The following is a 110,736-nucleotide window of genomic DNA, read 5'->3' as shown; positions in this document are numbered from 1 at the left end:
GGTAGCAGATAAATAAATCGTTGCTGATATTGATCAATAGTCATTGATCCTTGCCTCAGAGTCTGCAACTCCATAGATCGTGCATGACGAACAGCTGGAGGAAAATACAGTTTCTGAAACTGCTGACAGAAATCCCCCCAAGTCACATGTCCTCTCTCAGTACGTGCCTGAGTAGCTTTGGCATCCCACCATAAGCGTGCTCGATCCTCTAGAACGAATTCTAGAACTTCCAGTTTCTGCTCCTCAGTGCAATCGAAAGCTCGAAACGCACTCTCGAGTTTAGACATCCAACCTCTTGCCTGTTCAGGATTCTCACCTCCCAACAAGGGTTTCGGTCTTACTTGCATGAACTTATTAATAGAGTAACGACGTCTACCCTCATGAGGACGATGTCGATCATCCTGATGGTGATGGTGACGATGATGATGACACCTCCCTGGCCAACACTACCGTGACTCTCGTCAGCCATATCCTGAAAAGAATTGCACATTAAAATCCCAAATGCGCAATAATTACTTAAGATGAGAGTAAATCCCAAATACTAATCCCAAAATCCACGCATGCTCTGATACAAAAAATGTAGTGACCCTGCATGGAATCACCTACTAACTGGCAACTAATAACATGCATTAAACTTAATACAGCAAAATTCTTAACAGAGTAAAAACGTGCGGAAACATAATCCATAATTTACATAACAGCTTAGAAAAACATATCCAGGCTTAAATCTGTAGTGATACAACCATATTGAAATGCTTAAAATAAACTGTCTAAAACATTTATACAGCTAAACAAATCATGTTGTATAAAATCCCCTGAAAAGCTCTGGCTCCCTAATCCTGCCTCGAGCTACCGGCTCCGTCCATCCTGCGACCTGCCCCGTGGAATGGGTGTCCAAGATAACAACTAGGACGTGAGCGCTAACACCCAGTACATAAACATGAGTAAACATATGTATATGATGCATGCAACATGATGACTGGTAAATGGTCATCTGAAAAGTCATGCTCAGTACCGGCGCCACATGAGTGCTGCCACCGCACGGATCAACCTCTGGGTGCAACCACACTCGTCTAATACACCAAAGTAGTCAGACATACATGTCCCCGCCGTCGCGGTACTCTCAGTGACAGACTATCGAGTATAGAGCTAAGCGGCTCTATAATCAGGTATAAAAAGGTATAGGCTCAACGTGTATGTGCACATGATATATGAATATAAAAAACGGTAAAACATACATCATGTCACATAATAATGCCAAATAAATGCAACATATAAACATGTATACTCGCTGGCAATCTCAGTCAATGTGTATGTACCTAACACCGAAGTCTAAACTAAGTTGGAAAAAGACAACCCCTAGCTGTCCTAGGTCAACTCCCGACCCGATCTGGTCTCAAGTCCGACCCGACCCGACCTGGCCTCTTGGTCCGACCCCGAGCTCTTCCTTCCCGAGCTATTCCTTCCCGAATTCCCGAGTTACTCTTTCCCGAGCTCCCGAGCTACTCTTTTCCGGGTAAAGATATGAAGTGAGATGGAAGTGATGTGAAAAATAACTGAATCCCCAGCTCCTATTTATAGACAAATATTTGGGGTGATCGGGATTCTTGAGCTGACGTCGAGACGTCCGAGCTCCTATAAGCACGCCACGTATCAGATACTTAAGCTGAGTCACTACCATTATTGACAGCTCATGCTTAGGCGCCAACTGTCATTCATGCAAGCGTCCACACACCTGCCTGCCTGTCCTGGAGGGTTCGGGCTTCCCTATTAGCAGTTCGGGATTCCCTAGCAGCAGGTCGGGATTCCCTAGCAGCTCATGTTTCCCTAGCTGCTCATAATCCCTAGCTGCAGTTCAGCAGCTCAACAGTTCAGCAGTTTAGACTGGACCCTTAATCATGATTATCATATTATTATCTTAAAATGGAATCTGGGTTACTACACATTGACTCTTGATTGATGTTTTTTTCGCGAGTCTCGTTCTATCCCCTGAAAACCACCTCACCTCAACCTTTAACTTAAGCTGATAACTTCTCCAACGACTCTCATACCATATGGGCTCACTTGAATTTGTTAAAAGGATTTAGGCCTTAGTTTAGCTTTATCCCTTGGCCACCGAGGTAAGCTTAACTTTGGCCCACTAACAAACTCCCATTGATCCAACGAATGAACTTTGTAGACGTCAATCCAACAATATGTATAATATAGTTTTTATTCTCGCAACATACAAAATATTTATGCAAATAAAGATATATACAATGGATTTAATAGTTTCAGGAAGAAGAGAGTTTATAGAAGGTCAATTAAAGTCCTTTAGGCTCCGTTTGGTGTTCATGATTAAGAAATGATCGAGGAACGTGTCCCACATTTGTTTCGATTTTTCAAAATAGTAGGATATCTCCGGATCTCGTACTATGATGTTGTTGACCACGGAAAAGGGAGGAAAATGAAACCCAATTGAAAGAAGATATTGTCAGTCCTAAATATTGCAGTCCATTGAGATTCCTGTTGCAATTACGATTTTGTCTCTTCTAATTACACAAACCCAGATCTTGTAGGTAGTATATATTGTAATTGTGAGAATGGTGTAGGGGTATTTTTGTAAGTGTCGAAAAAACCCACTTTTTTATCCTTCACATAAAAAACGTACCAAACACTAAAAATATTTATCATTAATAATTATTATGTACTCATATCCAAACAATAATCCACCTGTCAATATACCTATCAAACGAAGCATTAATATTTTTTCATATATTTTGTTCTAAAATGTTTTTTTTTATAAAAAAATGAATATTATTACATCAATCATTTTTAATGTTTTCTCAATAATTATAATCAAATAATATTTACGATTGGTTATTTTCAAAGATTACAAAGATTACTTTATATTTCATATTTCACACAAAAACTTTATTTTATTTATAAAATAAATAAATAAAACCCCTCTAAAGAAGCCATAGGTAAACAATTAAACACCCCTAAACCCTTGGGAATTTCAGGTTGCATTGTGTTTGGGGATTTCAGGCGAGGACGATGACCACGCGAATTGCGCCGGGAGTGGGTGCGAACCTTTTGGGGCAACACGCCGCCGAGCGCAACCAAGACGCCACCGTCTATGTTGGAAATTTGGAAACCAAAGTACTTTTTTGTTTTTCCTTACGTTCTGGGTCAGGATTTAGATTTTACGTGTCGAAAATGCACTGGGTTTTCAATCTATTCTATTTACTTTGCTGGAATGCATGTGTCAACTAGTTATGCTTATGATTTTTCGGTTGCTCCGACCCATTGATGGAATGCTTGTTTACGTTTTTGCATTTTCTAATCAATATTTTGTATAGTTGCAGTCTTGCAGAGGTACTGCTTGTCGGTTCAGTGGTTGACGGGGAAGAAGCAGTTATTTTTTTACCACATTTTTTCTGTTTGAATTTTTCTTAATAAATGACTGGCCCGTTGATATACATGATTTAGTCATCAAATGCTGAAATCGAAATTTAGGATTCTGAGTAACCTCTTGAGCAAAAAAGAACGATGAATCATTGGCACTTGACACATTTTTGGCTTTTGTAAAGCCACAGACTTGCTTTTTGTGATGCTTAATCTTGAAATAGCCGACAACTCATTCATGGTGAGGACGAATGTGGTTCATTTTGATGGGTTCGCCTGACTAACTTCTTCAGTCAATATAAGGCCTTTTAGTGTATCTTGTCCCTGTGTTATTATATTGTTAGCTTTTAGTTTTGTAGTTCCTGCTTCTCTCTCCTGAAGTTGTCTTGGTTTCGCCATTCGTATTAATGCCTTGCTGCCTGCTGGGGTTTTTCTTCCTTTTGTCTATAATGTCACGTTGATCTCAAGTGCTCCCTATCTGTGTGACTGACAGGCTAGTGAGGAGTTATTGTGGGAGTTGTTTGTGCAAGCCGGCCCTGTAGGTATGTATGTGGCTTTTACCACGTGACTTCATTTTTCTCTATGGCCCTATTTAAGAGATGGTTGGAAACCTGAATACTTGAATGCTTTACAGACTCTCTTGGTGGTTACAGAAATTAGTCTCCTGTACTATCTTTTTTGTTTTTTGGGCATATTTTGGGGTCTTACACTTTCTTTTATGATCTAGTCAATGTCTATGTTCCCAAGGACAGAGTTACAAATGCTCATCAAGGCTATGGTTTTGTTGAGTTCAGAAGTGAAGAAGATGCTGACTATGTAAGTGTGCTTTTGCTGTTACAATCGTGAAAGAGAGCTTTTTTCAAGTTACTTCTTGTAAATTCAGTGATTTTAATTGTTGATCCTTTCCAGGCCATTAAGGTATTGAATATGATTAAGCTGTATGGGAAGGCAATTCGAGTAAACAAGGTATGTGCTGCGTGTCATAATTTCATTTAGAGCGAGTTTGTGGTAGTTCGCCATCTTTTGAATATTTTTACTTCTATTTACTTGCGTGAGCCCTTACGGTTTTTATGATAATCTACCCTAAAAACCATGTTGAGGGTCTTTTTACTTTGTTCTGTTGACTCCAGGCATCACAAGATAAGAAAAGCGTGGACGTGGGAGCTAACCTTTTTATAGGGAACCTTGATCCTGTAAGTACTTGGCCCTTTTATTTCTCTCGATTGCTACTTTTCACCCTTTATTATATGTTTTCATTCTACATGTTATCTTACTTGACACAGACAATTTAATACTCAAATTATTCTACTTCTGAGCAACGTTTTTATTTCACAAAGCTCGCAACGGAACTCTTTGTATTGTTTCCAGGATGTTGATGAGAAGCTTCTGTATGATACTTTCAGTGCTTTTGGTGTCATCGTTTCGAATCCAAAGGTCAAGCTTCTCTCTTGCATTTTACTCGTTTCTGTTTCTATTTTTTATTCTTGACAGAAGACTGGCAGAGAGGGCTCAAATTCATATGACATATCTGTTGTTTATGAAATGTTCATTTTCTGCAGAAATCTGCCATTTGCTTCTATTTATCAATTACCATATCTTGGATTTTTTTATTGCCTCGCCCCCTTCTCTCTGTCATGTTCTCATTTTTTTTTACTTTTTGTTCTTTTCTGCCTTTTTTGGTGAGGATGGGGTTGAGTCTTAATTGAATAAGAGGCTTTATTGTATTTTCATACAAATACTGATTTATGTCTATTATTGAACTAATTGCTGTAAACTTCTGGCATTGATCTTCGCCAAGTTGCTTGTGACGATTGGTATATCTTTTGTGATTTGTCACGTAAAATTCATGATGTTATTTTTTCATTTGTGAATTACTGGTTTTTTATCTTTATTTCGGTGCCTTCTACAGATAATGAGAGATCCAGAGACTGGAAATTCTCGTGGTTTTGGCTTTATTAGTTATGACTCTTTTGAGGCTTCTGATGCTGCTATCGAGGTAACCTTTTTGATCTGATGTTCTCATGTTCTTGGCTGGCTATGTCATCTTGAAATGGTACAGTGCTTGTTCAAACTATGCAACATGGATGATGTCTTGTGATGTTACACACAAATTAATCTACATTTTGATGTATTTCGCACTTGAATATTTGTTATGGAGGTCAGGTACAACCTTCTAGTTGTACTTCTGCTGCTAAATATAAATAGGTTGATAGGTTGTGGATAGTGCACACACACAGACAGAATGATGATGTTGTTTTGGAAGATTGTGCCTTCTGAATTGTAAAGTACATACTGCTTGCATATTATTGTCACATGGTTTCATTGCTCAAGAGGCTAATAGTTTTTTTTTTTGGGTAGACAATGAATGGCCAGTATCTCTGCAATCGTCAGATAACTGTGTCTTATGCATACAAAAAAGACACGAAGGGGGAGCGTCATGGTACACCTGCTGGTATGAGTATCTTATGGCTCTCCTTCCCTTCCTCTCACTCATCAAGTGCTTACGTTTGTGCCGCTACACCATGTCTAGTTGGGCTAGAGCCTATTGATATTGCTGCTTCCAAATATTTCTCATGCTCATGCTCATGCTCATGCTCATGCTCATGCTCATGCTCGATACTGAAATCAAATATGTCTTTCCCACTTTGTTGTTTACCAACTTGGCATCTTGTATTAAAATGAATTAATTATGGTGCATTGAACAAAAACACTTGGCATGCCCTCTGTGAGATACGAATACCAGCATATATGGTTTAATCAATTAGTTCAGTGGTGCAGCATTTCATTTCCTAGAACTTTGTTTTTTTGAATCGAACTTAAGTTTTAAAATCAATCGCGAAAGGCATGCTTTTAATGAAACCAACAAGACAACGATTCATGAGAGAGTGACGAGACCAACGCCACTCGAAGATAGCAGTTTGCACCTTAAATTTAAGAAGACCAATAATACTAAAATGGCTGACGTGATTTTTAGGGGAAGTACATGGATCTGTAGAACCAATCCTATCCAGTCTGAATAGTCCTTGATTATGTACATTAAGAATGTCCTGGGTAGTAATGGGTTCCATCTCCCACGAAAGTTGCATTTGCTAAAACATTTGTAACAGTATTCCCTTCTCAGCAAGTACGAAATAGGTTTTAGCCTTTGTAAATAACTAATTATTAATACTCTATGAATTGTTGTAACTACTTAGGTTACCTTGTGTAGTTACATCGAGTGTGGGTTCTTTTTCCCGGCGAGATTAAGTTCAAAGCACACACAAGAAGCTAGTCATAGGGCGTATCTTTAGCTGTTATTTGTCAGCAATCATTCAACATGTCAAACATCTATAAAACAAAATGATCGATGTTGATTCAGGATAGGACTTCATGCTTTGAGAAGTTGACAAGACATGCTTGTACCTCCAGTGTTTATACTTGTCTGATGTATTTTTAAAATGTTCTTTATTCTTGTATGAGCCATACTCAATTGATATATCTGCAGAGCGAGTGTTGGCTGCAAGTAATCCAACTACACAGAAAAATAGGCCTCATACCATGTTTGCTAGTGGACCCCCGACGCTCCCTCAGACGAACAATACTGCTGCTGTTCCTGCACCACCACGACCTTTTGCAAATGGAACTATTCCTCCACCTCCAGTCCCACAATTCCGTCCACCGCCTCCACAACCTGCACAAACCCCTCTCTATCAAACTATACCGATGCCTCCACCACCATCTTGGCAGGGTCAGCCACCAAATGCTGGTCCAATGGGCATTCCATCGCCACAGATGCAGCAGTTTGCCGGCATGCCACCACCACCTCCTCTAGCCAATCCAGCTTTTGGAAGGCCTCCACCGCCTCCTGCAGGAATGGTTGCTCCACCTCTTTGGCGGCCACCACCACCACCCCAGCAGCTTGTTCTGCCACATTCTATGCACCAGATGCCGATGCACCCGCCCCAACATCAGCAGTGAGATATGTATTAATTTCTAGATTGTGAAATTTTGTGATCTTGTTTTGACCATGTTGTGGCATGTACGATACGACTGAGAAATAATTAAGGGAGTGTTTGCAATCACTAAAAAAAAGTGATTTTTAGCTTTTTGCTTAAAAAAATCATTTTTGTGTGTTTTTTAAACCTAGATTATGTGTTAGCTTATGCTTAATTAAATTGAAATCCAAAAGCTAGTCATGTGTTGATTTTAATAAGGTCATTGTTAAAATCACTTTAATCACTTATTTATCAAACACTACTCAATTTTGATTTTTAAATTTTTACATTTGTTTTCAAACACTATCAACTTTTGATTTTTCTTAATTTTTTTATAATCTATAAATTAATCACTTCTACAAAGTACAATCTATTGCAAATACTCACTAAAAGTAGAAATTATTTAATGGTAGAACCATATTTTGTATCAGTATGTGATCTGGCGAATAATGCTGAATAAATTTATCTTGCTGCATATTTTTTAAAAAAGGATAATTTATAAAGTAATGTTTGTAAAAAGGATTTTCCGTATTGTACCATCACATATAAATGTCATTCGAAAATATGAATGACATGAGTGTGGGCATTTATTTATTTTTTTTTAAAGGAAGGAATTGCATTTATTTATTTTTTTTTTAAAAGGAAGGAATAAAAAATCAATAGCTTATCCAATGGATTGATTTTGAAAATTATAGTTATATGTTTAATATTAGTTTTATTTTCAATTGATTTTGAAAATTATTGTTATATGTTTAATATTAGTTTTATTTTTTTTAAAAAAAAATTCTAGTTAAATCGATTGAATTTTATTAATTAGTACTATTTTGCGCAAAATTATCGAGTCAATTCTACGAGACTGATCTTTTATTCGGTTCGAACTATGAAAAAATTATTTTTAACCCGTGTTCTGAAAAATGATATTAAACGCGGATTATGAAAACGTGATGAATCGGGTAAAAATGGATAAAAAATGGCCAATTCTAAGTTGACCATACTAAACATCATTAAACGTATTTAATCGAGATAAAGACGTGATTTTTTTAAAAAATTAATTTATTTTTTAAAAAATTACATCAATATAAACTCTTAAAATAAAAACCATTTTCTTCAGATAGCAGTGCAGGTAGTCACAAACCCTTCTGATGATCTAGGATATGTTGGAAATACAGGAGGTTGTGAATCTCTTTAAGGATTCTGCTATAGTCAGCCTTAAGCATATGCGACGGTCGACTAATTTAGTCGCTCACTCTTTAGCACAATTTGTTATTTCAACCCCCACACCTTTTTGTTGGGTGAACGAGGAATTTTCTTCTTGGTTAGTTAATTTTGTATCCATAAACAATTATCATTAATAAATATGATACAAGATTTTCTTTTCAAAAAAAAAAACCATTTTCTTCAAAATCTAAGGTGTACATGAGGTCATATCCCTCTCGAAACCTTTCTCTATAAAATTCTTGTGTTCTAGACAATATTTAAAAAATTTTATGTGATCTAACTGTAGACACTAATAAAAAATATAAACTTGAGATTTGTGCTTTTAAATTTTTTTTAAGTAGTGCATTACTATTTAATTTATCATATATGTGTGTTATTTACCTATATATTATAATTAGTCAGAGATAATTAAAATTTTAATAAAAATTTAAAACTTTTTTTTTACGTTTAAATTCGTCTTAAACACGTTTATCTATGATTCTATATTATAAAGAGGGAGCACCTCTTAGTAATTATCTTGGTATGACCACCTACAAAGAGAGAGCACACATCTTGTGTAACGCCCCGTTTTTATCTTAATTGATGTTATTTGAGATATTAAGTGATTTCAGAATTCGAGAGCCGATTTTTATTAATCAGGGACCTTTTTGCAATTTTCGAAAATTTCAGGAACTAAAACGCAAAGATAGATTTTGTTATAACTTAGAGACTTGACTAAGTCTTCTTCATTTCCTCCCTTCATTCTCCAAGTCGCCTATCTCCATTGAAGGCGAGAGAAAAGCTTCCAAGCTTTGTGATTTCGATTTTAACTCGATCCGTCCGTTGGAATTTAATCTGAAGTAGATATCTACGATCACAACATCGAGTGCTCCATTTGGAAATAAGTTTCTCTTATTTCTACGAGGTTTGAATTTTTAGATGTCTTTAGAATTGATTGATATTCGGAGAGGATGTTCTTGAGGTTGCTGTGATAGTATATCTAAGACGGTTCGGAGATATATCGACGATCGGATTTGATATGATTTTTCTTATGATTTTCGAAACTTAGATTTTTGAGATGTGTTGGGTTTGACTTGGAAATGATGTTAGATTATTGGTTTGAGTATTTAGAATTGATATTCTGCTGTCTGCAATTTCGGTTTGATCAGTTTATAGCCGTTATGCCGTCAGTTTGAGTTTCGGGATATCGTTTCTATTGATTTGATTATACCGAGTTTGATGAGGTTTTGCTATCGATATTGATCTTGTGACTTCTTCTGTTAGATTGATTCGAAGTCCTTGGAGTTGCGAGATTGCAGCTTCGATCAGTTTGGAAGATTGAGCCGGTATAGTATCGACTTCTTACTTATCGATCGTAGAACTTGAATAGATATTGAATTGAGATTTGTTGTTTTACAGATTGAAGATTGTGAACGACAATAAGGTATATGACGACTTTGGAATGAAATATGACGATTAACTTGAATCCGGACTGATTCGAGTGTCCTAGAAGAAATTAAATATTGCATGTTTATATGCTTATTTGAACCTATGATTGAATTGATAATTGAATGCATGAGATTTCATATGCATTCATTTTGAGCCGATTGATTATTTATTTTGAATTAGACGATCTGAAGATTATAGTTGAGTGACCTTGGTAGGTGATTTATTACGAGTGTCGATTAACTCACTGTAATGTCCTAGAGTCTAGAGGATTAAAATATACCTCATCCATCTCGAAAGGGGTGTTCGGTGTGATTGTTGGGTATTTTAACCTCTGGATCCCAAACCGAAGAAAGAAATAAGAATTTCTTTTGATTATCTGAGTCTGATAATCCAAAAGTTTTAAAGTCATGCATATCATTTTAATTCCGCAATTGAATGAATTACTTGAGGTATATGTGAAATTTGATTATATATTATGTGATATTGTATGCTACTCTCTTTTACTGGAAATATTATTCTCACCGGATTATCCGGCTGTTGTCTTTGTTTGTATGTGTACTTGGCAACAGGTGGGGCAGGACCGAGTCAGAGACAGCATGACTAGATGGTTGAGAGGATAGAGTGAGGCTTGGATGTTAGGAGTCGTTTATGTATTTGAACTCCTTTTTGTATTGAATAAGTTCGAACTAGATGAATTTTTATGCATGTGATTTTGTGAGGATTGTATAACTCTAAACCTAATCATTTGTATCTTGTTGATTGGGATTTTATGTTATTATTGTTTGGTTTGAGTTGAGTTGGAATTGGAGAAGAAAAACCAGAATTTTCTGGTACAGAGCATCTCGCTCGATCGGCTAAATCTTACCGATCGAGCGAGCACCCCTATACCGAGTCAGAGAACTGGACATTTATTGTTCGCTCGATCGGTAAGATTTCACCGATCGAGCGGGCGTCCTGATTTCTGGGTAGTGGTTTTAGAATTATTTGGCCGCTCGATCGGTAAAATCTTACCGATCGAGCGGGCACTATTCATTTAAAAAAAAATATTTTGATGTCTTAATTTTTATTATTTAATTGTGTGATCAATTGCTTTACTCTAAGATTATGATTAAAATCGAAGCCTCACATCTTGATTGTTTGATTCAAAAATAATCTCAAAAAAAATTGCTGCTAAAAATTATTATTTTTTAAAGTTAATTATCAAACGAAAAATCGAATAAAACTTAATAGAAAAGCTAATCGGACAATCTGGCCCAAGTACAAGCCCAATAAAACATGCGACAAGACATCGCTACGATTTATGATCCAACGGTTCAGATCATCGCGTCAGCTAAAAGCTTCAAAAATCTGCTTCGCATTAGGGCTCCCGAATCCGTGTATCCGTGCACATACAAACTCACCATTCGCAGATTTTACGAACACATCCTCTCTCTCAAGCATCGCCTTTTGCTGAAAACCGCAGAAAAAACACATGGTAAATGTTCATACTGTGTAGTAGATTTATGTTTGTGTTGAGTTGATTTGTCTGATCTTCTTTTGTTGTGATGTTCAGGCTTTGCCGAACCAACAGACCGTGGATTACCAGTTCGTAATTGCCGGCGATGGTGGCACTGGTATTTTTAGACTTAATTCAAATATTGATTCATGTTTTCCTGTGTTTTTTTAGCCGACTAATTATTGCTATGTTTCTTCCAAGATTAATGATGGTTTCCGCAACTTATGTTATATGTTCGAAGGCGTATCATTATTTAGTTCGGATCTAGGTTTCGTTTTTTCCACTTCCACTTCATGATTAGAATGCTTCAAGCCTACCACAGAATCATTGATTTGATAATTAGGGGGTGGGTAGGGTATACTCATTTTAACTTATTGTCTTGATTATTTAAGACAAATTTTATCTTTGAACTTTTTTATAATAAAAACAGGACAAACCAAGCGACAATTATGCAACGTAATACACCATCATGCCATCAAAATAAAATTTGTCAGAGAGGAAGAGGAGATAATATTATCAGTCCACTTGCAAGCAATTGCAGGGACACAATCAAACACTAGATTCAGCAATTACCTACCTTTGGATACATCTCTTTGCTATTCTTGCAATGGTTTGGAGTTTGTACACTTTGTGCTGAGTCTGCTGACCAAACCTAAAGCCATCAGGAAAATGATTACCTTTTATACACGAGAACAAAGATCAATAAGTTATAATTGAGACAAAAGTAATAATAAAAGATTTTTGGGTAGACATAATAATCTTCAGGTGATCTATTCAGTTTCTTTAGTTTCAAATTCTCTTGTCATTTATAAAGCAGCATTTAGTAAACCGAATATGAGTTCTCATCTCAAAATGGTAGATGTCATATGTAGATGATAAAAACAGAAAGACCATTAAAAGCAATCCTCATGACATTATACGCATAAGTCACGACGTTATGTCGTCTGGTGCTACCAAAAAATATATAATCTGGATGAAAAATCTCCATCTTTGTCAAGTCATTACTATGTCTCAAAACCATAAAATAAAAAAGGTTTTCAAATTCACCACGAACTAGCCAAAATTCTTAATCAAAAAACGACCTTCATGATCTATCATGTAGAGAATAAAGTAATAATCATCATTAAAAAAAACTTAACTTTTCAACTTCTGATAAGTTAAACAATATTAACAATAAGAAATGCGTAGAGAATTAAATTAAACAATAATTATACATGATGAATCAAGCTGCAACGCCTTGATATCCTCCTCCATATCTATATCAGTCAACACACAAAACAAGACATCAACAACATAATGGGGCAAGTGAAAAAAACCACATATCACAATTATGACACATACAACTTCTACCAAAAAGGAATCACTCCATTCCCTTGAAATTAATGACAAGGGACATGGGCAAGAGACGCCAAAGATAAAAAAACGGTTGATCTATAATTAATGCCTCGAAGTCACCATAGGTAGGTAGCAATTAGCATGTTAAATACCCCATTCATTGTATTTCTCAACACATGCGCAAATTACAATAAGTATCCCAGGTAACCTTAGAATTTTAAATTCAAAATATAAAATTTTTTCTAAACATGACGAAAAATAAAATTACAATATAAAACTAAGGGTAGCCAATTGCTTCATTTGGCTTCCAATGGAATTGAACTGGTTGGTTCGTTTTAACAATCCAATCCCATTGATTCTCCTCAGGAACCGGAATATAAAGAATAGGGGTAATCTAGTGAAGTTCAAACATTTGTGGTGCGGTTTAAGTTGGCTAATGTGGTTTGTAGGTTATTACGTCAACCCAAGGGTGTACTCATTGCGCACCGAAAGGCACCGGCTACGAGTTTCATCGTCATAAAAGAAAAGTTCAAACATTTGTAATTTTGTATTCACACATGCTTAAACGTTCGTTTTTATTATTTAATTTAAGTTATGTAAAAAAGGAAAAAAAAAAACCTCTCATGTATGTTCAAACTGTTTAAATTATTTTTCTTAAAACGATCATACTTTTACTAAAAATATTTTCCACGCCTGTTATAGTCTATGTATGTTATAATGTTTTTTGAAATTCTGATATTTATTTATTTACTACTTTCCCCAGGTATTGGAATTAAAAAAATTCCTTGCTTTAGTATACTTCGATTTAGTATATTAATTAAATTTAAAATGTTGTAATCCAAATTTAATCCTTTAAACCGAGTTTGTGAACAAAGCTTCGTGCAAATAAACCCGGTTCACGAGAGTATAGAAACCCTATTGGAAATTTTCACACATCTGATATCATATTTCTCGCCGCATCTTGCAGCCCAAAATTGCTGCCACTGCTAAGATCACCACAACATCTGAAACCCTAGTGCGCCGCCAAAGTTCATTTGATGAGTTCGTTTTTGTTTTTTCGATTCCTTTTCATTCATTTATTTTTATCACTGTTCCTTGTCGTTTATCTGATTTGAAAGGAGTGGTGTGATTGCTTTTTGTTGAAGTTACCTGTGTCGATAATTGTGATATGTTGTTTTTTTCAATTGCTCAATTATTTTGTAGATGTCTTTTATTTTTATTTTTTGCTGCTAACTGATGTAGATATCGAGGAGGATATCAAGGCGTTGCAACTTGATTCATCAGGTATAATTGTTGTTTAGTTTAATTCTCTATGTAATTCTTATTAATTCTATTGTTTAACTTGATAGAAGTTAAAAAGCTAAGCTTTTTTTAATATTTCTACTATTCTCTGCGTGTGAGAGCATGAAGGTTGGTTTTTATTTAAGAATTTTGGCTTGTTTGCCATGAATTTGAAAACCTCTACCTTATTTCATGATTTTGAGACATGCTAATGTCATAATAAAACAAAAATTATGAGAACATATTCAAGAATCTGTATATTTTCTTTTATGAGTAGAGGAATAATAACCATCTTTCAAAACAAAATCCTTCGATCCATAAGAATCTAAGTGGAGTTTTCTTCTTGTTACTGTAATTTTTGTGAGGTCGTAATTTATTGCTTGCAGAAGATACTATTGTTGGTGACAAAGAAGATGGGAAGCTTGATGTAGAATTAAATTCGGAGGTGGATAAAGGTAGGTCAAGTCACATGCTGTTGCATAGTAGATCAGAGGGAATTTTTCATCCAATTTTATGTTTTTTGGGTAGCACAAGCCACCAGACAACATAACCTTGTGATTTATGCTTGAAGATTGAGAATTATGTACCCAAAATTTTTTTATTATTACTTTTGTCTTCAATGCATATATACATCTTTTTAGCATCAGAAGAATAAATTTATAATTTATCGATCTTTGTTCTCATGTGTAAAAGGTGTTCATTTTGCTGATGGCTTTAGGTTTGGCCAGCACTACGTGTACAAACTCCAAACCATTGCAAGAAGAGGAAAGAGATGTATCTGAAGGTTGGTAGTTGCTGAATCTAATGTTTGATCAGCACTGTATCCCTGAACTGGCTTGCAAGTGAACTTATAATATTATCTCATCTTCCTGTAGCATTTAAATGCTTGCCATCTCTGCCAAATTTTGTTTTGATAGTGTAATGGTGTATTATGTTGCATGATGTTGCCTGGTTTGTTCTGTTTTTATTATAAAAAAGTTTAAATATAAAAAAAGTATAATAACAGCAAGAGAAAATGTCTTAAATAGTCACCTTTTGATCGATTTTGTATATCCCATGTGTATCTATAACACCCATTTTATGTTTGTTCTCACCTTTATATTTGTTCATCTAATTTACTTACAATTTAGAGTATAATTTTTTTGACGAGGATAAATTGTTTGCTCAATACTGGATTTGCGCACATAATGAACATCAATGTTAACCTATAATTTAATAATTGATATACTAATAACCTTTCAAGACGTCCTAATTCCATCAAGACGTCCTATAAGCAAGAATAAGGCCTTATTAAAGGTCACATCTCTCTGTAATTAAATGTCATAAACGTGATGATAGATAAATTTTACCTTAAATTATTTATTTTTCCTCTTTATGGCGTATCATAGATAACAAAATAAAACTGTAATATTATATTATTATGTTAAAATACCGCCAATGCTGCTTTATGCTAGATTATCGCCCCTTTGCATCCTCAATCTGTTGTTTTTTGTTTGCTTCGAAGTCCCCATTCGATTAAATTGAAAGGTCTCTTTGAATTTATTTTATTGTTAAGAAGTTCTGTTTTCGGGTGGATGCTACATTGAATCGTGATTTTTCTTTTTTTAAAGTTCAAAATTAAGTTTATTTTAATGATTTTATTTTATGTTTTGACTTTTGATTGGTATGTTCAGTCAAAGAAAAGGAAATCTCTGCTCCAAAGGAAGTTGTGGATGTGGTGGAGAATAAAAAGAGACATTTGAATGTTGTATTCATTGGCCATGTTGGTAAGTGAATTTTTCTTCAATTGAGAGATCCATATAAATTGTTGCATTCATCATACACTGGGGTTCAAAGAGCATTGGAATGAAACACAAATACATAATCTGAATTTTTCTTCAATTGAGAGATCCATATAAATTGTTGCTGCTCTTTATCATATCAATAATCAAAGTTTCTTATGATGAGCAACATTATTCATCGTTTCTGCAGATGCTGGCAAGTCGACAACTGGAGGGCAAATATTGTTTCTCAGTGGTCAAGTTGATGACCGAACTATCCAAAAGTATGAGAAAGAGGCAAAAGATAAAAGTAGAGAGAGTTGGTGAGTGCTACTTGCATCTTACGATAACTTGCATGTGTTAGTTACTTCCAATTTGGTTCAAAATACTCGTGAATATTTACTGAAAAATTGATGCTTATAACTCCTCGTGTTGCATAACAGAAGCCTCATTTTTTAACTGCAGCTTCATCTGCTGCAATGTTGTTATTATGGTCCCAGGTTTGGATCATGTTATGGGATGATCAATGTATTTTGGATTGGGTTTCGAGGCTCGTTTTGAGAGAACCTCGCGATCTCGCATTCACTATATGATTTAGAATTCTGGATGATTTTATTCCATTAACAATAGTCATTTAAATACAAGGAAGACAAATAATGTTCCTAGCAAGAAATCTGACGTAATCCCCTTATTAATGGCTAGAATGCATGCAATATTAAATAAGGAAACTAAATAAAACCCTTCTAATCAATTCCTTATTTTTGGATCTTCCACCATATCATCCAGATCCTTGATATCAGTAGTTTGTCCTTAATTCTTGCCCATTACAGTTGTTCATTTCACATATGATTAGCTTATGAAGCCTCTATACAATTCAAATTTCTTGCCAAAAATGTCATAAAATTTGTGCTAAATTTCTGTAACGAAAGTAGGTGGAAGCCCAAATGAATTTTGGCTTGTTTCCGTCTCGTGTCTTGTTTCTGCAATCTCCCGAGTCCTTATATTCATCAATCTCTTGCTAATTCCCAAACATATTGGAAGCTTTTTCCGAAACGGGCCGGTGGGAAGGGCCCGCCCGCCATTCAGGTGAGTTGGAAAAGTGCCATCCCAACCCGCCTCTTTTGCATCCCGCCTTACCAGTTTTTAGTTATATTTGGCGGGTTTGAAAATTGTCAACCCCACCCCACTATTTGGCCGGGCTTGCCAACCCTGCGGGCCCAACCTACTTTGACAATCTACTGGTGGGATAATTTTTGCAGTCATTCAACTGCCTGATTGATATCATTGCTTGATCTAGCTTCGGTTTTATTGATTTTGTTTACTTGATAAAAAAACCAGGTACATGGCTTATATCATGGACACAAATGAAGAGGAGAGGGTTAAGGTACGTATCTGTAGCTTTGGCTACTGAGTAATGTCTGGCGTTCGTTGTCCTCCAAATGTGTTTGAATGTGTGAAGAGATGAGTGACTTGTTGTCCTATTTTTCTTTTGAAGGGAAAAACAGTCGAGGTTGGTCGAGCTTCATTTGAAACGGAAACTACTAGATTTACAATATTGGATGCCCCGGTAATTTGTATTTTCCTTTTATTCACTTCTTTGTGATTTTTCTCGTAGAAGTTCAGTTGTAATTCATTTTGAATGCATTTTTTATTGTAAAAAGATTTAACTGATTACATCTCTGTTCTAAATTGATCTGTATTTCTGATATGAAAAGTTTTATATCGTTCTTGAGGGAGATTGAAAATGCATTGAATCTTAAGACGAGTCTTTTAAAGTTTCATTATATATGACATCAAATGAGCATGCTTCATCAGACAGTTCTATTACCATTTTACACACCGGTTGATTTTTCTGCACTTCGTGGTGTAACACATTTCTTTTAAACTTTGGTAATTCAGGGTCACAAGAGCTATGTACCTAACATGATTAGTGGAGCGTCTCAAGCTGATGTAGGTGTATTGGTAAGTACACCTATAAATGTTAAATTTTATATTTTATGTGGATAGATTGACTTCTTCTCTTTCATTTATTTATTCATCTTATGGTTACAGGTAATTTCTGCCAGGAAGGGAGAATTTGAAACTGGTTATGAGAGAGGTGGACAGACACGCGAGCATGTTCAATTAGCAAAAACTTTGGGGGTTTCGAAGCTTCTTGTCGTTGTAAACAAAATGGACGATCCTACTGTGAACTGGTCAAAAGAGAGGTGCCTTTGTCTGAGAGTTGAGCGAGCATCTGAAAATTCTGTATTTTATATTTGCCTTGTGTTGATGCTGTTGTGTAATTGCAGATATGATGAGATCGAGTCAAAAATGTTGCCATTTCTGAAGTCTTCAGGTTACAATGTGAAGAAAGGTAAATTCCCTGTTGGAGCATACATTTTTCATACCAATGATGCATTTTTTCCTTCACATGGAGCATCGGAGTGAGAGACAGTTTTTATTTGTTTATTTTACTGGATTGTGCTTGTTATCGAGTGTGAGCCATGTCATTATGTTGTTAATTGGACTTGAATTCAATAGCTTAATTTGGTTCCTTGCCTGAACCATGAAGCTGAAGTGGCGAGAAAAAGGTGTAGTTCTGGATTCAAATTTTATAGAAATGAGGCCACGTGCTCTCAGTATAACAGAATTCAACTTCACACCTCATGGCATGACTTGTGTGCCGGATATGCCAAGGCATACGATAAATTAATAGAAAAAGAAAAAAATTGGACGAGTGAGACAGGACAATGAGGAGTGTTGGACACAATTTTGAGATGTTGGTACTAATTTGTGATATTTCTCAAAAGTTTAGAGCAAATAGTCAAAAGCATATTCATTTTTTAGTGAAGCTCTTTTTGTATGTTTGAAAATTATTTCAACTTTAATACTTGAATAAATTATTGTCTTTCAATTTATTAGTGAATTTATTATTTATCGAACTATATTTTTTATTTTAATATAATATAATTTATTTGTTGCAATAAAGTTTTATTTTATTTCTTGTATGTTGGCACACTTGTCTCTTTTAATTCCGATAGTTTTTCTTGATATAATCGGTTTTTATTTTCATTTTCAGTAAGTTTACAAACCTTTGTATGTAATCTACATATATATGTATGTATATGTATACGCATAATTATGTGTCCACCATTTTTCTGTCATGTACATGACTTTTTTAAAAATCCATGTAGCCATCTTGTGTTGTGTCCATGTGAAGCCTTATTTCAGGAAAGAATTTTAAAATGTTGTTCAATGTGACTACAGATGCTCTACTACATAATGAATTTTTCATGACTACAGAATATTATGTTCATAAATTATTTTATATATTTTTGTCTCTGGTTTCAGATGTACAATTTCTTCCCATATCTGGTCTTATGGGTACAAACATGAAGACAAGAGTGGACAGAAATGTCTGCACATGGTGGAAGGGTTCATGCCTTTTTGAAGCTCTTGATGGTGTTGAAGTCCCTACACGTGATCCAAAAGGTCCATTCAGGTAGAATATATAATTTCTAATATGCTTTTGTCTTCTTAAATTGCCACTTTTGTTCTTGATTTACTTGGGAACGTATATGCTTACTTTTTGGCCTAATTTTATGCGCTTGACTGATTGTTGTGTTAGAATGCCCATTATTGACAAATTCAAAGACATGGGAACTGTTGTTATGGGCAAAGTAGAATCTGGGAGTATTCGTGAAGGCGATAGCTTGTTGATCATGCCAAATAAGGTTCTATTTCCCCTTATTTCTGTCCTTGCACGAAATTTTATTTTATGAATGCATGAATAACTGTTGGGTTAAATCTTATGCTCTGACAATTTTCAGGTCCAGGTGAAAGTTCTAGCCATCTTCTGTGATGAAGATAAAGTTGGTCGTGCCGGACCTGGTGAAAATTTGAGAGTCAGGGTTTCTGGGATTGAGGAAGAGGATATCGTTTCTGGTTTTGTCTTATGCAGCACTGGTAGGTAAAATAGGTAGATTCTCCTGAATTTCATCTAATATTGCGGAAGTATCTTTTTTTTTTCCGGAAGTATCTTTTTGTGTATTATATGTGTTGTGATTTTGTACTGTGCTAATTGCGGGGATCGGTGGCATTGTAGCTCTATTGGGATGGAGATTGCAACTTTTCCCATTTGAATTGAATTTACTGAATTGAAGTTCTCATGGATCATCCAGTGTCTGTACACTTTGTGTTGTGCTTTAATCTCTTCTTTCCCTTTTTTTGGTTTGAAATTTATAAAAATGACAAATGCATATCAAGAGCTTTCTGCAGAAAATTTAGTTCAAAGTTTCTAAATATCGATGAGGTGGCTCTTTTAGAAATTTTCATGGTCATTGTTTAATAGTTAAAGGAGAGAGACTCTCAGAACATGGACAGTGTTCCTCTCTGAGTTCAATGATAGTGATTTCTCTGAGTTCAATGATAGTGATTCTATTAATGTTGGTAATTATTAGTCTCACATTTTCATTCAAATTCCTGAATGAATTCGATGGGTGGAAGTCTTGGTTCTGTGTAATGCATTTGTTTGTTCAATTCTCAAGTGCTTTATTTATTTTTGACCAAAATTATTCGATTGTGTTTACAGCAAACCAAATAGCTGCTGTTTCTGAATTTGTTGCACAGTTGCAGATTCTGGAGTTGCTCGACAATGTATGGTTCTCTTCGATCTATTTATCCATGTTATTTTTCTCTTGATCTTTTAATGCGCATACTTGTCTGCGTATTCATGTGCATATTTGTTGTTCATTTGCTAAATTGTTTTATCCATTTATTTATTCTGATATAAAAATCGTTGTATCTAAAGAGGTATGCTTCTTGTGTTAGGCAATTTTTACTGCTGGATACAAGGCTGTTTTGCACATCCATGCAGTTGTGGAGGAGTGTGAGATTGTTGATTTGATGCAACAGATTGATCCCAAAACTAAAAAACCTATGAAAAGAAAACCTCTCTTCGTGAAGAATGCTGCAGTTGTTGTATGCCGCATCCAGGTTAACTTAGCTTCGCATCTTTTCTTGTTATAATAAATACTTGTATGTGGTGTTAGTTTTACTTGAAAAATGTATTAGTTTCTTTCTAAAATTTGTTTAATCTTAGTTGAACTGATCTATCAATTTATGGTATGTGCTTTCTGTTATGTTTAATATTTCCTAATCTTAGCATTATAGTTCTCTGCTGATTTTTGTTTTTAGGGGATTGACATAATTGATGTTGCTACATTTTTTGCCTCAGGTGAATAACTTGATATGCATTGAGAAATTCTCCGATTTTCCTCAACTTGGACGGTTCACTCTTCGCACTGAAGGTTTGAAAAACATTTGGCTGTGTGTAAATTATTATTCTCTGATGCTGCTTACTCAACCTTGTTAAGTTCATTTGAATTCCTTTTCTGCCAGGGAAAACTGTTGCTGTGGGTAAAGTAACTGCTCTTCTTACATCTGATAGTGCATAAAACAATTTTGTCACTAGGTGAGATGGTGCTCCATTTCAAGTAGCACCTCTTTTTTAGTTTGCTGTTGAAGCTTTGAGATTTCTGTGTTTGTTGTTACTGATTCCTGTCAAATGTTTTTCTTAGACATTGAGACTGTCATGGTTAAAAAATTACGTAGGCTATTGGTCATATTTAAGATATGATGGTTAATATTTGTAGATCTGATAAGCTTATCAGTGCGTTTTAATTTGCATCTAAGTTCTTGAAATACCTCCGAACGTGGGTGCTTCAAGTCTTGACCCTTGCACTTTTTGCTCTGTTATTAAGTAAGATATAAAGCATATACAGCATGTCAATGACAAGATAGCTTTCTCCTGCGTGATTGCAAGGTGTACTTGTTGATTTTTACCAGTTGTGATTTTAAAATCACTCAGAGATTATTTGAAGTGATGATCATGTAAGGCTTCTTCAACCCAAAAGGATCCAAGAAAATCATTGACTTATAGTTTCCAAGTAACCAAAGTCTTAAAAGGAATTTCAAATGAATTCACTATTTCTTCTTTTGTGGTTACCATTAATTTAATGGACATTCTGAAGATTATTGTGATCAAATATTACTTTTTTAAGCAGGGAGTGCCACAAAATTTGCAGGTAATCATGAGAATGTTCTGTACTCGAAGTGACGATGTTGGTTCTTCCTCATACATTTGACCTTCCGACAAATTTCGGAGGATGGCCATCCGAGTAGAAGAACGGGTTTTCCATCTGTGGCGTTTTACTATACCTGAAGAGTTTTTTTCCCATTGGATATCAATTTGTGGTGATAGTTCGAGTCCTCTTTTGGCAACTAGTGCCTAAAGACCGAGTGTAAAGCTGGTTATATTTCAGTAGATAAACGGTGACACCTTGATTGTTATTTTTTAGACAAGTTAAGTTATACAATGATTGTGATTATAACTTATGTTTAGAAGCTACTAATAAAATTGCGCTTCATTTTAGGATATTTTTTTTTCCATTTAAATGATGTAGTTTGGGCAAATGTGCATATATTCTTGGTATTCGTGTGAAGGTTAAGAGTGTTTCATATAGAATTCCGAACCGAAATTTAATAAAACCAAGCCGTACAGCATAACCAGAGAATAAATAGTTTGTCCATGTCGAAATCCTCAGAGATATGCTGCGACTTGAAGTGGTATTGAGGTAATTTAGTTAATTTTCTCACCACTAAGAGTAGCTTAAATTGACTAAACATCACATTTTGAATTGTAAACATGAAGCTTGGGGAAAGAATAAAAGCCATGCCAATTAGAAGCCCGTTCACTAAATGATAAGTTCCTTTATCATTTGAAATAGGAACCACCTAATTAGAGGATAAAAGTCCAGGAACAAAATTAAGGAAATTCGGAAAGTTTCTTGCAATTTCAGGTGTTCACTTATTATCGTCAAAACCAGTATTTGGCCAAAAGAGTCGAGAGGAATACCACCTTTGCTTTGCCAATGATTCCATTTTGCAGTGTAAAATCGCATACGAGGAGCATTAATCCACAAATTTAGATCATGCTTCAATCTCGATTTTTCGTCTCCACAGTAGAGGACATAGTTATCGTCGTACTAGTTTCAATCAGATTTTTTTTTCAGGTTTCGAATTATAGCATGACCACATTATTATCAACACATTCGTTTCGAAATTTACATTTTTTTATACGATAGAAAAACAAACAAACAAACTTACCTATGGCGGTGAAGTTGATTAATAAAAGTGACAGTCAGTTGTTCTAATTATTTAAAAGTCGTGGCACGCTTTTAACCCTAGCTGGGAGCTACCCCTTAAATCATGGTGAGGTAAATAGGTAAAGAATCTCTGATACCGTAAAATTGGATGCTACTTAAATTTTTTCCCATTTTGGGTCACTCGGCAAATCCAATAAAAAACCGTGAACAAAAACAAAATATACAATAATAAATAATATAGTTATTTTAAGGGTAAATGATTTAAAAATCCCTACCAACCCTTCAAACTTTATCTTAACTCTCTAACCACAATTTTTTTTATTTCAACTCCCTAGTGGTCCCCATTTTTGAATTAAATATTATTTAGTAACTAATCCTTTGTACGTGACATTGTTAACCTATCGAACCAGTCCCGACCATGCAAGACTATCAGTTACGCAAGGTTTTCAGCCGATATACTCCGAATTAGGGTCCAACATGCTTCCGTAAGATGAATTAAATTCAAATACCTCTTTGACCAAAATGTCGTCGGGTCATACCTGCCGAGTTTTACGAAGTGCTCCTCACACTCCAACCACGCAGTCGCAACAGATGGTTTCTGCACAAGCTCCTTCAACGACACTCAGCACAACCTTAATTCGTTTTCTACCTTAAGGCGTATGATATATAAATTTAATTATAAAATATGAGCATGAAAGAACAAGAGGCTTTAAAGAAATTATTCAGACATAATATTATTACATAAATCAACTCCTTTGAAGAGGAGAAGACAACTTGTTTAGCTACTTATAGTAGCTTTGTTCTTGAAATACATGAAAGAAAACTTAATACAATAGAAAGAGAAATATTACAGCAATTTATTTGTAAGAAAACTGAAGGGAATGATCGATGTCTTCAGCTTCCTTGAACGCTTGTATTTATAGCTGAGGTTCCACTCGTTTCACCGAGAAACTTCATGGAATCTTACAGCTGTCTTGTATTTCTTTATGCCATTATTGATGACATCTTTTACTAGTGGAGGAGGCAGTTGCCTTGTATTTTTTATGCCATTATTGATGACATCTTTTACTAGTGGAGGAATCACATGCCTGACACTTTCTTTTGACTTTATTCTCCTCACATGTTTGCTTTATTGTTGTCGGGGCATCTTTTGCTTTTGAAGTAGGCCCCTGTGAAAACGCATCTTCAGTGGTCCTTGTCCACCTTTGCTTGTCTCGAAAAAATCCTTTCGATCCGTTTGGGGTCTAAAGGTTTTTCCAAATTCTGGCTCCTTCTGATTTGGGCATTCTGAGCAGATATTCTCTGACAATCGTCCAATATGAGCCATGTTACAAAATTTTTGGCGAGTTTCTTTACTCTCCGGCAGCTTGTTGTTCCACAAAAGATTTCTCTTCTTTTCAAAGAGTTCTTTCGCAAAGGCTGTAGTTTTTCCTGTCATTGTGTTTAACAGGAACGATCCATTCACAGAATTCTGATAAATTTTAAATGAAAACTTGACTTTGTCCATCTCAGTAAGACAGACCCATATACCCCATGCCCTTCTGGTTGAAATCTCATTTTCCCCGAAAGTGGACACTAAGGATATTTCTTCAGTTTTAGGATCCTTGATAAATTTGTGACAATTTATATCAGGTCTCCTTAGCTTGATGAAATGAAAGGGTTCGTGTGATCCTTTCACTGTTGGTTCCGGAGCTGCACTGAAAAAGTATAACTCAAGCACATCTTCTCTGGACAAATGGTCGTTATTTGCCCATGTTTCTTGGACTGCTTCCTGAATCCATTTCGGTAACTGAAATATCTCCGGGAAGCTTGGTGACGTTGTATAAACTGAGGCCAAGGCTCCAAATTCATATCAGAGCTTTACATCCTTAGGATTGACATTGTTTTTTAGCCAAACCATTGGATATATCCCTGCCACATCAACCCTACAAGTGTTAGGGTTAATTTCACTTCTTGTACTTAATTTCTCCCACCTTTGTTGATAAACCTGAAATGAAGAAATAATAGTTGGGTTAGTATCGATCTTAGATTTGCCCTTGTCAGTGTTGGGCCTAAAATTGATCTCTTCCTCTTTTACCCCAGAGGCGGAGGGTTGACTTGATGAGGAATTCTCATCAATTGTTGCTTCATCTAGATAATCAAAAGCTGATGATAGATTAACACTTGTTTCTTGAGTTTTAGCTTCCTCAACATCTTGTTTCCCAACCGGTGGTTGTATTTCTTGTTTTTGTAAAACCAATGGTTTTATCATATCTTGTTTATGAGAAACCAATGATTTCTCTATAGCCTTCACAATTGACCCTTGAATAGCAGCCCATAGTTGTGTTTGAGTTTGCATACATCCTGTAATTCGATTAGATACTTTGATCTGATCAGCTTGTTGTAACCTGCCGGTCATTTCAGCATTAATGGCTAACTGGTTGAACTCGGTTTGAAGCAACCCAAGGTGTTCCCTGAGATGCCTCTGCATTTTCATGATGAAATCCACGTCACTGCCTTCCATCTCTTGTTAAGAAATCTGCAAGAATATTTTCATGAGATTTAATAATAACAATATCAAAAATATAATTTTGACATAATGCTTGCCATCTTAATAACCTAGCTTTCTCAGGTTTAGATTCAATTTTATTTCTTAAGAAAGCTTTTACCTGGGTGTTATCAACCTTCATAGTGAATTTTTTAGCAAGTAAAAATAATGGCCATTTTTCAAAAGTCCTTTTAACTGCATAAAATTTCTTTTCGTTGATATCCCATCTGATGGCCTCTGATTATGAAAAAAGACCGCTACAGTATCTGCATTGTATTTCCCCATCTGGAGTGATCTTGGTAAGGACTGCTGCCCATCAATCGTCACTGGCATCCGTAAATAATACCAGATCATCCTCATCTAAGGGTATAACCATTTTTGGGAGATTCTTACATATCTCTTTTAATTGATTACCCATTTAGTATGGTCATCGATCCATATAAACCTAGCATCCTTTTTTAACAAAGGACTGAATATCTTTCTGTACATTGCTAGGTTGTTAATGAACATACCTGCAAAATTAACTACTCCAAGAAAACTCTGGAGTTGTTTTACGTCTTTGAGTTTATCTGGAAAATTCTTTACATTTTTCACAATATGAGGTTGCAGAATTATTCCAGTTTCATCAATCTCAATACCAAGAAATTCAATTTTCCTTGTTGCTATGACTGCTTTCTTTTCAGATAAGACCAGTCCTTCTTGTTTACAAATTTTAGAGAAAATCTCAAAGTGTTTAACGTGTTCGTCTATGTTTTTTGATGCTATCAGAATATCATCAATATAAACAAACATAAAGTTGAAATAATCTTTAAAAAAGTTATCCATCTTTCTTTGAAATATCTGGGGTGCATTAGCCAATCCCATAGGCATAACCTCCCAAATATAGTGTCCTTGTGGAGTGGAGAAGACTGTGAATTTCTTACTGCCTTCTTCCATTCGAATCTGGTAAAATCCAGACTTACAATCAAATTTTGAGAACACTCTAGCATTTCGTACACAGCTAATTAGGTGTTCTCTACTTGGTATGAAGTACCCATCAAACTCCAATATTTTATTAATACCTTGGTAGTTAATAACTAGCCTGGGTTTTCCTCTTTTTATTTCACCATGATTTCTAACCAGAAAACCTGGGCTGCTAAATGGTGAAACTCCTTCTTTGATTAAACCAAGGTCCAAATGTTCCTTGATAATCATTCTGATATCCTTTTGATCTGTTATGTTCATCGGGATAGGCTTATATCTGACGAATTCATACTATTTGCCTTCCTTTAGAGTAAGACTGACTTTGAGTTGATTTCTATCCCACCATGCCAAAGGATCTCGTTGTAACTTTCTTTGAGTCTCTTTTTGACATCTTCAAGGGATACCTTATTTTCTAACTCTATATCTCTGTGATTTAGAGTTACCTTGAGAAACTCCATATCCTCTGTTTGGAGTTCTTGTTCTGTTGTTATTTTCAACATGGTTTCTCCAAACTTTCTTGGATCTTTCATTTTCGGGTGAAAAAATTGTCCTTTATCACCACGCTGGCTGCGAAATATTATCGGCAATTGTCGATAAAAAGCAACCTTGAGTCTTTGAACTATAATTTTATGATCACAAATTGTAGTGAACATAAATTTTCTTGACTCATTGTCTTGTGTGTACTTCTTAAACATTTGTAAGAAGTTATTTCCTAACAAGATATCAGCTCCTGTATCATGGAAATAGATTGGTGATATTTTTACCTTGTACCAAGGTGTTTGACCTGCACCTCCAATAAGGATCTCTGCTTGTTTTATTCCTTTGCAAAGAATTAAAATTCTTCGAGAGAAATCTCGTTCAGCAATTTTTGGCAATTCTTCTTCATATTCTTCAGGGAAGACTCCTCTTCTTGCGGTACAAATTCATGTTCCCGAGTCAATATAAGCTGCAAAGTACTCAGTCTTATATTGTTCATACAACATCTCTATCGGAATGTATATGGAGAAAAGACTTGTTGTCATTTTTTAAAGGGATTACTAAATGGCCCCGCCATTTTTAACAGACTGTGTTGTAATTTAGTAATCCGATTAAGACTATTTACCTTTAGTTTTTCTAAGGCATCAGAAGGTAGAGTATGCTTACACATTTCTACTTCTTTAATGCGTTCTAGTAAATCATGTTCATGACTTACTAATTTCAGCAGTTGCTTCTTCCTCTGTTTGTGAACAGAGTTTTCGAATCTGATTAAGGGATTGTCCCTTATCCAATTCTCTTGGTTTTCCATTTCGTACAATTCTTATTGAATCATCCAAGTCTTTGAACTCCCTAGATCAAGAATGAGCTGATCCATTTTTTTTCCTGGAATTCCCCAGATTTGAACTTCCAATTCTCTAATATTTATCACTCCTTGGTAAATTCCTTTTTCCTGTTGTTCCAAATAGTAAATCGAGTTACAAGGGAATTGGTTCCGATGACTTGTAATTTCGAATACTATTTTCACTTTTTTCCATCCTACTGGAGATCTAAGTTTTTCTATTATAGAAAACTCTTTTTCTTCTGGTGGAATTTCTTGAATAGGAGATTTGTCCCATCTCTTACTTGTCATTCTGTCTCCTTGGAAAGATAACCTTTGGGGTTCTATTTTAAGATCTCTATATAGAACCGGTCTGTCTTGAATTTGAATGTCTGTTTCCTGAATTAAAGAAAACTCGATTCTTTCCGGGTATATTGCTTGAGCAACTTTCCCAAAGATCTCTGGAATTTCAATGAACTCATTTCTAATAAATAATTCAGAATGGTGAGTATTAGAAAGAGCATATGAAATTTGATACGTAATAAAATATGACATATTACCTTCCTTCATTAGTCTTTTTTTCTTGAAGTTTTGATGCAACGTCAAGACTCGACTAAAATCTCTATCAGCTAAATTGTAGGCTATTCTTGGATAAATAACTCCCACAATTTTTTCTGCACACAAATTTCCCGAGATAGTTCCTAGAACCGCATCTTGTATATTCTCCATTCTTTTTTCGCATACTACGATATCTATGGGTGAATCTATTCCCTCTTTAAAAGTAGCTTTGATCATAATCTGGATTGATCCAATATGAATCCAAGACATTGTCTTTGCTACTTCTGCTTTTAATTTCTGTAATTCCTCTCGAATTTCCTCAAAGGGAATTAACTGCATCTCAATTTGATTACTGGTTAATTCCATAGGGATCGCCATTTCCTTTCTAGATACCTTATAAATCAAATTATGTCTTCTTTGTCTTAGCCCTAGGTTTCCTAAGACTCTTTCAACTTGTCCTGCCGAAAATCCTTGGTACTTTTGTAATGTTGGATTTTCTCTCATAATCCTTTGGACCATATTATGAGATATCGTGGTTTGACTAAAGAACCCAGCCAAACTTTCATGTGTTTCATGCTAAAACACTTTCTCTTTACTTTGATTCTGATTCTGATTCATCCTCAGAAACTTCTCGACTAAATAATATCTCTTCTTCGTATAAGCTTTCATCTGAGGGGATATTCTCAAATTGATATACTTGGACTAGATCTTGAAAGAAGACCGCATCATCCATATCTGGTGTTGCTTCAAAGAGTTTAACTCCTTTTTTATCGTTTTCTGAACAATTTGTAGATATATGTCATCTTGCTCCACATGTCCAGCAGTTGCAATTCTTGAAACTTTCACCTGCTCTTGTATGAGTTCTTCTGAAAGTTCTTCTTGATGGTGTTCTTCCCCTACTTTGTGATAAGCCTGTTGTTGGAGATGTTCTTGTAGGTCCACTTCTTCTACCCGATCTATAGGATCTGGCCTTTTGTTTGGACCAAAATGTTCTTGGACCAAGAACTTTTCATTCTTTTATTATAGGGATTATTTCTGAATTTCTTCCTTTTAAATCTCTGTGATCTGTTTCCAATGATCGTTGGAAGATCATTTTCTCTACAACACAAAGGTGTACGCATAACTATACCCCTTATTTTCTTGTAGTTCTTCTGTAATGCTGCCATATGGCACCATTCTGCTATTTTTCCTTTCAAAAAGGAGGCACGTCTTGCCAATGTATCGAGATTACCTGAAACATATTCTTTGATCAACATTTCTCTCCAGGAACTTGGCATTTTTGCGAAAAATAGCTGAATAAATATATTTTCCTCGACTCCCAAATTTCATCTGTATTTAGTGAATAACATAATGTATTCATCAACTAAACAGATATGATGTAACTCGAGTCTATAAAGAGCTTGAGAATATCTTCTTTTTTTCTCTGTATCTTGATTATTGAAATAATCTACTCCTATTAATTGTGCTTTAAATAGGATGGTCATTCTTTCTCCAATCTCGCTGAGGGATTCTCCTGCTAAGATTGATTTCTTAGTTTCTGGCATAGTCATCTCTCATGCGATCTTAACAGATCCCATTAGACTCATTTTTAGAAGTTTAATGAATCCTTCTGTATTGAGATCTAATGTCCCTACTGCTATTCTCATAGCTGACGTCCAATCATCTATAAGATCTTCTCTGTTTTTGAAGTCCAACAAATCAAGGTTTAACATAAACCCGTAAGGATGTATTGGATCTAAAACAGTATTTTCGTAAGGAGTTTGATGGAGTGGGATTTTACTCCTTCTTGATCTGGTTTCTACTGGATGTGAATTTTCTCCAACCTAGAACTCACTATGCGGTTCTTCTGTTTTAACCACATATCTTGGGGGATTCCCTATGGGTTGTTCACCCTCAGGGGAATTCATTTTTAGATCTACTACTTTCATATTCGCAAATGAATCCGCAAGATCTTGTAGATTCTCGAGATTTAATCTTTCTAAAGTAGTCATCAGATAGTGTTTTTTTTTTGATACTGCTTTTATAAGATTAATCATCATTTTATCATTGGTTAAAGATTTTTGAACCATTTTGGTTTTACCTTTCTGATGTTACAAAGGTTCGGTACCAAATGAGAGTGGTAACCTTCCTCTTGTATTTTTTTTTCTAGAACCCGAAGTGTGTTCTAGATTTATGATTTTATTTTGAAAATCCTTTAGAGTTCCAAGAATTTCTTCTTGTTTCTTAATGATTTCATCAATTTTCCGAGGTATTACAGCTGATTGCTGTAATATTGTACCGTCTTTTGAATTTCTCTAAGATCTCCGAAGAGTTTAGAGGAATCTGGGGTAATCTCTAAAAATTGAGAGTTAGAAATTATTTTTCTTTATCTCTTCAAAATTAAGAGCATTAATCACAATCTGTTGTAAGTAATCTATTGTGAATAGATTAACTTGTTTATAGGATTTCATATGAATAAAATCCTCTTGATTCAAACCTTCGTTTGAAGTCATCTTTTGTAGAAATCTTCTCCTCAACAAAGAAAAGCATGAATTAACGAATAATATTACGTCTGAATAATTAACCTAAAGCTCTGATACCATTTTGCGGATAATTCTTTATACTGCAAATGATCACAAAATCTTCAGATTCAAGCATAAAATCTTTAAATTTTAAGCATAAAACCTATAGATTTTAAGCATAGATTAGCATAAATCCAGTACAAGAATTAAACATTAAAATATTCAAGTTTGGTGGTCTTAGGAAGTTATAATAAAGAATCTTTTGGCTAGGGAGTTATAATAAAGTTATGGAGGGTATTAGGGATTTTAGAACAATTTATAAACAAAATATAAGTATATCTTTGACTCTTAAAATTAATAAGAATCGTAAAGATTACTGGCAATCATATGATAGAGAAGAATGTGATTATTGGGTTAACATTGGGTTAAAATGTAATTAGTGGGTAAAATGGGGTCAAATTAATAAAGTCACAGGGACTCAAATGAATGATTTCTGGTGCATTACATTTTATGTACGTGGACCATTTACTTTTAAATCATTGCATTTGTTCCCCTCATGTGAAGCACTCATTTGATTTAACGTACGTGGTCAAATCATATCAAATCAAATCAATATTATTCCTCTTAAATACATATTTAACATGTACGACTCCTGTTATTTTCGCTCAATTTTACGCTACATGTCCTGTATTCATATAACGAGCGTGATAAATTTTGTGAAATAAATATTTTTTTTGAATTTTTTTATCATCATATTTTCATGCGTCTGTTTCATGTTGACCATTGTGGTTAGAAATTTATTGTGTTAATCTGAAATTCTATTTAGTATATGCAGTTAATTAAAAATAACATCTTTGAGTTCTCGCGTCGTGAAAAAAGTGAGAAAGAAAATATATAACTTGTAAATTCACGGAGGGACACGGAAAAGTTCATATAGGGAGAATGATTGATCTCCGATATGTTTCACGTATTTTGCTTAAAATTAATTGAAATATAATTTTATATTATTAAAAGTTTTAAACCGAAATTTTATCTAATTTGCAGCTAAAAATAATGTCTTCAGGTTCTCATGTCATAGAAAAGTGAAAAAAATTAAAAGATATAACTTGTAAATCTGATATGTTTCATGTATTTTGCATAAATTAATTGAAATCTAATATAATTACATTATTAAAATTTTTAATGATTTTATATATCTAGTTTGGACACATATTTTATAGGAGTTTCTTGCTCTGTTAAAATTAATTGCACATAAATGGAAAGAGGGAGCTGATAATAGTCACGTGATCACATGATGCATATGCGACATTTATTTTATAACTTTTCAATGATAAAATAATATTTTTGAATAATGTTTAAATTTTGGAGGCTATTGTAAAAATACACAATTGTGCAAATGATGTAACCCTAACTTAATATTTAGATTTTGGAAAAAGAATTATTAGGCAGGTACAATGTTAAACTAATTTTTCAATAATTAAATATTTAGTAATCATTAAAACATTTATCCAGATAAAAAAGTACACATCCAATTATTAAGAAACAAGTAAAATGCCCCATCATGCATGATGAAGTTTGACTAAAGTTAAAGCACTTGTCCGAAAAATAAACACACCATCAAAGCTACAAGTGCGTTTTTTTTTCCCACCTAAAATTTCACGATAATATTATATGTTTTATATATAAATATATGTGTCAAACATTTTATATTTCGATTCTCGATCGTTTGGATCAAATTTGTGTAAATATACACGTTTTGACGTCTACAATAAAATATAACGGGATCCGTTGCATTGCATGAAACTTAAATTTTCCAATTTTCATATACATCCTAGCTAAATTGGATTTTTGTGTATACATGTGAAATGTATTATCCAAAATGCCAATTGATATCACTCTATGTGGGACGATCTCAACTCTTGAAAAAAATTCCATTTTGATGTATATAATTTGGTTTTTAATACATCAAAAAAAAATATGAGAAATATAAAATTTATGAAATTTTTTGTTAATGAGTTAACAAAAACAAAAGATATCCTGTGTGGACTGTGGACTTACTTCACAAACAAATACATTTATTATTATTATTATTAATTATTTTGCAATTTTGGAATTAAATTAGTCTACTGATCATTTTTTTTACAGGAAAACTTGTAACCTTTATTACGAATTATTCTAAGTCACTGATTACAAGATTAACCAACCAACTAAAAAAATTCTCAGGCATCCAACAAAAAGATGCAGAGGAAGAAACATCAAATTTAGCCAGAGAATGTGTCACAACATTGGCCTTTTTACTAGCATGAGTAAAAAAAATTAATCTACTGATCATTTAAACTGTTTAAGAAACTAAGTTACAAGATCTTAATTATATATTATATAATATCATTAAAAGTAAAAGGTAAACATTTTTAGGTTGAGTTATATATAGGAGAAATGGAAAGGATAAATTTTGACAAGATAATAAAATATCAAATTGATGATGACTAATGAATTTCAAGTACTAAACAAAGCATATAGTGATTGATGATGATAAATAAGAGAAGAGAAGGGTGGTGGTTTGAGGGTAAAGGGCAAATGTGGAAATTCATGGGTGATGAAGAGTGGAAGTAGTAAAAATGGAGTCCAAAATATGAGAAAAAGCCTGAAGAATGATCCCATGATAATGCCTGGAATTCAACGACAAGAAACACTGCAACATTTGCTCCAAATCCTTCTTCTCGAACATTTGCTTCTCCAAAATCATTTCCATCATCGAGTTCTTGAAATCCTCGTATGGGTCCGCCGATTTCTTCACCACCGCGAAGCTTTCCTTCACTTTTCCATCCACCGTGCATGGTATCAGCTTCTTCAGCATCGACAATCTCGCCGGGATCTCTCCGTCAGCCTCATCCGGTGGTTTTGAGGCGCCTCGCCGCCTTCTGGAGGAGACTACTGGTCTTCTTTTGTTTATCATCATGTTTCTGTGTTGTTGTTTGTGAGCGGGAGAGTCGTCGGTGGAGATGTTGTTGTTCATTAAGGTTTCTGTTTCCTCCTCATCGTGATCTCTTTCGAGCCCACCAGCGCCGCCACCGCCGCCGCATTCGCTGCTGTACCAACCGCTGTCACCCGACGAGGTGCTGACACGAAGCCTGCTGGGTACGTTCTTCTTCTTCTTCTTCTTCTTCTTCTTCTTCTTGACGCGCCGCTTCTTTTTATCCAGCTCGGGCGGCGGCGGAGAGTTACCCGACATCTTGATTTCCCGGCGAGGGGTTGTCTTGTCGCAGATCTTGTCAACGACATGCCATTTTCCCTCCTTCTTCCACTCGAATGTTTCTCCGGCGGAGGCAAGATGGTGTTCGTGGAAGCTGGGGAAATGTGCGGCGGAGAGTGGCGGCGGTGGTACGGGGTTCTGTGGGAGAGTGGAATTAGGGTCTTTGGAGCGGCACGATTGCATGGTGGACGCCACTGCTCTGCAGATTCTTAACTTCAGATTATTCGCCATCCTTCTTCTCTTACTCCTGTATCACTGTTAATGTATATATATATATATAGATATAGATACATATAAAATTTTGATATGTGCAAAACGTGATCTTCTTGCGAACATTAGGTATCATTTATATATATATTGATGATTTTTCAGTTGTCCAATAATATTTTCTCGTCTTGTCCTTGATTATTAAAACTCGATACTGCGTTTTAGTTGTTTTCTTTTTTTTTGATTTTTCGCATAACTAAAATTTCAGTTGTCCAACAATATTTTCTCGTCTCGTTCTCGACCACTAAAACTCGATACTGAGTTTTAGTTGTTTTCTTTTTTTTTTTTTTCGCATAACTAAAACACGGTACCGGATTTTAGTGGTCGGTTGCGAGTTAAGCAGCTGAAAATTTCTATATATATATATATATATACATTATCTGTCAATTTTAGTTTTTTTTACGTGGCGTTGACTTGACACCAATGTAGCGCTGACGTGAAGTGACTTGTATAGTGACACATCAGATTTTTTGACGAGAAAAAAACTAAAATTTTCAAATTTTTAGAGGACTGAAACTTAGGTAGTGTTTGAGAGAGCTTCTAATTTCTCAACTTTTCTTTAACAAAATTTTGAAATTTTGTTGAGATAAAGGTGAGAAGCGCTTTCTAGAAGTTATTCCAAACACTACCTTAAATTTGAAAACATATATAGAGGACTAAAATATAAATGTGATAAAATTATGGGACCAAAATAACTATTTTCCCTATTTTTATTTATGACAAATATAGAAAAATTTATTAAATTTATTTATTAAAATAAGATTACAAATTTAATTATAGTCTTGGAATATAAGATTTAATTTTTAATGAATATTTAAATTTATAATTTATTGATTGCATTATAAATAAGTCAAACTCAATAATTCAAAAGCTCTGTTCGATTACTTCCTAATTATTAAGAAGATCGACTAGATTTCAAGTTAAAATATGCTCTTTGATTATTTATTGAATTTTCTTTAAATGGTCTAAATTATGATCATAATGAACAAAATCTGCATATTACCCCTATGAAACATGAAAGTACCATAGTGGACCAAAGTCAAAATCTAATCATTTGAATAATTAAATAGATTGAAATGAAAATAAAAGATAAGGGGGCAAATTTTGAGTGGTTAAAGCTTTAGATCGGAAGAAGATCAAAGTAAATTGCAATCATCAACCTAACATGTAAGGTGCCAAAGATAACAACATTATATGTTAAGTTAGAGATGTCAAAATGATGTCAATTTGTTAAGTCAGTCTAATTATGTCCACCCCAATCTATGAAATTACACAAAAAAATGGCTAGGTTTACGTTCCCTCACTTCCCAAAATAATTCGGTTGGGTTTATAGTTTCCCAAACCTTTGATAGCTAGTACTTTAAGTATTAATCCTAGAAATTTATTTTTTCTAAAACATATGTTGAACTATGCTTCTATCAAATTGAATAAGAATAGAGAAAAGATCAGATCAAAGAGTACAGATCAGATGAATTCAGTGATCAGATGAGTTCATGGTCAGATCGAATACTTGGATCAGATCGAAGTTGATGGTCAGATGAGTCTTCGGATGAGTTCATGACTTCATGCTGATCGATTGCTCGAGTACTGGGACTTGGTTAGAAGTCAGATGAAGTGTCCGAGAAGGTGTAAGCTTGAAGGTAGATCAATGCAGATCGAAGTACGATAGCAGACCAGATTGATGCAAGATGACTTATCGGGTTGAACCATGTTGAGTTTATAATTGGGCCGTAAGTTGTTGTTGACCTAAAGCCCAAGATAAAAATCGGTGTAATTCTCTATATAAGCAGATGGAAGCTACGCCAATGAATATAACAGAAAATCAAATTCTTCAAACTCCAGAAGACTTTTGAGAGAGAAGAAAAGAGAGATTTCAGAGAAGAAAACTGGGGCGTAGATTGTGACGGGAAGAATTCAAGGCTTTAAAGCTTGAATTGAGTGATAGCGTTAGAGTTTATCTTGGCTGTCTCTGTAATAAGCTCTGGTGTTAGAGCTTGGATTTATTCTATTGGTAATTAATAAAGTGGTTGTGTTGCTCTCCCGTGAACGTAGGCAAATTCCTTGTCGAATCACGTAAATACTTGTTTCGTTTATTTGTTTTCTTGTGAGTTGGTGTTTGATCTGTGTTAGTTGGGATTGTGTTATTGTTTTGCTATTTGTTCAATTGTTTGATAATTCTAGAATATCAAACTCTTTTGGATTAATTCCTAACAACATATATTGTAAATAAGTTAATAACTCACAAACACGTTTGGAGTGTATTTGGATTTCGGATCAATGAATTTGCATCTGCGATTGAGACAAGAGGACGGCGTCGATTAATTTTTTTTAAAAAAAAATTACTATTGCAAATTTGGAGGATACAATTAGATAAGATAAATTTGAGAAGTGACGAGTGCAAACCAATGGCTTCTAGTTGGATCTATCTCTTGTTGAGCCATTTAACTTTAATCCACTCAAACTCAAAATCAACCACCGAAGCATTTGATAACTGTATATATAATGCATGAAAATAGTTAAATTAAGATCGTTTCTCTCTTCAAACAGTATGGCCATTGCTAAATTAGGTGTCAGCGGAAATTTTTTCGAAAACGAAGTATTCAGTAGCGGAGCTACATGATTCGAAAGTAGGCGACTGCCTCCCTAAAATTCTAAAAAAAATTAGTAGTATATGTATAATATCTTTTTAAAATACAAATTTTAATGATTGATGCTACAGGTACAACGAAATTCGTATATCAAATCTTACGGCATAAAAAAATTCAATACAATAATTTAATTTATCGAAATCTCACGATACAGTAAATACAAAATCTTGCGAAAGAAAAACTCACGACATTATTGTTGTAAATATTGTTGTACACGATATTTGTTGTACCCTTAGCATTTTTCAATTTTAATTGTACATCCTCCTCCTCAATAACAAAAGAGTCGCATCCATCTTGACTAGCACTGAAAAAAGATCATCTTAACCAATATCGTTTTGAAAAATTTTATGAAGTGACAAATTTCAGAGATTTAAACATATATTTCTTTAATTGGATGAACACAAATTTTTTGTCATGTATATCATGTTTTGATCCATCAAATTTATTTATTTTTTACTTATGATAAGAAATATTATTTCAATTTGCTCTTTAATAGAGTTAGAGCATCTTGAGCACCAACATCATACCTTTATTTGATATATGAAGTATCAATCAATTTTTTGATTTCGCAAAAATTAGCGAGATTGTTAAAAAGATCGTTTAATAGAAAAAAAAAACAATTATTTCATTTGATATATTTACTTTGAAAATTGGCATTGTTATATATCCGTTGTAACTGCAATTGTAGAAAATATTTTTTGAATATTGAAAATTAGTAAAACATGACTTCGTAATCAGCTAAAAGATGATCAAATAATTGTTTGGTACCTTATGTGTTTGATACGGTTGATAAGGAAAATATTATTCATTATATTCAAAGCATGAAATTTAAGAGAGTTCTAAAATAAATAAAAAAACATATAAAGTTAATGTATGATATTTATTGTATAAATTTTTAAATCTATTGAATTCGCCGACTCTGATCGAAAAGTCTGGATACGCCTCCGGAAGTATTTATACAATAATTTATCGTGCTGCATTGCTAAATAACGTTCGAGGAACCAAGTATGCGAAAAATTACATTAATCTATCAAATTCCTCGATCAAGTTCAATATTTCTTCAGATTTTGGCAGTGCAAGGCAGTAACCACATGCCGGAAAATCGATCTCAAGGCGGAGCAAGCCTCCTTCTTTGCCTTCCTCAGCCTTGCGCACTTCACCCCACCACCGCCGGAGTTCACCGCCTCCTTCACCTTACTCCAACTGAAGCATCCAATCATATTTTCACAACTTTCTTCTCTAGTGAAAGGATAGCTTCTCAAAAACAACTGCCGGCTCTTAAAGCTCGCCACCACCATGGGATGACCGTACATGCGTACCGGGCCATCATGGTGTGCGTGGGCGATGATTGACTCGAGAAACTCTCGTTCGGATTCCGGTCGCTTGAAGAGGTTGTTGTAGGTGGCTCTGATCGGGACACGATCTTTGAATATGTCGCCCGTTGAGTCCATGTTTGATTTTTCTTGCCGGAAAAGTGAATAGGCTGTTGAAGCAGTATTGTATGAATTTCTTTTACATGAGTGTGTAGCTAGGATGATATATATATATAGGTTTTGGTTATAATTGCATTATATTTCCTTGTTGTAATAGGACTGAAATTTGAACTATCAGTAATCCTTGAGTGTCCTATTTTGTTTCTTTCATCTATATTTTGAATTTGCTTAATCGAATATCATTACGGGTTGGTCTCCTAACAAGACAATAAGAAGATTTCATTGCCCTTTTCCCATGCATGGTTCAGAATGCTGAATCTTCCGTGAATTCATGAATTATATGCTTATTATAAAAAATTATTTGTCTCACGTTTTGGGATCATATATATATATTAATTTAATTTAAAACACAAAATAATAATAATAATAATAATAATAATAATAATAATAATAGTATTAATAATAATAATAATAATAATAATGATAATAATAAGATAAATTATCTATGATCTATACGAAAATGGTTGAGACATTTAGCCTCAATCGACTCAAACTCAAATATCAGCGACCGAAGCATTTGATTATCAACGAAATAACAGTACCAAACAAGCCTAATAAATTTAAAAGATAAAAATTAAATTCTTTGATATGAGAACTTTGGGTCCAAAACAACTTACGAGAGCCAAAACCGTAAGAAAACGAATATTTTGATAGCCATCGAAAGCAAAATTGATGTTATTAGAATGCTCGAGACGTATCCACACAATTCTTTGATAGGAACATCAGTGCAATTGATTTCAGAAGGACCCAAAGAAAAAAAACACAAAAGATTTGATCATCAATGAAAGGAGTTAAGGATCGTTTTACTCGTCAAACATTATGACAATTAGGTGTTAGCGGGAAAAGTTTCGAAAACGAAACATTCCGACAAAAATTTGTCCGTGTTCCTAGATGACAAGGAACCAAGTATGTGATTTCCTTGATGTCACCTTTCTAGTGAAGCAGAAGCGGAATCCTTTTTTCCACGAAACTAATCATGTACCTGATCCTGTGACGAGTTACTTCGTTTTGAGTTCATTGCATTGTTCTATCCTTGCCTTAGCTTCAAATCTCGGTTGCCCTGAAACGATAAAGAAAAAAAGGCTGAATTTAAGGAACCACAGAAAATGCTAGGGTACAAATTGCATATCAATTTTAGTACTTAGTTTCCTCACATATATAATTTTTAGCTTCATCACTGGCAGAACATTAATAAAAACATTATCAATCTTGAGGAGGGGCCTCATAAAGCCAAAGCAGAGCCACGAAAATGAATGGTGCCACTGAATTTCATTATCTCAATCAACTGAATTCACCATAGCGTGGGAAAATGCCATATTGAGCTAGAATGTTCACTTGAACCAAGGAGATCAAAAACAATAAAATTTTTTGCATGGTATAGTGAAGAACTGTAAGCCTGAAACCATGCAAATTAGGGAAATCAATCTGACGATATCCATTTCCAGTCCATTGAAAGAAAGAAAATCGAACAACAAAAGCTGCCAACGAATTATGCAAATTTAACAGACAAGGCCAAAGAAGAATCATTGAGCTCTCGACTCACAACTAAAAGATTCATCAGCAGAAACCAGAAAGAAATTGTGCACACAGTATTATTTGCCTAAGCACAAACATTCCTATCTCATTTTCCTTGGCAACCGTTTCTTATTTGTAGGAGAAAATACATGTGCTTAACAGAGAGTAATTTGTGGAACATGATATTTCATTGTTTTTTTAGAAAAACACACGGACAAGACTCTAAGTTATGCAAAGACAGAATTTAAAAACAGAATGTAAGCTGTAAATGCCAATCATTTCAAAGTTGCAAGTTCCACTGGAAGCAAATTAAGTGCGTAGTAAAACAGAAGTTCATATTTCCATGGCTATGTGTTTCAAAACCACATCCTCTCTACTGACCTTTTCCCACTTATTTCTCAGAGAGCCAAATAATGAGCCTAGGCAATCAACTCCAGAAAATTAACAGCAGCAACTAGCAATCGAGCAAATTTCATCACCCATCACATCCCCAAACTTTCCTGTTTTCCTTTTTTCTCGCTCAAAACTTAAGTGGAAGAGTGATTAAAAAGTCGATGTTTAAAATTTAAATAATGATTTCTCGTATCACATATATCATACTCGCCCATTTTTCTTCCATCCACACTTCGTCTGTCCATTTCGCCTCCTTCCTGTTTTTACTCTGTTTCCAAGTTTTTAGAACACCAAGAATCAAAACCATCTTCAATCCCTTTCCTCCTATGTATTTTATATCATCTTCTGTGCTGATCTTCACTTTCACCAATATTAAAATATATCATTGGCTACTGCTACAATTTCTGTAAACACTCCATATTTACTCCAGACATTGTCCATATCTTTAAAGCTGTGCATTTATTCTGTTTCTCATTTAAGCTATGCTTTTATCCTTGAATACATATTTAAACATAAATACTTAATTGTGGTGACAGCGTTTGGAGAATTAATCTGCTGGCAAGATTTTCCCATTTCGAAAGCTGGACATGAATGACTTAATTCAATATATCTTAGTATGTCAAGTTGTCAACTTACTAGTACAATGCACCAAAATGAAAATAATCAAAGATTTCCCCGAAAGACAAACCCAAGCGAAACTCAACCAATTCAACCTAACCAAAACATGTCTAAATCCAGACAGCACATCAATATACACCAACAAAACCCAATAACTGTTTTAGAAATAGAGAATTGAATATTTAGCTGACCAAAGATGATGAAGAATGTAGAGGCGCAGGAAGATTCTCTATGTGGTGAACGGACATCCTAGCAATCTCTGTAATGGCAGCCTCCCGAACCTCAGGCACCTCACTAGTCAAATCCTCGTAGGCAGCAACAAATGCATCCTTCCAAAACCTAGGCAATGCAACCCTCTTGCCGTTTGTATACACATCCCACATGTGCTTCACTAATTTCTCCCTCTCCTCCATATCCTAATTCACCAAAAAAAGTCGAAAAATCAAACCCCTCGTTCACAAATCAATACATGTTTAGCACAAGTTTGCATATCATGATTCAAAAAGTATTCAACTCTTTCGTTCCATCCATTTGGTTTCATGACACATAACCAACAAAAATATATCTCCTTCACATATCACATGTAAACCACGTGTGCGTGTGATGGAAAATCATGGTGCGTGTTTGGCATAACTTATCAACCTCCTACTAGCTGAACATATACGGAGTTCCGAACTTACCATACGCACCCACTAAAAAATCAATCTGATTGCATCTTAAACCAGATTTATTTCAATTACTTCAAATGATCACGACCTAAAAGCCTCGATCTTTAGAGGGAAAAAAAAAGTAAAAAACTGAGAATCTTCTTCCAAAAACCATGCATCTATCATGGGCAAAAGCGAATAGAAAATTACAAGGGCGTCGAGATCTTCAGCAGCGAGCGAGTGAAAATCGTCGGAGGAACGGGCAATGTTTCCAGCGGACCACCTGAGGTTGACGGTTCCGGTTAGCATGGACCAAAAAGCCAGCAACAAAATGGCGGCGAGTGCCCAGAATTTGTACCGTCCTCGACCAAAAACGATCGGCGAATACGGTGAAATCTCCTTCTTCCCAATTCCTGCGGACAACGATGACAAAAGTGCCGATGATGGAGGCGTTGATACAGGCAGGGCATCATCATCCTTCATACCGATTCGAAAAATCAAGCTGAAAAATAAAAAAATTATCGATCATTTACAGATTCAAACTTTGGAAGTTACATTGCATGGGTCGGGGAGAGTGAGATTTGGCGGAATGGATTCTGCAGCCGTTCAACAATAACATTAAGGCAAAAATTCCTATCGTATCAATGGTAGTTTGTTTTAGACGGACGTCTTATATGGATTATTTATTAAAAAGTATTATATTTTATGTCAAAAATATTACTTATTATTATAAATATGCGTAGGATTGACCTGTCTCACAGATGAGACCGTCTCACAGAAATGTTACTCTAACATTAAACGTCGATATTCGAGCTCTTTTTAAATTGGTTCGGAAAATATTGGATTTGTATACTTGGCGTTATCGAATTCGAGCTGAAGTTAAATATGTTTTGACATATTTTTTGAGTCTGAAATTATTTTGTTTTATAGTACCCGATAACTATCTTAATATAATATTTATCTATTTAATATATATGTATTTCGAGTCCAATTTATTAAAAAAAACATATTTTTTAAATCTATTTTTTAGATGTGATTGTCATAATTGAATCTCGAACTTGAGATTTCGTCCCATCTTTAAAACTTTGATGTAAAATAACCTACACGTCATCGGTAATTCTTTAAATCTCTCCTAGGCTAACTAATATTTGATATATTTTTTTATCATTTTCTTATAATTCCAACACACATTTTATTTAGTCAACTCATCTTCCATTTTTGTTGGTCGTTCAAGCAATCACGAGACTAATAGATGACTTAAGTCTGGATAGAGTAATTAATAGCTTTGGAAATTCGAGCACAACTTCCTCAAATTTTATTTATTCAAACCGTGTGTGAAGGAAAGCGAACGGGACGGCCGGTGCGACACAATCGAATTGCTAAAAAAGCTCTGGCTTCTTTAGTTTCACTTGAATGGTTTTATGGTGGCTCGCCACTTAGGTTACAATATATTGTTTTGAAAAACTTAATGAATTCTCCTTAATGAATTATTGTCATTCTAAAAAAAATAAACAAACAAACAAACAAAATAAAAGGTGAGATTTTATCAAAGTTAACTAAAAAATGCCAACAATATTGGTAAGAGTCAAGTTAAAAAAAAAAAAAAAAGGCAAACACTTGTATGCAACCGTTGCACGGGTCATATTCGTGTGACGGGTCTCTTATATGGGTTATCCATTAAAAAGTATTACATTTTATGTCAAAAGTATTACTTATTATTGTAAATATGGATAGGGTTGACCCGTCTCACGAATGAGACCGTTGCACAGGAGTGTTACTCAAAAAAAAAACAGGGGGAGAAAATTTGCTATAACCAGATCTATATATCGATACATTATCTCAAACGCAAATACACACATGCAATGTGTATGCACAAATAATTATAAATGGACAATTGGATTACCTATTTTCAATTGGATGGATCATGTTTTCATGAGGAGTTGAACTTGAAATATAGAAAATGTGTTGATCACATTGTTTTAGCGGTTTACATTTTTTTTAATAAATAAAAATTATAGAAAATTAAAATTTGTTGCTAAAAGGACAATTATGAAATTTAATTTTTACTCAGTTTCTTGTCGAATACAATCTCTTTATAAATAATAATAGACTAGCAACATTGGCACATACATTGAATGTGTAACAAAAAAATGTGATAAATGCGTTTGTGCTTAATTTAAACATATTCCATATAGTGTTCCAAAAATTCAGTTAGTTTTGGTTTTCTCTTTTTGTTTTGCATAAAAAAAGAGAAATACAATGCTAAGTAGTGGGAGATAGAAAAAAATAACTGCACACACAAAGAAAATGGATGTGAGAAGTTATTTTTTAAAATATGGATTTTACCGATTAATATTATCTACTTTCCCATTGTTTTTTTCTGTAAAATAGTAAGGAATTATTTAAAAATTAGAAAAGGTCATACTAACTTACCAAAAAATTAGTATGAGACCCACATCTTTAATATAATAGTAAGAGATTAACAATAGTAAAAGTATACTCAATATATTGTAGATCAATATTTACATCAATTACATTTAAAGATTTTGATATTAACCTGAGAATTCTTAATCAATGTATCATTAGACAACAAATATAATTTTTTAATGATGTAAGAACTGATATACAACGTACATATAACATCACTCGATTTTGATAAAACTATCTGCTATGTTTAAAATAAAAATTAAGTGTTTCGAATTGTACTTTTGAGGTTTTTAGAAGGTGTTGACTGTAACTTTGCACAGCAAGCTACTCAATCAATCATCTACGATCGGCGAATCCGAAATGCGGTGCCTCCGAGCAAGGCCGCTGCGCCACCACATCTTCCGGCCGGAGTATAACGGAGTGCACCTCCCGCGGCCGCGTGGTTGAGGAGCGGCAGACACTGCCTCACCATTTTTTCCACCTCCGAGCGCAAGATTCCCCTCTCTGCTTGGTCACCTCCGACCTCCCCGCCGTCCCCAAAGCCCCTCGAAATTCCGACGATGACCCATTCGAGCCGACGGGATTCATCACCGCCTTTTCTACTTGGTCCCTCGAGGCTTTTGCTACTGCTGCTTTGGTGCAGGCCATCAGAGAAGCTCAAGAACCCAGGACGCTCCAGGTATGTATGCATTATTTAAGTGAAAAAAATTTAATTTTTTAGGCTTGATTTTCTTGGATATTGTATGCAAATTGGGGTTGTGTAGCCTTGTTTATGAAAATGTGGATACACGGAGTGAAAAAATTTCATCCCGTTTAGGCTTTACTATTAATGTTTCCAGAAGAAAGTAAAAATATTTACCTCCAAATTATGTTTTAGAAGCTACATGCTCTCTGTTAAACCAAAATATATATATATGTTTGGAAAGGTTTCCTCGCTGTGCTTGTTTGGTGATCTTTGAAAATGGTTGGTAGCATTCTGTGGCTTCATGGAAACTGCGAGTTAATAGTGCGGGGAGCAAATTTCTTTCATGGATTCTATATCGAGCGAATGTTTGTAACTAGCATACAAAAGCAAGATGCTTTTTTTTTTTGGATCCCCTGGTTGACTGAGTTATTTTTCCAGTTGAACTGCTCTGCCTTTTTTATCCCCCTCATTTTGCTTTGTTTTGGGATGGGTGAGAGGTGGTATGTGTATGGTCCATGCTATGTTTTGATCTTACTAATGGTTTTTGCCTCGACCGCTGCTGAGTAAGTTGAGCAATTTAATATGATTTTGCCAGATCTTCGAATCAACAGTAGAATAATCCACGTATGTGCATTTTTTTTCTCACTTAATCACTACAAGAAAAAAGGCAAACAACAACGCATTTTCCGCGTTGTTGTTCTCCCAAAAAAAGCGTTGTCGTAGGCAGTGTTGTAAAAGATCGCGGTCACAGACAACGCGGAAAAAGCGTTGTGGTTTTCGGCAAAGACAACGCTTAAAAAGCGTTGTGGTATGTGGAGAGGACAACGCTTTTTAAGCGTTGTTGTATCTATTAAAAGCGTTGTCGTAGCTTCAATCTACAACGCTTTTTATGCGTTGTCATTTTTACAAACAACAACGCTTTTGCAGCGTTGTCTTTTATACAATCTACAACGCCTTTAAGCGTTGTAACCACAACGCTTAAAGGCGTTGTAGATTGTATAAAAGACAACGCTGCAAAAGCGTTGTTGTGCATTTGTTTTCTCACTTATACCTTATCAGGCTATTCTTGCTTGTTCTTTCTTGAAGTGTTGATTGTGATTCTCTTTTTGGGTCTCTATTTTGCTACATCGCAAGATGATAATCTCCAAAGTTTTCCTTTCTATCATTTGATTTTCTTCATTTTGTGTCTTCAGGAAATATCCATTGCTGCAAATTTACCCCAAAAGGAGATAGGAAAGTACATCAAAATTATTGGAGAAGCTTTACAACTAAGCCAGCCTATCAATAGCAACTCAATATATGTGCACATGTCGCGGTTTTGCACACTTCTCCAACTCAACAAATCTGCTCAGGTACTTGTCAATCACCTATCACGATCGATAAATGTTTACGACGCTCACTGAACTTGTAACACTTATGTCTGTAATTTTTTGGTGATGATTGATCAAAGGAGCTGGCAACGCACATAGGCGAAGTAGTTATAAACAAATGCTTCTGCACCCGACGTAACCCTATCAGCATCTCTGTGGCTGCCATCTATCTGGCTTGCCAGTTAGAGGATAAACGCAAAACACAGGCTGAAATCTGTAAAGTGACTGGCCTAACAGAAGTGACTCTACGCAAAGTGTACAAGAAGCTATTGGAAAATTGGGATGACCTTTTTCCATTAGATTATCACCCAGTTGTCCCTCCAGAGAAAGCGTTTACAACCGCTTCTATTTCTGCCGGCCGCTCGTCCAAAGCCGATCTAGTTGAAGCAGTTTTGTTAGACAAGGACAAGCATGCAAAGCCAAGTGAAATCTTGAGTGCGTCCCATCAAAACAAAGGTAAAGAGAATGCCGAGAAAGATAATTTCCACCGGGCTTATAACTCTGCTATGCTTGGAACACCATCCTTATGGAAACCACAGTCCCGAGTGGAAATTCTCCTGTCCACAAACCCCCAGACGCGAAGCAAACTTCGACCCAGAATATGGAGATCGATTTACAGTACAAGACGAGGGAGGAAAAAAGGGTTGATACAGATTCAAAGTTTGCTTCTTGTAGTTCGATGAGATCGGTTCCATTCCCTACGCCCCCTTCTCTAGGTACCGGCGTCTTGCCCTGGCCATTTCGCCCTCCTGTGACATCATCTAGTTCTCCATATGTTCAATTTGTGCAACCAGCCAATATGTCCCCTAGTGTGGTAGATAAACAATCTATGCAACAGAATCTAAATGAAAAGCTCAGCTAGTATAAGTAATTTTAAGATCGAAGCTATAACTTTTTGCAAGATTTTGTATGTGACCGTATTAAGCTGTAAATATTTTGTGATTATTATGCTTTCCGTTGTCATAGTTAAAACAATAAGAATCAGAATGAAGAAACGGGACTTCATTCCTTGAATATCGACGATGCACAATATTGTTTATATAACCTATTACAATCAATAATCTTGCGACACCTGGAGGAAATCTAGTCATTCTTTATAACAATAAAATGAAATAATAAAATTTAAGAAGAATCCCGAAACATCAAATGGGCTTGCAAATCTATTTGGGCTTTGACTCAAAACTTAATAAAAAGTTTACCTATCGTAATGAATGCTTCGCTTGCAACGACTATAGTGTTTGTTGAATCACTTTGCCTCGCAAAACGAAAATGATTTTTTTTTTAAAAAAAGAAATTTATACATTAATTTATAAAATTCTCATTATCCAAAATGTGTCACGAGTTCTCAACACAAGCCATTGAGGCCGAAATTTGTGGCAGGAAACATAATTTTAGGCATTTGAGAGTGTCCTTGTTTGTAGGAAGTCAAAGGTGGAGATTAGACTCCTGGAAATGACATGAAAAAATACACAATTCAATAATGTTCCTCTCCTTCTCTTTTACATTCGAGGAACCTTCAACTGCTGCGTTAATTCTGGTATGTTTGTCTATTCTCTCTTGATTTGTGTAATCATTTAACATATACACACACAATTACCTGTTATTTCTAAAGAAATGTAAGGTGCATTTTATAAAACAATATACGAGGATGGAAAAAGAATCGTTTTTTTTCATTATAATTTATGTGTGAATTTTAAAGTATCGCATATGTGATATATGTTTCTTTGTTGAGGATGGATGTAATATATGTTCATGTGGCTTCGCATTACATTGCCTCGTAGAGCAGTCATCGGGAGAGTTTTCCGGCGGTGAAACCGACGCCAATCTTCGCCGGAAAGTTATATACAGATGGCTTCATCTCCTGACACTTCTCCACCAAGTGATATACCCGAAGAATCTCCGCCAGCTCCTCCAGCAGATACTTCGCCACCTCCACCGGATCAGAAGGTAACTCCACCGGCCCCTCCAACATCACCGCCAGATCCACCAGCTTCCTCCCCTCCTCCTCCAGACTCCTCCACACCCGGAGACGACCCTTCTTCAGGCCCGCCACCTTCCACACCAACAGAATCCCAAACCCCGCCAGCACCTCAAGCTCCAGTAGTCACACAGCCTCCTCCATCATCATCGTCATCGCCGTCTCCGCCGGCTTCATCGAACAATAACCGCGTGCCTCCTCCTTCTCGCGGCGGTATTCCGACACCTAACTCCTCTCCAACAGGTGGATCACAAACACCGTCTGCTTTGGCTCCTCCATCTCCCGTGCGTCCATCAAACGGGAGTACGAGTTCATCATCTGGGACGTCGGATGCTTCGTCTTCGCCTTCTGATTCGACAGATAGTATAGCGATCTTTGCAGGTGTTGTTGTCGGAGGAATATTGATTCTTGCCATTTTGATAATCTGTCTGGTATGTGCGAAGAGGAGGAAGAAATCGCCGCCGTATTATAATGATCATGGGCGTCCACCTAAAGGTATGCAAATATATATAAGAGTACTTTACATTTTCAATAGATAGTTTTGATGAATAATATTTACTTTATAATTTTAAAATATTTTTTAAAGCAAATGCATGCTTAGTGTGCTCAGATTTTTTTAACAAGATTTTGAAATTTTGTTAAGAAAAAATTGAAAAATGCTTTCTAAAAGCTCTATCAAACACTACGAATGAGAGTTAGAATTTAAGTTATATCATACAAAATGTTTTTGGTTCAAGGGGGAGAGCAATATTACAATGGAGGCAACGCAAATCGGCACAACGTCCCTCAGAACAATGATCACATCGTGAAGCTTCCTCCACCACCCGGCGGCGGCGGTTGGGGCACAACTCCTCCCCCGCCCCATGCGAATCTAAGCAACGAGTTCAGTCCTGTTGGCTACAACAATTCAGGGCAACATCCCACTTCCCTGCCACCTCCATCTCCCAACGTGGGTGGCAACATGGGACGTCCTAGAAGCCAGTTCAGTTACGAAGAGCTCGCAGCCGCCACGGGTGGGTTTGCTCACACCAATTTGTTAGGCCAAGGAGGTTTCGGTTTCGTCCACAAAGGAGTCTTACCCGATGGGAGGGAGGTTGCCGTGAAGAGTCTCAAAGCCGGTAGCGGGCAAGGCGAACGCGAGTTCCAAGCGGAGGTTGATATCATCAGCCGAGTTCATCACCGGCACCTCGTGTCTCTTGTTGGATATTGCATTGCGGGAGAGCAGCGGATGTTGGTTTACGAGTTCGTGCCCAACAAGACCTTAGAATTCCATCTTCATGGTACTGCATGCATTCTGCTATATATATATATTTTAGAATCTTGTATAATATTTGTGGTAGGGATTGATATTGATGGTAAAAACGTGAGTTTGTTGTTGCAGCAAAAGATCAGCCGGTCATGGACTGGGCGACAAGGCTTCGAATCGCGGTGGGATCGGCCAAGGGCCTTGCTTACCTGCATGAAGATTGTAAGAATTTTTGGCTTGTTATTCCGTTATATATTGGACTGCCCATACTTGGGTCCACCCATCCCATTGTTAGGCCACCCGTTAATGTCTTCACGATCAACAAATATCTTAACACATTACTCTTATTGCAGGCCACCCTCGAATCATCCATCGCGACATCAAGACAGCAAATATACTACTTGACTTCAATTTTGAGGCCATGGTATCCCTCAAATCTTCAAATTAAATAATTTACAATCAATAATATACCCGTTAATGTCTTCACGATCAACAAATATCTCTTTCTATGATACCATTATTTATTTTGTTTCCCAATATATATATATATAACATAGGTGGCTGATTTCGGATTGGCTAAACTCACTACCGAAAATTACACTCACGTTTCCACGCGTGTCATGGGAACTTTCGGGTAATTTAATTTATCATTATATATATTCGCTTTGAGACCTATTAATATTATCATTGAAACATATATATATCTATTTGTATAATACTGCAGGTATCTGGCTCCAGAGTATGCATCAAGCGGAAAGCTAACGGAGAAGTCAGACGTCTTCTCCTTTGGGGTGATGCTGCTGGAGCTGATAACCGGGCGGAAACCAGTAGACCATACTAATAAAACCATGGAAGACAGCTTAGTCGACTGGGTGCGTACCTACTAAGATAGTGTTTGGGACATTTTTAGAAATCAATTCTCAACTTTTTTTAACAAGCTGAGAAGTGATTCCTAGAAGCTCTATCTGCCTAAATGAATAGTTGCTTCCAACTATATATAGTCTTTATTGAATTTGCAATAATATTATGCATGCAGGCGAGACCACTTCTTTCGAAAGCATTGGAAGATGGGAATTACGATGCTTTAGTGGATCCACGCCTCCAAGATAACTATGTCCCCCATGAGATGGCTCGCATGGTTTCTTGCGCGGCCGCGTCCATACGCCATTCCGCAAGAAGACGCCCCAAGATGAGCCAGGTAAGTATATTAATTATGATTAATGTCGGTTTTCTTAATTTCCATCCAGTGTTGACGTGACGTTGGATATGTCCGGTTTTCTCAAGACAATAACATGAAGTACTTGATTATAATTTAAAAACATAATGTATTCATAGATTGTACGTGCTTTGGATGGTAATTCGCTGCTGGAAGACTTGAACGAAGGCGTGAAACCTGGGCAGAGTGCTCCTTTTAACCCGAGAGGCAACATCGAGAGCTACGACACGGGCGCGTACAATGCCGACATGATGAAATTCAGGAAGATGGTGATGACGAGCCAGGACTCCAACAGCAGCGAATATGGTGCCACCAGTGAGTACGGCCTGAATCCGTCTTCGTCCAGCAGCAGCGACTCAAGAGAATTGGGAGAAGTCACGCCCAAAGGATCCAAACCATAGAAATTTCTTGACTTGATCATCATATTGCTAGATCTCATACATATGTCTAGCACAATTAACCAGCTTTAGGAATCGTTCGAGGATATATACATACGTATTTGCTATATGTATGGAAATTTTCGGTCTTCTATTCATTTTCTTGGTATATATGCACACATTACAAGTATATGGACATTTACATAATCGATCTCTTGCTATTTATTAAAGCTAAGCATCGTATAAAAATTGTTTGATGTCACTGTTTTTTTTCTATTTACCTGAAATACCCCTCTACCACTTCCTTTTAATTATTCCCAAGTTCTTATGTCTGCAAACACATTAGTTTCTCAATAAGAAGATGCTTCTTCTTCTTCCTCCTTCAAAATAAACAAACATGATAAAAATTAATTTTTTGTTACACACGCAATACGTGTGCCAGGTTGCTAGTATTTATTTTTATTGGACTAATTTGGTGGAAATTGAACGATGCAAATTTAAAATTTTTTGAAATGATTTTTTTCCAATTTTTTAAACAATTTTTGATGGGTTGATCCACCTAACCCATAGGTTGGGTTTCTCCCAACCTATCAAGTTGTCGGAGCGGGTATGGCCCAATTCTAAGTTTTTGGTTGATTCAAACTAGCTTTTAGGATATTGTCGAAAATTATATATAAATATATATAAATAAAAAATTATATGAATAAATAAATAAATAAAATATTATATACATTATATATATATTTATTTTATTTATATGTGTTATCGAGTAGCTCGTGAGCTACTCGAACACATATATTTAAAGCTCGAGCTCGAGCTCGAGCTCGGTCAAATCAAACTTGAGTCGAGTTTTGACCGAGCTATTCGCGAGCTACTCACGAGTAGTTCGGCTCATTTACACCCCTAGTCTCAATGTGTATCCTATAATCTTGTTTATTATTATATGTAAGATTCATGATTTTTTTGGGTTGAATTCTTGGATACATGGATAGATGATCAAGGATACAATAATTAATCAATGAATATTTTATACTATGTATCAAACAGTGTTTTTATTTTCGCACCCCCTTCCATTAATCATTATTGTGATACAACCATCCGAAAATGTTTGATCACAAAAAATATGTGCATGAAAATGATATAATACCATTATTATATAAATATCTATATGCATTAAAATTTTATAATTTACAAAAAAAATTATATATAAAATTATATTTAATTTTTATTTGTGCAATTTTATTTTTACCAATTGTTTTTTGTTTATTTTCTCAGAAGTGTGTGTGATGTGTCCATCCGATAAATAAATAAATTATTTATGGTGGAAGACAGAATATAGTGCAAATGTGCAACCAGGAGATGGCATTTTTGAATTACCTTAAGTTTCAGGGGTAAAAATGTATATCCAGTTTCCCGCCAATGACCGACTGTATTCTAAATTTCCCTTTTCCCCATTTTTCACACTTATTTATTATTTATATTTATATTATGTTATATTTACATTTCCACAGCACTTGAAAATTTGTCCTTTCATTCTAGCAAAAAAAAAAAAAAAAAAAATTTCCAGTACGTGAGTATGTTTTTGATGATTTACTAGTGATTGTTTGATTACGATTCTGAAGCATTCATTTCCATAATTTTATTTTTCGGAGTAATTGTTGCTGTATTGAAATGTTTCTATAGCGATGTTCTTTTTTTTTTTTTTAAATAAAAAAAAACTTTGGTTTCTGGGGCTCTGATTATATTTGGTGGAATGATTGAAGGGTTTAGGGTTTAAAGTGAGATGGCTGAGAAAGAAATGAAGACTGAAGCTGTTGCAGATTCTCCGACCTCGGTTCTCGAAGACGAGGTGTGTAAATAATTTATGTGTGTTTTTATCGATTGTATGTGTGGTCTTCTTTTGTTAATCGAGGAAGAATGTAGTATGGTCGCTAAACGTCTGTGCCTTTTGAAGTTGGAGATTTGTTGTCTTAGAGAGCGCTTCACATTTCTTGTTCCTGGTGAAAATTTTGAATTTTTTTTTGCAAGAAAGTGTTTATTTGTTGCTTGAGTTGGATCATTGGCTTGGGGCTTCGGACACCCTTTGAGTTGGGGATGTTACATGCCTTTGTTTTCTTTTTGGTTCTATGACTTTGTTGTCGATGTTCAGTTGATGCTTATCAGTTTTTTCTTGATGTTATTCTGAGTTGAAGGACTGCACGGAGAAGATCGGTGTTGTATTGAAGGATGAAGCTGACGCTAATACAATTGATTCTTCTTCCTTTTCGAAAATCATCAAAGAGGAGGAAGATAAGCTTCTGGGAGCTAGGCTGAAGAAATTAAAAGAGGAAGATGAAAACGAGGTTAAAGAGGAGCCTCACTTGAATGATATCCAGTTCACTAAACTGGATGAGCTTTTGACGCAAACCCAACTTTACTCTGAGTTTCTTCTGGAAAATATGGAGGAAATCACTAAGGTATCTTTGTTGATGAATATAAAATTTTGAATTGCTATTATATTTTTGCTGGTTAATGGGTTTTTGGATATTTTAGAATGAGATGGAGGATGATGAAAAAGCTGTTCAAAGCAAGAGAGGTCGTGGTTCAAAAAGAAAGGCAGCTGCAAGTTATAATCCTGTAATTATTTTTTTTCTTCTTATTCTACCAGGAAACAGTATTTATTTAACTAACTATTCGATATTTTTCTGTTGGATTTTGCAGCCAGTCATTGTTTGGTGATTGAGCCATTTGAATTCTGATTGAAATTTCAGTGTAGAACTTGTATTTTGTATTCACTTTTATTGGGTATAATACATATTTTTTTGAGGAAGATATACTTAACAGATTTTGTTCTGTGCTTGTGTGTGTCGACATGGACAGATGTATGCAATTTTTTTGCTCTTTAGTGTTCATTTTAGCCAACATATTTTCCATGTGTCTGTAGAGGAAGGCCACAAGAGCTGTCACAGCCATGCTTACTAGATCTAAAGATGGTGTTTGTGAAGATTTGTCTCTTACGGAAGAAGAGAGGGCCGAGAAAGAGCAACATGAATTGGTTCCCTCGTTAACTGGTGGAAAGTTGAAAACTTATCAAATTAAAGGCCTGAAGTGGATGATTTCGTTGTGGCAAAATGGACTAAATGGGATACTCGCAGATCAAATGGGTCTTGGGAAAACAATTCAAACTATTGCCTTCCTTGCACATCTAAAAGCAAATGGATTGCATGGACCTTATTTGATTATAGCTCCTCTCTCCACCCTCACAAATTGGATGAGTGAAATAAATAGGTATTCAATTTACTTTGTAGTTTGTCATATCTGAAGCTGATACCCTATACCCTTTCTCCGCATATTGAGTGCACTAAGTAGCTGCAGTTTTCCAGGTTTGTGCCCTCAATGGATGCAATCATTTATCATGGTGACAAGAAGGCAAGGGATGAGATTAGAAGAAATCAAATGCCTAGAACACTTGGTCCCAAGTTTCCTGTTGTCATTACTTCTTATGAAATTGCACTGTATGATTCCCGAAAACATTTAAGACATTACAGTTGGAAATACTTGGTTGTTGATGAGGTACTTGTGACAGTTCAAATTTTCCTTTCTGAACTTTATGCAAGTGCCAGACATTTAGGGGTTGCTTATCTTCCAATTTTTCTTTATTAAAGGGACACAGATTGAAGAATTCAAAATGTTTGTTGCTGAAGGAGCTGAAATACTTAAGTGTAGAAAATAAGCTTCTTTTGACTGGCACACCTCTGCAAAATAACTTGGCGGAGCTTTGGTCTCTATTGAATTTTATTCTTCCCGATATTTTTTCTTCCCATGAAGAGTTTGAATCCTGGTATGGCCTTTCAATGGTTATATTCTTGATAAGTGCAAGTATTCCTTGAGAAACTGTAAAATAAACTACTGCAATGGTAATTGCTTTCTTAATTTCTTTTCTTTTGATTAGTATCCCGTTAACTCAAGGTGTATCCCTATGGTTGTTAAGGGATCAAGTTCATCTGAACATTTAATCTGTTGTGCCGTTGGAAGTTGTTATTTATGTGACTTGGGATTCTTTTATCATGTCAGCGATGGGAAGGTTGATTCCTTGGGGAAATAGCTTGAGTATGATTGTTTTGTGGAAAAACTGGCACGATACACGCCATGAGCGGTCATGAAGTTGCAAAAGCTATGACTTTGTGATTTTATTGCATATTATAGTATGGAGGCTGAGTTCTGCCAGACTACAATTATTAAGTACCCTTTAACTAATATACGAATTACTTAGGTTTGGAATGTGCATCCAAGTCATTCTTTTACTGGAGTCAATGTCTTTGATACTAAAATCACAATTACTTCTGCTTGCGAAATTTCATGATGTTTATCAGTGTCATGCTGATGTACTCCACTAAGTTATGTATGGGTGGAAACTGCTTTTGTTGCCTGATCCTTTTGCTTGATGCGAATTCTTTCAGGTTTGATTTGTCTGGAAAGTGTAGTAATGAAGTCATCAAGGAAGAATTGGAAGAAAAACGGAGGGCACATGTATGTTCATGGAAACCTACTGAGCTTTCCATGAAATATTAATGTTCTTAGACCTTAGCATCATATTTGAGACTTCCTAACACTGCAGGTGGTGGCCAAACTTCATACGATATTGCGTCCTTTTCTACTGCGCAGAATGAAAGCAGATGTGGAGCAAATGCTACCACGGAAAAAGGAAATTATCTTGTACGCCACGATGACACAGTATCAGAAGAACTTCCAGAATCATCTAATTGACCAGACGCTTGAAGGTCACCTGAGAGAGAAATCAGAATATCGTAATAACCTCTCCATTTTCCTCTTAATAAGTGCTACACCAAAATTTCCCCTAATCCCTATCCTAACTGTTAATTGCTTTACATTTTTATCTCCAGCTGACTGATTTGAATAATAATTTTCTTGATATTGTTTATTTATAATCTCTCTAAAATAAAGTGAATATGAATTTTGTCTAGGTGTAGCAAGGTGATTGTATGATAATGCTTTTGTAGTTTAACCTGCACTGGCATGTTTGTTCTGACACATATTTGGTTACAGAATAAATCCCATTCTCATGCTATTTATAGCCTTATAGGCTAATATTCTTGAAGGATGAATAGTTTTTCTAATTAAATTGGCTATTCAGAATGATTTATGCTGATGACAAACTTTGTGAACATGCAGCATATGGTATGAAAGGGAAGCTAAATAATCTGGTGATTCAACTTAGAAAGAACTGCTACCACCCTGACCTTTTGGAGTCTGCATTTGATGGTTCTTGTATGTTATCTATCTCGTAAAACTTTAATTGTCTATTTAGTTCAAAATCTATTTCTAACCTTTTAGTTTATGTGCGCTTTGTCAGATTTTTATCCACCTGTGGAACAGCTAGTTGAGCAGTGTGGCAAATTTCGTTTATTGGACAGATTGCTGACTAAGCTGTTTGCTCGCAAGCACAAAGTAATTGAACCACTTTTTTTTTTTTTTTTAATGAGGATAAGGTTTATGATAAATGGCTTTTCATTATTTTCAATCTGGGATAACAGGTTCTAATATTTTCGCAATGGACCAAAATGTTGGATTTAATGGACTACTATTTTGCTGAAAAAGGGTTTCAAGTCTGTAGGATTGATGGACATGTTAAATTGGAAGAGCGGAGAAGACAGGTAATACTATTTCTTACCGATACTAAATGGGTGTCAATTTGGCCTTATCTTCATTGTCATTGGGTCATGCATTTCTGTTCTTGTGATCAAGGACATTTGAAATTTCAATTGCACCTTTTCTGGTTGACACCTCATGTGTTTTTGTTTTCTGTTTTTTGAAATGTCTATTTTCTTCGCCATCTTTTGTGTCTGCGTGGAATTTGCAGTTTGAAAAAACGTAATCCCATCTAGAATTATCAGAAGTCGTTCATAATATTTGAAGCTTGATTATATAGAACATGATCTTGGACTCATGATCTTCTGTGTTTTTGCTTGTTTATTCTCTTCAACATTTTGAGATAGGTATAATCTATGATTACTTGCTGATCTGACATACAGATTCAGGACTTCAATGATGTTGACAGCGAATATAGAATTTTCCTCCTTAGCACTCGGGCTGGCGGACTAGGCATTAATCTTACTGCTGCTGATACTTGCATTTTATATGACAGTGATTGGGTACCATCTTCAACTCTTATTTAATATCTATCCCCACCACAGACATACAGGCACACACTTATTTCCAAGCATGCCACATGTTCTTTCATTTGTTTTCCTTTTCTTTTTCTCCTTATATTAGCCTGTTTCTCCACATCTCCTACTCTTTTTATGTATAAGGTGCTGTCCTGAAGATTAATTTACTTGCCCTTGCATTACAGAACCCTCAAATGGATTTACAGGCAATGGACCGATGTCACAGAATCGGTCAAACAAAACCTGTCCATGTTTACAGGCTGGCTACTGCTCAATCTGTGGAGGTGCATCATAATTCAGTCTCCTCTCTCCATCTGTCCCAAATATAGTTCTTTTTTTTCTTTTTACTTGGATATTTGGATTGATGAAACTAACTCTTATACCATCAGGGTCGGATGTTAAGGCGAGCTTTTAGCAAGTTGAGGCTTGAACATGTGGTGATTGGGAAGGGACAGTTCAAGCAAGAACGATCGAAGGCTGATGCAACCGACTCCATGACGGTTGGTTCTACCTCCAATCTTATTTACTATTGCATATGTTTTTATACTTTGTCCTCAGTTGAAGGCATCATTTTTGTATGACATTCACAACCAAGCAATCAGGATAAGACCATATTCCCACATTCTGATGCATGTTTCAGGAAGAGGAACTGCTAGCTCTGCTTCGTGATGAAGATGATGAAGTGGAAAGAGAGATTCAGACGGACATTAGTGACGAAGACTTGGATAGAGTTTTGGACCGTAGCGATTTGCTAGTTTCTGATTCTTCAGCAGAAACCGAGAACTTCGAGTCAAAACCAGGTGTCACTCCACTTACAGGACCTGGCTGGGAGGTGGTCATTCCAACTGCAACTGGAGGAGTGCTCTCCACTCTCACCAGCTGAACACTGGAGTTATTTTATGGGTATAGCATCTCTGTTTTTTAGAAAATGCAGAACGTGTTTAGTTTATATGTTTGCTCAACTTTCCTCCCATTTTTGTCGAATACGCGGAGAGGAACGTCCACTAGGCATCGATGGACAAAATCCTATATGCCCTGAGTAGCGTATTGCCAATTTGCCATCAAGAAAAAAAAAAAAAAAAACCAAATTCTGAGTTCTAAAATGTGTTTCCTCTGAAATGGTTCCATTCTTCATTGTTCCATCATTCTGAGAGGAGATGACATGTAGTTTTCACTTACTTTATCAAGTATCAAATATCTTTACATTACTCATGATATCTCTTACCACAACTCACTCATGTTCTATAATATTTCGAAATTATTTTCTTTTCGTTTAACCTTTTTAAATCAACTTTTTGAAGCTCTAACAAAATTAAATGTCTAATAAATATTAATATTATGGAATTATATATCAAAGATCGTGATTAGACAAAACTTAGTTTGATGTTATATTTCGCAGTTTTTGAGTTAATAATATGATTTTCCCACATAAAAATTTATTTTAAAATGCTATAAATTGTAATTTTATGCACATAGTTGGTAATATCGTCTCTTATTTTTCAAATAATAATTGGGCCAAGCCCCATTAATTTATGGGTTATTTATGGCCCCTTTGGATTTAATAGATATTTTTTTAAAAAAAAATGTTTTTTAAGCTATAATTTTTAGTTTTTGAAAAAGCTTTATTTTGATTTAAAAATTATTTTTTAAGCACTTAAATGATCATCCAAACATCTTGTTAACCAAAAAAACATTTTTTTTTAAAAAAAAGTTTTTTTGATCCGACTTTTGAAACCAAACGGGGGTTAGTAGATTACCAAAATTTAATTATATGTACCCGATATTACCTAATAACATATTATATGGGTTCAAAAAAAAAATTAACATATTATATATATAATTTTAGTTGAGACAAAATAATAATATAATATAATATTGAAAGATAGAATAGATATAGATGCGGAAAGTCAAATAAAAACAGCAGGTCGGGAAATGCTGAGGGAGACTTATGATTGATTGCCCACAAGCAATGCAATGCATTCGTTTATTGTTGGAAAATCAAATTTCTGAATTGGGAAATTGAAATCAGAATATACGAACGATCTTCGATCGATTCCCAGTTCATCTCTGAAACTGAATTGGATTTGGAATTTGGAGGGAGTGATCCAATGATAACTCGATCGAAATTGGTGGAGCAGCTCAGAGATTACCAGATCCGATCGCAGCACAAGTGTCCCGCTCTCACTGTTTTCTCTCCCACTCCTTCCCTCTCCACCTGGTAAGCCATGCTTTTTCGTGTCTACATCGGCGAGGATTTTGAATTTGTGAGTTACTTTGATCAAGTGACGTTTTTGAACAGATTCGGGCTTATTTCGTATTGCTTTGGGTTAGAATTGCCTAGGATGTGTGATATGATTGACAGCGTGAAAATGTGTGAACACACTTGTTTGAATTTTGGAATTGTATCCTACTTTAGTGGAATACCTGAGTTTATTGTCATTTCTCCAGGTTATTGGTTCTAGAAATAGCATATTATTGGTGCATTTACTGAGCGTTTCTAATGAAATGGAGCTAATGTTATTGGTTAGGCATTTTTCTACCGCTCAACAGCCTAAATAAATTTTGGCTAATTTTGTTCATCCGAAATGAAGTCTAGCATAATGAAATGTAGGATCTTTAGCAAACTATGTTCTTTATTTTCACACGGTGTTGCAGTTTTCTCGGGTTGAATCTTTAACTGATCTTACTTGCTTAGTGTTTTCGCCAAATTTAGTTGCTATGATGCAGTAGCTATTTTACTTGCACAAGGGATCATTCCTTGTGATTTGAGCCCTTCTCGTCCAGCATGCCCACCTATAAACTAATATTCCCTTGCAATTTCCGAGAGTTCTTTCGTTAATACTTGTCACTCCTGAAACCTGAAGCATGTCATCGACAATGTTTAAAAAATTCAGAAACAATTTTTCCAGAATGTTAAGCCTGAAATATCAAAATCAATCTATTTTACCAAACTAATGTTAGAACATGATTTTTACATCTGAAAAATAAATTCATTGAAACTTGTCTAAATCAGGGAAAAAATTACAGCAGCGAAAAAGTAAATAAGTAAATACAAAAACAGCAGCAGGCACACATGTCTTGGCCAAAAACTCAACATTCCCAGTGTTTTTTCTTTCGAGTTCACTCTCCCTTAAACTCAGTTGCAGTCTCATTCGGAAGTGGTGTAAGGGGTGAGTGAGTGACGGGAATCACTCTTCATGGTACAAACAGTTATAATACAGTGTAGGTTTAGACATAAAACATAAACTTCAATCCCAAATCCAGGATGTAAAACATAAATTGAGAAACAGAAAAAATAGCAATCTGTCACAATGATTTTTTTGCATTAAAAACAATGAGGTTTTCGTGGCTAAGTAAAACTAGTTCCTTAGAACTAACCTATCTGGGAAAAAATCCGAACAATGCTTCATCCACTATATCGAGATCTAAATAACAGGATAATATTTCCCACCATATCAAAATAGAGTAAGATTATTAGATCTCCCCAGTCACCACATTAGGGTTATAGGCTTATAGCAGAGCAAAGTTTGGAATTCATGTTCCAAACATTTGGTTCAAAATTATTTGATGCTCGTCAATTTCTTTTTAGATATAAATTCCTACTATTAAATCATTAAATGCATAAATATGTCTGCCCCTGATTTATATAAAAACAAATTATTTAACAAATGAAAGAAACCAGAAACACTTACCTATGTAGCCAATGTAACTTGAAGTGATTGAATGTAATTAGTGTGTGAAAATCCAAAATTTTCTTCATCTAAATTGCCTTGTTGAAAATCGCTTGTTTTTGCTGGAAATGGTGTCCGTGTCTTAGCTAAAAATTGTGCCAAAACTAATGTGTATGCACCAAGTGTTAGTGAAGCTTCTTAAGCTTCAAAAATTGGCTTTGTTGGGGGTATTTTTATGGGTGAAATTCAACCCAGAATTTAACCTCCATTTACTCCCCATGATTCGGATGTTACAGGAATGCATAAATACCTTAGATAATGGCTAATAATTACTGCCATTATTGTCCAATTAGGTGTCATTACAGGCCCTTCAACTTCCTTAAACTGGTAACCAGTGATAGAAGCCCAAATATGAAGCACACCAACATGAGGCCCTGTAACCAGTGGTAGAAGCCCAAATATGAAGCACTCCAACATGAGGCCCTGTAACCAGTGATAGAAGCCCAAATATGAAGCACACCAACATGAGGCTCTGTAACTTACAGGACCTCATGTTGGTGTTCGTCTTATTTGGGCTTCTAGTCACTGGTTTTCACAATACTAAATTCCTTCTACCCGCCACTGAACTCTTAATGTTCTGCTTTAGTGCCACCATCTTATTTGAACACTTGCGGCATGCTTCCTTGTGGATCTTGTTTTCTGTTCATACTTGGGATATAGGCATTATACATAAATTTGTGAAACAAACTGTTTATTCAAGGCTATAGAGGAACAACACAACAGAAACTAGGTCAACTTTGGCATGGGTTCTCGTGTACTATTTTGGATTGCATTAGAGTGTACTTCTAAATTTGATGGCTTAATAATTTATTTGCAATTTATTAAAATTACGTTTTGCTTCATTCAGGTTTGATGTTGCTGTGGCTATTTTTTGGGCCTTTCTCTTCACTGTGCTTCTAGTATCATCATATGTTACCCTTTACTTAAAACATTACTGGATATCGTTTGGCATTATGTTCCTTGCAATTCTTATTCCATATATCTTGAGAATTTCACGGCAGTCAATTGCAAGAAAAAGAGACAGAAGATTGTTACTGCCTTTATCCATGTGAACCTCACGCCATCAACAATTCCCAGACAACTGGCACATATTTACCCATGTTAACAAGGGGTTCTTGATTAGTTGCTGAAAGTTCAAAGCTGCAACGTCAGTAAGGTGAACTTGCGAGCCTTACGCAAGAAAATGGTACTATTCTTTTTTGCCTTTACGTGTCTCAACTCAACAATATACCGCAGTTTCGGATTTTCTTCAGAATTAATTTCCCAACAACAAATTGATGGTCATTAGAGCAGAATCCGCAAGTTTTTGGCCCTCGAGTTTGACTTGTTTGAACTTTGAAGTTAATACTCTTCAGTCTGAACAATCAGATGTATCCCGTGAAATTCAACATTTGTATGAAGTTAAATTAACACTCCAAGTTCTAGTCATCAATTAATAGAGTTCAGACTCATTCTTTCTCCTAGATTACAATTACAAGATTGAGCCAACATCTATGTTATTTTTAGTTGCATTTTCTTATTCTCCTTCTACTTGTACGGTGTTACTGAATTTACGTGTTTGTACTCTACGTGGTCCAGCCATGTTCTTAACCATTGAATGATCAAGAGGTTTGGTCCTGTTTACAGGTCATTTTTGGGTTCAACACGGAATTCTGAAGTGTAGTCAATGAAAGTTTAATTTAAAACTACATAGAATAGAACAGCTTGATCTATCTAGTTGACTTCGACTAGTTTGGGCCAAATGCATGTAAAAAATGATGGATACATACAATGGAGATGGGGTTTATTATTTGAATACAACTCTGTAGAAGAAAGCAAATAACTCTTTTGTCCTGTCTTTCTGATTGGGATATAAAGTAGTATTATTATGTCCGATGTGATATTTAAATTTGTGGTAGGGGTACCAATCTTTTTCTTTTCTTTTCTTTTCTTTTTTTGAGTCGCAAGTCTAGAGCTCTATCGTGCTCTACGAGGTCGTGTGGAACTACTCTTTTGTTTTCTGAGTTGTATGTATAGTGAGCATGTTCAAGAATTTTGCCGAATAGCTCGCTAAGTATTGCCAATTTGCCATCAAGAAAAAAAAACCAAATTATGAGTTCTAAAATGTATTTCCTCTGAAATGGTTCCATTCTTCATTGTTCCATCATTCTGAGAGGAGATGACTTGTAGTTTTCACTTTTCACTTACTTTATTAAGTATCAAATATCTTTACATTACTCATGATATCTCTTACCACAACTCACTCATGTTCTATAATATTTCGAAATTATTTTCTTTTTGTTTAACCTTTTTAAATCAACTTTTTTAAGCTCTAACAAAATTAAATGTCTAAATATTAATATTATGGAATTATATATCAAGATCGTGAATAAACAAAACTTAGTTTGATGTTATATTTCGCAGTTTTTGAGTTAATAATATGATTTTCCCACATAAAAATTTATTTTAAAATGCTATAAATTGTAATTTTTATGCACATAGTTGGTAATATCGTCTCTTATTTTTCAAATGATAATTGGACCAAGCCCCATTAGTTTATGGGTTATTTAGGTCCGTTTGGATTTAATAGATATTTTTTTAAAAAATGTTTTTTAAGCTACAATTTTTAGCTTTTAAAAAAGTGTTATTTTAACTTAAAAAGTGTTTTTTAAGTACTTAAATTTGATCATCCAAATACCTTGTTAACCAAAAAAACATTTTTAAAAAAAAAATGTTTTTTTGATCTAGATTTTGAAACGCTTATTACTTTTGAAACGCTTATTAGATTACCAAAATTTAATTATATGTATCCGATATTACCTAATAACATATTATATATATATAATTTTAGTTGAGGCAAAATTAATATAATATAATATTGAAAAATAGAATAGATATAGATGCGGAAAGTCAAATAAAAACAGCGGGCCGGGAAATTTGTGAGTTACCTTGATCAAGTGACGTTTTTGAACAGATTCGGGCTGATTTCGTATTGCTTTGGGTTAGAATTGCCTAGGTGTTGACTGTAACTTTGCACAGCAAGCTACTCAATCAATCATCTACGTCCTACGATTCGCGAATCCGAAATGCGGTGCCCCTACTGCTCCTCCGAGCAAGGCCGCTGCGCCACCACATCTTCCGGCCGGAATATAACGGAGTGCACCTCATGCGGCCGCGTGGTCGAGGAGCGGCAGACACTACCTCACCATCTTTTCCACCTCCGAGCGCAAGATTCCCCTCTCTGCTTGGTCACCTCCGACCTCCCCGCCGTCCCTAAAGCCCCTCGAAATTCCGACCATGACCCATTCGAACCGACAGGGTTCATCACCGCCTTTTCTACTTGGTCCCTCGAGCCTTACCCTGTTTTCGCCCATTCTTCGCTCTCGTTCTCGGGGCACCTAGCCGAGCTGGAACGGGTCCTGGAAACTACGTCCTCGGCGGCAAACCCTTCAGGGCCGTCGGTGGTTGTGGACAATTTAAGGGCGTACCTGCAGATTGTTGATGTGGCGTCGATTTTAGGGCTGGATTGTGATATTACGGAGCACGCTTTTCAGTTGTTCAGGGATTGTTCTTCTACCACTTGCTTGAGGAATCGTAGTGTGGAGGCTCTTGCTACTGCTGCTTTGGTGCAGGCCATCAGAGAAGCTCAAGAACCCAGGACGCTCCAGGTATGTATGCATTATTTGAGTGAAAAAGATTTAATTTTTTAGGCTTGATTTTCTTGGATATTGTATGCAAATTGGGGCTGTGTAAGTTCTGTAGTAGCCATGTTTATGGAAATGTGGATACACGAAGTGTGAAAATTTCATCCCATTTAGTTGTAAATTTTGAACGGATGACTGCCGAAGCAGCTGCAATGGTTCCGTGAACGTGAAAGGCCAATCTTAGGCTCACTATTGATGTTTCCAGAAGAAAGTAAAAATATTTACCTCCAAATTATGTTTTAGAAGCTACAGGCTCTCTGTCACACCAACACATATATATGTTTGGAAGGTTTCCTCGCTGTGCTTGTTTGGTGATCTTTGAAAATGGTTGGTAGCATACTGCGGTTTCCTGGAAACAGTGAGTTAATAGTGCAGGGAGCAAATTTCTTTCATGGATTCTATATCGAGCGAATGTTGGTAATTAGCATACAAGAGCAAGATGCTCTTTTTTTGGATCCCCTGGTTGACTGAGTTATTTTTCCAGTTGAACTGCTTTGCCTTTTTTATCCCCCTCATTTTGCTTGGTTTTGGGATGGGTGAGAGGTGGTATGTGTATGGTCCATGCTATGTTTTGCTCTTACTAATGGTTTTTGTCTTGACCGCTGCTGAGTAAGTTGAGCAATTTAATATGATTTTTGCCACATCTTCGAATCAACGGTAGAATCATCCACGTATGTGCATTTGTTTTCTCACTTATACCTTATTAGGCTATTCTTGCTTGTTCTCTCTTGAAGTGTTGATTGTGATTCTCTTTTTGGGTCTCAATTTTGCTACATCGTAAGATGATAATTTCCAATGTTTTCCTTTCTATCATGTGGTTTTCTTCATTTTGTGTCTCAGGAAATATCCATTGCTGCAAATTTACCCCAAAAGGAGATAGGAAAGTACATCAAAATTCTTGGAGAAGCTTTACAACTAAGCCAGCCTATCAATAGCAACTCCATATCTGTGCACATGCCGCGGTTTTGCACACTTCTCCAACTCAACAAATCTGCTCAGGTACTTGTCAATCATCTTTCACGATCGATAAATGTTTACGACGCTCGCTGAACTTGTTACACTTTTGTCTGTAATTTTTTGTTGATGATTGATCAAAGGAGCTGGCAACGCACATAGGCGAAGTAGTTATAAACAAATGCTTCTGCACCCGACGTAACCCTATCAGCATCTCTGCAGCTGCCATCTATCTGGCTTGCCAGTTGGAAGATAAACGCAAAACACAGGCTGAAATTTGTAAAGTGACTGGCCTAACAGAAGTGACTCTGCGCAAAGTGTACAAGGAGCTATTGGAAAATTGGGATGACCTTGTTCCATTAGATTATCACCCAGTTGTCCCTCCAGAGAAAGCGTTTCCAACCGCTTCTATTTCTGCGGGCCGCTCGTCCAAAGCCGATCTAGTTGAAGCAGTTTTGTTAGACAAGGACAAGCATGCAAAGCCAAGTGAAATCTTGAGTGTGTCCCATCAAAACAAAGGTAAAGAAAATACCGAGAAAGATAATTTCCACCGGACTTATAACTCTGCTATGCTTGGAACACCATCCTTCTGGAAACCACAGGTCCCGAGTGGAAATTCTCCTGTCCACAAACCCCCAGACACGAAGCAAACCTCGACCCAGAATATGGAGATCGATTTACAGTACAAGACGAGGGAGGGGAAAAAGGGTTGATACAGATGCAAAGTCTGCTTCTTCTAGTTCGATGAGACCGGTTCCATTCCCTACGCCCCCTTCTCTAGGTACCAGCGTCTTGCCTTGGCCATTTCGCCCTCCCGTGACATCATCTAGTTCTCCATCTGTTCAACTGGCACATATTTACCCATGTTAACAAGGGGTTCTTGATTAGTTGCTGAAAGTTCAAAGCTGCAACGTCAGTAAGGTGAACTTGCGAGCCTTACGCAAGAAAATGGTACTATTCTTTTTTGCCTTTACGTGTCTCAACTCAACAATATACCGCAGTTTCGGATTTTCTTCAGAATTAATTTCCCAACAACAAATTGATGGTCATTAGAGCAGAATCCGCAAGTTTTTGGCCCTCGAGTTTGACTTGTTTGAACTTTGAAGTTAATACTCTTCTTTCTGAACAATCAGATGTATCCCGTGAAATTCAACATTTGTATGAAGTTAATTTAACACTCCAAGTTCTAGTCATCAATTAATAGAGTTCAGACTCATTCTTTCTCCTAGATTACTATTACAAGATTGAGCCAACATCTATGTTATTTTTAGTTGCATTTTCTTATTCTCCTTCTACTTGTACGGTGTTACTGAATTTACGTGTTTGTACTCTACGTGGTCCAGCCATGTTCTTAACCATTGAATGATCAAGAGGTTTGGTCCTGTTTACAGGTTATTTTTGGGTTCAACACGGAATTCTGAAGTGTAGTCAATGAAAGTTTAATTTAAAACTACATAGAATAGAACAGCTTGATCTATCTAGTTGACTTCGACTAGTTTGGGCCAAATGCATGTAAAAAATGATGGATACAATACAATGGAGATGGGGTTTATTATTTGAATACAACTCTGTAGAAGAAAGCAAATAACTCTTTTGTCCTGTCTTTCTGATTGGGATATAAAGTAGTATTATTATGTCCGATGTGATATTTAAATTTGTGGTAGGGGTACCAATCTTTTTCTTTTCTTTTCTTTTCTTTTTTTGAGTCGCAAGTCTAGAGCTCTATCGTGCTCTACGAGGTCGTGTGGAACTACTCTTTTGTTTTCTGAGTTGCATGTATGATGAGCATGTTCAAGAATTTTGCCGAATAGCTCGCTAATGCATGAAAAATTGAGTAAAATATTGTATTTGAATCCTCTGTTATATAGAAGACTCGAAATTATTATTTGAAAGTGATCGCTCTTTTAGCAATTGTGTTAAAAGCCAAAATCAGTGGCCAGTTAAAAGTCCACTGAGTTTAAACTATGTGAATACATTGACATCATTAAGACAACATAGTTGGAGGCTAAATCATTTTTATTAAAAGTTAAACCACAATTAATGGTTGTCTTTGTTTCATCTCAAATCGACACCCCTGAGATGTGACATGCACAGTCCCATCCCCAGCTCTAAATGCTCCATGTTCTGTTCTCTATAATATCTTTTCGAGTCCCTCAAAAGCAAATTTCTTTTGCTGATGCCACTTTATTGAAAGGTATAATGCTATACAAAATAAATAAGGAGTAAATCTGCTGTTTAACGATACGACGTATGTATATCCGGAAATATATCTACTCAGTTTATACCTGCGTTTTTCACGCAAATCAATATGTATAGTAGATTAAAGTGTTATTTTTAATAATTTGATTAATAAAAAATGATATTTTTACAATGAAAAATAATATTTTGAACATAAAAATAATATTTTTCATTAGTCAAATGGGATTAGAGATCAGAGTTTTTGTGTATTATATATTTTATTTATCACATGGTCGATCACGTTTCTAGCAGCGGATATGTCAAATTGGTATAGAAGGATTCATTTAGTCGGTAGGATTTATTGTTATTGTTTTATTATTTTATTATTATTATTATTATTATTATTATTATTATTTATTTATTTTTTTTATTTTGAGAGAGAAGTATTATTATTATTATTATTATTATTATTATTATTATTATTATCATCATCATTGTTTTATTTTTATTTTTTTTTACGTTGGAAACTATCCAAATTCCAACCTGTCAAGAGGAAGTGGGCTTCTGTCCTTTCGACAAAATGAGTTTCCAAGGCATAAAATTCATGATATGATATTTCTTTACTTTTCTGTCTAGGTAAAATATGGATGATTATAATGTGTTTTTAACATGTGTTTATTAAATATATAACGGAATATATCTGCAGTCAATATTTCAGGCTTTAAAATTCTGAATCTCCTGAATTAATAGCAAGTGCTTATGTTGAAAAATATCCATGAACCAAAACAATTTGTATTAATCTCCATATGCACTTGCATGATACTTGAAAAACGAAAAAGAAAGATGATCCTTTTACAAATTGTTAAGCCGCAGTATAATTCTACTAACTCGCGATTATAAAAATACACTTGTTGGAGCATAGAATTTGACACATTTGATCTACAAAATCAAATAGATTCTTGTAAAATCGAACGCTTGCACAGATGACTTATCTCATCAATAAGTTTTATAGTAGGAACAGTTCAAAATTAGGTAAATTTTCGTGAGATAGCATTACTTCAGTTACTTATCCCGCATGGGTTATAAGTTTGAGTCTCTTTTCCACCTAAAAATTTTATGAAAACACGAGACAATGTCAAGTGATAGACTCGAGAAAAAAAAAAATCAATGTCAACATATGTATCCTCTGATATAGATCACACAATTAACCGAAAATCATAAATTTAAATTGAATCTTAGACTATATCGGTTTCGATCTCGGACCTCATTCTTGTCACTAGACGAAGAGATCCTTAGTCAAATGTGTTTTTGATATACAGTAATAATAAATATTTGATTATATTTTGGAGAAGTAAAAATAATTCTCGGGTTTGTGTTTTGTTTTCTTGTTTGATTTGTCCATTGTGCTCTTCTAACTTGGCACCTAGGATATTGACCTTTCATGGAGGGGTTGCTTGTTTTTATGAGCAGATATTGGAGACTGTTTTGAGGAATTAGCTGTCGGCTAATGGGAACAAAATTTGGTATTAGTAATAACATCACTAGTTGACCCATCACCAACAAAACAAACACAAGACAAATCATACATCCAATAGTTGATAAATCTCATTTCAACGATGCTCAAATAAATATTTATAACGGACGTATAACATATAAAATATTTATATATAATACACATAAAAATATATGTATATAACTAGTCTGCCAATTTTATTTTTAGAATAGTCGAAAGTTGATCGAAATCATGAATATTTTTGTGTAGCAACAAATGTTATATAAACTAGAGCAGAGGAGTAGCTCATAACAATCATGAGAATGTAAAATATAATCCAATCATATACATCTAACTAACTGATGATCGTGAGGCCAATGGGATTAAAAACAAGTTGTTTCTTCAGAATCTTGATAAATGTAGAGACACATAAATAACTCTCGAAGAATCTTAATTATTTATTTGGCCAATAATAATGAAGCCAAAATCCCATGTCATTTTCCTCTCACACACAAAGAAACAAATTACTTGCAATTGATTGGGGGAGTTTAGGTTCAAAGATTTGGTTCAGGTACATGGAGTCTCCCAACTTAAATGTGTCATATAATAATAGTATCTAACATATTGATAAGTCAAAGTATAAAGCTTTGTTTGGTTATGCATCTTGTCTCTATTTGGGGAAGAAAATGGTACAAAATATTTGAATATATCTTATGGATCTAATTTTTTTGGTTATATTTAAAAATGGATATAAGAGGAATGCATTTTTTTTTGTCATACATATTATTTGCTTTAAAAAATATATAAGAGTATAGTTTTACATCTCCTAACAATTAGCAAGAACATGCGAATTTGAAATTCGCATTTGAATATTTCTTATATATAGCACAAATTCGTATGAAATTGTACATCTCAAAAATAAATTTTGAGAGACAGGTATCTGGTTCGACCTGATCTATGAAAAAAAAATTATTTTATGTAAAAGAAATATTATTTTCATTATATATTTTGAATCGGATCGATCCGTTTTATAGAGATAGATCCAACCGTCTCACGCAAACCTATTCTATCCTTAAAACTCATGAGATAACATCGAATTTTCTTAAGAAAAACTTCATTTTTTTTTTCCTTTAATGCCCTTGAATATTAAGTTTCAAAAACGATTATTTTTTCTAATAAAAATATGGTAATTTTTTTCTAAAAAAAATGAATTTTTTATAAATATATTTTTTAAGCACTCAAATTATTTTTTAAAAAATAGAATTTAATATAGTTTTGTTCAAATTTAATATTCATCCCGGTTAATGATTAGTTGTTGGTCCATCCATGTGAATGGACAAAAAGTTAATATTGAAAGGTGTTTTAGTAGCTAGTAAGAGTGCAAGACTACATTAAATCAATTATTGGAGATATAAATATAATTTTCTTTTCAAAAAAAAATGATGACTCAAATTCCCATCAATATAAGAGTTTGCTAAGGATATTTTATAGTTTCACGTCAATCAAATTAATGAAGTGATTGCATTAACAATTATGAGGATAGCTTGTCTTTGTCATTAATTTTTTAATCGAGCTTCAAGTTCAACATCCCAAAAATAATTTACCATTTTGTAATCCTCTTATGCTATGTTTGGATGACAAGAAACCGAATACAATTAGAAAAATCAACATTGCAGGCAAAACAGAAGAAAATCATACACAAATCGTCACAAAAAGATACTTTCGTTCCATGCAATTTCACATGTAATACATTCCCAATCAAGAAACTACATGAAAAAAAACCGCACTTAAATTATAAATATCTACATCAGATAAATATCACTGTAATCTATCTGTGGTCTCTTCTTACGCATAAAAAAAACACATTTATCCATACGCGTCTTTGAACAATTCAACCATAAATAAAAAAATATAGAGATGTCCCTTCCAATGATAAGTACAAATCTTGGTAGAGATGGGGACGATGTATTATAATAGAGACCTTGGCTCTATACTAAATGGAGAAAATGGTATTAAAATTGGGAAATAGTAGAATCAAGAATGTTTGTCCCATTGGAGATCTTGGGCTTTCATTATTTGTGTAGTCTTGTCTAATCAAAGGTTTGGTAGTAATGGGCCTTTGAATTATGGGCCTACACTAGTTGGTGCCTCATTAATATCGAAGTGTGTAGAAGAATCGACTAGTTGATAATAAGTAAGGATTAAATAAATATTTGATTTAATTAGGAAACATTTAATTTTTAAAATTAAATAGTTGGGCAATGATTGGGTAGGAAACGTGGTCATCTTGAAGTGGGCCACCCACACGAGTGGCTACCTATATTTCTTGTCATTGGTTGGCAATTAGGGCCCAAAAGCCACCGGATAAGCAATAATATCTCTGTAAAATAATTGATCGTTCAACTCACATTCAACTTACTCTTCGAACATCATATAATTTCGTCACACTATGTGAATTAGTGAATTGCATGTATCTATAATTTTATTAACAGATTTACTATCTTATTGTATAATCATACACTGGCATCTTAAAGTAACTAACTTGGCCATTTAATAGATATATAAAAATGTCCTTGTATTCATATTTCAATAAATTTACTTATCATCACTAAAAATTGTTATCTTTCATCATATACTAGCTGCCGACGCATACACGTTGTGTGTGAAATATAATTTACAGCAAATAAGAGGCAGTGAGAGGAGAACACGAGTCATTGGGATGAGAGGTTGGATTTAGAATGAGTCATGTATATTACGATATTTTCATCAAAATGTTTTATCAATCAATAAAATCGAGGGATATTTTAGTCTACGTACACACATAAATTATTAAATCAATTTTTATATGAGGTTGAGGCTTTATTAAATGGTAATATATATATATATATATATATATATATATATATATATTTCAATTTTAACACAACAAAAATATTAATACATTTTTGGATATAACATAAATCAATCTTATACGTTAATTTTTCGTGTGTAGATTGGTGATACATGTTGTACATAGTTATTAACATGTGGTCTCCAGATGTACTGATATTATCGTAACAAAAGAATATTTTTTTTGCGAATAATATATACTATATAATAAAGTATCAACCTCTTAGATTGTGTTAACTTAGTGAGATCTGCGTTTACTTGGCTTGATAAAGGTATGATGAGTTTATTAATCCAATATCATCATCTGTTTACTTGAAAAAAGTCAATTCTCGTCAAATCTCAAAGCCCGTCATTTCACCTTTTTATCCTTATTTGACGTGATATCTCATCCTTCATATTTCTAGGTATAACTCATTCTTATCATTATTTTTGGAAAAAAAATCCATAGATAACCTAATCTACCCTCTCCCAATTTAAAATTTTAAAAAATAATCTAATCCAAATTTTATGAATACAAAAGTAAACATAAGATTATTTATAATAGGTGGAGGCTAAAATTGTAATTCGTCCACCAATCATTACTTTAATGTCAAAATTAATAACTTTAAGTAAATGATGCCCCGGAAAGACAGGGGAGCAGGGCCGCATATGCCCTGGGAAACAGGGGCATAAACAGTCAGGGATTACAGGGTTGTATTAAAGCAAGGGTGGCAGAACCGTAAGTCGGGACAGCGATTAAGACTCTAGCCCGACTATTTTTGGGCTGAGTAGTGATGCCCCGGAAAGACAGGGGAGCAGGGCCGCATATGCCCTGGGAAACAGGGGCATAAACAGTCAGGGATTACAGGGTTGTATTAAAGCAAGGGTGGCGGAACCGTAAGTCGGGACAGCGATTAAGACTCTAGCCCGACTATTTTTGGGATGAGTAGTGATGTCCCGGTAAGCCAGGGGGCCCGGGACACGAATGACCCAGACTGGTAGGGCTGTATCAAGGTAGCCCAGTAGCCCCAGGAGCCCGAAAAACCAGGTCTGCAGGACTTATATAAGGCCCGTGTTTTAGGGGCATGATCCCCACGATTATCACCAACCCTAGCTTTCCGGGTTCATCGTACGTGACAGGCAAACATGGGCAACTACCACACCCACGATCCAGATCGTGGCCACTACCCTGGAATTGCGGAGTGACACTCTCACTCCAAGGCCTTTAAATATCTGGTCACAGATATTGGTAGAGGTATGTTCACTTAAAGTTCCAAAGCACTATATTCATTTTTCTCTAAAAAGCCCACTCTATTTCTAAGTCTAACTTAAGCATCGGAGTGGCCCCGCCGGAACTTCCTCCGGCGTCCCACTAACGTGCTTTTTATCCCCTTCTTTGGTGTGCAGTTCATCTCGATTAAGGAAGGGCAGTTCATATATCACTTTCATTAGCCCGGTCACCACATCAGGCCCACAACACTACCCTGATAGCCCGGGCCCTGGTTTAACAGTAGACCATCATCAGTAAACATGTTACCGTTTATCCATTATTATTCTATATCCATTAAACTCATTTTAATAATCCTAGTAAGATTTATCCATGTATAATCATATCTCACTAAGTAAACGCAGTCTAAAACTATTAAAAATAATTTTATAGAATGTTGAATAATGATGGATAGGCAATTACATGTTTACTTTGATTATTCAATTTTGTGATTTGATATTATGATTAAGTGATGAGTTATAATTTTGCCATTTGCTTGTAATATATAATCTTATTTTTTTTTATTTTTAAAATTGAGATTGTGATTTTTATTGAAGAATGTAAATTATTATTAATTCACATGTAAATTATTTTAATTGACCAAAATTATTGAGTATAAATATTATTTATTTTTTAAACAAAAATTAATAAATTGAGTTAATTTTTTTTTCATTAATAATAATAAATTCCAATTAAATGTATTAATCATATCTTAAATTATTAGAACTTTTATCCATCTATACTATCTCTACTATTTTATAATACCTGAGAGGCTTATAAAAACTAACTATGTGAGGACACCATCTTTTCTTCTCGTTTTACCCTTTCATTCCCAATCACTTTTCCACATCCTCTATTCCACTAAAAACTCCCATTAACTTCATGATTTGTTTTTTGTTTTTTTTTTTAAAAAAAAAGCACTTATAAGAAAACTTCTTTTGTGTGTGCATTTCTCGTTAGTGTTTTATAATTTTTAAATGGATGTTTCATACATTAAAATCAAATAAAATGTATTAATATATCTTAAAGTAGTGGGGTTTTCGTATATTATTTTTTTAAGAAGTAAATGATATTAGTGTATTTTTTTTCAATTGGAAACATAATTAGCTAAAAATGATTATTTATCACACTATTTATTTGTGATAAATCATCAAGATTTAAAGTTAAAATTAAGTAAATATGAATGTGTTTTATGAGCTAATAGGTGCCCTCAAAAGACAAGTAAACATGAAATTGATTAGGTTATTAATATAATCATATACTTATCATAGCAAGTAAACACACCCTTTAGAGTATTAATATGGTAATTTAATAAATAGCAAAAAAATCTCTTATTTTATCCAATAGAAGTTGTTATTTTAGTAAATTTTAAAAGTAATTATTTAAAATTTTAATCATAATCAATATCTTAAACGTTTTCTTTTAAAAAAGAGTTTGGAGATATTTTTTTTAAAAAATAAATATGCGTAGTTTGTTATTCCAAAGTAAACATCCGTCTATGACGGTTTATGAGTAAAAAATATGGATAATGCTAAAGGTACAACAAATATCGTGTACAACGATATTTATAACAATTATATCGTGAGATTTGCTATTTTATCGTGAAATTTTGTATTCAATTTATTGTGAGATTTTGATATATATCATTTTTACATTGTGTTGTAAGATTTGTTGTACAAAATTTTTTGTAAATGTAGCATTGCTAAAAAAATATTAATTAGAAATTAACAAAATACATGTCACTTTGGAAGGAATAACAATAAAAAAAAATAACTGTTAGAAAAGTAATGTTACATGTACAACCAAATTTGTACAACACATCTTACACCATAAAAATATCAATATAAAATTTTTATGTATCAAATCTCATGATACATTGAACACATATCTCTCGATATAACGCCAAAATATCACGATCGATATATAGTAAAACTCATCATATAATTATTGTAAAATATCGTTATACGAGATATTGGTTGTACCTCTATCATTATGCCCGTAAGAATGACCAATAAATCATGATTATATAAAAATATAATAAAATTCTATTTATAAATATAAAATCATAAGTTTAATAATCATGCTTACTATTCTATTATAGCAGAGTGAGTTATGGTACCAGCTTTTTAAAAAAAAAAAAATTAATTCGGTGAAACATTGAGCAAATTTATGAGTATATCTTTCTTTCGTTTTAGGTTATTTCACATATTCACATAAAATTATCTTCAACTTCTCATTGGATAAGTGACTATCTATTTTAAGAAATTGTTATATATATATATATATATATATATATATATATATATATAAAATGAGAGTTACAAATTGTGTTATAAAGTATATTTTAAATTATAAAATTATCTTTACGTTTTATTTGAAAAAAATATTTCAAAAGTGTATTTAAGATAATTTGTAATTTCACATGCACTTTTTAACTCAATGTATAATCTCATTGTATATACAGTGTGATCCTCGATTTTATTATTATTAATTTTCCTCTTTTGCATCCCAGATTTTCTCCCAAATTTTCCACTTCCAATTCCAATGATTTCATTTTTTTCCTCCCTTTCATCCCAAAATTTATCCGAAAATGTCTACTTTCCATTTCCCATGATTTCATCTCGATGCAATTTCACATCTATATGTAATTTCAAATTATCAAAGCTCATCTTATGTACACACAACGCTTGTGTCACCTATATAAAAAAATTAAAATAGATATTAGTAAAAAATATATAATTTACCTGTATAGGTAGGTTAAAATCATCCCGGTAAATCATAAAAAATTACACAAGCTGTTCCTTGTCACTTTTTCGTATTGTGATATTTTTGAAAATATAAGAAAAATTATACCCTTGATTATTTAGTTGAATGCTGAGTTCAGCTTGTTTGTTTGTTTTATTTAATTAATTAATAATTAACTAATAATCTATGAAATTAATTGAAATTAATCCTAATCATAGAATGGACAAAATGATGCTGTCGTGTAGACCGCACGAACGTAAAGTAAAAGGTGGCTTGCAAGAACACATTTTAAACATACATTTAACCTTTTTTTGTTTAAAATAAATAAATAAATAAATATATATATATATATATATATATATATATATAAAAGTTCTTTTATGGTGCCCAACACTATATGCCCACTTCATGCTCACCATGTACAATAGATGAGTTGACCAGTACAATAGATGAGTTGACTTGTAAATGGTGGGCATGAAGTGGACATATAGTGTTGGGCACCATAAAAAAACTCTCTCTATATATATATATAGTTTCGAATGAGCAACTACCATGGGCAACTACGTGAACAACAGCTGACGTGACATTTTGTGCATCCAATGAGTGATTGCAAGCAGCTGTTGCTCACGTAATTGCCCACAATAATTGCTCATGTGATCGAAACTCTATATATATATATAGATTCACTCGTAATAAGATCATTATTTAAATTTGATCTGATATTTTGATCAATGTAATCTAAGGATAAAGTTTTTCAAATTCGGATACATTTTAAACATACATTTAACCTTTTTTTTTAAAAAAAAAAATCAAATCTCACTTCATAATAATAATTAAAAATAATAAATGTTATTATAATTTTTATTTTTATTGCAAAAAAGGACCAGAAACTAATGCCTATAAATGTCAGGTTATTGGCTTAAAAGCTTCTCAATTACTTTCGTCTTCCTCTCGAATCCGCCTGCTTTATGTAGTAAACTCTTGAAGGAAGCAGGCGAAGAACCCATTTCGAATCCTCAAAAAACAATCTGTTTTCATCGAAAAATCGACAAGAAAACCATGTTGGGATTGGAGCTGAGACTGGAATTCGCTCTGTTTCTTGTATGCCTGGCTCTGATGATCTTCAATTTCCGTAGAAGAAGACGAAAACCTTTCAATCTTCCCAGAGGTAGCATGGGTTGGCCGTTTCTTGGCGAAACTCTCGCCTATTTGAAGCCGTATCGTGCCACCACAGTGGGGAAATTCATGGAGGAACATATTTCAAGGTGATTCTCTCGGTTTAATTCATCTGTTTGTTAAACATAAACAAATCCCACGAACTAAGCAGCAGCCCAACCAACCAAAGGTTGGATTTTTCATCTTTGATGATGATTCTTGTGTCATGCAGATACGGGAAAATCTACAAATCCCACCTATTCGGCGAGCCGACGATCGTGTCAGCCGACGCGGGACTGAACAGATTCATTCTCCAGAACGAAGGCAAACTGTTTGAATGTAGTTACCCGAGAAGCATCGGCGGGATTCTCGGGAAATGGTCGATGTTGGTTTTGGTTGGGGAAATGCATAGGGATATGAGGATCATCTCTCTGAATTTCCTCAGCAATGCGAGGCTAAAAACCCATCTTTTACGCGAAGTCGAGAAGCACACTCTCTTGGTCCTAAACTCTTGGATGGATGACTCCATAATCTTCGCCCAAGATCAAGCCAAGAAGGTAAAAATACAAAACCAAAACTCCTATATATACATACATATCAAGAAAATCCCTGATCTTTCTCTGGTTTTCCCGCAGTTCACATTCAATCTAATGGCAGAGCATATAATGAGCCTGCAACCTGGAAAAACAGAGACCGAACAGCTCAAGAAAGAGTACATCACCTTCATGAAAGGAGTCGTCTCTGCTCCACTCAACTTCCCCGGAACAGCTTACAGACAAGCATTACAGGTACTAAAACAAATCAAACCATATATTCAAAATCATGCATTCAAACTCGGGCCTTTCTTAAAAGTTTCGATGATATACACGCGCACACGCACACGCACGCAGTCTCGATCGACGATTCTCAAGTTCATCGAAGAGAAAATGGAGGAGAGGATGGAGAAGAAGAGGGAGGAAGAAGAGAATGATTTGCTGGGATGGGTGCTGAGGAATTCGAATCTGTCGAAAGAACAGATTCTTGATCTTGTGCTGAGCTTGTTGTTCGCGGGGCACGAGACATCGTCGGTTGCTATAACCTTGGCGATTTACTTCCTGCAGGCTTCTCCCACTGCGGTCCACCAATTAAGAGTAAAGCTTCTTCGTTATTTATTTATTTTTTTGTCATTTAATTATGCTTCTTCTCTTTTTAAATATATAACCAAATTATTTTGTCAGTTGGTTTATTTTTTTTATATATAAACCGAATTCATCAATTCATTTTATTTATAGGCCTTTATTATTCGTTATCTTTTTCATTTATTTTTGGGGTAATAGTTGTGTTTGATTTTGGTTTAAACTTATCATTAGATATCATATTCGGGGAAGAATGAGTTGACTTAATTAGTGACATTACTGCCACATACATATTTGTGTTGAATTTAAAAGGTATAATTTTTTGGATCAAGATTTAGTTAGGGATTGTGAAACTAAAATTAAAAAATTATGTCGTGATATATAAAATTGGTTACGGTCCACGTTGGTGAAGATCTGTTGATCTAGTAACAAAAACAAAAATCTCGTGATATTCTATTTGTGTTGTTTAGTTAGATAAAAATAAAAATTTCACTCCATTATATTTAAATAATAATAATAATCACGCCTCCGTACATAATAACATTGGAAAAAATTTTATTTTATTTATTTATTATAAAGAATATATTGATTAAATTTATTTATTTTTATTTCATAATATTGACGGCACAATTTATGATTATTCAAGTCTTTCGTAATTTTTTTAATCAGGAAGAACACTTGAAAATTGCTCGAGAGAAAGTGAAGCTAGGGGAGACGGAACTTACTTGGGATGACTACAAGAAAATGGAGTTCACACAATGCGTAAGTTTACAAAAATAACCTTCTCCATCAATAGAAACTAAACTAATAGGTTTTGTTTTTTTTTAAAAAAAAAAAACAAACCAAACTATGAATTTTGATTATAGAGTTTTAATTATTATCCATGAAATGTAGCAATTTCAAATATAAAATTTTAATGCTGGAAAATTCAAATTGTGTATAACACGACGGATAATATCCTCACATTATATCAAATGGTCCAATTTTGCTTTGACTATGTGAGGATCCCACATGTCGAAGTTAATTTTGTTTTGTATTAGAGTTTTATTCTTATGCTAACACAAACTCAAATATTTGCATACGGTGTGCAGTTCACTTAATTAAAAAAAATCATGGAGTAAAAGCATCATCTTAAAAATTGCATCCAATGATCCTGATTCATTTTCATACGCGCAGTTCACATAAAAACCATGCATGGACCCCATGTATTATATTTATAAAAATAGATATGAATTGTTGAATATACACTTCGAGTAATATTCTAAAGAGAGAAATGTTATATGCACATAAGGGTTACACATTAGGTTATATATTACACTTGAAATTATAAAATTATCCCTCTATTTTATTTGAAAAACTCTTTTCAAAATACATGAAGTATAGTTATATAATTTCAAATGTAATGTATAACTCAATGTGTAATTTTTCGTGTACATGTAGTATCACTTTTCTGCCCTAAGGATATATAGGTTGAACCCGACTCATCTCCATAATGACTTTTGTTTGTATTACAAATGTTTCAGGTTATAAGCGAAACATTAAGACTTGGAAATGTTGTAAGGTTCTTACATAGAAAAGCCCTAAAAGATGTTCGGTACCAAGGTAAGAGTATTTCTTGTCGATTATAATTTTTTTATTAAAAAAAAAAACCAATCACATTTTCTTTTTAAAATATAAAATACATTGTCTCACTTTTATATATTTAAACTAAATAAATCGATTATTATTTTCTTAACAAAAAAACAAAAATTGTGATATTTGAAAAGGTTATGACATTCCATGTGGGTGGAAGGTGTTGCCTGTGATTGCTGCTGTGCATTTAGATCCCTCACTTTTTGACCAACCTTGGCACTTCAATCCATGGAGATGGCAGGTTTGTTATTCAAAATAATCCATTTTTTTATGCTATTTTTTCCCACATATATATGTGATTTATTATGTTTGACAATATGTATTGGAGTTTGAAGCATTTAAATAATTAGGTATATAATAAATATTTTAATTGATTTAGTAAAAAATATATCACCATATTTGAAACATATGGGGTATGGGAGAGCTCAAAATAGCATATGAATTCTATTCTTGGATTATGTCTATTCATTATATACATGTGGATTGTCACTTGAGAGTGGATAGATCAGGCATTATATATCATCTATCTATGTATTAATCAAATACATAATTATATTATATATGTATATACGTCAAATCATGAGTTGTAACTTTTGATATAAAGATTTGGTTTGATACATGCTTGTAATTTCATGAAACATATGAGTTATCTTATATTTATATACTTTCTTAGATAATACTATTTTTTTCCATGGTAAATATAAATTATAAACATAGTTTAAATAACTTAGGGAGTGTTTGAAAAAGATTATACTTTTGTAAAAGTGATTAAATTTATAGATTATAAAAACGTTAAGAAAAATCAAAAGTTGGTAGTGTTTGAAAACAAATGTGAAAATCTAAAAATCAAAGTTGGTTAGTGTTTGATAAATAAGTGATTAGAGTAATTTTGACATTGATCTTTTTATTAGAATCACTTTTGGAGAATCATAATCATCATATGACTAGCTTTTGAATTTTAATTAAATTAAGTATAAACTAAAACACAATTTCACGAAAGTGATTTTTTAAAATCAAAATCAGACAATCATTTTTTTAGTGATTGCAAACAATCCCTTAATCATTTTGTACTTATCTAATCTACATAGACAAATATAGGAAATAAGATGCGACTCAGCATTTGGGATAAAAGCGTATGTGGTGGAAATGCAAATAATGGAGATTGACCAACTTTGTGTGAATAGGTGATATTTGCTCCTTCTTTCATTTTGTTTTGTTTATTTGTTTGTCTTTTTTCTTATTTTTTAAACTTTGTGGATAAATAAATGGATAAGAGATTTATCAAAGCCGTTGATTTGGGATAGCTTCTTCCAAGGTAGTGAAAATATTTAAAAATGAGTATGTTTTTGTTAGATTGATCGATTTGATCTTATCTATGAATAAGTAAAAATTAATACTTTTTTATAGGTCGGATTGAATAAGAAATCCATCTAAAAAAAATTAGTTCTGCTTTAAAATACCTCAAAATGTTTTTTTTAATATATATTATGGCTATTACAAATACAAATGGTTAAATTCAAAAAAAAAATTATCTTTATAATACTGAGATTGCATTCATTTTATTTTTATATATTTGGGTGGTGAGGTTTTTATAATTTAAAGCATCGAACTCGATATTTATTTATTTTTATTTAGATGCTAGTGCGAGTGGACCTCGGAATATATTTATTTAACAAATATTAATACAAATAAATAATAGAATCCCATTGTTAGCAAATCGGAGACCTTGAAGATTAGGGGCCCACATAATGAACAGTCATGATCAATATGGATGTTGCAGAAACGCGTACGGAGGCGGAGGCCCACCGTAAAACAGTGGGTGCGGTCGTAGACAATCATTGCCTCCCACACGTGCGTGTGGGGAGGGGGCGGAGACTGATAATTAAAGTCCCCATGTGGATTGTGGGGTTGCACGTGCGCTTGCACGATTGCTTTTCCCTGTTGATTGAACCCTCTTTTTGCTGGTCCAACTCTAACCCATTTTTATTTCTCATTTTCATCATTTTGTATTGTGTTACTTGATAATTTACCAAATCAGGCCATCCTTTATTAACTAGTAGGTGACGGTCTCACGTATATTTGTTCGTAAGATGATTGATTCGAGCTGTATATAGAGTGGAAAATATGTTTGATATAAAAATTAATAATTTTTCAATGATCGTTTATTCGATTAGACCATAAGACCATCTAACATGAGTTTTTGGGCATTTATTATTAATGTCTCAGTTGCGTTTCGGTCGATGCTACCCACCCGGGCAGACACTTGCGTTTCGGTCGATTCTACCTGCCCGGGTGGGGATCGGACGACCAGATCTCTTTTGCAGATCAATTGATTTGATCTGCAAAGATGATCCGGAGCATCGACCAAACCCTCAGTTGCATGCTTGTGTGATCTTTTATTTGTTTTTCGAATTTTCTTTGAATTTTAATATTACATGCATGAAATTTTAGTTTCGGTAAAAGATATGATAGAATTTGGTCGTACCGATAAGAGGTCATATAACATATGGTATAGATTCACTCATATGAGATCAATCACTCCGTCCGTCCCAACTAGATATATTTTTTCATTCTTGTTCCGCTTGTCTCTAATACAAGTTCAGTTTCTATATTTGGTATCGTTTTCCTTTACTATGCTAAAAACGAATTAAATAAGGATGTAGTAAGTTACATTTTGTTTTTCCAATGTTTTTTCTTAATCCGTTTGATTTTGATGGAGAAAAAAACCACAAGGCTTCACTTTTTTTTTGCCCTCAAAAGAGTCGCCATCTTCATTAAATTGTATAGATGCATGAGTGCATTGGTTGTCTTAAAGCACCAAGACAGCATAACTATCGATATAATAAATATAGCTGAAACAGAAACCACATATGATTTTTGTGTCACAGAGTGATCCTAGGGGAGAATCATCGAACTCAAGCACCACAAAGAACAACTCGTTCATGCCATTTGGTGGAGGACCACGGCTGTGCGCGGGCTCGGAACTTGCCAAGCTACAAATGGCCTTATTCATCCACCATCTAGTCCTCAGATTCCGATGGATCTTAGCCGAGCCGGACCATGCCGTCGCTTTCCCATTCGTCGACTTCCCCAAAGGCCTGCCAATAAGAGTCCGACAGCTCGCTTTTACCGCGGAAAACGACACATCAAGGGAAGAATAGAATGATTCCTATGTGTTAAAAAAAAGTTTGTGTGTGGGGGAGGGAATAAAAATATGAGGATTTTGTATGCCGAAAGTGAGGTTTCTCTTGGATTTTCAAACGGTTCTTTTGGCCTCACTTTTAGGCTCACATGAGGAATTGATTATGGAGGAAACATGTAAAGATCCATTGATGTGTGTATATTAATTTTAGGACCACATATGTGCCAACCATCATCAAGTTTAATTAATTAGCTTTCTTTTTTTTTTTTTTTGTAAATTATATTTATCAATTTTTATGGATGGAAGTTTGTGTTTTTTTTAATCTTCATTGAGTGGAGTTGTAGATGTGAAGCAATCATTAGTACACGATGTCTCATTGCTGTTTCTTCATATCTTGATTTTATCTCCTCATCCATTCATACACGGCACATATGATAATACACTACACGGTACCACACATCGTGTAATCAGACGAAATAATATATGGAAAGATAAAGATAATATAATTTTTTTCTGCTCTTATTGCTCTAAAGCTAGATGATATAAGAATGTTGAATTTCGTCGTTGAGAAAATGAGCATATGGATATAAGTAGATCATTTTTTTCTTGCTATACCATTTTTTCATGATAAATGAATACACACACATATATATATATATATATATATATATATATATATATATATATATATATATATGTGTGTGTATTCATTTATCATGAAAAAATGGTATAGCAAGAAAAAAATGATCTACTTATATCCATATATATATATATATATATATATATATATATATATACTAAATCAAAGGCTCAAGAAGAAAAAAATAGATGAAGATACATATAGAACAAATATTATTGCGAGATGTGAAATTTCAACACAAAAATAAATGTATAAATGAAGAAAGAAAAAATCAAGATTTTGGAAGTTATTAATTGTAGTAAAGAAAAAATTTAAAAAATGGCTTGGTGTAGAGTGGCAAAAATTGATTTCTTTCTTATCCCCGAGAGTTAATTTTTAGGCCCACGCAAACAATTAATTCTTCTCGTCCACTAAGGCCATAGCAATAATGTCCATTCTAATATGTGGCATTGGGGTGTGCTCATAATTATTTGATTTGTGTCACTTTTAACCCCCGTCGAGTAATTATTGTGCATAATTATTCTTCCACATAATTTTTGTCTTTTATTTTTATTCTCATATTTTATATAATATTATAAATATAAATATATATGATTCCATTAATGTGTGTTTTTTTTCATTTATTTAGTATCGTACTTGAATAATAGAGATTAAACATAAGTTTCATGTGTGTGGGTGGAAATTTCGAAACTACCCATGAAGTAATATCCCATGGGTGATGTGGAGTGGTGTGATTGGTTTAGATTATGTGGGTCCCACATGATTGATATGAGGCCACATGATTGGACCAATCAAATACTTTCACACCACCCATGGGATAATACCGCATGGGTAGAGTCAAAGTTACACACGGATAGTTTCTTGAAAATTGATATTGATTAAAATATTTATTTTTTCACACGTTGTATGCGTACAACGTATATACCAATCTTTTGTGTGTATTATTTTCATTATTAAGTAGTTTTTGTGCAAAAGTTCAAAACTTGTTAGAGATTGTATTGAAATTAAGAGCTTCAAAAATTATTTATTGTTGGATTTGTTGATAATTAACAAAAATTATTTTTGAAGCAGGGATTTTTTTTTGTTTATTTTGAAAATCTTTTTTTTCCCATTCAAGATGTCTTTGTTTACAATTGTGTTTTGTACTACACATCCTCCATAGAAAATAACTGTAAATTATTTTTGTTAAATAAATTTAAACTTTTTCTAATACAATTTGGGTTGTATTATTTTATCATACTAGCGTTTCTTGCACATGATGCGTGCATATATATAATTTTTTTTATGTTAATTGATTTTCATGTTATTTTTAATATTCAAAAGTTTAAAAGTGATAACTATCTAATCTAAAAATTTAAAAATACAAAGATAGCGAAATATCATTTCGACAAATAAGATAAAATATAATGGTTAAAAAAGGGAGACCAAATAAAATGACTAATTTGTCTACTAATTTTGCTTTGTTGGAAATTAAATTAGAATATAATCGTAATTGCATCCCAAACTTCACTAATAAATTAAAATTTAGTTAATTAGAGGTTCTCTACAATAATAATATAGTAAGGTAGTGTTTGGAAGAGTTTCTAGGAAGCACTTTTTAGTTTTTTATTCACAAAAATTTGAAATTTTATGAAGAAAAAACCGAGAATTGTTTCGTAGAAGCGCTGCCAAACCCTTTCCCAAAGATTAACTAAGATATATATTATTCAAAGCATTGAACCTCAATTTACCCTTGATTTGAATATTATTGGGCTTATCTACTTAGCCCAATTCCTTTAAAAAAAAAAAGAAAAAGAAAACTTAGCCCAATTCTAATAGTGGTCAATACTTTGCCACATGAATTACCTCTATGGCCCAACACGTGTAAGACTCACATCAAAAGTCGTGGGCTGGAAAGAAAAGTGGAAACATTGAGAGGAAAGAAAATATAAAAAGAAACTCCAAATCCAACATATTTTATTTTATTTTTAAAATACATGACAATTAAAATTATATCATTTTATCATAATCCCATCCCGAAAACCTAATTTATCAAAATTTGATGATTTTTCGATGTACTGCAATGATATAAACTTTTTTCGATAAAAAATCCTGTATTTAAATCGAGGTGACAACGAAACCTTGCTCGTAATTAGAGGTGTCAAAACGGGCTAGCGGGACGGGTCGACCCACAACCCGTCACAACCCACCATTAGACGGGGCGAGCCGGCCTACCTTTAAAATGGGTTGGGAAAAATCTCAACCCAACCCACCTATTTTAAGTGGCGGGACGGGCCAATCCGATGGACTTACGTGTAATTTGGCGGGTTTGGCGGGCCAACCCGCAACCCAACCCAACCCGCCATTAGGCGGGGCGGTGCGGGCCGGCCCACCTTTAAGGCGATTTGAGAAATTGTCAACCCAACCCATCTATTTTGTATGGCGGGACGGGCCAATCCGACGGGCCAAACCCATTTTGACAACTATACTCGTAATATATATTTCTTTAACTTTTTAACCATTTTTTTAAAATTAATTATAGTTTTCAAGTAAATTTATTTAACTCCTAAGTCCTATCTCCAAAATCAAATTGTTCAGGGCAACCGTACTTAATTTAATATATTTGGTTTTTTTAAAAAAGAAACAAATTGTAGACAAATCGAATTTTTTAAAGATAAAAATTTATGTTATTCGAGTACAAATTATTTATTTTAAAAAGAAAATAATTAATATATTAAGAAAAGAAAATGGCATTTTTGGTGATATATTCACCCTTTCCCAATTCTCAACATATTTGTTCGTTCTTTATTAGTGACAGTCAAAATTTCGATTACGAATTTGGTTTGGACACTGAAACCTATTAATCCATTGATTGATAAAGTAGATTGATACGTATACCCACCGGAATCGAACGGCGATGTGGCGGTGCGTGTCGCGTGGCCTCCGCATTCCCTCTCGGGGATCCACCTCTGCCTCCGCGGCCTTAAGCCGCCGTCTCTTCTCCACGCCGTCGGTTCGTTTTCTTATCACCTTTCTCGAATTCGTTTGCTCGCTATTGTCCATTATGGCTTGATGTATTCGCTTCAGATTGGTGGTAGAAACGGACTTTGAGAAAGTAATAATTGCGATAGTTGTTTATTGTTAGCTCGCATCTGATTGTTTTTGGTGTTGTATTCAATTGGTGCTTGATCATTATTTTTCGTGAAGAAAAATTGGTTTTTGCAATCTGTGAGTTCGTAATGGAGCTTAATCTTTTATTTTAGGTGGATTAGAGTTTTTTTAAGTTCATTGAGGTGTTGGATTGGTGTGTTATGGATCTTCCTTCTGTAGTGTTATTTTTATTGACTTCTTGGGTTATTTTTTAAGCAGGATAATGGGGGGCCATCCTATACGGTGGTGGATCACACGTATGATGCGGTGGTGGTGGGTGCAGGTGGCGCGGGGCTGAGGGCAGCGATAGGGTTGTCTGAGCATGGATTCAATACAGCTTGCATTACCAAGCTTTTCCCTACTCGTTCCCACACAGTTGCAGCTCAGGTTCTATGTTTTGGCTCAATTTGAAGTTCGACCACTAGCATGTATATTGAAGCCAGTGTTACTTTCCCAGCCTAAAAATATTTTCTTTCCAATCCTTCCCTCAATTTTTGACGGTGTCTTTTATTTATGTTTGTCATAGAGTGATACAAAGAGAAGTCGACTGTTTCCTGTTGTTAGTTTGAGATCTAGGGATCAGGGATGTTATTGTTTTATCTTTTTGTTCTGATCTGCATGATGCTTTGTAATTATTGAATTGTTTACGTTGCTTCTAAGAAGTGTTGACCTCATTCGCAATGTGGATTTCTTTGACAATGTGATCCTATCGTGCCAACGAAGTTTATGCTCCTCCTGTCAATGTCAAACTTTTATGCCCTTTGTATTTTGTGATTCTAATATACGTTTCTCTGTATGTTGTGTAGGGTGGTATAAACGCTGCGTTGGGAAATATGTCAGAGGATGATTGGAGGTGGCACATGTATGATACAGTAAAGGGAAGCGATTGGCTGGGTACAGTTTCTTCACATTACTTGTTGTTCCACTCGCTGTCCTCTGGAACTATTTTTGATGTCTGCGTCCTGTCTATGAGAAGAGTGTAGAAACAATGGTTTTGTCTTTTCACAATTCACAGTGATATAACCAGACTTGAAACCATCCTAGACTGGAATAAGTCAAAAGGAAACGAAAAGGCAGGGGTCTTGTTTGGAAGAAAATCTGGTAGATGAATAATTATCTCGTCTTGCATTATATCTTTAATTCTTGTTTGAAAGGAACCAAAATTGCGTAAGAGGTGTTAGATGAATAATAATTTCAATGTGTTTTTAATACGTATGGACATTTGGTTTGACATGAACCAGGACCCAATGCAGAATTTATCTTCACACAAATGTTATTATGTTTCTCTAGGCGATCAGGATGCTATTCAATACATGTGTAGGGAAGCACCAAAAGCAGTTATAGAGCTTGAGAACTATGGCTTACCGTTCTCCCGGACCGAGGATGGTAAAATATATCAGCGGGCATTTGGTGGCCAAAGTTTGAATTTTGGGAAAGGTATGATAGAAAACTTCAGCTGAAACAAAGTACATGATTTAATTTTCTTTCAGTAATGCAATATCTATTTTATTTAGGTGGACAAGCATATCGTTGTGCATGTGCAGCTGATCGAACTGGTCATGCTTTGTTGCATACACTATATGGACAGGCTATGAAGCATAATACCCAATTTTTTGTGGAGTATTTTGCCCTTGATTTACTCATGAGCAAAGATGGTAGGCTTCCCAGTTTTCCTTCTACATGTGTCTCTAGTCCACTACTTTTATTAATTGCTCGTTTCCTTCTTTCTTATCTATATCCCATGCTACCTAGGGCTATTCTGTGCCTGTCATATTGTGTATGGATTGAATTATTCCAAGTTTCTTTTTACTTAATTTAATACAAAAAGCACGATCGCGTTCCCTCTAAATTTCTTCTGATCCTATTTGAACAAATCAACATGACACCTCACTTCGTTATTTATCAATGTGTCCCTAACTTTATGGCTTCTGATTTTATGTATATCAGGTAGCTGCCAGGGTGTTTTTGCCTTAAATATGGAGGATGGGACCTTACACCGGTTCCGTGCTGCCTCCACGATCCTTGCTACTGGGGTACATCTTCATGGAAGCATATTTGTCGTCATCGTGATACATAATAAATGCTTTTTATGATATTTATTTTCCACCCTGAGAAATATTTTTTGTTATATTCCTTTCAGGGTTATGGCAGAGCATACTTCTCTGCAACTTCTGCTCACACTTGCACTGGAGATGGCAATGCTATGGTTTCACGTGCGGGATTGCCTCTTGAGGTCTGTATAAATGTTTGTTAAGGATGCCATCTTGGTATGTATGAAAGATAATGAAATGGAGCTTCAGGTGAAAAATTAATGTTTTCTCTAACTGCCATAGTTATGGCTTTTCGCTTGCAGGATCTTGAATTTGTTCAGTTTCACCCTACTGGTATATATGGTGCTGGGTGCCTCATCACCGAAGGTTCGTATGTTGTTACTTTGTCTGAAATATAATCCTTCCATTGCGTCAAGCACTGATTATTTCTGTCCTCGCGTTTTGAATTTAATCATTTACCTCGTCCATACAATGGTCAGGGTCCCGAGGTGAAGGTGGTATACTTAGGAATAGTGAAGGTGAGAGATTCATGGAACGTTATGCCCCAACAGCCAAGGATCTTGCATCTAGAGATGTTGTATCAAGATCTATGACTATGGAGATCAGAGAAGGGCGTGGTGTTGGTATGTTATTGACTTATTGTTATTGTGCATAAGCTCTGATTAAATGCTTTTAACCTATACCAGGATAACAATTTCATTTCTGTGTAACATTACGTTCTCAAATGGTTTGCTTCAGGTCTTTCAATGATAGCTATAATTAGGCTTTTTTTGCCTTTTATCTAGAGGATGCAATTTCCATTATTCTGAAATTGCACAATGAGTTTTGTGTATACTAGACAAGCTAGACAAAATGATCTTGTACAGGTTATCAATTGAAAGCCATAGGTGCTAAGCTCCTTGTTAAGTCTATCAAGCTCACGTCAATTTACAGATCCTTTTGTGGTTTGAATGCTGCTGCCTACCTCTGACCCTGTGATTGCTGATTAAACAAAACTGTTTTACAATTGCATGCGTAATTTTCCTTTGAGTTGTTCTATTGGAGATTTATTTTATTTTACTGCATGTTCTTTATGTTTTCCGGTAGAGTGATTTTTCTCATCCATGTTTTTTCTCAATTCTTCTATTTGAATTGTCATTCTGGGGTTCAGTGGGAGGACAGCAGAAGAAAAGGAAAATTTGACTGAGAAAGTGATTTGATACTCCTTGAATTCCATATACCTTCATTAGATGTTCTGATACATTATACATTGTTCTAAATAGGACCCTTGAAGGATCACATCTACCTCCACTTGAATCACTTGCCTCCTGAGGTCCTCAAGGAGAGACTTCCTGGTATTTCCGAAACCGCTGCTATTTTTGCTGGCGTTGATGTTACGAAGGAGCCAATTCCTGTTTTACCCACTGTCCACTATAATATGGGGGGAATCCCAACAAATCACCATGGAGAGGTACAACTGAAGTACATTGAATAACCGATCAACAATATGGAACTTTTGTCTAAATTTTTTGGTGTCTAATAGGTTGTTACCATCAGAGGGGAAGATCCTGATGCTGTGGTTCCTGGACTATTTGCTGCTGGGGAAGCTGCCTGTGCATCAGTGCATGGGGCCAATCGGCTTGGAGCAAATTCACTCCTCGACATTGTGGTCTTTGGCCGGGCTAGTGCAAACAGGGTTGCAGAGATCCACAGGCCAGGTGCCCAGACTTAGATTTATTGGCCGATAGGTTATGCTCCAGGATTATAATAATATTGAAATACATGTACTTGCAATGTTGTAGGAGAGAAACAAAGCCCACTAGAAAACGATGCAGGACAGAAGACAATTGCATGGCTAGATAAACTTAGAAATTCAAATGGCTCCATCCCAACCTCAAAAATCCGTCTGAACATGCAGCGGATAATGCAAACCAATGCTGCTGTGTTTCGGACTCAGGAAACACTGGAGGAAGGTATGCAAGATCTCCTAACAGCTTCACGCACATGCAAGCGCAAATGGCAAAGAACACTGAACTCCTCTTTCTTGTTGATTAAATTTGTCTGTTCCAGGTTGTCAGTTGATCGATAAGGCATGGGAGAGTTTTCATGATGTAAAATTGAAGGACAGAAGCTTGATATGGTACATTAACTTTTGAGAATATATGCCTATATTGCATGTTGTAACGGACACTAGCGTGCTAATGTTTTACATATCTGGTCTTGTTATCCTTTTTAGGAACTTGAACTTAATAGAGACAATTGAGTTGGAAAACCTTTTAATCAATGCATGCATCACCATGACGTGTTAATGTTTTACATGTCCGGCCTTGTTAACCTTTTTAGGAACTCAGACTTAATAGAGACAGTTGAGTTGGAAAACCTTTTAATCAATGCATGCATCACCATGCACTCTGCTGAAGCCAGGAAAGAAAGTAGAGGAGCTCATGCACGTGAGGATTTTACGGTTAGTTCTAGTCTAAATCTTGTGCTGCGTATATCTTTCCCTTTTCTTCATCATTTTAGAATACTGAATCTTGTATGCCAATTTGCAGAAAAGAGATGATGAGAACTGGATGAAACATACATTAGGGTGAGGTTTCTCTCTCTCTTAACACCGCTTGCTTCTGCACTTTTTAGGTTATCCAACCATCTAGTTCACAAATTTTTGTGGTTTCTCGATGAACTATGTAAGCCATAGTGACCGTGGCACGATATCATTTATGGTGGAGGGAGCAGAAACTTGTGCCATTTAAAAATATTAGTCATAAAATTAGAAAAATTTCATTTTATAAGGATTCTCCTGTTCCACCCACTCATCTCCGGATGCTTATGTTGTACTATATTCTAAATGTTGCTTTGTTTCCATTCTCGTTAACAAAGCTTGTTCTCTTGTCTGCAGATACTGGGAGAACGAGAAAGTTCGTCTGGACTACCGGCCGGTTCACATGAACACACTGGACGATGAAATCGAAACATTCCCTCCAAAAGCTCGAGTGTACTGATAAATCCATTTGCTATTGAGCGCAGAGGAGATTTTGTTGCCAACGACAGGGTCGGCATAATAATGTAATTTAATAAATTAATAAAGTACGGAATTCTGGTATTTGTTTTCACTTGTGCTGATCAGCTGCTGCAGCATGAAGTGAGCCTCAATCTCAAAGCCAAGTGTGGTTACATGTGTTTTCTATGGTTACATGTGTTTTCTATTTTTGTCCCTTTAACTTGACATGCAGACGAATAATGGGCTTATTCTTTATAGAAAGGCCACTTTATAGAGTGCCCTGTATCTGTATTACATGCTTTCGACGCATGCAATTCCAAATAATTTTCCAATTGATCAAATGTTGATTAATAATAAAAATTATTTGAGGCAGAGAGAAAAGGGTCGGTTTCTGATTTTCATAATTATGTGAACAATGTTTTGCAAAGTGATAACAGACAATATATGGAATTATTGTTTTTATTTTATTTTTATATAAAATTGCTGTTATTAAAATATTGTGTGATCTTACATTACTTTATAGTTTTTCTTTAAATGAAATTATTCATCTCTTTGCCACAAGGGTTAAATAATTCATAATTCAAATATGCTATTCAAATATATATGTTTTAGAGTAAATACTTATTGTTTATAATTAATATATGAATATAAAAACATTCATTAATGACTTACTACTAAATAATTTGCGCATTAGAGCATGTACAAGGATGTGAGGAAGTTGGTGTGGTCAAGTTGATAACTTGATCGCATGATGATGTCAGCGTTGATAACTTCATTGTGTGTTCCTACAATGGTGTGATGATGTTGTAGTGGTGATGTTGAAATAATATTTTTTTAATCAATTAAATAATTCTTTTAAAACATAATAAAAATACAAATAAATATAACAAATAAAAAATAAACATAATTAAAATTAAAAACTACATTAAAAAAATGCACATAAATATAAGAAATAAAAAATAATTTTTTTTAAAACATAAAAAAAATAATTTTAAAAGCATACATAATATTCCAAAATAAAAAACAAACATGAAAAAAAGACACATGAATTGAACTTGACACAAATAAATAAAAATAAAATTTAATTGATTTTGAAAAATATAGTCGTTGACCTTTTAAAATATTTTTTTTAATTATTCTTAATTTTTTTGTTTTTTTTACAATTTATTTAATTTATTTTTAATTAAAATTATTTTTATAAATTAAAATAATAGATCAACTTCCGTCCATGTTTAAAAACAATTATGAAAAAAAAGAAAAACAAAAGATTGGTGGGATCCACGCAAAAAAAAATAAAAAAAAAAAGAAAAACAAGATTTGTGGGCTTCACCGCGCGAAAAGTTTCCACGCGGGGCCCACAATCTTGACTGCACGCGGAACAGTTTCATTGCTCCTTGAAGGAGGCAATATGTTAATGGGGCGATCAAGCATCAACTTGATCGCCCCTTGTATATGCTCTTAGCTAACTAAATACATTCATTTGGTACGTTGGTCAAAAATTAAAATAGCGTTTGATTTCCGGCCCAAACCCAATGATTTTTACAGAAGACGACCAGTTGATTATTAAAAACGATCAATTGTTTTGTGTTTAAATTCATCTTATTGGAATCGAAAAAACTTACCCTAATTTTTTTTTTAATTTTTAAAAAAGAACAACTTTGGTGCGGTGAAAACTTTTTACTTTTTTTTGTACAACATCAACGAGGTGAAACTTTTTAAGTTTGAACCTTTTATAGTTGTATGTATATATATATATACGAGGTTTTATAAAGTTTGTACCAAAAGATTTCAACGAGAATCTTTGAAAATCTATTCAATCATCGAATTTTTGTAAAGATTTTAGGAAAGCGACAGTGGTCAGTTGAGTGTGTAAAATGTGGAGGCGGCACCTCAGTACAGCTGCGTTGCGGGAGAAGAAATGGGACGCGCTCGTCATTGGCGGCGGACACAACGGCCTCACCGCCGCGGCCTACCTCGCCCGCTCCGGTCTCTCGGTCGCAGTCCTTGAGCGCCGTCACATCATAGGCGGAGCGGCGGTTACCGAGGAACTCGTCCCCGGATTCAAGTTCTCCCGCTGTAGCTACCTTCAGAGTCTTCTCCGCCCATCCGTTATCAAGTCTCTCTCGCTCGACTCCAATCAGATGGATTTTGTTCTGTTCCGTTGTTGTAACTTGTTTGTTTTCATTTACTGAGTTCTCATTGAAATGCTAGGGACTTGGAATTAGCGAGGCATGGATTGAAGTTGTTGAAGAGGAATCCGTCTTCGTTCACTCCTTGTCTCGATGGGCGCTACCTTTTGCTTGGTCCTGATAAGGAGCTTAACTATTCTGAGATTTCCAAGTTCTCCAAAAGAGATGCGGAGGCTTATCCTAGGTACATTTGCCCTTTGTCATCTTTTAATGAAAGCATTTGTCCTGTGTTGATTGATACAACAATGTCATGAAAAACTGTTAACCAGAGGAGAAGGATATGATTCTGTGTTGGTTTGATCACTGAAAACGGAGGGTCTCTTGAAAATACTCAGTGAATAACAGACAAGTTATGTCTTAAGCTCAGATTTATATTAGACAGAAGTGACATTGTCAGTTTTTTTTGGATTTAAATTGCTCATAAATTTTGTCCAATCCTATGGTATGCCTCGGTGGTAAATTGACTTTTTTTGCTTTCAAGTGAGTGCAAACTTATTGGTAAATTGAAATCCTCCTCTTGTTTACGTTTTCAGGTAAATACAGATAATTTACTTGTTTTGAACTTTGCACTTAATTTCTAGGTATGAAAATCAATTAGAGAATTTCTGTAGATTTATGGACCCACTTTTGGATGCATCACCACCAGAGAATTTGCCAGAAATGTCATCGTTTAATGCTCGAATGGAGAATAAATTGGAAAAATCAGTTTTTTGGGCTCATTGCCTGCGACGAGCCCTTGCCATGGGGCAACAGGAATTACTGTGAGTCTTCATTCACTTCTTCAAATGCTTTGATATCTTGCCTTGCTTATCGATTATGAAAGTATTCCATGTTGTGGATTCTATCTTATTACGAAGAGAAGACACTCTATAACCACTTTCAACAAATCCAATATCTGCGCTTACTCACCTCTTGGCCGTTTCAGGGATTTCATGGACCTCTTACTGTCTCCTGCATCTAAGGTTTTAAACAACTGGTTTGAGGTATTTAGTGTTAGCTCATAATACTGCTCAAAATTGTGGAGTTTTTGTGAGTCGAAAATCTGAAAATTCCTAATGTAGTGCCCTTTAATGTGTTGTTTCCTTTCCATGTCCTTATTGTGGAATATAATCACATGGATGACTGGTTGAACTTGTTATTTATCTTTATTTATACATCTTCTAACTGATGACCTAGAGGGGCTTCTTACCTGTGAATCTCCATGTGCTTAAATGTCTTGGTGATTAACAGATTATAAGATTTTTGTAATATTTTTAGAAACAAAAGAATTGCTGACTATTAAATGCCTGACTTTGACTTTTTATTTACAGTCTGATGTCCTGAAGGCAACACTTGGAACAGATGCAGTTATAGGGACCACGGTAAGATATATCCTGATAAGTTGCTTATTTATTATTCAAGTCGATTTATTTGATGGCTTTTTAGTTCGATAGAAGATCCCTCCAATTCTTCTTTTTCCCTGATTACTAACAAGGGTCTTACTGTATAAAATCAGAAGCAAACTCAGGAGCTGGACTTACTTTTACCTTTTGAGCCATTTTAATTCATGAAAATAACATAAAGTGAAATGAGGAAGATCCATATCCATCTGTTGGTAATCCTCTCTAATAAAGATAACAAAAAATAAAAACCTTCTGAAGTTATCCCTCTATGTCCCGTCAATTTCAACAATTTACAGACCTGTAGGCATTACAAACCTGGTGTAGCTTTATTTGATGTGTTCCTTCCATTTGTATCACAGGGAAGCGTCGATACTCCCGGAAGTGGATATGTTTTGCTGCATCATGTGATGGGAGAAACTGATGGTGATCGCGGAATTTGGTCGTGAGTATCTCTTTAAAGGCGAGACAAGGTCACTGGAAAGTGTACACATATTACAAAGATTTATTTCACCAGTTTGTTTCTTCTGGAAGTCAGGGTATTTTATGTTTGAGATTTTCGTTTCATTTTCTGGAAATGAATATGTACAAAGATACATTTGATATGTTAAGAGTTAATAACTCATTTATTAGATCATTTTAATCAATTCAAATCCTGTTCACCTGCCTAGAATTAAAATAAATTAACATATTTTTCTGATTTTGTTTACGATCAGCTGCACTGTTTAGCATTCATTTTGTTTTCACTTCATGTATGATATATTGCAGCTATGTTGAAGGTGGGATGGGCTCTGTCTCTTTGGCCATAAGCAGGGCTGCTAGAGAAGCTGGTGCCACCATAGTAACAGAAGCCGAAGTAAGTTTGAGGGAGATCTAGATTCGTGCCTCAACTGAACTGTATCAAAAACTATATTTTAGCTGTCATGATGATTTGCTTACATTGTTATTTTGACATGTATTCATATTCCAACATCATTTGACCTAATATACATAAAATTCATTGGTGAATTTTTGTTCAGTTTAATACAATTCATTGCTATGAATTTTTGGCATGTTCTGACTTAATGTGAGCTGATGGTACCATGTGCATGAATCAATATTGGCGGTTCTTTCTTACTTCCATCTTCGTTACACGTTACTGCATTCACTGCCAATGATTGTAACTTCTTTTCATTCTCTTATGCTTGGGTTGATGGAATGACATTCATTATTCTGTTACCGAATTGAGTGATTGAATCAGTACCAGTGACGATTATCAAATTCTTTGCATGTTCTCTATTTTGGGATCATCACCTTCCTGGTTGTCCTAAATTTTGTTCTTGTTACTTGTCTCTACCTCTAGGTCTCAAAATTGATGATTGAGGACTCGGGCAGAGTGTGCGGGGTAGTTTGCTACCTTACTTTCCTGTTTATTCATTTCAAAACTGTATAACTAATTTTGAAATTCGATACTTTCTGGTCATTTAGGTTTCTCTGGCTGATGGTACACAAGTGCATTCTTCATTTGTTCTTTCAAATGCTACTCCATACAGAACATTCACGGTGAACTTTTCTCATTTATTTTTACCTTTTGTGCATATGTTGTAATTTCTACATACAATTTTTTGTATAGAGAGAATATATGTAATAGATTGGTTCGCTAGCTTAACTTTTAAAGGTGATTCTGAATAATAACACGGAGCACAATTTTTCTGTCAGGAATTTGTGCCACATGATGTTCTTCCGGATGATTTTCTTCGTGCCATCAAGAATTCAGATTACAGCTCTGTAAGTTTACTGTGCAATGGATAATATTATCCATGGGCACTACACGAGGTTCTTAATGCACATGATTTCTTATGACACTACCTATTCGCTGGTAGGATTTACTACGTCAAATTCTTTTCAATGAATTCCTCATTGTTGATTTTTCTGCAAAAGTATAGAGATTCTGTCAGAAATCCAATACTTAAATTTTGCTCTCTTTCAACTTATGCTCTCTGTAAAAGCTCAATAGTTGTTCCTTGGAACTGTTTTCCTATTTTTTTTCCATGTAATTCCCCATGTTATATCTTTGCAAAGCTTTAAAACATCTTCCAGAAACTGATCTTTTTTATAAAATGTTCTCTTCTTAATTTCTTCTCGATAAAGTTCAATAACATTTCTATGAAACTTTTTCCCCTGTAGTTTTATCTGGTACTATTTTTTGACTTCACAAGTTTGTATGAAGTGAGAGGAAATTCAGGGTGTTACCATTCCCTGTAACAGGCAACCACAAAAATAAACCTGGCTGTTGACCAATTGCCTCAGTTTCAATGCTGCAAGATAAGTAGTCCTGATTCTGGTCCTCAGCATATGGGTACGATACACATTGGTTCCGAGAGGTATTTCATGAATTCTAGTTCTATCTGCTGTCGATGTCAGTTTTAGCATTTTATTGTCATATTTTGTATGTCCACTTTAAAGTTATTAATCTAGAAAATGGATCATTTGATGCCAAGTGAAACATATACTTGGGATGGACCCAAAACCTTGGGTGGCTCAATTTTTTGAGTCCAGCACGTGTCACTTTCGTGTTTGCCACCATGAAGGGCTGAGGAATGAGCCTTCAAATGATGATACTGAGTCATTTAAACTTCATTGTTCCATGATTACCCCATGGATTATTAAGCCTCATATTTGTCACAAGTTTCACTTATGTCACACATTTCCTGGTTTAAGTGCTTCTGTATTTTATAACAGAACTGCCACCAGTTTTTCAGCTTTTTTGTTTTGTTTTTTGTTTTTTCAGTTTTAACTTTTGGGAATAGTGAAAAAATTGGATGGTTCTAGTATTCTTGGTTGATGAACATGGTTATATATCATCTTTTTTTCACCCAAACAGTATGGACGAGATCAACTCTGCCTGTCAAGAGTCTATGAATGGGATACCTTCTCGAAGACCTGTAATTGAGATGACAATTCCTTCTGTACTGGACAAGACTATTTCGCCACCTGGTACCTAAATATCCTTGACAACTACCGAGGATATTCTTATTTTTTTCTCGATGGAATTTTTTATTTCATATGGTTCTCGATGGAATTTTTTATTTCATATGGTGCATTTAAATTTGCTAAGTTTAATAGGGCTGCTAGTAATTGACAAAGGTTTCAGTAGGGGAATTACATGGAATTTCTTGCGAAAAGTTGGTTTGTGGGGTTTCGACCTTGGATGTGTAATATTATATGAGTTTTCTTTTACTCAACTTTCTAGAAAGTGTTTACTTTGGAGTTGATAGGTCATTTAGCTTTGCTCATTGATATTTAAGGTATGTCATATTTATTTGTACCATTATTATTTTATGAGTAACTTGTCCATTTCTTGGTAATTGTAGCTGGTTAACAACTGACAATTGAGGTAAAGGTTAGCCTCATGCGTTGGACAAAATCTTGTTCCATAATGACTATTGTATCCCAGTCTGTATATTTTTTGAGCTGACCTCTTCCACCTATTTGTTTAATCTCTTTCCTCCCTTTATATGATGATCAAATAACAACAAATACTAGCTGTCTTTACTCTGCATTTAAAATTGCATTAATTGAGTATAAGCAATACTTTACAGGCAAGCATGTCATTAACCTATTTATTCAGTACACACCTTATACACCAGCGGATGGGAGTTGGGAAGATCCCGTGTACCGGGTTAGTTTATTTACTTTAGTGGGCTTTCAAATGTTTACCTGTCAATTATAGTTCACGTCGTTACCGGTTTCTGCTACTCCATTTCTTTGGGATTCAGCTTGTTCCTCTTCCTATGCCAGTGTAGAAAATATGCAAATCTCTACTGTATTTCTTGTAAATTGTTGTACGGAAATACAGAATCAATCACAGATACTTGATAAGATAGAATCAATCAGAATGATTTGATAGAGTAATTTATTTTGGAAGAATAGTTTCTTTTCTTTTTTTATCTTTCCATTGTAATTATACATAGTGTTTTGGTTCATTAATTTATAGCCAGTGTATCTCCTATCGTTCTCATTTCTTAAAAATTGTTTCTCATTTCATAAAATTTCCTGCAGAAATCATTTGCTGAAAGATGCTTTAATCTAGTTGATGAATATGCCCCTGGTTTTCGTTCGTCAGTTATTGGCTATGACATGTTAACTCCACCAGACCTTGAAAGAGAAATTGGTTTGACAGGTAACTGCCACCATTTACTTCAGGAATTAGGCTAACTATCTTTCCATGGGAATAGATAAGTATTCAGTTGTTTGAATAGTTTATCATCAGAAGTCTGAATATGCTGGCATTACATAAAAGCATGTGTAGGTTTTGAGAATCTCTTTTTTCAGCTTAGTTTGTCATTATTAGTCTTTACATCATGACTATCCTCAATCTTCATTTTGGCTTTCCTATTACGTCTCCTCCAGAGACGGTATTTTTTGGACGATTAAAAATATGGGCGTATTGTTCTTGGATGCTATGAAAATAGTTGTCATTGGAAGCAGCATGTGTGTATCAATTGAACACTCAAGTGCTATTTCAACCAGTCTACTTCGATTCTTCGAATAAGCAGCATGCTTTCTTATTAAAAATTATTATCCCAGCTAAATTAATTCTCCTTTAGTTATGTTTACGCCAATTCTTGATATTGCCACAACTCCTTCTTTTCCTAACATCGACAGGAGGAAATATCTTTCACGGTGCTATGGGATTGGATTCCTTGTTTCTCATGCGTCCTGTGAAAAGATGGTAACATCACCTACCATATATTGTTTAATCTTCTGGCTTAGGAGCCTATGCAATCAAGGCAGTAAATGAGTAACAATCCTCGCTTCAACTTGAATATAGGTCAAACTACAGAACCCCAGTAAGAGGATTGTATCTGTGTGGGAGTGGTGCCCACCCAGGAGGCGGAGTGATGGGTGCTCCAGGACGCAATGCTGCGTGCGTGGTCATTCAAGATATCAAGCAGCGGTTCTGATGCTCATGTCAACTCCCCTTTGTGACCGTTAGCATTGTGATTTTAGTCTCTAAAAGCTCTGTGGAACCACTTTAGGAGAGCATTCGCCATATGCTCGCTCGATGCTGAATGGCTACGATTACAGTTGGAAAAGTTCCATCTGCGGCCGCATGTGACGCGTCTATCCTTCCTTTGTAATTCGTTTAGTTGGAGTTGGCCGGGCTTGGGGGCGATCACTCTTGAGACGGGGGGTGGGGGGAATTTAAAAATTCGGAATTACAAGTTTTGTTCGTTATTTTGCTCTTCCAATGCGCAATTCATTCATATAATAAATATTGAACACATATCTCTATTTGACACAGGTAATGTTGCTGAGCGATTTAGAGCGCGATTAGTTGCAAAAGTAAACTAAAAAGCACTTTTTTTTCTTAAAAAAATATTTGTTTGGTTTAAAAAAAGGCTTCAAAAAACTGCTTTAAAATTGTCTTTTTAAAAACTAAAATTTTTGGTTTTTGACTTATGTTTCTACTTTTATTTAAAAATTTAATTAAATAAAATCATTTTTTAACATTTATGCAAACGCCAACATCAAATTTGTTTTTGCTTTTTTTTTAATAAAAAAATCATTTTAAAAAGTTAAATCTAAGTATTTTTGTTAATTACAACTTTTATATCCAAACTAACCTTTTAATATTTCATATCATCGTTGGGTTTGTACTTGTTAATCAAATCATCGTCCCATAAGATTACAATATACCCATTTCAACTTTTACAAAATATTACACGGATGACTGAGTTGATTATTTAAACTAAACAAAGAAACACATATTTTAACTAATGCTTAATTCGTATATTTTTTCAACGAATCTAAAATTATAGTGTTACGATGAAAAGATAATTAGTACATGATATCTTTGTATTGTATATTCCTTTCGTTCCATATATTTACATTTTGTATGTTTTTAAAGAAATTTATGAGTAATTTAGAAAGATATTTGCAATTTCACTTTATTTAATGAATGTTTTAAAGTTAAAAAAATAATTAATGTATTTAATGAGGAAAATATTAATGCACGTAGATAGATACATATTTTATGAGAGTAATTTAGAAAGATATTTACAATTTCACTTTATTTAATGAATGCTTTAATGTTAAAAAAAATTTATTAAAAATAATTAACGTATTTAATGAGGAAAATAATAATGCACGTAGATAGATACATATGGCCTATATCATTGGGTCTCCCTTTGCCGTTGACCGTAGCTCAGGACAAGACCACGTGGCCGATTCTCACTTCATATCTGAGCTGAATTTTACCTTGAATCTCTCTCTTTCCTCTCCGAAGCCAATCTACGCCACCGCTACCGCCGTCGCTGCTCCGCCGCCTTTCGAGTTGGTGTGTTTCTGATCTCCTTCTTCGCATAACGTTTTGACATGGGCGAGAGAACCCAAACCCCTCTCGAAACACCACCAAAACAAGAAGCTCCATTCCAAATCGAGACCGCCCAAGCTCCACACACTTCTGCAGCTCATTCCTTCGATTCGGAGTTTCAGCAAACGAATTCTGTGTCCCTGCCTCCTCCCTCGGCCGCCGCCGGTACCGAAACCGCCCACGGCACTCTCAACCCTTCCAAAATTCCAATTCGGCCCCAAAAAATTCGCAAGCTTTTCATCCCTACGCCAAATACAGACGAGAAGCTGCCGACGGTTCAAACCAGTGTCGCCGATGATTCCTCCTCCGCGGCCTCGTCAGCACTTATCGCCTCCTCCGCCACTCCCTCGACGCCAAACACCTCTAGGAACCGGCGGCGCGGCGCCTCCCAAGCTTCCAGAGCTCTTCCTCAGATAATCAAACCTTTGTCTGCCGAAGGAGAAGTTGAATTGGCCCTGCATCACCTCCGGGCTGCTGACCCTTTACTTGTTCCCATAATCGAAACCCTCCCACCTCCCCAATTTGAGTCCCACCATCCCCCATTCCTTGCCCTCGCGAAGAGCATTCTCTACCAGCAACTTGCTTATAAAGCTGGCACCTCGATATATACACGTTTCGTCTCCCTTTGTGGCGGCGAAGACTTTGTCTGCCCTGATTCTGTCCTTGCCCTTTCTTCTCAGCAGCTCAAGCAAATCGGGGTGTCTGGTCGTAAGGCCAGCTATTTGCATGACCTCGCCAATAAGTACAAGTCTGGAATTTTATCAGATGAAACCGTTGTAAAAATGGACGACAGGTCTCTCTTCACGTTGCTTTCAATGGTTAAGGGGATTGGTTCTTGGTCAGTACATATGTTTATGATATTCTCCCTGCACAGACCGGATGTTTTGCCTGTGAGCGACTTAGGGGTTAGGAAAGGTGTCCAGCTGTTGCATGGTTTGGAAGAGTTACCGAGACCTTCACAGATGGAACAGTTGTGTGAGAAGTGGAGGCCTTATAGGTCTGTCGGGGCATGGTACATGTGGCGAGTTGTTGAGGGAAAGGGTGCCCCTAGTCTTGGTTCTGCAGTTGCATTGGATGGTAATGTCGTGCAGCCTCTACAACACATTGAAGACTCACAAGATGGGCAGCAGCATCTGCATCAGTTGCAGTTTGTGGAATCAGTTGGAAACCTCGGGTAGTTATTCACTAGATTATTAAAAACTAAATATCTCTCGAACTCTTTGAAAAAAGCTGCTTGATATAGTAGTTTCTTTTCATTAGCAGTGGCTTTGGAACGAATGAATAACTTGCTTTTTCAATATAAAGCACCTTAACGATTGTTGGATGCTTCTGAATGTTTCGTGCTGCTTAAACCATTTCAGGAGTTAATTACTTCAAAATAAATAGGAGGAGTTCTCTCATAGGGATTCCTTTGAGTTTTCCAATGTTTGATGGAAGTTACTAAGTTGTAGTTAATGCTGACTATGAACAACGGAAGATATTTAGAACCTGAGGTGCTAGACTGTCAACCTTCAAATGCACATATCATCAAATTATTAACTCAGGATCCAATTATTCTATGGACTTCATAGGTTTTCAGACTTTTGTGTTCTTATTTCCTGGTTGATTTCAATTAAATGTTGTGTGGGTTGAAAAGAGAGGTTCTCTTGTTAGTTGTTATCAGGACACAATGTGAGTCCCAGATGTAGTTCCAGAACTATGATGTGGTACATTTGTCTTTTCTGCTGTAAGGGTTCATCTTTTCTGTGGTATAAATTATGTTCTTTAAAGATTGTTCGTAGAGCTTTAAACAATGTTTATTTAGAGTTATCTAGTATAACTGGACAAGGTTAGTAAAATTGCAACATGATTTTCAATCAAAGTTACGTTCCACTTGTTTCCTTGAAAGTGAACGAGAGTGTATAGAAATGCACGATTGTTTGCCCCAGTTTCAAATATTGCAAATTCAGGAACTTGTGTTATTCAAAGACATTTGAATCACCTTGCCTCAAGAGACATCTGAGATCTGTTTTTTGGGCAGAAAATGAGTAAACGAGGACATTGCAATGCAAATGCAAGAACAATTTTATCACCTAGTTCACACCTGATGTATTAGGGCTTTGTTATTCTGTTTTCTGCATGTCTATTCTCGGTCAAATAGAAGATAAATGTAGTTGGGGGTGGGGTGGGGTTGGGTGGGTGGGTGGGTTTATTCTGCATGCAGACTAGCAACAGTTGTTTGATGATGGGATGGAATTTTTTGCATTCTGGTAAGGATTGTGAGTGTTCATTGAGAAGATATAGGTGTAAATTCTTCAAAATATTCAGATAAAACCAAATTCTATGATGGTGGTTGGTTGCGATCAAAGATTGTATTCGAGTAGAATTTGTATTGCGGTGTTGGTGTGTGAGGATGAGAAAAAAGTGAAGTAGTAATTCCATTTCTTTTGCAATGTATGGATTCAATCATGTTTTTATAGAGAGCCTACTGGCATTGTACTGTACGGAAAATGGTCTTCCGGGATGTGCTACCTTAGATACTGGGGACCCATTTATCAAATGCAAACATGAATCTATAGGATGAACTCCGCTTGCAACTTATGAAAAAGAGTGACCTAAGTTACTGGAGGGATCAATTGTGTAGCCTCATAGACCTATTTGCACATCTCCGAATATGTAATGTGGAATGAGGCATTATAGTACTACTACTAGTGAAAACTGTCATGGTCCTTTTGATCATGTTGTAACCGATTTTAATCTAAATAATTATTTTATTAGCACCTGATGTGAATCACACTACATCGGTTATCAGTTCCCAACTCTTTTCCCCTTCCATTCCAGGGCATGTATCTGGAACCAATGAAAAACAAGGAACGGCCTGCTGCCAATTCCAAACAATAGAAGTTTGTTGACTGCCTGCCTCTACCTGATCAACAGTCACGTGACAAGATAATTCCAACACGGGTTAGAAGAACGTACGTCTCAAGAATTGTGGCACGGAAACACCCCAGCATTCATGGGGCTAGTAACATAAGGTAGCTCACACTTTAATTTTGAACTGATAAATCTCTCTTCTGTTCCTCTTTATGAACCACCTGTAGATTCATTGCAAGCTGTGAACCTTAAGACATTTTTACTTGCTTTTACCAAATGTACAAGAAGCCGAATATTATTATAAATTTCTAAAAACTATTATTTCTCTGAACTTGTATCAGATCGGTCTTCAACTAGTTCTGCTTGCTTTTGATGCATTCATTTTTAAACAATTAACAAAAGTCGATGGATCATTTCTAAGTTTAAATTTTTTAATACATCCTAGCAAGTGAATACGGAGAAAAAGAGGCAAATCCAGTGGAGGGCAAATCATTTTTCTCCTCCCTTAATTCTTGAGCAAGTTGATCTCATAATCATCCGTTTGTCTCGATGCTACTAATTACTATTAGGGCATTACCCTACCGTTCATCCAATACTTGTAAAGAAGGTCTCTATATTTTTTCACATTGCCTAATGCATTTCATCGTATCATTGTTTTATACTAAAACAATGATGCACTCACATTATAATTGTTGGATCAGACCAAATTAGAATTGAACTAACCTTGTTTTTGGAAATATTTCAGAGTCGTGCCCGTGAAACGACAATTTAGTGATCATTTTTACTTTCCCATTATGTTGGTTTAGTACTTGATCAATGTTGCTTCCAACTAATCGCACTTGCATTGGAAAAAAGAAAAGAAAAGACATTTTGTTAACTTTAGGTTGCTAAAGTAATAATCATAGCCCATAGGCCATCATATATAAGGACACATTTTTGTAATAGGATCAAGATCCCGAGATATCATCGACTCTCCTCACTAGAAATTCATAGCAAAAATCCAATTATGTGGTACTAAAGTTGCCACATTCTAAGTTGCCACATTCTAAGATATGGTAAAATCATTTAAATCTTTTCTTTGTATCCCCTTAAAGTAGTTACAGCACTACCCACCACCAACTCAAGGGCCAACATCCTCCTTTACGAGACAGGTGATGGATGGCGATTTTAATTGATTTTTTTTAATTAAAAAAAAAAGAAATTAAAATCGATTGCAAATTTGTGGCTAGCTTGATGTGCGGTATCAGTTTCACTTTCCTTGAAGAAATCTCCGATCGCTCATCTTATTCAATAGATTCTTCCGCGTCGCGAGATGCTAATGAGATCGTGCTACATATCCAATAGTCATTATTTCAAAAGGGTTGATCCCGAAGGGACCCCATCTCATTTGAGTCAGAGATTCATTGGCTCATGCGAAAGTTAAATCGAAAGATAAGATGTGCAGATCTAATAATCATTATTGATCCAAATACGTGTGAATCATGTTTGACCACCCACGGACAAGTGGTGGTTATTGGATCTATATATGTCGATGATAATGTCTCGAGGGTAACATCTTAGCCCTCGCAGTAACTCGACCGACAGGTTATAGGGTTTGCGGTGGGGCATAGGCTTATGCATCAAACAGAACGAAGGCAACAAAAAGAGTGATGTAACATCGGGGGGGCAAATATAGGGTGTGGAAGAGAACCAAAATGTCCTCTCTTATCTTTGTTGGGGTTCTATTTTTTTAAAAACTTTTGAGTTTAATTTATACTACCCAATTATAAAGAGTGTCTTATATTTCCTAATTATAAAGAATGTCTTATATTTACTAGTTTATTATTGGATGCTATGCGATCTCTATCTAATTTGATTGATTGAGCCATTTATCATTACGTGTTTACATAATAGAGTTTTAGCAGTCGATGATGTTTGACTGATATGACACCAAAGTTATAAGTATGAGACGAAATTTTGAGTTCGAGTTTCAATTATAACAATTTTTTCTCAAATTCAAAAGAAAAAAAAGGGTTTTTAACGGTGTTCTAAAATTTAGTCAAAAGGAGAAAAAAGAAGTCGACCTGCAGAAATCACCTTCAGCTCACATGACATGAAATGACACTTTTTTAGTCGGACTTAAATATCAATTTAAGCTACGATCTAAAAATAAATAGATAAATAAAATGCGTCATGCAACCCAATTCAAATTCCAAAAAAAAAAAAAAATCTCAATCCAAAATCCCAAGCTCCTTCAATTCAACAGTTAGAGGATTAAAAAAAAAAGAAAAGAAAAACCTCTTTGTCCGCCGCTATTTGGTCATAAATGTATTGTTTTTATTTGTATCATTTGACTTGCACATCTAGTGTCAACTCCATCGGATACACGAAGAAACGCGATGGTTTCGACCCACGGCGGGATCTCCATTTTCAGCCCCATGCAAACCCTAGATCAGGTGGCCGGGGTTTTAAGAAAACCCCACCCAAGATCTCGATCCAACCGCTGCGAAAATCGTAGGCACGTCGAGTTCAAAAACACCCTGCAGCCCCATCAGTTGCATATAGAGAATGCCTCAAGAATCATGCTGCAAGCACCGGTAACTATGCAGAGAATTCATGCCCAATAGTGGAGAAGAGGGAACCCAAGAATCCCTCAACTGTGCGGCCTGTGATTGTCACCGGATCGGAGCTTCCACCGGAAAGAACCGTCACATTTCCTAGCACTTCCAACACTCCAGCTTCATTTTGCCTCCACCACAATCTTCAATCTTGCGGGGAACGGCGGCGGATGGGAGGCAGAATCATCCCTGAACATGTTCCCATGCACAGAACATCGAAAGATAGCGGATGTGGGTTCCCACATAAAAAAAAATGACAAACTTGATCAGGAAATAATTTCCACACATTGTGTGCCATGATCATCTGACTTAGCTTATTAATTTCTTCCAATATTTTGGAGCAATTTTCGGGTTTTTTCCCTTTCTTTAAGTTTAAATAACAGTACATGGAAGTCAGTAGCTCAGTGATTCCTGAAACTCCTCATGCTAGATCTTTAACCTGGGTCGATTAAGGTAGTGTTTGGGAGAACTTCTACTAAATTTGATTATCGGGAAGACATGAATTATGATCCTATAAATTAATGCATTTTTCTCCCTCACTCTCAGTCTTATTATCGGTCATGATTTGGAATATGATTTTTAACACTTGTGTTTTCAACACTCATTGATAGAAAAAACAATCACATCATTTGAAAAAAGAGATTGCGGGGATCGTTTCATTACATTTGAATATATTTTGTGGCGTTTTTTGGCCGAATCATCCGGTATACCGTATATATATGGGAAAATAATTTTTTTATCCACTAGCTTGTTATTTTTTTTTTTGGGTTTTGATCCATTAAATATTTGAAGTTTGTTTGGTACGTACTAGATTTTATTTTTCGGTTATTTTGGTCCAATTGTCGACGTGATAACTTGACATGTCAACATTTTTTGGTGTCACATCGTCATTTTTCGATGTCACTTCAGCAGTTAGATCAAAATAGTCGAAAACTAAGTTAGTGTACAAAAACTAAATTTTCAAAAATTAATAGATCAAAACAAAAAAAATATAAAAGTTAATGGACCAAAATTATTTTTCCAATATATATTACTAGTAACTTTTGGCAGCACGATAGATTTTTTTTTTGAGGAAAATAATAAATTAAATTTTATTATAAAATGTAACATAATATTGTACATAGTAAAAATATTTGTGTGAAATTATAACGAGTTATTCATTTTCGTTTAAAGTGAATGTTTGAGTTTTTTTTTTTTTGAAGGAGTTTGAGTTTTAATTTTCATATATATATATATATATCTTTTTGAGAGAATATATATATATATATATATAATTCTTAGAACATGAAAAAGATTTTTACCGCATATATTTTTTTTTAAAAAAATATCTTTATTATATTATATATGTAAAGCTTTCTAGTGATCTAACTCAAAAAAGAAAGATATTAGTCCATATTTACCTGACTGGCACGATCCTTCCCGTATTATGAGAGTAGCCGGAGTTTAAACCCGAATCATAACAAATTCCTCTTCATGTTGTAATAATATATTTTTTTATCTTCTAATTTGCATTTTTTTCACTTTAAAAATGAATGTTTTGGGTTTTTAGTCCCGTTACATGCATTATTTTTTATTTTTATTTTTATTTTTATTTTTATTTTTTAATTTTTGATTTTTTTTTACCGGATTCCATCATGTCCGTCGGTAAAAAAGACAAAAAAGAAATTTTAAGTTAAAGGATCAAACAAAAAATTAAGTTACATATATCCTCTCAAAAAATAATTAAAAATTAAGATACATGACTAACAATAAAAACTCGTCGCAATATGCTAAAAAAATTCTAAAGAAATATACAAGTTACATGAATAAAAATATAAATTCACCATCAATAAGATTAAAAATAGAAAAATTATAAATTACAACTCCAACATCAAATTTCCAAAATATAATGAGAAAAACAGAATTCCTCCCTGAATAAAATATTCAAACCTTTTGCGAATGGCAATAGTTTTAGTGACGCCATGAATCGTTTCATCTCAAAATAGAATATTTGAAAGTATGTGCCTATAAAATGACAATTTAATTCTTGACTATATATCATCCTTTCCATAATTTTATAAATAAGGTTTGCTTTCAACCAATCGCGGATCGACATTTGCATCGGGAAAATGATATTTTTCGACTTTAGTTATGTTGCCAAATTAATCATCATATATATATTGGTCATCATAATTCATATCTAGTGACATATTATTGTGGGCAAGCTTATTGGATCAAGAATTGAAATTCTTAGAAAAAATCCAATTAATTATACGGTACGATCCAATGATAAATGTATATCATAAAGTTTCATGAAGTAGCTGGTAATCTCTATTGAAAAAATAATAGATTCCACATATATTAATAAGTCTCTACTTTTAGATGTTATTTAAAGCACTATTACATGTAAGATCTTATTTACCGATAAAGGAGAATTCTCCCACCACCTTTATAGAATTATCACTCATACAATTAATATGTGGCAAATATCCACCCACCTGAGGATCAAAATGCTATTTTACGCGACAGGGGGCCATTGTTCCTTTTTAAGAAAAGAAGTTTTGGTGCCCACTTAATTAGGTTCTCTCTTATAAGAAAATTAATTGATACAAATTAAATTTGTTTCCTATCAAAATCTTGTTCCAGTTTCCATGGACCTTGAGAACTCTCCCTATGATAAATTGAATGCATGCATGCACACTTTGGGTTATAATTAGTAGCTTCTAAACTAGTATTCATGATCATCGACTGCTGATGTGTCACGCAAAAGTTGTTGAAGTTGCACGCTAATCAATATTGCTGATGTATCCGACAACTTAACATATCAACTTCTAGATGAAATATGACTAATTAAGAACCAATGCAAATTGCAAAGTTACCTCATACATCGTTAGGGTTTGGGATGGGGTGATAGCATAGAAGAAAGACAACAAAAAGTGATGTAATAATTGGAGGTGTGGAAGAGAACCAGAATGAACTTTTTTGTCGGTTGCTACTTAGTTTTCCTGTGACACCACAGCCTCAAAGATAGAGATTCCAAACTTATCACTTGTCAATTATATGTTAACTCTATATATATATATATATACTTATTAATACAACCAATACATTATGATTTATGGCCCCATGCATGTTTAAAGTAAAAAAAAAAATGAAAAATATTTGTGTATGCAACTTGCACCATGTATATATATCTCGCGTCCTTCCTTTGGATGGCTAAAATTTTCACGTCCAAAATCTTGAAGTATAGTGCGAGCTGTCGGGATTGAGACACGAACTTTTCCTTTCTATCATAAATAATCTTAATTATTTAAGCATCTTTTTAAATATATATATATATATATATTAATGTGTCTTGGTTTTGTACGTCTTTGCTATAGCTAAAATTTCATTGATTTGGTGGTGGCCGACATTTCCTGTTATTCATTATATGAAAAAGATTATTATTTT

General features: G+C 34.9%; 11 protein-coding genes and 1 pseudogene across 24 annotated transcripts; 10 read left to right on the top strand and 2 right to left on the bottom strand.

Annotated features, from left to right (window-relative positions):
• Positions 1–2,957: 2,957 nt before the first annotated feature.
• LOC140881117 (uncharacterized) lies at positions 2,958–7,836 on the top strand. Its single transcript, XM_073286165.1, has 10 exons — positions 2,958–3,141; positions 3,881–3,929; positions 4,115–4,203; positions 4,297–4,353; positions 4,518–4,580; positions 4,756–4,821; positions 5,297–5,383; positions 5,746–5,839; positions 6,872–7,437; positions 7,758–7,836. The coding sequence occupies exons 1-9, from the start codon at positions 3,037–3,039 to the stop codon at positions 7,342–7,344; spliced, it is 1,083 nt and encodes a 360-aa protein (XP_073142266.1). The 5' UTR covers positions 2,958–3,036; the 3' UTR covers positions 7,345–7,437; positions 7,758–7,836.
• A 3,497-nt stretch (positions 7,837–11,333) lies between these two features.
• On the top strand, positions 11,334–22,293 carry LOC140881277 (uncharacterized). Of its 3 annotated transcripts, XM_073286462.1 has the most exons (21): positions 11,397–11,481; positions 11,560–11,620; positions 13,805–13,878; positions 14,080–14,121; positions 14,505–14,573; positions 14,837–14,902; positions 15,792–15,884; positions 16,090–16,201; positions 17,217–17,262; positions 17,374–17,445; positions 17,778–17,840; positions 17,931–18,085; positions 18,170–18,234; positions 19,212–19,362; positions 19,489–19,594; positions 19,691–19,826; positions 20,452–20,516; positions 20,691–20,855; positions 21,097–21,169; positions 21,261–21,333; positions 21,926–22,293. In XM_073286462.1, the coding sequence occupies exons 3-20, from the start codon at positions 13,875–13,877 to the stop codon at positions 21,314–21,316; spliced, it is 1,539 nt and encodes a 512-aa protein (XP_073142563.1). In that variant the 5' UTR covers positions 11,397–11,481; positions 11,560–11,620; positions 13,805–13,874; the 3' UTR covers positions 21,317–21,333; positions 21,926–22,293. The 3 variants fall into 3 exon arrangements, with proteins under 3 accessions (XP_073142562.1, XP_073142561.1, XP_073142563.1); XM_073286461.1 differs by lacking the exon at positions 13,805–13,878 and having other exon boundaries at positions 11,334–11,481; positions 21,947–22,293; XM_073286460.1 differs by lacking the exon at positions 13,805–13,878 and having other exon boundaries at positions 11,334–11,481.
• Positions 22,294–33,311: 11,018 nt separating this feature from the next.
• LOC140885212 (uncharacterized) lies at positions 33,312–34,353 on the bottom strand. The gene has a single exon (XM_073292158.1). The coding sequence runs from the start codon at positions 34,351–34,353 to the stop codon at positions 33,457–33,459; it is 897 nt and encodes a 298-aa protein (XP_073148259.1). The 3' UTR covers positions 33,312–33,456.
• Positions 34,354–39,276: 4,923 nt separating this feature from the next.
• On the bottom strand, positions 39,277–42,297 carry LOC140885233 (uncharacterized). Its single transcript, XM_073292180.1, has 3 exons — positions 41,914–42,297; positions 41,248–41,472; positions 39,277–39,590 (listed from the first exon to the last, which is right to left on the bottom strand). Exons 1-3 carry the CDS (start codon positions 42,184–42,186, stop codon positions 39,558–39,560), a joined length of 531 nt encoding a protein of 176 aa, XP_073148281.1. The 5' UTR covers positions 42,187–42,297; the 3' UTR covers positions 39,277–39,557.
• Positions 42,298–44,704: 2,407 nt separating this feature from the next.
• On the top strand, positions 44,705–47,088 carry LOC140879826 (plant-specific TFIIB-related protein 1-like; annotated as a pseudogene).
• Positions 47,089–47,598: 510 nt separating this feature from the next.
• LOC140880830 (proline-rich receptor-like protein kinase PERK15) lies at positions 47,599–51,260 on the top strand. 2 transcript variants are annotated; one of them, XM_073285641.1, is made up of 9 exons: positions 47,599–47,722; positions 47,972–48,658; positions 48,901–49,443; positions 49,545–49,631; positions 49,763–49,833; positions 49,967–50,043; positions 50,134–50,281; positions 50,446–50,607; positions 50,745–51,260. In XM_073285641.1, exons 2-9 carry the CDS (start codon positions 48,034–48,036, stop codon positions 51,024–51,026), a joined length of 1,995 nt encoding a protein of 664 aa, XP_073141742.1. In that variant the 5' UTR covers positions 47,599–47,722; positions 47,972–48,033; the 3' UTR covers positions 51,027–51,260. The 2 variants fall into 2 exon arrangements, with proteins under 2 accessions (XP_073141742.1, XP_073141744.1); XM_073285643.1 differs by having other exon boundaries at positions 47,699–47,722; positions 47,967–48,658.
• A 1,263-nt stretch (positions 51,261–52,523) lies between these two features.
• LOC140882759 (ATP-dependent DNA helicase DDM1-like) lies at positions 52,524–58,368 on the top strand. Of its 6 annotated transcripts, none has more exons than XM_073288944.1 (16): positions 52,524–52,568; positions 52,766–52,851; positions 53,195–53,458; positions 53,535–53,618; positions 53,926–54,269; positions 54,365–54,554; positions 54,647–54,822; positions 55,442–55,511; positions 55,600–55,789; positions 56,175–56,270; positions 56,356–56,450; positions 56,537–56,656; positions 57,035–57,154; positions 57,355–57,453; positions 57,559–57,669; positions 57,810–58,368. In XM_073288944.1, exons 2-16 carry the CDS (start codon positions 52,786–52,788, stop codon positions 58,050–58,052), a joined length of 2,268 nt encoding a protein of 755 aa, XP_073145045.1. In that variant the 5' UTR covers positions 52,524–52,568; positions 52,766–52,785; the 3' UTR covers positions 58,053–58,368. The 6 variants fall into 6 exon arrangements, with proteins under 6 accessions (XP_073145045.1, XP_073145050.1, XP_073145047.1 ...); XM_073288949.1 differs by having other exon boundaries at positions 52,529–52,580; positions 52,773–52,851; XM_073288946.1 differs by having other exon boundaries at positions 52,553–52,576.
• A 5,488-nt stretch (positions 58,369–63,856) lies between these two features.
• Positions 63,857–66,762, top strand: LOC140880931 (plant-specific TFIIB-related protein 1-like). Its single transcript, XM_073285821.1, is given in 4 exon segments — positions 63,857–64,547; positions 65,424–65,582; positions 65,681–66,247; positions 66,249–66,762. Coding segments are annotated over 4 exon segments (1,467 nt in total). The 5' UTR covers positions 63,857–63,965; the 3' UTR covers positions 66,408–66,762.
• A 10,281-nt stretch (positions 66,763–77,043) lies between these two features.
• Positions 77,044–83,445, top strand: LOC140880514 (cholesterol 22-monohydroxylase CYP90B51). 6 transcript variants are annotated; one of them, XM_073285027.1, is made up of 9 exons: positions 77,044–77,352; positions 77,475–77,799; positions 77,878–78,030; positions 78,133–78,372; positions 79,027–79,119; positions 79,881–79,959; positions 80,124–80,230; positions 81,088–81,173; positions 82,878–83,163. In XM_073285027.1, exons 1-9 carry the CDS (start codon positions 77,147–77,149, stop codon positions 83,011–83,013), a joined length of 1,425 nt encoding a protein of 474 aa, XP_073141128.1. In that variant the 5' UTR covers positions 77,044–77,146; the 3' UTR covers positions 83,014–83,163. The 6 variants fall into 6 exon arrangements, with proteins under 6 accessions (XP_073141128.1, XP_073141131.1, XP_073141129.1 ...); XM_073285030.1 differs by having other exon boundaries at positions 81,078–81,173; positions 82,878–83,013; XM_073285028.1 differs by lacking the exon at positions 82,878–83,163 and adding an exon at positions 81,770–82,870.
• Positions 83,446–86,535: 3,090 nt separating this feature from the next.
• On the top strand, positions 86,536–92,261 carry LOC140881127 (succinate dehydrogenase [ubiquinone] flavoprotein subunit 1, mitochondrial). The gene is made up of 16 exons (XM_073286184.1): positions 86,536–86,763; positions 87,120–87,287; positions 87,707–87,794; positions 88,191–88,337; positions 88,415–88,555; positions 88,848–88,933; positions 89,041–89,133; positions 89,254–89,317; positions 89,431–89,574; positions 90,214–90,401; positions 90,474–90,648; positions 90,733–90,903; positions 91,001–91,070; positions 91,274–91,394; positions 91,483–91,520; positions 91,830–92,261. The coding sequence occupies exons 1-16, from the start codon at positions 86,668–86,670 to the stop codon at positions 91,930–91,932; spliced, it is 1,893 nt and encodes a 630-aa protein (XP_073142285.1). The 5' UTR covers positions 86,536–86,667; the 3' UTR covers positions 91,933–92,261.
• Positions 92,262–93,733: 1,472 nt separating this feature from the next.
• LOC140881705 (uncharacterized) lies at positions 93,734–100,637 on the top strand. The gene is made up of 16 exons (XM_073287225.1): positions 93,734–94,047; positions 94,143–94,304; positions 94,702–94,881; positions 95,046–95,103; positions 95,431–95,481; positions 95,862–95,944; positions 96,268–96,355; positions 96,842–96,883; positions 96,967–97,041; positions 97,198–97,266; positions 97,747–97,862; positions 98,363–98,475; positions 99,081–99,160; positions 99,541–99,661; positions 100,147–100,213; positions 100,313–100,637. The coding sequence occupies exons 1-16, from the start codon at positions 93,806–93,808 to the stop codon at positions 100,443–100,445; spliced, it is 1,680 nt and encodes a 559-aa protein (XP_073143326.1). The 5' UTR covers positions 93,734–93,805; the 3' UTR covers positions 100,446–100,637.
• Positions 100,638–101,663: 1,026 nt separating this feature from the next.
• LOC140881625 (alkylbase DNA glycosidase-like protein mag2) lies at positions 101,664–105,035 on the top strand. The gene is made up of 2 exons (XM_073287086.1): positions 101,664–103,031; positions 104,678–105,035. Exons 1-2 carry the CDS (start codon positions 101,860–101,862, stop codon positions 104,697–104,699), a joined length of 1,194 nt encoding a protein of 397 aa, XP_073143187.1. The 5' UTR covers positions 101,664–101,859; the 3' UTR covers positions 104,700–105,035.
• Positions 105,036–110,736: the final 5,701 nt, after the last annotated feature.

Source organism: Henckelia pumila, chromosome 2, assembly GCF_033568475.1.
Source record: "Henckelia pumila isolate YLH828 chromosome 2, ASM3356847v2, whole genome shotgun sequence".
Classification (NCBI taxonomy): domain Eukaryota; kingdom Viridiplantae; phylum Streptophyta; class Magnoliopsida; order Lamiales; family Gesneriaceae; genus Henckelia; species Henckelia pumila.
This window is presented reverse-complemented; position numbering and strand designations above follow the sequence as displayed.

Coding starts and splice junctions, on each gene's coding strand:
- LOC140881117 (XM_073286165.1), top strand. CDS start 3,037: ATGACCACGCGAATTGCGCCGGGAGTGGGTGCGAACCTTTTGGGGCAA. Junction 4,354..4,517: donor AGGCAATTCGAGTAAACAAG/GTATGTGCTGCG, acceptor TGTTGACTCCAG/GCATCACAAGATAAGAAAAG. Junction 5,384..5,745: donor CTTCTGATGCTGCTATCGAG/GTAACCTTTTTG, acceptor TTTTTTGGGTAG/ACAATGAATGGCCAGTATCT.
- LOC140881625 (XM_073287086.1), top strand. CDS start 101,860: ATGGGCGAGAGAACCCAAACCCCTCTCGAAACACCACCAAAACAAGAA. Junction 103,032..104,677: donor GAATCAGTTGGAAACCTCGG/GTAGTTATTCAC, acceptor CTTCCATTCCAG/GGCATGTATCTGGAACCAAT.
- LOC140885212 (XM_073292158.1), bottom strand. CDS start 34,353: ATGGCGAATAATCTGAAGTTAAGAATCTGCAGAGCAGTGGCGTCCACC.
- LOC140881127 (XM_073286184.1), top strand. CDS start 86,668: ATGTGGCGGTGCGTGTCGCGTGGCCTCCGCATTCCCTCTCGGGGATCC. Junction 87,795..88,190: donor AAAGGGAAGCGATTGGCTGG/GTACAGTTTCTT, acceptor ATGTTTCTCTAG/GCGATCAGGATGCTATTCAA. Junction 90,649..90,732: donor TGCAGAGATCCACAGGCCAG/GTGCCCAGACTT, acceptor GCAATGTTGTAG/GAGAGAAACAAAGCCCACTA.
- LOC140881705 (XM_073287225.1), top strand. CDS start 93,806: ATGTGGAGGCGGCACCTCAGTACAGCTGCGTTGCGGGAGAAGAAATGG. Junction 96,356..96,841: donor CCATAGTAACAGAAGCCGAA/GTAAGTTTGAGG, acceptor CTCTACCTCTAG/GTCTCAAAATTGATGATTGA. Junction 97,042..97,197: donor CTCCATACAGAACATTCACG/GTGAACTTTTCT, acceptor TTTTTCTGTCAG/GAATTTGTGCCACATGATGT.
- LOC140882759 (XM_073288944.1), top strand. CDS start 52,786: ATGGCTGAGAAAGAAATGAAGACTGAAGCTGTTGCAGATTCTCCGACC. Junction 56,451..56,536: donor TGTTTGCTCGCAAGCACAAA/GTAATTGAACCA, acceptor CTGGGATAACAG/GTTCTAATATTTTCGCAATG. Junction 57,454..57,558: donor CTACTGCTCAATCTGTGGAG/GTGCATCATAAT, acceptor TTATACCATCAG/GGTCGGATGTTAAGGCGAGC.
- LOC140880514 (XM_073285026.1), top strand. CDS start 77,147: ATGTTGGGATTGGAGCTGAGACTGGAATTCGCTCTGTTTCTTGTATGC. Junction 78,373..79,026: donor CTGCGGTCCACCAATTAAGA/GTAAAGCTTCTT, acceptor TTTTTTAATCAG/GAAGAACACTTGAAAATTGC. Junction 79,960..80,123: donor AAAAGATGTTCGGTACCAAG/GTAAGAGTATTT, acceptor ATATTTGAAAAG/GTTATGACATTCCATGTGGG.
- LOC140885233 (XM_073292180.1), bottom strand. CDS start 42,186: ATGAAGGATGATGATGCCCTGCCTGTATCAACGCCTCCATCATCGGCA. Junction 41,473..41,913: donor CTGAAGATCTCGACGCCCTT/GTAATTTTCTAT, acceptor TTGGTGAATTAG/GATATGGAGGAGAGGGAGAA. Junction 39,591..41,247: donor TACATTCTTCATCATCTTTG/GTCAGCTAAATA, acceptor TTATCGTTTCAG/GGCAACCGAGATTTGAAGCT.
- LOC140880830 (XM_073285641.1), top strand. CDS start 48,034: ATGGCTTCATCTCCTGACACTTCTCCACCAAGTGATATACCCGAAGAA. Junction 49,834..49,966: donor ACTTCAATTTTGAGGCCATG/GTATCCCTCAAA, acceptor TATATAACATAG/GTGGCTGATTTCGGATTGGC. Junction 50,608..50,744: donor GACGCCCCAAGATGAGCCAG/GTAAGTATATTA, acceptor ATGTATTCATAG/ATTGTACGTGCTTTGGATGG.
- LOC140881277 (XM_073286461.1), top strand. Junction 14,903..15,791: donor GGAAAGAGATGTATCTGAAG/GTTGGTAGTTGC, acceptor TGGTATGTTCAG/TCAAAGAAAAGGAAATCTCT. Junction 21,170..21,260: donor GTTCACTCTTCGCACTGAAG/GTTTGAAAAACA, acceptor CTTTTCTGCCAG/GGAAAACTGTTGCTGTGGGT.